The following is a 144179-nucleotide window of genomic DNA, read 5'->3' as shown; positions in this document are numbered from 1 at the left end:
TGCTATCTAAATGGCATACTGGGTGGTACGCTTCAGTAAGACCAGCAAAATAACATTGTGAGGCTGCGTGCCAGAGACCTACGATGATTGTTGTCTGGCAACTGCAACTCGTTCTGAGAGCATGTTGTTCCACGTGCCTTTAATAACATAACAAGGCTTTGCACGGAGGCTGTGCTCTGTTAATTCTAATACACAGCTCTATGCCAACGCAGCAGAACTTGTGTTACAAAGATGCACCTCTGAGTCTGTGACAATGAAGTGGCTAGCTATACTGAAGGTGCTTGCTGGGTGGTGCTGATGACGAGTTCAGTGTTGCTCCCTATGCTCCCTTAAAGCCATCAATCCAAACTCTAGATTATACCCCACTTTTGCACTTCACAAACCCTGCGCTCTCTAGCTGACTATGCCCCAGCCACACCCTCTCTTCTCAAAGCCACACCCACCTAAACCCTTTGCACCGTCCCTCTTCCACCTGCTTGCAGAGCACTACACCCTTTCCCGGCTGTTTTACTCATTTTTGCTCCTTGTACTCCTGGTGCTGGGGCTGATGCTCCAGGCACTGCTAAACTCAGGATGTAGCTTGTAGCCCTACAACCATGCGTCATCCGAACCCTGAAGGAGCTGTGGCATGTGCTCCAATAAGCACGAGGGGTCCCAGCTGTGAAGGTCAATGTGCCTAGTTTGCATCGATCATAGTGGCCTGCAATGACCGATATCTCTTCTGAAAATGGCCAGTGCACATAGGAAAGTGAAGGCACCCCTGCTCTCATTGAGTTGACAGTAAACTGCTATGCATCAGTGCAATGAAAGGGTACAGTGCATAAACAGGCATACTCTTGTACCCCTAAGGGAACCCGGTTCAGCATAAACCCTTCCACAGTCCCCCCCTCTCAAAGCCAAGGGAAGGCTGAGCAACATATCACAACATATCTTGCCACATTTCCACTTTTGTCAAATTCTGGATCAATCTTCGACTCAACCACGTTACCGACATTCCCTTTCCCTGACCCCTTAATATGTGAGGTTTTTGTTCACACAAGTGTTCGGAAGGGAGATTTTATTCACATGCAAAGAAAAATCTTCACCCCCAAAATGCTGATTTGGAGACCTAAGAGATATTATCCTTGTGGGGTTAGGGGTGAGGAGGAGGTAGAGAGTGTTATAGCAAGCTTTGAGACATTTGGTGTTGTCTGTAAAGTGCCAGCTCCTGGAGGCAAGTGATTATATGAGAATCTCATCTTTCAATTAAAAGCGTCTACCCCCTTCCAGATGCAGAGAACAGATGGAAAACATGAACTCTAAAGATCCAAATGCCAGAAGGTAAAAAGAACTCCAAATACATTTTGTAAACCTTGTGATTTCTAATCCAATCTCTTGATTTTTGAAGTTGCTCTTTGAATATCTGGGAACTGGGAATAGTGCAATAGAAAGTCCCTTGCTTTAGAGACACTTTACTCCATCCTCTGGGAATGGAGAATGTCTGTCCCTAAAGTACACTTGCTCAAAGCCTCCATGGTTTCTTCAAACACTCCTTCTCTTTATAGAGGCTAGGTCACCCAATTAGGGATCAGAAACAATACCATGTGACTTATGTGACCAATCAGCTCAAATGCTGAATACTTGCTATCTACAGTTGTGAGAGGCCCAGTGGCACACAGAGACCCTTACACATCCCCTCAAGGAAGGATCAGCCTGGAGTTAGGGCTTTAGCTTAGAACTGAGTAGGGTTCAGTTCCCTTCAGTACAATAAAATTCCTGTGTGATGTTGGGCAAGACATTTAGCCTCTCTGTTGCTCATCTGTAAAATGGGAATAATGCTTCCATTCCTCACAGGCTGTTCTGAGGCTAAATATGTTCGAGGACTGTGAAGCACGTTGAGGCCTAGTTGCTATACAATAAATGATTCTTATTGTGCACTGTGCATGTACCCACAAACACCGGTCGCATGTCTAGTCATATATTTATAGTTCCCGTCATACACACGTACAAATATATACAAAGCTATTCACCTACACACGCACATTCCTCCAAAAACACACTCCTACACACACAGGCCCATGCCTACAGACATCCAAACATATAGTGAAATAAACAGAGAGAGATGCACAAGCGTGTCTGTATGCAACTACAGAGGCAGTCATGTATTCACTGACCTATACACACACCAACCCATCTACGCAAATACACCTGCAGTCATCAACACTGACACAAACACACAAGGGACCAAATACACAAACAGCTGTGAACACCGATGCACAGTAAAACCCATACTTAAACCTCATTCACATACACACATGCACACCCACAATCTCGCTCCTGGATTTTTGTGTGCTTTGGTCTGTATGTACCTGGTGGTTCTCCCACATCGATCACATTCCATGGCTTTACCCAGATCCCTTCAGTGAGGTTTTAGGTGCTTCTGTGCAGGCTTCAATCAGTTCAGACAAGTAAATACTGTGGAGGTACCTACAAATTACACCATCTGGCTGCCTCAGTGAGCCAGATAAGAGGGCAGACTCCAGCAGGGAGAGAAGGAATCAAGGCGTTAGGAAGGGAGCGAGATGTAAAACCATATTGGATGCACAGGAAGAGAACAAAGTATCTCCAGCTGATCACATGGGAAGGACACGTCCATTTCATATGAAGGCACAAAGAAGCCCCACATCCTAAACATTTTGCTCTGTAACATATCAGTTCACATGCAACCAGCCTCAGAAGGGTCAAGGCCCCTGTGTGAGCTATTTTGGGCAGAATTAGAACAGTCTTCATCCTGCAAAAGGTCATCTCCAGTTTCAGTGTCTCCCTTTGCACTATTCCAGGATGGAAACTGATCAGGATGCTTTGCTAATCAGCAGAGTAACTTACGCTCCGTGGCGAAACTGGGGCCTACAGGGTTAAGGTTTGACTCTATAAGAGGAATGTGGGTGGTTGTCTGGAACCAACAGAAACCATCTGCATAATTTTAAAACAGCATATACCCTGGGACTAGATGGTTCAGTGAGATAAGCCTAGGTAAATTTGTTAACACAGCTGTGCAGTGGCCTATGTGAAATAATCCTGGTGGCTTTAGTAAAAGTCCTGGTGGACAGGTGTCCACAACAAGAGCAGGTTGTAAATTTTCTTTTTCTGCAGAAATATCAATGTTTTGTCAAAAAGCCAAAAAACAGTCTCTCCCCGCCCCTTTTTCGGTTGCTGAAAACTGAAAAATTTTGGCCAAAACCCAAAAGCGTTTCATTTTCCAGGTTTTCAGTTGTCTGTTGAAAAGTGAGCGTTTGAAAGGAGTGCTGACCCTTGTTTTCAAAACTGTTCATGCAGTCAAAAACCCATTTTTTCACTGAAAAGGGTCTCGATGGAAATTTTTCAACCAGCTCTTTCCACAGCTACACAACACCCGAACACTAGTGGGCCCACAATCGCACAACTCCCCAACACCACGAGTGGGCTTGCTTGTTGCCATCATCCATCCAGAGGTGAAAAACGGAATGGACCACTGATATCAAACTAACTCCCCGACCCTAGATGTGATCCTGCCAAGCCAAGGTTGAGCAGCATGTGCAGGGAATGATGTGTTGCACTTTGCAGCGGCTCTATGCCTACGGGGATGCCAAGCTGGCACCTTCCAACAGCACAAAACACATAGTGGGAAAAACATTGAGCAGGAATAAAAGTGTTTATTTGTTGAAGGGGAAGCATGTTTTTGTTGACTCAACCTTCATTAAATGGTTCTCATTACTGCCGCAGTGTGAACTGCTGGCACAAAACGCAGCTCTGCCACTAAAACCTAGTTCCATCTGGAAACAAAAGGGAGACGGGGAACCAAGACTGCGGGCATGTGAAAGACACGAGTGCCTGGTTTACCTTTTCACACACACCCCGTCCCATCAGAGCCTGTCTCGATCTGAAAAGGAAAAGGAGAAGCTGTGCTGGGAGGCGCCGGGAGACCCTGTGGCAGAGCTATAAATCTCACTCAGTCAGAGGGGAAGATTTATACTCATGGCTTGGAAATGATGCCTGTAGCATTCACCGGCACAATACAGACATACGCACAGATACATTCCCGTCCTGTGAAAACACAGGCTGAGCCAGAGATGTGAGACCCAGGAAAGATGCAGTCCTGGGGAAGAGCCGAATTACTTTCATGACTTTCCAACGCCATTAGGAAGACAAACTGGGGGCTTATGTATTAAATTTATCCCCAATTTGCATTTTGATTGGCTAATGGGCCACACACGTTCCACAGTAACGTATTGATCTGTCAAAGACATCTGACAGTTTCCAACAATTGCTGAAATGGCTTTTAAAACAGACCTGTGAGAGCTGGGGAGAAAGCCTGCCTAATGAGTGAGTTCTTTCATCTGCTAAAAGCTCTCCAAGCCCAAAAGCCTGGGGGGTGACTTTAAATAGAGTCAATGGAGAAATAGCTTCAAGAGGGGAATGATGAAACCCTCCAACAGTCTCTCTCTCTCTCCCCTGCCACACGTTCAATCTTTCTCTCTCTTCCTCCTATAGAGGCCCAATCCTGTTAGGGGCTAATTGCCTTCCATGCCTGTTAGAATCAATGATAGATGAAGGGCACCCCGCCTATCACAGGACGGAGCTTCTGGCTGGTCTTGCACTCAGGATGTCCTTTGTTTTAAAGACACTGGCTCTCAGCACCGCTTTTCATCCTGAGCCCTGTGGGCTAAAGGCAGATAATTTAGGGGCTTCCACAAGAAGCCAGGAGGGGGAGATGTTGATTCCTGGACAGGCAATTCACAGAGGCTCTTCCTGAAAGCCTCAGCCGGAGTGTGGCAGGCACCAAACTGCCCTGAAATACCTGCTGAGGATGTGCAATGAAACAAGTGCTCCTGTCTCTCCACTGAAACCCGTCAGTGTCGGCTCTATAGCCAGAACAATGAGATCATGGAAGAGCCTGAGGCAAAGGGTCTGCGATGGGGCATTCTGGAATCAGGAACAACTCGCAAGGGACCAGAAACCAGCTCTAAAGAGCTGAACACAGGTCCACACAGTAGAGGTGAGCCGAAAACAGACCTCCTACCCCATGTACATTTTTGGGAGTTCAATTTTTTTTTTCTCCTCCTCAGTCCGGATGGGGAAAAAAAAGCCACAATCCCAAAAAATCAAATACAATATTATAAAAGAATGGTTTGCGTCAATTTAAACATTTTGTTTTAATGCTGATCATATTTTTATTCGAATTTGCTGACTTTTCAAAACAAACTGTCGTTTCAAAGTGGAATTTTTTGTTTGTTTGTTTGGAAAACACTGAAATAAAACTTTTCCAAATTTTTGAAGCTTTATTTCCGTAAATTTTTCGAGCCGAGAAATTTGTTGAAACTGATTCATGAAGTTTTCGTTTTTACTAACTGGCATTTTTCGATGACAAAACATTTTTGTGGTCAAAAAAATGCCGACCAGATCTATCGGCTAGTCCCTGAGGAGAACTCAGCACAGTGCTGCGAAAAGGGACTTTTAAGCTACCCTTACAGTCCTCTGTTCCTAGTGCAGAGATTTAAAGATCTCTCGCTCGCTCTCACACACAAACACTTTATTTGCAACAGGAGTCAGCCAAGCTTGGGGTAGCTCCTTACGGATCACCTCCATGCCCTCCACAGAATCCTGGGTCAGCCCTGTGCATAGTGACATAATAATGATGGATGGGAACCATTTACACTTTGGGGGAAGAGGGAGAGCAAAACATTGTTTCACGGGCCTGCCCCAAACTGCCCCGACCTGCCCCCTTTCCCAGAGCAGCGGGCACATTCGCAACCTGAGAGCACGTTTTTCTCTCTGCCCTCCAGCTTCGCTCTGATACCAGACAGCCTCATACGTCTGACCTCACAGACAGTCCACAGTCTGCCTCCCAACCCACTCCTCATTCCAGAAGAAACACACTGATGCTGTATCTGCACAGGAGAAGCGAACTATGCCTAGAGCAACCAAGGAAACGGCACCAGATTGACAAACCAGTTCAGTGTGCACACAGGCCACAGCTCACTGTGTTGTGAACCCTGGCTCTTTTACCCCGCTTCCATACCAGGACTCTTCTAAGTTTCCTTGTGGGTACCTTTCACTTGGTTCCTAGCACAGCGCCTAGAAACAGTGGATTCTGGGAGATTTCAAAATGCCACTGGGACATGGGTTGGGACAGTATTGGGAGGAGTAAAACACATTGGCCCTAAGCCAGTTCAGGCTGGAGCAGTTTGGACTGACCCAATAATAGCTCTGCTAGACACCATTGCATTAGATTTGCTCTCAGCAAACGTATACTCCATGTGGAGCACTTTTGTGTGTGTTACAAGCTTGCTAAGGGGAAAACAGAAACTGTTTGCCACATGGTAAAAATTCTCTAGTCTAGACCAGGCCTTAGTTAGTTACCCTTTCCACTAGCTTCTCCCCGCTTCTAGATTAACCCCCACACACTTGGCTTTACTGAGTGTCCAGCCTTCTATCCATCAGTCTGCCCCTCAAGCATCTTCTGCTCACCATGTTGCTCATGGTGGCACTTTTTGACTCACCCCTCTGTGTATCCTTTACCTGTTTGCTATAAGCGCATTAGTGACTAGGTCACATATTTAATTCTCTGATAACTACATCACAGTTTTGTCCTGTGACGAGGAGAGAGTACAAGCTCTTTTGAATTCCACTTTTCCTCCTTCCCCAGGCTTTCCCCAAGGAGGCTCTCCTTTTGGCCTCAACTAATCAGAAGGACCAGTGCAATGATTAGGGAGAGATGCCTGGGAGCAAAGTTCAAGCTGTTTTTGCCTTGTCTACTTGCCTCTGACAGTTCTTGCGCAGTATATAACAGCAAACAGTTATTAATTTTCCATCTCTGCTGGTTGGTGGTATGGGTGGCTAGTTGGCCTGAAGCCTGGGAGAAGTTTTCAGCTTTGGTTTAAATCTTTTGAATGGATTGCACAAGCCTGGTGCAAGCTGCATCTCTTCGCAGGTCGAAACGTTGCAGAAGAGAAGAAGGAGAGGCAGATGGAAGGAGAGGGTGATGTGACTGCCATGCACAGCTCTGCAAATGTAATGGGATGGTGCTTTTTCTCCTCCATAATGGTCATTGGTAGCAATTGGTATCACGCTGCCTTGGGCTCTGGGAATCTGCAAATCTGTTTGTTGCGGCCCCCAGGACCAAATCCCGTCAAGTCCCCAGTTTCTAAACGGCATGTCAGATTTGCAACATGAGCATTGATTGCAAGTCTGCAGACATTTCCATTTAGCCCAAGGCCAAGATTTTTAATTTAAAAACCCTCCCCACGCAAAAGCTCTTTCCGGCCAACGCATTTCGTTTAAAAATTCAGTAAGGCAATTTTCATGGAGCAGGACAAATGAGCAGGGCTGGTATCTGAACATCCCCTAAGGAGGAGGAAGCCAGGCTCACATCTTCTACACCCATTTGAACCTAGCCATGTTACTGCTTCATTCCAGCTCCTACTACCCCCTCGTCGAACCTAAACACAGTGGGCCTGGTTCTCACTTACACCAAAGCTCCTTTATGCTGTTCTGGCAATGTAAAGGGAACCTACGGGGGCAGAAATGACCCCGGGTGAATATCTCCTGCCTAGGGAGCCACCACGGCTAGCGTACAGCTAATGTACAGAGTCTATGATAGACTTACTCCTGGACCCCACCATGGTTGGGTTTGTGTCAGGGTAGGCAGGGGGCAGGCCAGGGGAAAGTAGGGGGTCTTGCCAGAGTGCTGAGTGCTGTGGCTATTCTCTGTTTCCTTGGGACCACAAGGAGGTTTATGGGAAGCAGAGGAAAATTTAGAACATCCCTAAGGCTGTTCTAACTTACACCAGGGGTCAGGATCAGGAAGACTCCTGGCTGCCCCAGAATTTGGTGAGTACAAAGGTGCTTTACATGGTATTGGGGACTGTGACTCTAAGGGCTGAGATCCCCAGACAGAGAGTATAGGCAGGGCAGGTTGAAGCAGCTTTTGTTATGCACAGCCAGTTGGAATGGGACACAAAATAAAGGATATCTTTTGCAAGTACCTAAGGTGCTGAGTGATCACTGAACATCACAGTTTAAAGCCACGTCTGCCCCCCTCGCTGTACCTGCTCCAGCTACAGAGAGGGAATACCTAAGAATCCAAGCCTCCGACTGTTGGCATTAGACACTATCCAGTTGTTAAGCAACACGGCACAACAGACAGGCCACGGCTGGGTAACCACGGTGCATTAGAATGCCATGAAAGGCATGAGGATGGAGCCAACCCAGTGAAAATTCCTAACTCCCGGAAGCCACAGCGGGCTGAGGGCACAGAGCACAGGCTGGGGTGAGGAAGAGAATGGAAGGGGGAAGCTTCTCTTTCCTGGCACTTTGCTTGGAGATCCAGCTCAGCGACCTGCTCATGGAGATGCGGCTGGAGAACAGGAGCCTCCCTGCGCTGTGTTCCTGGGGCTCCAGCCCATCTGCAGTGGAGGCTGAAGGACTCCCTGATTTGGCTGCTAACCAGATTGATAGAACAAGCACCCCGAGGATGTGAGCCTTTCTAGTTGGAGCGGCAAAGTGGGATTTAAGCAATGTAATTATACCCAGCCAGACAGGCTATTTGCAACGATGTTTAAAGTCTCCGGCAAGGCTCTGCGCAGACAAGGTGCTCCTGCTGCAGCCAGGATCAAATGAAACCCACAATCCATGGGACCCCCCCACTCTTAATCTCCCATTGCAGGCCTCATTTCCCTGCCTGCCTGGCTCATGGCTCCTTCTGCAGCCTTCACTTTGTGTCCTTCCCCTTCTAGGGGTTTCACCACTATGCCCGTGGTTGATGGGCCCTGGGATATGCACTCTGCTGCCACCTCAGCCCTCTCCACCTTCTTCTACCTACACCCCTGCGGCTCCCTGTCCCCCTCACACCTTTCTGACAACTCGGCTGAACCTGGGGTGCCTGAATTTCTGAGGTGCTAATCCTCCAGCCCTCCCTCTGCTTGAGGCCTTGAGACTGGGACCTCAGCCTGGCCAGTACCTCGGCCCATCCGGCCCAGCCATCCTTTTGCCTTGTCAGTAATATCGTCTTCATCCCGATGCTGTTCGACTGACAACGGCGGTTTATTTATCGCTGTTCCTGTGATAATGCTTTAACTGCCAGAACAGGGCCTGACACGCAGGGGCAGGCGGTGCCTTTGTCAACATTATTAGTGTTTATTTACTTGACCCCCCCCACAAAACCTGGGGGAGGGAATATGCCCCCCCCCAGCTTCCCCCACCTGCTCTTCTCTCAGCACTGGAGCTCTCACCTTTCAGGGCTAGAAAAGGGAAATTGAATTAGAATCGTATTCAGGAGGTTTCAATTTTGTCCATCAATTAGTGTTTCATTAAGGCTGGTGAATTGCATTTGCTAGAGAGAGAGAGAGAGACGGCCCTTTAGAAGGGTATTATTTTAATATGTGGGGGTGGGGTAGGGGGTTGCATGTTGTGAGCTGCAGATGACATTGGGTGGTGACTGAGCTTATTAATTAATTACCGATCATTAGGCTGGGTTGTAGCTTGGCAGGATCACGAGGGAGTGGGGGGAAGGGGCGGCTAAGGAGCATTTGCCCATCTCTTTGGTGCATCTTTGCAGGAGCCCACCTGCAGCTGAACTGTGAAGTGTCAGTAAGGGGGTGAAGTCTCCATGTTAGGCGGGCAGTGCTCTCTTTGAAGGCATTCCTTGACCCACTTGTTGCCATTCAGCCAGGAGAGGGCAGACAGGCTGCTGCCAATCCAAACCGTGCTGTGGGGAAGGAAGGCTGAGCTTGTGCTTAAGGTGCTGGCCTGGCGCGCAGGAGACCTGGGCTCAATTCCCAGCTGTACCACAGACTCCATGTGTGACTTCAGGCTAGTCACTTACTGGACCCCGTGCCTCAGTTTCCCATCTATAATATGGGGTAGTAACAGCAGTGCTTGGCTATTTAGTTTGTTAATGCTCCAGGGCAGGGACTGTCTCTTACTGTGTGTGTGCCCAGGGTCTGGCATGCTGGGGCCTCCAGGTTCTGCTGTAATAGACGTAATGATACATGCACTGTCCCAGAGGGACTCTGGGTAAAGGGCTGAGCACGATCAGTGTGGACCTCCGTGGAGCATCATTTACCCCACAGTTCCTCCTGTCAATATAACTATCATCATCATTATCCTGGATGGAGGAGGAGTTGCCTGGGGTTTGGTTCTGGCTGGCAGAAATATCCTCAGCTCTGGCGTAGGGAAGGGTTAACCTCTGCCTTTCAGCTTGCATTGTATTTTATTTTATTTTGCTACTGATTCTCCCCTCCGTCCCTCTGTTCCCAGCGCCGCTTTGTCTCTCCCTTCATTACTCTCAAGGTCACCATTGATCAGCTTCCGAGTGCTTTACAGCTGCAGCCTTGGACAGGCAGAAAGAGAAATTGATTGCAGTCAATTCAGCAGCAGATTGAACTGTATTGACTTGGCCTCTATTCATGCAGACGAGGAGCTTTGCTACCTTTTAATTACCACGGCTATCCTTCTCGGTATCAATGGGACCGCTCGGCAAATGCGAGGAAGGATCAGCTGGCCTTGCCACAATGGATTTCAGTGTATGGAGCTCTTCCTGCCACATGACATTGGAGGAGATGATTTTTTTCGTTTTGCTGGGGTGTGAATCCCACGGTGGGAATGTCTCCTCCCAACTGCAGATGATGCACTGGATGGTCCGTCTGTTGTGTGTTTTCAACCTTCTTGACATGTTCAATGACCAAAGGGTATATCCTCTCCTCTGGGAGCGGGGTTATTTGGCAGAGTGGGCGTGGCCCATTTGCAAGGGAGTGGCATTGTACTTTGCAGAAGAAATGGAGATCACAGCGGAATGAGGTCAGCAGCAGCAGCTTTCCCCTGCACCAGAGATGTTGGGAAAGACAAGCAGAGGACCTATAAGGTGGAAGTCACCCTGTCAGCAACATTTCACCCCTCCTCCCGCCTTTGTGTTTGTGCACATAGAGGAAGGACACGCTGCTGCAGATTTTCTGCATGAAAACCTGGCATGAGCCAATCTGCCGTTCAGCAAAGTCTTTGGGGTGAATCGTGAAATCTCTGCTTAGGGAGGTGGATGTTCTGTGGTTAAGGCTTAGGAATGGAAACCAGGAGAGAATGGGCCAAAATTCTGTGTTGTGACCACACTGTAAATCGGGATTAAGCCACTTGACTTTAGTGGAGTTGGTTTCTGCTCCTGGCCTCGCCCACGGACTCACTGGCCAAGCCAAAGTGCCTGTTGCTACTGTAGAAAGTTCATTTAGTACTTGTGCAAGCTCTGGGCTTGATAGCCCTGAAGAACGAAGTCCTCCCTTCATCTACAGACCTGCTATCTGCAGCACCAGGAGTAGAGTCTCCAGGCCCATTCGGTCCTTGGCGTCTCTGCTGAGACATCTCATAACGATGCTAATAAAGGCCAGATGTGTTAGATGCTCAGCAACTGGGGAGTTGACTGAAACCAGCCACACAGGCCACCACTGGACAGTAACAAACTCCAAATCACTAGTTCCACTGGACTTGGATTAGTGATCGACAGGTTGTGTCCCAAGGTCCATTCATTTAATCTGGCATTTTCCTGGCTCACTGGGCATGCAGCAAGGTCTGATCTGGCTGTCAGCTGTTTCAGATGGCAATGGGCGAGAGGATGCATATTTTAAGTTACCTACAATGGGTAGCAATTCCTTTGTTTGGGTCTAATTTTTGCAGCATGTCCAGACACTAAGGACATGGATGCAAAATATATATGTATATATATGTATGTTTCTACCCCTACTGTCATGGATTCAAACCGGTAGCCTAGTAGGTAAGTCATCTCATGTCTACCATCAAACCCCTCAGCTGTCTTGTCGGTTTAGCACTGTGCTCCTGGATTTGGGAAAGTGGGATTGTTACCTGGAGCCTGGATTTCACACCCACCATTGCAAAGCAAATATAACTTCAGCACAAGGCACAGAGGTATAATGTGAAGGCCCCTCCTCTTGCCCTTGCGAAGGCCCCTCCTCTTTTCGCAGCATCCCAGAGGGGAGAAGTGAATTCCAGCGCTTTACTACTCCAGGGGAGACAATGAGCTGCCATAATCTCCCCCAGTTTCTAGCTGTTAAAATGAATTCTTCCCACATTAGTAAGGCTCCCCGAGGCCTTGGGAGAACAGGTGCTCACTTGACCCAAGTGTCACCTCCATCTCATATATCGCATCAGCCCCGGGGGGAAAAATGCAGCCACAGCTTCTTCCCAGCCCCCAACCTCCACCCCAGAAGAGGCCTGGCTCAGCACAACTGCAGGAGGAGAGCTGTGTGCGGTCTCTGAGAAGAACAACAAAAAAAGCACACCTTCCTAGAGGGAGTGAGGATTTGCCTCTCACACCACTCAGCCATCTTGTCTGGTTTCCTGCTTCCAGTGATGGATACTTCTTCAGAGGGCAGCAAAAACTACCACAATGCACTGAATTGTGCAATGCCATTTATGGAGGTAAGGGGGTGCATGGAGAAATACCTTTCTGCCCCAGGGGTGGGGGGAGTAATCAGTTGAAATCCTGCCGGAGCGTGTCCTTCGATTCCTCTGATCTTATCATGCAGAGCTATCAGTGCTGGTATTGCTTCCAATGGTGGAAAATCCCCAGGTGATAAACACCTTTCTTGGCCCAGTTCGTGGGAGAGACACTGGAGGGAAGCAGGCACAGGAATCTGTTTCCTTTAGGAGACACCTCTGCTCTGAGAAAATCCCCAATTTGCCAGGCCTCAACAGACCTTAGGGACAGCAAAGAGAGATCAAGCTATTACCCCTGCAACGGGTCTGTGAGACAACAGGTCTGAAGCGAGGCGACTCAGCTAAGGAAGACCAGGTCTAACCACCGCAGAACTCCTCTAACTAATGTCACCAGAAAAGCCCTTTGACTGGGTTCTTGTGGGGCAGAACCTGCAGCCCCTTTTCAGGCAAATCCTGCTGGGGGTTAGTCTGAGTAAAAACGGAGGGCCTGGTTGCTCCTCAGAGATACACACACAGAGAAAGGACCCTCTGTGCACGGAGAGGGGGCCCTGCTGCCTCCATGTCAGGATTACGCCCTCCCTGACAATGCTCTGCAGGTTGCGGTATCCCCTTGTGCAGAGGGGTTGGGCAGACCGAGAGGAGTGGGTACACTCTCCCGTCACCAGCCCCGTGGAGTTCAAGGCAGGAGTATAACAGTCGAGGCCTGTGTTACTTTTCCATAGCGCTCTCTCCTCAGCCATGACAACTGCTAGCAATGGAAGTACTAAACGTGCATCTGCTTTGGCCCTATGAGTGAGCACCAGAGGTCCATAGCTGGCATGCTATGATTATCATCATCATCAATTAATTTGAATACCCCATACTTAAGGGGCATACGAGTACAGGGTTCTGGTTCTGGGCCATAACCTAATTCTGTGTCCTAACTGTTTGATCAGATTAGCATGGCATTTAATTCATACAGCCACCTGAACACGGCTGGTGCATCCAAATGATGCACAACCTGGGTTGATTCCACATTTCATGGCATGTTTACAACAAAGCCAAAAGGTGTGTTTATTTATTATGATGGACAAGAAAGCAACATAGAGAGCTGACTGCGTAATGACTAGTGCCCGGTGAATAATGCAAACAAATTCCTGTGAACTTTTGTTTGACTTTCTAATTTAATTAGCTCTCTTTGTGTTCACTTTCTGATTGTATGTATTTGAGCAATTACATGGCAGGAAGGCTTAGGGAGCAAGTCTCACACTTATGTGAGGTCTCACAGGAACCAAATTTTGAATCCACAGTTGCAAGTATTTGTCCTGGAAGCATTGGAACACTCATTCAATAGGGAAACAGAATTGATATTGAGCTATGTGACTTAATTGTCCGATCACAACTAAGCAATGCAGGATCCAATTGTGAATGTTTACAACCAGTGGTTAGAGGGATAAAAAATCTGAAAAGATATTTGTTTGGTTAACTTGAATTATGAAGAAATCTGAGGAAATTGGGATCTGCTCACAGAATATTCCACCCAGAGAAAAAGAGGTTAAATTCACTGGAAATTCTTCATTGAGCTCTAAGAATACCAAAGTTAAACAAACATGTAGTAAAAATATAAGATAACCAGAGAAAAAATGTTTATATCTATACAAATAAACAAGAGTCATTCAGTTATCTGGAGTAGTTTGGTGACAAATGCAGATAGAGAGCATATACACTGATGCTTTAGGGAAAGATGAGGCTCCAATCTCACTGGGTGATTTTTGGCCATTTGCTGCTCCGTGCCTCAGTTTCCCCATATGTAAACTGCAGATAATACTTAGACTCTGTAGTGTAGACACAGCCTATGTCAGCATAGTTAGGCTGGTGTAGATGCAGCATACACATATTGGGTATGTCTGCACTATAAATGCTACAAAGACACAGCTGGGAGTCTGCTGCTGCATCACAACAGAAGGGGCTCTTCCATTGCTGTGGTAAATCCACCGCTCCGGGAGGCTGTAGCTGAGCGACATAAGTTTTGCCGACATAAGAGGTAATGTAGACATGGCCTTAGTCGCATGTGGCGTGACAGTTTTCACAGCTCTGAGTGCTGTAGGTAAGCCGATCTAACTTTGTACTGTAGAGCCGCCAGGACTGAAGGAGCCTTTCTGCCAGCGTGAGAACACCACCTCCCTGAACGACATAAGCTCTGCTGACAGAAGCCCTCTTCCGTAAGCATAGCTGTGTCTACACTGGGGGTTTTGTCGACGTAGCTAAGTTGGTCAAGGATGTGGTTTCTTTTCACGCACCTGACCGATGTAGCTATGCTGGTATATGTTTTCAGTGTAGATCAGGCCGGATACCCACCACTGTAAAGCACATTGAGAGCTAGCAACGTTCTTATGCCTCTCATCCCTCTGCTGTTACCAAGGCTATGTCTACACTATAGGTAATTGAGTGGCACGGCTATGACGCTGCAGCTGTGATGCTGTAGCACCGTAGTGTAGATGCTTCCTACGTCACCGGAAGGGTGTTTTTCCTGTGGCTGTAGTTAATTCACCTCTCTGAGAAGGCGCCACTAGATCAACAGAAGAGTTCTTCCATCTACCTATTGGTGTCTGCACTGAGCGTTAGGTCGGCTTAACTACTTTGCTCAGGGGGACGTGAATTTTTCAGACCCCGGCGCAACATAGCTAGGTGGACCTACATTTTAAGTGTGGACCTGGCCGAAGGCATTAGCAGCAATTGAACGGGCGACCTCTCACTCAAAACATGATCCTCTACTGTTCGTGCTAAAAGGTGATGGCCCCCTTCTGGCAGCTGTGACAGACTCACTAATCTCTCCTTCAGCCGAGCCTCTCACGGTGGCAATCTGGGTTACGCTATGGGAGTGCTAAGCGTTAGTATTATTTATTTCCCTTCCTACCATAAGCAATTAAACACAGACTCATTCCAGCCATAAACAGCAACAGCCTGAGGAGAGTGGGAAGGACAGGCATAGGGAAGAGGCACTTTATCTTTGACAAATGCTCCCGGGCAGAGGGGTGAAGGTCAATGGCTAGACATTGTATTGTGCTGATTAAAATGTTGACAACCATACATTTAGTTTTATGAAATGACCAATTGATCTGTGATTGCAGGGTCCAATCAATGCTCTGAAAATATACGATGCAGAAAATCAGACAGGGCTAGGTTATCCTTTTGCACCTAGCTCTGTGTACGGGGCTGCTCAGGAACAAACTCAGCTCGCTGGGGCAGGATTCATCCCTATCTTCCCCCTCACTCCTGGGGGGAAGTAATCTGCCACTGGCCCTCTTGCCTGTTGTCTATTAGACCACCCTGTCTTTTTGTGGTCAGTTTAGACTGGACGTTCTTTGAGGCAAGGAGCATGTATATAAAGCCACGTGCACATCTGTGGTGCTATACAAACATTAGAGCCCCAATTGAATTAGGGATCAGCTGGTAACTTCATCCACAAGAAGGAACATTTGGCAATATTTTAGTCTATCAGAGGTCTCTGGAACCCGCTACTGAAGTGCAGCCACCTCTGTTGCGGAACTTGGCAGCTGCTCAACAGACCAATAGAACTCTACACATCTGTATTTAAAAAGGAAAGGATAACATCTGTACATGAGACTTCAGGGGGAATGTAGAAAGTCTGAATGCAAATAACCTGAGATAGAATTTGACTAAGGAACTCTGACAACCATGCAAAGTGTCATCTGATTTTTAATGAGTACAAAAGAACATAAGAGCTCAAAGCCGAGGAGAGGGGAAGATGTCCCACTGACACCATGAGGGGCATTGGTTTAATGGCTATTCAGAAGGCAGAGTGTTGCCAACTCTCACTATTTTATCACGGGTCTCACGATATTTGATATTTTTCATAATGCCCCAACTCCTGGAGTCCTGTTATTACCTGGAAATCTCATCTTTTATTTTGAAAAAAGTGTGAGTTTCTAGCCTTCGTAACTGTGGAGAAAAGCTTGAAACTGTGATTTGAGAGCACACTAAAGGCTCCAAAATCAGAAAGCAACTAAAAAGGAAGTGGCAAACATATTTCCACTTTCCTTTTAAAAGACTTTACACTTTAACAAAACCAAAAGTCAAGTTGCAGAAAATGATTTTAATAAACACCTTTGTGGGCCAAGGGTTCTGTAGGACAATAATGTTTTTATCTCTGTTGGTGAGTCTTTGGGCTGCTCTAAATGCACATATTAATAATAAGCTGTTCATGGCTTCACAATGTGTGCATTTAATGCAGAGTTACTGTATTAAATGACTGTGTTAAACTGCCAGGGAAGCCATGATATATCTTCTTTTATTAGCTCTGCCAACACAATGGGCCAGATCCTTAGCTGGTATGAACTGACCAAGCTGCACCGTCTTGAATGGCGCTGAGCCTGTTTCATGCCTACAGAGAGGACTCATGGACTTTAAGGCAGAAGGGACCATCAGGATCATCCAGTTTGACCTCCTGTCCGTTGCAGGCCACAGAACCTCACCCACTCACTCCTATAGAAGGTTCATGAACTCTGTCAGAGTTGCTAAAGTCCTCACGTCTTGATTTAAAGTCTTTAAGTTACAGAGAATCCACCATTTACTGTAGTTCAAACTCGCAAGTGACTCATGCCCCATGCTGCAGAGGAAGGTGAAAAAACTCTTCCAATCTGACCTGGGGGAAAATTACTTCCTGACCCCAAATATGGTGATCAATTAGACCCTGAGCATGTGGGCCAGACCCACCAGCCAGACACCTGGGAAAGAATTTTCCATAGTAACTCAGAGCTCTCCTTGTCTAATGTCCTACCTCCAGCTCTTAGAGATATTTGCTACTAGCACTCGCGAACGGGCCATAGACCATTGTAGGAAAGCTCATCATACCATCCCTGTCATACGCTTATCCATCTCAGTCTTAAAACAAGTTAGGCTTTGTGCCCCCACGGCTCCCCTTGGAGCATTGCCTCGCACTAACACATGCAGTGAAAGGACCGCATTCCCCAGGCACACACAGCTCTGGTCTGATTTCAGACTTGCAAACAGAAGGAAGTTTAGGGTAAACAAAGAACCTCGGGGGCCAGATTTTCAAAAGGAAGGGGCCTCCTTCTGCAGATTTTGCACATATACCATTAGTTTTACATGGGACATATTTTGCAGGCACCAAAAGAGGATACTTTAGAATCATTAGCACATAAGAACAGCCATACTGGGTCACACAAATAGTCCATCTAGCCCAGTATCCTGTCTTCCGACAGTATTTGGTACCAGAAGCTTCAGAGGAATGTACAGAACAGTGCAATTATTGAGTGATCTAGCCCCTGTCTTTCAGACACAGCTTGTGGCAGTCAGAGCTTTAGGGACACTCAGAGCTTGGGGTTGCATCCTTGACCACCTTGGCTAATAGCTACTGATGGACCTATCCTCCATGAACTTAACTAATTCTTTTTTTAACCCATTTATACTTTTGACCTTTACAACTTCCCCTGGCAACGAGTTCCACAGGTTGATTGTGCATTTGTGAAGAAGTATTTCCTTAGGTTTCTCTTCAACCTGCTGGCAAATAATGTCATTGGATGGACCCTGGTAGACCAATATATTACTCCAGTAACACACAGTCTAGGAGAAGGGAAGTGCCTGTTGTTTGTTCCAGAAGGGCTTTTGGAGCTACTATAGAGGTCACATTGTGAGGTCCTTACTCAGGGCCTGATTCTGCCTGGGTCTCATGCTAGTACACAGTGTGGGGAAGTTTGCCACAGCACACCTTGCAAAGCTGGCAAAAGGATCAGGTAGAATTGCACTCTCTGTGCTGAGTAGAGCACAGGGGTAGCTTTGTCCCTATTGCCCAGGGGACTGAGCCTGTCCCAAAGGGTGCATAGAAGGGCAGGAGCATGTAGGATGGAACCAGCATAGAGGGTGGAAGTGGTGTAGGCTCCTTCTATGTGTCTAGAAGCTACTGGAGGAATTCTGCTTTCCAGAGCCAGAGTACCTCCTGGTGGACCCATTGAGGCGCTGCACCTCCACAATGCCCCTTACAATGGGCTGTGCCTAAAAGATATGATATAATTATTAGTCAGGCAAATTCCCATTGACCGCCACAATGGAACTGTATGAGGCTTGAGTAGAACACAGAGCCGGCTGGGAATTTTTGGTGAAGCATTTTTTCATTGGAAAATGCTGATTGGTCAAACCCTGAACTTTTTGTGGGAAAGGGGTGGTTTCGACAAATTTTTTGACTCAAAAATTTTCTTTGGAAGAAAAAAAGTTTTGAAATTGTCAAAACACTTTGGTTTGACATTTTTGAAATGAAAAAATTCCCATTTTCTGGTTCAAAACAACTTTTTGGTTTGAAATTTAAACTAATTATAATTTTTTTTTAATTAAAAAGTAGCCAGAAACAAAATGAAATGTTCTGAAATGATTAACATGAAACATTTCAATTGACCTGAACTATTTTATTGTGGGTGAAAATTTCTGAGATTTCGATGGATTCAGGACAGGAGAATTTTCATAGGAATGGGAGAAATGTTTCCTGACAAGCTCGAGTAAAAACCAACAAAAGATCTCAGAGTTTGACTTCTTGGAGGGACCGGCAACTCCTTTTCACCCAAATGATGAGGTCCCGACTCTGTTTGCAGTTGCCTTGACTTGATTCAAACAAGACTCCCGCTGAAGTCATAAAGTCTGAAAACTGAATACGAACCTACGAGTCATAGAATATCAGGGTTGGAAGGGACCTCAGGAGGTCATCTAGTCCAACCCCCCTGCTCAAAGCAGCACCAACCCCCAATTTTTGCCACAGATCTCTAAATGCCCCCCTCAAGGATTGAACTGGCAACCCTAGGTTTAGCAGACCAATGCTCAAACCACTGAGCAATCCCTCCCTTTCAATGTTTTTAGTGTGTTGGGATCACTATTAGGTTACAGTCTCGGGGGAGTCACTGAATCAAAGTGAATGTCTTGAGAGATTACACTATTGAACAGTCAAGAATCCTGTTTCATTTATGTTATTATCTGTGTCACAGTAGCATGTAGAGGCCCCAGTAAGGATAAAAGTCCCATTGTGCAAGGTGCTGTAAACACATGTAAAAATAAAGAGCTGACAATCTTAGTGTGTGAAGAGAGGAATGAGTGGATACAACAAATGAATTGTGGGAGGACACAATACCAGGGAAGCAATCATGATTCGTTTAATAAGCAGCAGTCTCGTGCCTGCTGTCTAGCCATTGTTGAGCCTTCTGTAGGCTTAAGTGAGTTTTTATTTTTATGACAATTGTCTTGACGGAGCATATTGTATTCAGTGAATATTATCTGATTGAGGAATGCATGGTTTTGATAGATCGCTCTCAGTCTCCTTTCTTATTAGAGATATTTCTCAGTTTAGACTCTAAGGGTGGGGGGGAGAGAGTTTATTCTTAATAGTAGGAAACAGATAGATTAGCCTGTGTGGGGAATTAATCTCTTCCCAGTCTAAGGGTTCATTTGCAAAAATTTCAGACCAGGATGCGTTTGGGGGATTTTTTTTTCTTTTCTTTTAATGTATGAATCTTCTGAAAACAGAACTTTACACAAAAATGCTGACGGACCCTTAACAGTAATAGCAGGACTGCCCAGTTTTCCTTAGGGCCTATAGAAATCTTTGGAATGCAAAGACACGTTTTGTTGCAGATGCTGTTGGAATTCATGGCATGAAATTGTCAGTTCTGAGGCAAGATGGGGAGATGCAGGAAAAGAAGGATGGTCTAGTGGTTAGGACCTGATTCTTCTACTGGGAGGCCTTGGGTCGGTTCCCTGCTCTGACACAGAAGTGACTCAGTTTCCCTTAGTGCAAAACAGTGATAATAGTGCTGCCCTACACTGAAGTGGTGTTATGAGGATAAAAGTATTAAAAGACTGTGAGGTGCTCAGATACAATGGGGCTTCTGTATGTACCATACATAGATCCAGTCCCTCCTACATAGGATCCAAGTCTCCTATGGGGTGAATGTAATAGCAGCTGGTTGTTGCCTCTGCATCCTCCTGGTTCTGCTAACTACAGGATTTTGAAACTGACGCAAGATACTCCAGCCAGACATCAATTTCATGGTGCTCTCCACAGCTGTGGAACTGGGGAGTAATCAGATCTTAGCTATGTGCATTTATGAATGGGCTGGTAAAGGGGGAATTTAATCGTCTGCTGGGATGTGAGTCAAGCAGGTACCTAAAATAATGATTTAGGTACCAACCCATTTCCCTCATTATATACATTTATTAATACGTAAGTAAAAATATATGAATGTAGTAATGTATTATTCATTATTCTTGGTGTTTGTAGTGTGTGTATTACCATAATATTTGTGGTACTGTAAATAGCTTTTCTCAAAATACAAACATCTAATCTTTCCTTCTATCTGGAGAATGCTTAATTTAATGGTTGTAGCACCAGACTGGGACATCCCAATTCTGCTCCTGGCTCTGCCACTGACTGGCTGCGTGACTTTGTATAAATCACTTGACCAGCCTGTGCCTCAGTTTCCCTATCTGTAAAATGTGGCTAACAACATTCTCTCTCAGGAGTGCGGTGAGACTAAATTAATGTTTCTAAAGTGCCTTTGGGTATTCAGATAGAATGTGCGATAGCATGCAGCAGTACAGTACATACACACACTAACAGGTTTTAGGACATGAGATTATAACCCGAATACTAGCATCCTGGGGGGGGATTGAACACATCTGATTTTCAGCTCCCTGCCTCATGCCCCAGCGAGGTATGCTGTTGTAAAAACACACACTCCTTACCCTATCCTTTTCCTCTATGCAACTGTGTCTAGTTGTCCTCGTGACAGCATTTTAACGCAGGATAAAGCAAGAATCTCAAGATGCTGCCTTATATCACAAGGACCAAGAGGAAGAAGCACCTTGTTCACTGTTATCCTATATACCCTCTCCTATTTCTTGCATGGCTGCAGTGATCCCTTGGTCCTGTATATGGACCTGATCCAAAGCCAACTGAAATCAATATGTGAGTGAGTGGGAACTTAATACAGTAGTGCGTATGGAACCTTAGGTCTCATCAGGTTGAAAGATACTGTACAGAACTGTGAGATTTATTTTTAATTAGTATTATATTTCCTTTATCCACATATCCCATTCAGAGAAAGATAGAGATGAATAGAAATCCCTCAGCATATAGGTATATCCACCCACTGCAGTCCACTGAAATGAATATCTGGTATAAGAATAAACCCTATCAAAAGACTAAACACACTACAATCAGCCTTCTGTGCAGCAGCAAACCTTTCCTGTGCATCTGAGAAGAGAATTAAACCCACTAGAGGAAGATAGAGACTCATTAAAAAGAGTTATAACAAATCAGTTATCAGTCGTTTAAAGAATAAACCTGTTAGAATAAACCTGTTAAATAAATCTGCAGCAAAGCTAATTAGGGCAGTGTAATACCAGCAGAATGGGTTCGCTTTCTTCAGTGAATCCTTAATGATGGCATAAGCCTGTTAAAGGAATACACTGAGTGTACAATAAGACAGGTATTTAAAAGAGCACATCGGTTAGTTCATTCTCCGAATTTGATCTATCTTAAAATTGCTACACTTTAGTGAAGAATGTCCTCTTGATGCAAAATATCTATGGAAAATCAAACTAATCTGTCATGTCATTTATGAAAAATGAAACCAAGGATGCATCCCCCAGCTATTATTTATGTAGGACATACAAAGTATGATTCCCCACGTCACGCCCCTGCTCCAGAACCAAACTACAGATTAACCATCCAAATCTATTCTCAGAACTTTAATGACTGATCATTCTTTTCTTTCCTCTGCACCAATGGTCCAGCAATAATGACACATAGATGAACGTGATTTGCTGAGGAAGAGTCAACATGGCTTTTGTAAAGGGAAATTGTGCCTCATCAATCCATTAAAATTCTTTGAGGGGGTCAACAAACATGTGGACAAGGGTGATCCAGTGTATTTGGACTTTCAGAAAACCTGGGACAAGGTCCCTCACCAAAGGCCCTTAAGCAAAGTAAGCTGACATGGGATAAGAGGGAACGTGCTCTCATGGATTGGTAACTGGTTAGGAATCAGAAAACAAAAGATATAAATAAATGGTCAATTTTCAGAATGGAGAGAGGTGAAATAGTGATGTCTCCCAGGGGTCTGTACTGGGATCAGTGATATTCAACAGATTCAGAAATGATCTAGAAAAAGGGGTAAAACAGTGTGGTGGCAAAATTTGCAGATAATACAAAATTACTCAAGATAGTTAGGTCCAAAGCAGACTTACAAAGGGATCTCACAAAATTGGGTAACTGGATAACAAAATAGCAGATGAAATTCAGTGTTGAGAAATGCAAAGTAATGCACATTGGAAAACATAATCCCAACTATACATACAAAATGATGGGGGTTTAAACTAGCTGTTACCACTCAAGGAAGAGATCTTGGAGTCATTGTGGGTAGTTCTCTGAAAACATCTTCTCGATATATAGCGACAGTCACAAAAGCTAACAATGTTAGGAGCTATTAGGAAAGTGATAAATAATAAAATAGAAAATATCACAATGCCACTATATAAAACCATGGTACGCCCACATCTCGAATACTGTGTGCAGTTATGGTCTCCCCATCTCAAAAAGGATTTATTATAATTGGAAAAGGTACAGAGAAGGGCAACAAAAATGATTAAGGGTATGGAACAGCTTCCGTATGAAGAGAGATTAATAAGACTGGGACTTTTCAGCTTGGAAAAGAGACAACTAAGAGGGGTATGACAGAAGTCTATAAAATCATGACCGGTGTGGAGAAAGTAAATAAGGACGTGTTATTTACTCCTTCCCATAACACAAGAACAAGGGGTCACCCAATGAAACTAATAGACAGGAGGTTTAAAACAAATAAAAAGTAGTACTTCTTCATACAATGCAAGTCAACCTGTGGAACTCATTGCCAGGGGATGTTGTGAAGGCCAAAGCTATAATGGTGTTCAAAAAAGAATTAAATTAGTTCATGGAGGGTAGGTCCATCGATGGCTATTAGCCAAGATGATCAGGAATGCAACCCAGTGCTCTGAGTGTCCCTGTTCTCTGATTGCTAGAAGCTGAGAGTGTATGACAGGGGATGGTTCACTCGAGGATTGAATGGTTTGTTCATTCCCTTTGAAGCACCTGGAATTGGCCTGTCTCAGAATATAGGACACCGGGCTAGGTGGACCACTGGTCTGACCCAGTATGGCCATTCTTATGTTCTTAAGCAAGAAAATAAAGAAAATAATTATAATAATTACTCTTCACCAATATAGTGCCTTTTGTTAGAGCATGTATAAGGAAGGGTGGGTTTGAGATTACAACACTGGCCTGGCACTCTGGGTTCCATTCCTAGCTCTGACACAAACTTCCTGTGTGATCTTGGGCAAGTCATTTAATCTTCCTGTATCTTAGTTCTTCTCCTGTAACACGAAGATAATAATACTCCTTTCTGCCTTTTTGTATTTAGATGTCAAGCTAGGACAGGCACTGTTTCTTCCTACAGTATATAGAGCACCTAGAACAGCAGGGTCTTGGTCTCAATTGGGTGTTTAGTTGCTACTGTTATGTAAATAATAATAAGAGCAACAGTATCCCTGAGCAGCAGGTCAGTATTATTATTTTTATTTTACATATGATGAAAAATGGAAACAAAGTGACCTACTTGGGGTCACATGGCAATTCAGAAGCAGAGCCAAGAATAGAATTCAGATCTCCTGGCTCTCTGCCCTGTACTCTAGCTACTCGAGAACACTCCCGCCAGAGCTGTGCTGGCTTATTCTCCTCCAAAAATGCAGGGAAAGTTAAATGCTGGGCACCTGGGGGAAAGGATCCTAAACAGCAGGGCATGGAAAGAAATGTTTCTTTTCCCATTTCTGGAGAAGGTGTTGGGAGCCAAAGAAAAGGGTGAAAACAAGAATTGAAAACTACATAAAGAAGCATTTGACAGCAGCGACCTTTTAAGTTGCCTCCAGTGTGTGTGTGCATAGCTCCTGCCAAGTGCTGTCAGTTCCAAAGATTGAACACAAGGTGTGAGTCTGGCACAGAAGCAACAGAATATTGAAAATGACAGTGCTCTGTGAGATAGCTATGGGTTAGCTCGGAAGCCTCTGCGGAGAACGGGCCCAGCTGCCCTGGCAGCAGAGAGATGCCAGGATAGGAGGAGGGGGGAGAGGAAATGAAGTCTTACAGAGCCCTGTAAATGAAAGTGCTGTCCAGGGTTCCACCCACCTATCACAGAACTGCAGCAAGGGAAAGTGGCCGCCCTGGGTAGCAGGAGAGAAGGGAGCAATGTTAAATCATTATTATCGTCTATATTACCACAACACCTAGAGGTACCAGCTGAGCTCAAGGCCCCAGTGCAGTAGGCGCTGTGCAAACCCACTGTGTGAGACAGGTTGTGACACTCTGGAGGTTCACCCAGACCGGTAAGGGGGTCTGCCACTGCCTGCCCAGTAACCCTGGGTGTGTCTCTGCTGTGCAAGTTTGGCTGAAAGCCCTGCCACCAACAGCCTGCTCATAGCACAGTGGCCTCACCCTGGCTTCCACTTGCCTGGCTGCTCCTTGCAGGGGGGAGACACCACCAACCCTTGCAGTCCAGAATCTCCCGTGAACCATCTCCTCTGCAGTGTCCAGTGCCCCTCACTGGATACTCAGAGAAGTGATTCTGTGTGCTGTTCCACAGAAAAAGAGTGCACCCCAGCCTGGCAGTTGTACCAGAGGACTTCCCCGTTCAGTTTAACACACAGCACTGCAGTGGCTTTGTAATTAAACAAGGATGAGATTATTAACAAAGCACAGAAGTGCAAGTGATAATAAGGGAGAAGGGAAGACACAGGTCTAGTTACAAGTAAAACGAAACAAAACAAGCTTTCCAGTGGCTAAAACTTAACTTCAGCAAGTTATAATCTTTGTCTAAGCAGTTTTCTCACCTAGAGTCAGTTACAGCTGCTCTTGGTTTTTAGACCAAGAGGATCCACTTTTCATATGCTCAAAGGGCTCTGCTCCCCCTTTGTCCCCTAAGTGTTGAATGCCAAAATGGCTCTCTCTTTCTACTTGTATTCCCCAAAGTCTGTTGTCTCTGGTTCAAGACCCAAGAAGTCTTCCTGGGGAGGAAGGCTCCATTTCCCATTGCGATCCTTAAATGGCCTTCCCCCTACTTGTCTAGCTTGATGGCTTTGTTTACCTTATATGTAGAGGTACTTTTCACGAGGTATTACCTGTCTCATTTACATTGGAGACACAGAAAAACCGGCAGGACAACTTTCCTTTATTTAGGACAGGCCGGGCTTAGGCACTGCTTGCAAAACTCCTTTTCAGAACATATTTCCAGCACACATCTGTAATTCTTTATGCACCACCCCTACATATATCATGCAATAATATTAATGACCAGCAAGTTACTGGTTTGCATATGGTACCTTACATGGCACCTTTTGGATATAGATTATGACAACAGAGAGTTGGGGCAATGAGAATGTCAGATCTGACCTGTGTTATGTCTAATGTGACTCTCTGGGTCACACAGGTCCTTGACTCAATAGGTTTGCAATCAACATAGATGAGACACAGTTATGATCCCTTTTGGGGGAATCAAGGCATAGAGAGATTAAGTGACTTTCCCAAGGTCACACAGGAATTCTGTGGCGGAGCTCATTACTGACCCTAGATCTCCCAAGTGCCTGTCCACACCAGATCACCTCTCCTCTCTAATCATGAAGACATGTTAAACCATAACAGAGATGGTTGCAAAAATATTTGCTGATTATTATTTTTTCAGATGAAAAAAAGAGGGACCGTTTTGGATGAAAAGTACCACCATTTTTTTCTCTGTTTATCATCAGCTAGAGAACTGGCCAGGAAAGTTTTCCAATGAAAAACAGAATAGTTTTATCTACCAAAAATATTCATTTTTTTAAATGGTCATCTCTAAATTATATCTAACTTGAAAATAACAATAATTAGCCTTGGTATAATACTTTCAACCCCAGGATCTCAAAGTGCTTTGAAAACTTAAATCAAGGCTCACAGCATCCCTGAAAGGTAGATAAGTGTTATCACCTCCATTTTTATAGAGGGGCAAACTGAGGCATGGGATCGCCTTATTCAGCATTGAACAAAGTACTTAATCTTGTGAGAGGCATCATGACCAGTGGCTGGTACAATGGTTGTGGACTCAAAGATCCTGTGTACTATTCCCAATTCTGCCACTGACTTGCTATGTGATTTGGGCAAGTCATTTGACCTTCCCGTGCCTCTGTTTCCCCTCCTAGCCTGTGCACTTTAAGATCTTTGGGACATATACTGTCTACATAGTTGTACAGCACCTAACACAATGGGACCAAGCTCTCTAGAAACTACTGAAATAGAAATAATAATACTGGGGTTAGGTTCTACTGACTTCAAGTACTTTGCAGAATAGGGGCCAGAGAGACAAACTGAATTTCCCAAGGTCACATAGTGAATCAGTGGCAGAACCAGAACACAGGAATTCTGACTCATCCTCTCCTGCTTTAGCCACTCTATCTAAAACAATATGTTTGTATACACTATTTGTAAATCTCTAGGCAAATACCTTTCAACACAGTTCCTAAAAATTGATCATGTTGGTTTATTTATTTTTTTAAGATGAGATGAAAATAGCCATTGTGTGCGTGGAATCGAGCAGCCCAGGGCATGTGGCTACTCTGCACTAACAATAATCTGACTTCTCAGGGTGATGGTGTATGTTAGCTATTGACCTTGTGACTCACGAGATACCTGAGGCAAAGTGAAGCTATCTCAGAGGAACAGGAAGCTCTGAAATGTGTCATTCCTTAGTTGTATTCATTTCTCCCCCCAGATAAATAGGGAAAGTGTTATTTTCGTCCCATCTCTTTCTCTTTTCAACCCTTCCCCAGTGGGCAATGGTGCTAATTGGTTCTTGCCTGAGCTGTTGTCATTCAAAAATTGCACGGACCACAACTCTGGTTTTGCAAAATCTTCAGAGTTCATTGAGTCCCGGTCTGAGACACTGAACTGACTGCCCCGGAGACTTGGATCCTCTATCCCCAGGAGATGAAATTCACCCCTGTGAAGTGGACCAGCAGAAGATCTAAGGACCACTTCAATGTTTCTGCTGCCCCTACGCACAGAGGGGAATTGCATCCATGAGTACAGCACAGGCAGCCGCACCTCCCCAACACACACAAAGACACACACACATCCCAATCCAACAATGTACCTTGACCTTGGGCTGGCTGTGGTTCCATCTTACTGGGACTGGGAATGAAAAAGGCAGAAAGGATGTCAGGTTTGGGGACTTTAACACGCATCCATTAGAATTCCACCAGCTGACTTTGACATAGATCAAAAAGACAGCCACCAAAAGGCCCACTGCCGATCACAAGTCACCTGTGACCTGGCTCAGAATTAATCTAGGAATGAGACACCCTGGGTCAATGATAATCCACTCTCCCTGCAAATGACATAAGGACAGATCTAACTCCATTGACTTCAGTGAGATATGGATCAGGCTCTTAACTTCTCCGTGCCTCAGTTCCCTTTGTGTAAAGTGGGGGGAAAATACTTCATAGAATCATAGAATATCAGGGTTGGAAGGGACCCCAGAAGGTCATCTAGTCCAACCCCCTGCTCGAAGCAGGACCAATTCCCAGTTAAATCATCCCAGCCAGGGCTTTGTCAAGCCTGACCTTAAAAACCTCTAAGGAAGGAGATTCTACCACCTCCCTAGGTAACGCATTCCAGTGTTTCACCACCCTCTTAGTGAAAAAGTTTTTCCTAATATCCAACCTAAACCTCCCCCACTGCAACTTGAGACCATTACTCCTCGTTCTGTCATCTGCTACCATTGAGAACAGTCTAGAGCCATCCTCTTTGGAACCCCCTTTCAGGTAGTTGAAAGCAGCTATCAAATCCCCCCTCATTCTTCTCTTCTGCAGGCTAAACAATCCCAGCTCCCTCAGCCTCTCCTCATAACTCATGTGTTCCAGTCCCCTAATCATTTTTGTTGCCCTTCGCTGGATTCTCTCCAATTTATCCACATCCTTCTTGAAGTGTGGGGCCCAAAACTGGACACAGTACTCCAGATGAGGCCTCACCACTCACTTCCTTTCTTCCACTCTTTGTTGGTCTTGTCTATCTAACCTGAAAACATTTCGGGTTAGGCACTGTCTCTTAGTCTTCGTATGTACAGTGCCTTGCACAATGGGGGCCCAGTCATGGTTATATTCTCTAGGTGCAACTGTAATAACGAATAATAAGATTAATCACAATTTAAAGGGGCCTTTTAATATCTCCTCCGCTCACAAAACAAAGGAGACACTGTGGGCCAGATCATGAACTGGTGTAAACCAATGTAACTCCTGTGAAGTCAATTCAGCTATACCAATTTACACCCATTGAGGATCCAGCCCAGCATAATTAGATTAGATGGCTCCCACTTTAAATTATGTGAAGCTGCAACTGTAAGTGGAAGGAAAGTTCACTGAAATGCATCAAAACAACGGGGGCTTCCACTCCACTTTATTGTAACCATGGTTGCACTTCAACTGAATTCATAACTGGGTTTCCTTATATACATACATGGTACAAGATGCACCAGTAACCAGCAAAGCCTTTCTGAGGACCTTCAGATCAGTTTAAGTTTGAGACAGAAAAAGCCGTTCAGAAAAAAAGTTATGATCCTTCCTTCTATCCACCTCCCAAACTCCACCCCTTCCTAGAACTGGCATCAATCACCATTTTTTTAAGGCTCTGTGATATTCAGATGTCTTTATTTCTTTTTCAAACACCTTTGAACTTCTGGTTTCCAGCCAGGATCAGTGGTAGAAGTGCCAGAAATCTGATAATAAAGCCGTTTCTCAAAAGGTGTATGTCCCAGTCCTGCAAATCCAAGAGGCTCAAGTGGCTCAGGTGTAGCGGATAAAATGTGAGCACGGACTCAAAACGGAAGTTGAGTTTTGAATCTTTGGAGCTTCACCCATCACTAGTTTGTCTATCTAGAAAGGGATCCATTCCAAACATCAGATGGATATTAAATTTAGGAAGAGTGCAACGCTGAAGCCCAGTGCAAGAGTTCAGCACCACCCATCTGGATTTGCAAATGGTAATGAACACAACTGCATTTTTAAGCAATGGTTTATGATCAACAAATAAATATGGCTAAAGAGACAGATATCCCTGCAATGAAACATTATGCCAACTAAATACGATCACCACTTAGTGCGGTATTGTTTGCAGAGGAGAAACAGGAGGAAAAAAAATTTCACAAGAGACTGAGAGCACCAGAATATTAACACAGCACTCACAAAGCACATTTAATCCATTTTTAGCCTGTAATAAACAGTGAGAGCTGCAAAACTTTGACAATAATACATTCTGCATCCTCAAGGAGGGAGACACAAGAGGATATATGGGAAAAAAAAGATTTCATGATAGCAATGAGTAGAACTCAGGGATAGGTCTGATTTTATTCAATAACCCATGGGACTCTGAACTGAGCTTTTGCTGTAGAATCTCAAATACAAATAAAGTATCTATAGTTTATTGTGGGCATATGTGGCTCCTTTCAAGTTTTAAAAGGGAACTTATAGTACACAATGGAATCCCATCTGCCAATCTTCCTTCATCAGCTGTTTTGTGAACAATCTGGAGGCTTTTTCTGCTGCATGGATCATCTCTGTTTCATACTGTGTTCTTATAAACTTCTAATGCAACAAACATGGTATCATTTTTTCCATTATTTTTCTTTTGCTCGCTGCCTGTGAACAAAAAACTGTTACATTGTGTGTATTGTGCATTCATATCCCCATTGTACTCCTATTGATTGACTGGTTTCCATTTTCTTAGAAGCAATAGATCTAGGAACTATTCACATGCCCTCTGCTATGCCCTGTTGTGCTTATTTTAGTATTATTAAAGTAGTCTAGGAGCACATCTAAATACAACTCTTCAGACACTGACACCAAAAGGGAAGACTGGACAGACCCCAAAATTTGGGACCTCAGAAATAAGGTCTGAGGTGGAAAATGTGGGGCCTAATGGAGGTAGGCTGCTTTACACGGGCTGGGAGTCTGGCCCTCACTCATTGCACAGAGAAGGCAAGAAGCTGAAATATCCAAGACTAAAGAGAAGAGACCATTGAAAAGAAGAAGCTACTGGAGTAAAATAATTTTGCTTTTAAAAACCACATGCAGAAACCTTTTCTTTGACACATAAGAACAGACACATAGCTAAATATGCTGGAACCAGCTTAGGTTTCTAAAGCAGCAGATTAAAGCAGTGGACTATGCACCAAGTCTCCATTCAGATGGGCAAAGCTCATTGCTCACAACACAGCTGCAAGAGAACGTGTTGAATACCCATTGCACCAAGTAATCCTCTTGTGATACAGACAAAGTGGAGGCTTTTGGGGGAATGGGGTGGGGTTTGGTCAACATTTTGGTGAAGGCTATTTGTGGCAGGGAAAAGCTGGGCAAATCCTACTGCTTCTCTGTGTTTGCCTGTGTGTGGCTCTTACATTACCCTTCAAGTATCAATGGTAAGGTGCCACAAGTACTCCTTTTCTTTTTAATGGTAACTAGCATTTCATGCAGCATTGTCATTCTGAGTTTATTTATTCTGCCCCTTTGGAAGAGGGATGGTAACTTGTAGAGAATGCTGGTGTGATGGGTGGAAGTGTGGACTCACCAGGGTCCTGTGAGACTTTTGGATGTTTGGGATTCAGATCCTGGTAGGCCATCCCAGATCACTTCACTGTTTTCCATCTGCCTTTTCACCCTTTCAGGCCAACAGGGTCGGAGAATACTGAGTTGGAGTTTTCCAGCAGGTGCCTCCTAGGGCAAAGGCCATTACAGTCTACAGATGGGTAATACACCCTATCATACTTGCATTGTCTCTCCTAAATGATTATTGGTGGTGGGGAGATGCGCTTGGGACCCTCTCTTAATTTAAAACAACCAAGTATAAAACAGGATTGCAACTAGAGGACAACAGGAACAATCAAAGAACAGAGTAGTAATGTCATCAGGCACTTTATTTTTTCAACAATTCCTTTGTAGACATGCAGCTTGTTTAGGGTCCTGACCCTGCGGCTCTTAGTCCCCGTGAGTAGTCACTCACCTCTGCCAGTTGTCCCCACTGAAACCAGGGGGACTAATTTCATGCGTGGCAGCACTCCAGGTGGCAGAAGCAGGGAATGTTTAAGAGAACATCTCTGTCTTGCCCTGGAACAATCATCGGGAAAAGTAAACCTGGCTGTTGGGTGGAAGGTAAATGTGAGAAGCTAAGCCTCACACCTATCAGGCCAGCCTGGAGTTTAACCAAACAGCTTTTAATTCTGCTTAGGGAAGATTTGCAGAAGATTTAGCTTAAGACAATGCTCTGTAGCCTTGGAGGGTAGAGGGTGGGGGAGTGAAGGCTAGGACAGCCTGTAATTGCCCGCTGGGGAAGGACCTGGCGGGGGGGGGGGGGGGGGGGAGATAACTGCACCATTGATTTCGTTCCCCACGTCCCTAGCAGAGGCATCGGATTGTTTCTCTCTCTGCCTATCTGCCACGGCAAGATGAGCTGGTGGCTAGAGGGAGAGTTCACTGGGTATGAACCTCCACAGGGACAGGGATTATTAATGGCTCTTTACAGCTCGGGCAGCCTTCGAGGCTCAGTCTATGGGTATGCGGTGACCCCCTTCGAGCCAGAGCGCCCTGACCTCACGGCTGACCCCCAGCCCCAATTTTTGCCTGTCTTTTTTGCGGGGGATGGGGATAAATTGCACAACTGTCGTTGTCTTTTGCTGTCCAGAGACCCAGGAAGGGAGAGATTTCCCCCCCTCCCCAGCTCCAGCCTTTGGACCTTAGCCCAGACGAGCCTGAAGGCATCAGGATGGCAGCTCGGGCTGTCTGCAGCCTCCTGACGCTGCTCTGTTCTGCGGGGTGGCTTCCACCCCTATTCCAAGCACAGCAAAGCTCCATCCGGTGCCAAGGAGGCAGGGCAGAGCTGGAGGAGGATCAGCCGCCGAGGCTGGGTCACGGAAAGAAGCCGGAGCTGTCCGGGAGAGCCGTGTTCAGACGGATGCCGGAGGAGGAGCACGGGCTGCGGATCGGACAAAGGTCCCCAGCGGGGCCGATCGGCGGCCTCTCTCCAGCCGGGCTCTGGACGCCGGAGGGCTGAGCAAGCGGGACGTGTCCCCTGCGGGAGCTCTCCCAGGTGCTGAACGGTGTCCCCGGGTCCCCGCAGAGATGCAAAGCGCCCCGAGGGACGGGCCTCCAGCGGGGGATATGGGGCGTGCTGGCCCCCCGGCCGAGTCAATGCTCCCAGCCCTGCAGATCCGGCAGGATTCAGCCCTGCCGCCCACCCTGGCCCCTTCCCGTCACTGAGAGGAGGAGAAAGCAGCGAGCAGCAAGCTGCCTGCAATCGCTGCATGGACTCGCTACACACACCCACCCACCCACCCTGCAGTTGCAATCGTGTTCTCGGGGCACTGCCCTGCAAACCCCCCCCCCCCCCCACCCCCCGCTTCAGTCTGTGCTCAGGACCCGTTTGCCCGCTCCCTGCCCCCAAAGGAGTTTGCAAGAAGGACTTGAAATGTGAATCGAATCAAATCCCCAGTGCGGTGAGCGCCCGCAATCCCAGCGCCTCTGCTCTGCGCTTCAGCTCCTCCCTGAAGCATAAGCTCGCAAATAAAATAAAATAAAATAAAATAAAATAAAATAAAATAAAAAGATCAGGGCCGGGTGCTCTCATGAGAAATTCACTCCCCTGCTGCCTTCTCTCCCCCCCGTGTCTTCCCCCCACACCCCATTCAACGCAAGCGAACTCTGCAGTCCCACCCACGGCTGGCCCTTGACCGCATGGAGACACCCCCTCCCCACGCGCTTCTGGATGCCCCCGCCACACACTCGCGGCCCCTCCACGCAGCCCCAGCTCGAGTCTGATCCGCCTTTGACACGTCCCGGGCTCTGTCTGCCCAGCTCCTCCGAGCCAGTCCCTCCTCTTGTGTCCCCTTCTCAGCCTCCCCCCCCCCCCCCCGCTGTGAACAAAACACCTTTTAGAATAAAATCTCCGGGTTTAGGCTCCTCCCTGTTTCCCCCGCCCCCCCCATTCATTTTATCCAGGCTGCTCTAAGCCCCTCCCCTCCCAGAAAGCCCCTCCTCTCGCTTCTCTCCCGAAGCCTTTTTCATTTTTATTTCCAGCCCCCTCTCCATTCTCCCCGCTGCCTCGGCTGCTCCTTCCCCGATGGCTACAAACTGATCGGCAGAGGAGAGGGGAGGGGAGGGGGAAAAAGGAGGAAGGAACAGGGAAAAAAAAGAGAGAAAGCGAAAGAAAGAGAGAGAGAGAGAGGATTTGCCTCTGCCCTTAATGCCTGCGATCTGGATCAAGGGAAGGGATTTTCTGTCTGAGCATGAACAGTACTGCTAGACCCCCAGCATCCCCACGCCTGCATTATCAGCACAGCGCCCAGTATGCAAGCTGGACACAGAGGCGATCCCACCAGTTCCTGTCGAGCCCAATAAAACCCACCGGCGATCAGCTCTCAGCCAAAGAGGAACAGTAACCTCAGGTAAGGGGAGGGTTTCGGTTCATCCGCATCGGATCCCCGGTTAGCCCAGTGTCCTGGTGCCCAGCTTTTGAACTGCGTTTCACGCATTCGTCGTGATCCCTTCTTACTGTAATGTCATTTTGTAAGGTGTCCTATTGAATCCCATCCCCCCCACACACTTTGCCGGGCAGTCTCTTTCCCCTTCTCCTTCCTCTCTGGGTTTGCATTAAGTTAATGTGGGGTTTCAATGCAGAAGTCCTGTAACCTAGTTAGCTTCTGATATATGTGTGTGTAACACGCTTGTGGCTGTCAGGACATTTGCACGCATGGGGGGGGGTAGTTGCTTTATGCAATGGGATCACGTAGCTAGGGCAAGGTACATTTCTAAAACGTACGGGAGGAAGGATGCAGCCTTCGGCTAGAGCAGGAGGCGGGGGTGAAAACCTGCAGCTCTATCTGGATTGCAGAATATTGATACATCCCGGAGAAACGTCCCCAAAGAGATGGTGTCATCTCCACTTAATCCCCACGGCTCCATTTGTGCAAGTGACAAGCAAATCCTGTAGAAGGAGAAGTCTGTGGCTTTAAATCCCACACCGATTAGTCTCTACCCCGAATGGGAATTGGAAGAAACTGAAATACAGGCAAGGAATAACGGGGAGCTGGGGTAGGGGTGGGACGTCTGTATGTGCGGGGGGAGAGGACCATAGATCTGGGGAGGGTTTTGTCCGTCCCGTCGTCCCCCCGCCCCGGGCTGGGGATTTTTTATGCATTGATGAGCCGCTCAGTTGTGAAGGCTGCTTGCACTTCTGCCTGGTAAAGGAGCATAAGTTTGCTTTTCCCAGGCCATAGGGGATTTGGGGAGGTCAAGTGAGAGAGCACTTCCACACCATTACATCATCATCGCCGACAGGTCCCTCACCGATTCCATGTTTTGGAGGAGCCATGAAGAGTCTGGGGGCGTGGGAGGTGTCCCTCGATACAATACTGGGGGGGGTGTGTGTGCCCGCAGGAGCCCTGGAGAAGAGAAAAGAAACTGCAGACCAAATGTTGACGATCTTCATGGATGAATTTAGCCTTGTGATTGGCATCTGGAGTCGATGCTCTGGATATTAGCCTGGCTTTCCATCTGGGTTTATTGTAATAATTCCTTAATGGGAGTTAAGCTGCTTTCAGGAGAGTTACAGAGAAGTGGGGGGGTTGGCAAGTGGAAAGAAGATAATCAAGGTTTCGGAGCAAGAAATATGCGGGTTTTTTTTTTAAATATCTGGCCTAGTTTCTAGTGATTCTCTCTCTCTCTCTCAAACGCCCCCCACCCCACACACACACCTCACAAAACTTGGTATCTTTCCCTCCCTCTTACTTGTACACAAACCACACACCATCTTGGACGCACACAACTCCCCACCCCATGGACACGCATACAATCTTGGTCTCTCTCTCTCTCTCTCTCTCTCTCACAAACACACAGACAATCTTGGAGTCACACAATCTCCCACCCCCATTCTTGGTCTGCTGCACCCATCTACACACACATCACTTTCTCTGTGTTGCCATTCACACTGTCTGTGCAAATCAAATCTCCAGGAAGGTTTGGTGTCCCCTTCCTCTGCGCCGCCCCCCCCCCCCCCCGCCTTTGCACATCTCTTGGTAAGCAATTCCCTTTGAAAGCACACTGTTCTGCTTTGGATTATCTTCCAGGCATCGATTTGGGGGTTGTCTGCCTCCACAGCCCATGGCCACTCAGCAGAAAATGCTTTGCATGACTTGTTGTGTTTTACTGCTCTTTGCATGGCCCCGGGACTCGGTGATTACTTCACCCGAGCAAAGACAGACAGGCTTCAGCCAAGGTGGGTGCAGCATGAATTGTCTCCCAGGAGAGGGAACCATTTGCACCCTTCAGACTTCGGGCTAGAGACTGTCGGGATAGTTTGCAGAAATCACACATGCCCTGTTATAGTTGTGTATATCGCTCTGTGTGTGTGTGTGTGTGTGAGTGAGTGAGAGAGAGAGAGAGAGAGAATATCTCTGTGTATGTCCACAAGACACACATAGTTTTCAAAGGTCCCACTTTACTCTAGTTCTACTTATTGGGGTCAGAGCAAAACCCTCCAGTCTTTGCAGCACAATCCCTCACCAACAGTCCTTTGCTTTGCTGCCCCCCTGGTTCAGGGATGAACACACTGGTATGGTGCTTGAGGGGAAGATGTCGTCACTGGTTTAAGATGCACTAACCACACCACCCCTCCTCCCTCCTCTCTCTTCCAAGGGCCTAGTTAGGAGATTGTGTAATCTCCCTAAGGGCAGGACTCTAATGAGGCCAGCTGACTGTCCTGGTAAAACTTCTGATTTCAGGGACACATTGAGAGGGTACTGTTACTTCTAAAAGCTGGTTCCAAGCGGGATTGTGAAAGGTTTATCCATGGTCTCCCCTCCTGCCTGCCTCCCCCACATGTTTAATATCTTGGAAGTATGTATCGGGTCAAATAGAACAGAGATGGCATTCTGCTTCTGGTAAATGTTATGTGGAACTGACCATGACCACTGTGGGTTATTACTGAGATGGTCTTTATAACACAAATCTTGCTGTCCGCACTCAGTCAAAACTCCCATTGCCTTCCCCGAGAACATGGCTCCGAAGACTTTGCCTCAGAGAAAAACTGTCTGTGTTGTTGTGTCTCTCTGCCCTACTGAGACATCCATTTGGATTTCCAGATGTGACCCAGACATATACACTTGTATAGTCACATATGATGCAGAGGCATGAAAAATCAGATTTGGGGTTGAGAAAATCAAAACTCCTAGATTTATGTCAAATATCAGCAAATAAATTTAAAAAGAAACTCTGAAGGGATGGGAGAGTAAATAAATAAACAAACAAACAAGTAAACCAATAGAAGTCCCTCGATGAGAAATTAGAGAAGCGCGTCAATGTTCGGGGGGGGGGGCATGCAGCAATGTACGTGTATGATATCTAATGTCCTTTGTGTGTGTATGTGAGAAACAAATGCATATACAATTTAAAACCTTTCTGGTAACACTGATATTTCCTAGCTCAGAGAGTCTCTGCACTAGTATCTTCATTTACACAGGGAATCAGTGTCACAGGATGGAATTGTGGCTCCCAGAAGGGGGCGCTCTGACTCCATTTCAGTTGTGGGAATGCTTTGCAAAGCAGGAGGTCAGCTGGATCCACAGCAGCTAGGTTCCCAGACAGGTTAGGTGTACAGCATTTGCCTAGAATAGGTTTGGTGGGATGCAGGCAAAGACCTGCATGTACTGCCCTTCTCGGTGACATTTTCGCTCCTCACACAGTTGTAGCCAGTAGCTAATAATAATAGCTGGTGGTAATAATAAATCACGACATATACACTGTCTTTAGTCTGAAAGGATCCCAGGTGCACTACCAGGCTCTGGGCCAAACCCTTTGTTGGTGTAAATCAGCAGCCCTCAACTGAAATCAATGGGGTTATGATGAGGATCCAGCCCTGTGCATAAAGGAATCCCTTACCCAGTGCTGAAATGCAGCCACTTCTGGGATGGAGGCCAACAGCCAATCTGGGCCAGAAACACTACAGCTTTTAAGAGGGGGAGTGAAAAAAAAATAGCTTCTCACATTGAAAGGGCAGGGGCGAATTTAGGGATACGGAATATAATCACCCATAGCTGGGAATGTCCAGGACCCTGGGGACTGGTTAACAGCTCTATTCTTGCAAAACTGGGGTAGGATCTTAATTACATTAAGCAGTAAGGACCTTGTGTCAGATCATCCCAGACCATGCAGCGGCTCCTGGGCATTCAGAAGTTGAGCTGGCTTTCTTTTCGGAGGGGGGAAGATCATGGTAGGGAAGGTCCTGTCCGGGAGTGGTTCATAGTGCACAACCTGGTCCACTGGTTTTATTTATCATCTGAAAGATGGCTTCTCCCATCTAGCGATGCACTGATTGGTTCAGAGTTGGCTCAGAGAAAAGGGCACGTCCTACTGAGTCCCACGTGCCACTTCCTGCCGTGTCCTGAGTTTTCTGTGGAGGTCTCCAATGTGGCTATTTATGGGCCCAGCGTTGCTTTGCTTATGAGATCTAAGAAGAACACAGCCCTGTTTGGCATGGCTGCCGGTTGTAACTTTGGTGGTGGGGACCCTTGGGGTTCCCCTGTTGAGATTGAATCTAGTTTATGTTTTGCCCTTGTGTGCGGGGTTAGAGTGAGTTAATCTGATGACTTCAGTTTGGTATATGAGAGTGAGAAATAGCCACTGACATCATCTTTAGACACGACAGTCTGGGCTCTTCCCTTTTAATCAGGGAAGAGAGTCAATATAATTAGAAAAAAGAAAGAAAGAAGGTCCTGATTCACTGCCCACTGAAGTCAGGGGAAGGACTCCCATTGACTTCAGTGGGCACTGGATCAGAGCCTAAGCGAGGACAGAATAATCTGTGACATGTTTCTGTGAACAGTGGCTGGGGCTACAGACTGGGGTCTCCTTGCTGCATGGTTGGAGGGGTTTTAATACAACGTATCTGCCCCTTTGCACCTTCCCTTTACAATAAACAGCTTTTCATGCACTGACGAAGCAAGTGATGGAGCAGAAATCTCCTGAAGCAGAACCAAAGGACGGGGGGGGGGGGGGAGGGCACATTTTTTATTTGTTCAAATGGAGCATGTGCAGTAGACAGAACTTAGTGTTGTCTATCAGGTGTAGCGGGCAGGCAATGGGGCTTAGACATGGAACAGTTTTATTGAGGGGTCTAGACCTCTGATCCTTCTGAGAAAGATGTTGAGTGATGATGCCAGGTCAGTGTCTGCAGCACAACTGTGTTGACTGGGCGATGTTGACTAGAGCAGTGGTTCTCAAAGCCGGTCTGCTGCGTGTTCAGGGAAAGCCCCTGGCGCACCGGGCTGGTTTGTTTACCTGCCACGTCCGCATGTTCGGCCGATCGTGGCTCCCACTGGCCGCAGTTCGCTGCTCCAGGCCAAGGGGGGCTGCAGAAAGGGAGGCCAGCACATCCCTCACCCCACACTGCTTCCCGCAGCCCCCCTTGGCCTGGAGCGGCGAACTGCAGCCAGCGGGAGCCGCGATCGGCCGAACCTGCAGATGTGGCAGGTAAACAAACCGGCCCGGTGCGCCAGGGACTTTCCCTGAACGAGCAGCGGACTGGCTTTGAGAACCACTGGACTAGAGCACTGCTCCAGTCGGATCACACAGAAAATGGAGCCCTGGCAGGTGTTGATTCTAAGGCCCCGGTACTTCAGTTCTTATTCACAGGGGTGGTTCCATTGACTTCAAAGAAACAACTAATTTAAGAGCTGCTGGATGTGACCTTATGATAGTAATGGGAGTGGTAGTTGGTGCTGGCTGCAGGACACTGTCCAGAGCAGCTCTGACGGCTGGTCTCCAGACAATGAATGGTTAGATGGGGTTCAGGCTGTGTGCTCTTGTTCAGACATGTATCATTGTTGCATACGGTTTATAATGGTGAGATAAATACTCTACAGAGTACAGAAGCCCAGACATTAAGAGGACTGTTACTGCTTCCTACTGCCAGGCAAACGCTGGGTGCTGTTGTCTGGACAGGCTGTAGTGTCGGGCACTGGTTACTGCGGCACTAATGTTAATAGTGACCCTCGTGTATTGATGCAGCGTCTTTCATCTCAAAGGGTCGCAGGATGCTCTACAAATCATGGCACCCACCCCTGGATTATTGCGAAGCCAACCTGGGGTGAAACGTAGCAGCTGTTTAGCAGCTCCCCAACAGCCTGAGAGCAGAAGTAAAAGAGGGCCCTGTGCCTAAATGAAACTCGAGAAATACAAGAGAGTAATTTCATCTGGCTTTTTTTGTTTAAAAGTGAAACATAATATGTGAGCGGAGAAAGAAACATCGTTCATACTCGCATGCTGACCTGCACTCTCCAGCTGGGATGCTCAGTCTCTGCTTTGCAGAGAGCCTCACATGCCATGCAGCTCGCACAAAACCGGCGGATCTTATCAGCGCTAGGCCAACTCCGCTTTGAAATCAGGCAGAGTAAGAGCAGCACTGGCCGTCAGATAACAACATTCAATGCTCTCCCTTAGAGCTTGTGATGTGTTTGGTGCGGTTCCGAGGACAAAGCGTCCTCTTTTGCATGCTGTTTCATCGGAACTAGTGCAAGCTGAAGCCTTGTAGGTCTGACAAGTATTAGTGTTGGTTGCACTTTTATAAGTAGGCCCAGTACAGCCAATAGGTGTAGCATAGAGAATATACAGTACGGGGCTAGAATCTTAGCTGGTGTCATGGAGCCACAGGACAGGGCTAGCCTTAGGAGCAGGCCATTAGGGTAGCCACTCAAGAAATCCCTGTTTTTGGCTGGAGTGAGAGTTATGCCTGATAGGTCAGTTCTATTTATTTATTGCATCTTTTGGTTGGGTGGGGGTGGGTCACTGAAAACTCTTTTTGCTCCCTGGTTAACAAAACCTCTAGTGCTGGCCCAGCCAGGGGAGCATTGCCAACTTACACCAGCTGACGATCTGTCCCTTAGGGTTTGATTTGGACTGAGTATCACTCTGACCTCCCATTCTGAAATCTGCAATTGTGTTGGACCTTAATGATTCCGGGTGAAGTTATGCGTGAGCCCAAGTGATGTCATTGAGATGTCTACATACCCGCACTGGGACTGCATGTGAGGTTTGAAGACATACCACTGACATCAGGTACTGACCTCTGCAGCTGTATGGCCCTGCACACTGTGGGTGCTCACCATGGTGGGGAGGCTGGGTTTTAAAAACCTTACCCTAAATGTGCTGTAATTACAAGGGCAGCCAGAGTGCGTCAATCACGCTTGCAGTGGGACAGAAGAACAAACCAAGGCAGCTCGTAGAGTATTTCAGAGTCAGGGCTAGAAAGGTGTAAGGAATGGAAACGAGTCTAAGAAGTAGGAAAAGAGATTAATTGTAATGCAGGTTGAGTATTGAGATTGCAGGGCAGGTATGGACACTGGGAGAAGCAGGTACGAATGATGCCACCTTAGGACAGAAACGGCAGTGGGAAGGCTGCGAGTGCTGGTATTGCAGCATCATTATCGACACATTACTTCTCTTTAGAGCATGTAACAACGCTGAGAAAGTAAGTGAAACAGCAGAAGCAAGAGAGCTCCATATGTGGAATGTAGAAAGAGGTGCTGACGTTGTGTAGAAATTCCATTGATTCTTTGCATCAGTCTGTACTGTGAGAGACTTGTAAATATCGAGGGGGGCACTTTTTTACTGGCAATTGTGGGGTAACTAGCGGCTGAAGTATACGTGAAGTGCCCTGAGACAATGAAGGGCAGTAGCTTGCAACAATTGGATAGTGGTCATGGTAAAATTGTAAAAAGAAATAAAATATGAAATCACAGCAATGCTGCGGAGTGTGTATAATGTATCCTTCAGAGCACAGCTGTTCCTGGAGCTGCTGGCATGGAGTCAAATCCTACCTCTGATTTGCTTAAACATATATATATATATATATATATATATATATATATATATCCCGTTGGTTTCACTGTTTCTATGCCCAGAAACCGTGATAACATGTGGCCCTGGGCGTGCATCTTCCTAAAGACAGTCTAGGAAATTACAGAGTGATGAGTTACACCCAAGTTCCCGGCAAACTGACTGAGGATATTTTTTAAGGAGAAAATAACCCAGCACTTGGATAAGTCATAAGGTTTTGGGTCTAACTAGCACCTCTGGTTAAAGGGTAAATGGTGCCTTTCAACCCTTTTAAAAATTTTGACAATGTTCATAAAATAGTGGATAAAAAGGGACCTGCTGATTATAATTTATCGGATTTCCTCTCAGATGTCTTTTGAAAAGGTCCCTCTTTAGAGAAGTGAATCCCTCCTGTGAATTAAAAGGTAGCCAATTATTAAGGGGAATTAAGGGGTCATCAGGAACAGTTGCTGCTCAGAAGAATGGAATTTAATAATGGGGAAACCCATTGGTCGATATTGGATCAGCATTGCTCAGTACCTTTGTCTGTGATTTGGAGGAGGACGTGAGTAGCAAGTGGGTGATGATGGAAAAGGCTAGTTAAAAGCAAGGACGTTGCAGGGAAATTTATGAAGAATCTGATCAAACCAAAGGATTAATATGACATTTTACTTGGAGGAATATAAAGTTAATGGACTTTGGGGAAAATAATCTTAACTTGCAGGATCCTCTGAGGAAAAAAGACTTTTGACCTAGCTTAAAGGGAGCCTCTTAAACTGAGGCACTGAAACTGCATAGTAGAGTGCACAATGATAAGTATTGCTCACTGCACGGGTATTCAGACAGGCCCTGATTCAGCAAAGTACTTATGCAGCTGCTTGAATCTGTCCCCATGCATCAAAGCTCACCTTTAGGGATGAACTTAAGTCCCACTGACTTGAACAGGTGCTTCAGTGCTTTCCTGAACCCGGAACCCCATGCTGACCAAAGGTGCAGTGTTGCAGACAGATCCATGCAGGCAGACCTCTGGCTCCTATGCAGTGCCCAACAGACTTCACGAGGAGTTGATTGCAGGGTCAAGGCCCAGAGAAAGTCCCCATGCCCTAGCATGTGCAAGGTTCAATGTCAACCCTGTGGAAGAGCCACTGGAGTTCCGTTTCTTTGGTTGTTCCAAAATCCTGGTCAGGAAGGGGGAAAGGAAATTCCCCAGGGCATTATAAAGACCTACACATCCTCATTGATAGAATCAATGGAGATAGATGGCAGCTTATAGGAGGATACTGAGGCATTAAAAGAAAGGGTAGAAAATAACAGAAAATACATTACAACTGAATGATACTAATGCATTTTCAAACTGCTTTACAAATATTAACCAATTAAAAAGGAAAGAGACTGAACATAATGGGTTATTTAGTCTGGAAAAAGAATGGCATTGAGGTACATGATATACAGTTATTTGAAGGACGCGGCAGAAAGCAATCAGAAATATTTGTACTCTGTGATGCGACAAGAATTAGGGGACATATATCAAAGAGCACAAGATTTAAAACAAATAAAAAGGAAATATATTTTTTCAGTGAATAGTTGAGCTACATAATGCTCTGCTGCAGGGGGTCATTGTGTGTGGCTAGATTTGAAATGTAAAGGTTGGGTTATGGCAATTAATAGCATTTGCAACTCTGCAATCGAAGAGAATGATAATCAAATCTCATGTTTCAGAGCATGAACTGATCATCTTCTGGGGTTAGGAAGGAATTTGTCTCTTTGCACACAGCATTCCACAGCTGGTAAGGGACTTGATACTGCTCCCATTGAAGTCAAAGGGAGATTAGGAATCAACATCTCTGAGTAAATGCTCTGTGCATTATAGGAAGGTTTCAGCCACTGAAACAGGCAGGATACCAGGCCGCATGGACCAGCAGTCTGATCTGATGTGACCGCTCCCATGTTACTATGTGAGACACGCTCATTGATTTCAATGGGGATTGGAGCAGGTCCTAAAATGGGAGCTCCTAAGTAGCTGTAATGAGCCTGAGCTGCAAATTTCAAATCCATGGTATCATTATTATTATTTGTATCACGGTAAAGACCTCAGAGGCGGGCACGGTACCTACACGTGCTGCTGGACACATACACATAGAAACAGACAGCCCCTGCCATGAAGAGGTTACAGCCTGAACGGACAAGACAGACAAGAAATGGGGGAAAGGGTCTGCTGCCACCCTTCTTTTACAAATGAGGGACGGACGTAAGAGAGAGCTCAAGGGCTTGATCAAACTCCCTTTCAAGTTCAATAAAAGTCTTTCCACTGACTTTAATGGGCATTGGATCTGGCTGCCTGGGACAGATTTTCTAAAGAGTGTTCAGCATGCTGGGGTGTCACTGTGGGAATGACACGGTTCTTGAAAGTCTGTCCCTGAGACCTCTAAAAGAGTGAGCTCTAAGTGTCTTGCCCGAGGTCACAGAGGGAGTCAGTGGCAGAGTCACATCTCCAGACTCTCAGTGTAGAACCTTAAAAAGACTCTCTTTCCTCTCCTCAGAGCCGAAATCCAGGGGATCCTTTGGATCTGGGATTTCGGATTGGGCCCACCACTACTCACAGATGCCTCTATATATAGCGGTTCTGCCTTTGTCACTGCAACTGTTTTAAGGCAAGTGCGAATGGTTACACTGCAAAGGTGGCACCACGCATCACGTGTATTAAAAAGATACACAGACATGCAATCAGCTGTAGAGACAGCAACAGCAATGAGGGAACCAGGGAAGAAGGCAGGGTAACTTTTCAGAGCAGGTGGAAAGGATGAAAGGGAAGCAGCTGCAAAAAACGCGTGAGCTCTAGATGGAATAATCAGCCGACAGGAGACGTGTGATCTGGGGGATCTGACAGGTAGAACATGGAGTTCATTGGCAAGGCAGGTGTAAATGCTGAGATAAGCTGCCGTTTAGGGGTGAATGACTACTCAGCTTATAGGATAAGAAAAAAGGGGGAGATGCGATGGGCATGTGCAAAACCCATGATAAGGTATTATGTAGGTTTGAACGATTACTGTGTTTATAGAGGCTTGGATGGAAAGGGGAGGGTGGAGGGAAGGTGTGAATGGGGAAAGCTTTCCTCATGCAAAATTAATAGGAGAGATTCAGGCAAGAAAGTGGGTAGACTGGCGTCTACCTGCATTACAGGAAGCTTGTTTTCAGGTGATGGAGGCTGGGGGTAGGAGGGAGGGAGGATTTACAGACAGGGATGGTAGGAATGGGAATCTGTGCAATTATGCGTTGTTGTTTTTCTTGAAGGACTGGTACAAATGTAGTGACTGCAGACTGGGAGGTGGGGGGCAGATTCAGATTTCAATCACATGGAGGGTAAAGCGGGAGTAACTCCATAGGCTTCAGAGACATTATTGTGGACTCACCCCCAAACAAATGAAATCAGAAGTTTGCCCCTTGTCTCGGTGACTGGGATGTTTAAAGACTGATGGGGCCTTAGAGGAAAGTATAACTTCTTGACGTCGTATACCACTCCAGGGAACCTAACTGAAATATACTAAAGGGCCAAGGGAGGGATTCATGCCTCACCCTGGCTGCTGATCAGCGAATGCCCTGAAGCATGAGGCTGGATGGCCCTTAAACATTTAGGTGAGGGATAGATACTGTGAAATGACTCTCATCTTGGTCATCACTGGAGATCAAACCCTGGCACTCCAGAGCTAAGAGCTTGGGCTGCTGCTAAAGGATTAAGGCCCAGATCCTTAAATATATTTAGATGCCTAACTCTCCTCGCTGGGAACCACAGCAGGCTCATGCGCTGTGTGGATCAGGCACAGCTGGGGAGGCCTAGCCCACTGAATGGTGGGTAACACCTGTAAATACTATTCTTACCCCTATGCTAGTCTTATCCATAGGTGTCCAGGCCTTCATTTGGAATACTCTTTGACTCAGCGATGTCTGATTGCTGAAAGCAGGGAGGCACCAACCCTCTTTGCTTCATCTCAAACCCACTCACCCATCACAAGTTCCGATTTTTTTCTTGAATCCCAATATTCTTGGCCTCGTGTGCCACTGGGGAGAGGGTGGGACAAAAGAGACAGGGGAAGAAAGAGACAGACGCCAGTGAAAACATCGGGTGGAAAAGGAAGCAGAGATTGGTGCCGAACAGGAAAGGAATTCAGAGGGAAAGGAAAGAGCAGAGATGGAAAAGGGGGCAAATTCTAATGAAAAGCGCCTTTGAATTTGAATTCTAGCTCACTTTTATTGTGGTTTTCCTATCCCCCAGAGAAGGCACTGGCCTAGGTAGATTTCTTTTTTAAATTGACTCACCCTTGGATAATAAACATAGGGTTAAATTACAGGGGAGAGTAGGTTCATGAACTCAACAGCTCAACAGATTCACAGAGCTTCAGTCTCCCTGCAATTCCCCAGGCCTGGCAATGAGTTTTTACAGGCTGTTTTTATTATCTATTTTATCACAGTGCCTAGCAACCCCACCTAAGATGGGGGCACCAGAATGCTATACCCTGTACAAACACACAGCGAGAGACAGTCCCTGCCCAGAATTGCTGACACTCTAAATAGGCAAGACAGACAACAGGTGGGAGAGGAACAGAAACACAGCGGAGAGGAAGTGATTTGCCCAAGGCAACGCAGCAGGTCAGTGGCAGAGTCACAAAAAGGGTACTTGTTTTTACTGACTCCCAGGCTTGTGCCCTCTCCACTGAACCACAGGCTAATTATATGCACTTTCTATCATCCTTCACTCCTCCCTTTCATCCACTTTCTCTCCATTCATCCTTATCACTGCCTGTCCCCCCTCTCTCGCTACCTTTCATCCTGTTTTCCACTCCCGCTTTCCTCTCTTCACTCTCTCCTCCTCCTCTCCCCTCCTTTAGATGCTCATTAATGCTCTAGCATGTGTTAACAATGAGCCTTAACCAGTACCATCTAAGATGCGTCAAGGAATGGGCCGAGGTGGATAAAGTGGGAGAGAGGGAGGGGATGGAAGAGGAGAAGGAAACTGATTTGTGGGTGGCACTTAACTTATTTTAGTGTCTGGCCCTGGATTCCAGCGGGGGATCTGTGGTAAGAACTGGGACCCAGTCATATACTTGGAAGCTGGTACAGCACAGCATCGCGTGTCACAATGGAAGCAGCTGAATCCAAATTTAATAAGAAAGGAGCAGATTTATGGACTTTGGCTGTGGCTGGAAAGCTGGGGGGGATTTATCTCCTGGGGGCAGACAGCCGACAAAGAGGAAGCAAGGGTTCAAATGAAGTATGAGGCAATGCAAGACTTTTTTTAATGAGGTGGGAGAGGGGAAAGGAGAACATATATTATCTATGCAGTGAAAAGATCTAGAACTTGGCTACAATGTAAGTCTGGGATTTTAGTCATCTGTGCGGGTTTCTGCATGGGAACTTCTTCCAGTACTAGAATAAAATCAGACGTGAGTGTGAATATTCAATCAGACACAGGGGTTACAGTGCTCTCTGCATACTGGGTTTTTGCATGCTGGTGGGGATTAGACTACCATCTGGTTTGCACAATGTACACCAAAGGATTAGTACCTGAATCCAAGACATTGCTCTAATTCCTGCTGACTTTCTGAAGTTCTGCAAAATTACTTTTTTGTCATTGTTATTTGGCTAATAGATTGCTGTGGACAAAAGGACGTAAATGTTGGGATGAGGAACATCTATGGGGCAGGCAGGGAAAAGGGCTGGCCGATTAAGATATTTTCGCTGCTGTTAGCGACCTGTAGAACTGAGCTGTAAAAATATCCGATGGGATGTAGGAAGGCTGGAGGCAAGCACCTGCTCTAGGACTTAGAGTGCTGGAAAGAAGGTTTTACTCAAACGGGGAAACGCTGGGCTACAATGGAAGTCTCAATGTGACCGTAACAACGGTAGTGTTCATCATTAGCAAAAAGCTATAATCCCTAGTGCCAGGCCATCTGCAGCAGTGGTAGACCAAATGGGGATGGGGGCGGGGAGAGAATCTACATGCCAAGGTGGAGTTTAAGCATATGTGTGGGGTGATTTATTTTGGAACTAGACATGATTGGCCAGAAGGCCCTGCCTCTCGAAGAGCCAAACATACAGAGAGGCTGCAGCCTGCAATCCCAAAGTAACCAAAATATTAAAGGGTGTATGTCATGCACTATAAAGGGTAAGCAAGTGCCGTGGGTTTCCCCTGGCTTGTAGAGAGCACCAGCCAATCCATCCTTCCTGGTTAGCAAAGCAGAGGTGCAGATGTCTGTGCTGGGTGCCATGTAAACCTAGGGTTGCCAGGTGTCTGAGTGAATGAGGGCGGGGAGAGCGAGCAACAGAGGGAGCGGGGGATGGAGTGAGCAGGGGCGGGGCCTTGGGGAAAGGTGAGTCAGGGAGGGGCCTCAGAGGGGGAGCAAGGGTGTTCAGTTTTGGCAACCCTATGTAAATCCTTCCTTGCCAAAGACTGGGATCGTAGGAGCCTCAAGGTAAGAGGGAGCCCTTACAACCTCTTTGGCCCTCCTGGTACTGTATGATGTGCCATGGGGAGGAGGAGTGTGGCCATGGCAACCTCCTTTGCTCTGTATAGCCAAACCCCTCCATGTCTCTATACCGATGCCTCGCTTGCCTTTGTCACCCCAGAGATCTCCGTGCCTGATCGCAGCTGTCTCCTGTGTGCTGTGGGAAGAAGGGATGCTCTGTGTTCCCTCTAGTGCATCCACGCAGCGTCATGCACAATTTAGCCCTTCATGTTGCCTTAGTGCCCTTTCTTTGTATACATTGTGCTATACACTTTCATTTAAGATGGAGTCCCTGTTCACACACAATTCAAGCCCTGCACTCAGATGCTGGCAGCCTGATGGCGCATCGATCTCAGTCCTGAGACCTCAGTGCCCTCAATCTCTTATTGAATCACAGTGAACACACAGGAACTGTTTGGGATATTTTCCTCCATGAAGACAAAGAATAAAGACAGTTTCCTTGTTACCACCTCTGCTTTGAGCTGTTGCTCTCTTTTTCACTTATGCCTCTCTGCTGTATTTGTTTTCAGCCCCGTACTCCCCTCCACCATACACAGACCGGGTGGTATAAATTCACATGTATCTGCACTGCAGGCAAACAATCATGACACGGAGATTAAACAAAGACATCATTTGTGATAAAGACACCAGGTAAAATTTGTAAGAGAAACTAAGTCCTATTGAAAGTCAATGGGATTTAGGATCCTAAATCACTTAGACTTCTGACAGTGTTACCCACACATTTTCACACGGCATGTGAAAATGAACATGAATACTGAGTGGTCAAGCATACTTCGCCCTAGACAAAGGATACTGAGGATATGGTACATGCCCAAGGAGTTTACAATGAAGGTGGATTACAAAATAGAATTTCCTTTCTGCAGGAAATTCTGACATTTAACCAAAAATTCATTCCAAGTCAGAACAATATTTCTACATTTCTCACAGAACAAAAATTCTGAAAATGAAAATTTTTGATTTGGCACCATGGAAATGTTTCATTTGGATAATGTCAAAACACTATAATAGTGTAAAATCGTGTATAAATATAATCTACTATTAATATTTTAATATGACATGAAAGTCCAAATGAAATGTTTTGACATTATCAAAACAAAAAGAAAGACTAAATATTTTGTTTTGATATTTTTCCCCATAGAAAATTTCACTGAAATTGACACATTTCAATTTTGAGAAAAATGCATTTTCAAAAAGAAAAACTCTTTCACTGCTTTTTTTTTTTTTTTTTTTTTGGACCAGCTTTACTTACAGTCTATCTAAACAGACAAACAACACAGCACAGACAATGAAATGCTCCAGGTGGCCTGATGATGGATTTATCCCACAGCAGAGCAGTTTCAAAGAAGGGACCCACCCACTGAGTCCCCCACACTCAGAACCCCCTGCCGAGTTCTATCCCCCCCCACACCCAGACTCCTCTCTGCAGAGCTCCAGCCACCTTTACCTGGACCCCCTGCACAGTCCCATTACTGTTGCACTTAGAATTCTCCAACAAGCTCCTGTGCATCCAGATCCCCCTCCCCCCACCCGGATCCCCCCCTGAGCTGCCTGTACCCAGATTGCCCCACAGAGAACCCTCTCAACCCACACCTGCATCCCCCTACACTAAGCCACTCCACACTTGGATCCTGCCTTGCTGAGCCTGCCTGCGCACACCTGGTGCACCTGTCACAGAGGGGAAGGGCCCTGGTGTGTTTCTAGGACAGGCCCAGTCCTTGTGCTGTGTCAGGGTTGGGTGCAGCCTCAGCGCTGAGTCTGTATCCCAGGGGTCAGCTGTGCAGTGATCTCCCACCTCTGTGCAGCCAGTGGCCTGTGCTCCTCACTGCCATGCTGGAGCCTCTAAATTTGGCAATGTACAGAATTTTGCAAAATTTTTAAATATTGTGCACAGATTTTTTTTGTGTGTGCAGAATTTTTACTTTTTTGGCGCAGAATGCCCTAAGGAGTAGAAAAGTGACAGATACATAGTTTGCTAGTAATTAAATAATCCTCTGCCAGTCCTGGGTTAATTCAAACTTTTGATTTAATTTAGGATGAGGTTTAATACAATATTCCACTGTATTCTTGCAGTTAGATCTCAACCAAGTCCCACTGACTTTAATAACCTTTATTCCAGACTCTACAAAACTAGAAGCAGAAATTTAGGCAGTGCAGACTTGTGGCTAGAGCAGGGACCTGGCAATCAAGATTCCTGGGCTTCTAGTCCATAATCTGCCACTGGATTTGTGTTACTTTGGGCAAGTGGCTAAGGCCAATTTTTTCAAACCTGGGTGTCTAATGCAAAGCACCTCTATCAGTATGTAGGCACCTAAATAAGTGGCCTGAATTTCAGAGGTTCTGAGAATCTGGAGCTCCCGGGGAAACCAGTGTTGTGGACCCTGACTCACCCTTATCAGCATTTACTCCCTCCAGTGGGATTATTCCCATGAGTAAGCGTTCATCAATGAAAAAGGGCTCCACATTGCATTCCACTGTGTTTCTGTTTCTTCATCTGTAAAATGGGGATAACTGATACACACACACACACACACACATTATACTTGTGCGGCTTCTATCTCTTGCTATCTAGCACCTCACCATCTTTAATGCATTTATCCTCCCAGGATCCTGGGAAGTAGAGCAGGTAATTGGGGCGCAGAGAGGCTAAGTGACTTAGGCGAGGCCACACTGGAAATCTGTGGCAGAGCAAGGAACTGAATCCAAATCTCCTGAGGCCTAGTCCGGTTCCCTGTTTATTAGATCACCCATCCTACACCCCTACTTACCCATCTTACAGGAGTGTTGTGATGCTTGATATACAAGACATCATGACTCTTGCAAGCATCATATTCAACACTGATCAGTTACCAAGGGGAACATTAAACACATGCCAATGACCCTCACTAGCCTGGTCTCCGTGATCTGAAATATATCTGTGTTCTTTCTGCAAAGGGCTCAATCAAAGACCGAATTAAGCTTTCTCAGCTTGTTTTCAGTACCCTGACAGGAATGTTGCACGCGGGGCAAAGACAGTGGCTGGCAGAGCCCATGAGTCTAAATTCATATGAAGACTTTATAGCCAGTGCAAATGATTCAGTCATCCCGTGAAATAGCACAGACGGATCAGCCCTGGGCCAGAATTCGCATCAGCCAGCAGTCCAGACTCCTCTTCCCCACCCCTCCACGTCTATCTCTGGGTTCATTTGGCGTTTTCCAGTGTGTATAGTGACAGAACCTGATGTCCTTAGGAAGCAGTGAGTGAAACGGGGCTTTTAATCCCAGCAGCCTGGGCTGTCATTATCCAAACAGCAGGAGCGCTACCTGGAGAAGTGATGGGCTGTGGACTTTAACCCTTTGTGCTCCTGACCCAGAGCTGAGAAGAGAGGAAAGATTCTGGTGATTGCTTAGCTAGGTAGCCTACCGGAAAGGTGGAGCTGATTTCTGGGAGATCAGGAAGCTCTTGTATTTAAAGGGATCATCGATTTATTCCAAACCCTTGGGACGCTAATATTAGTGGTGTCATTGTACAGTCCCCAACTGCTCTGGGGCAGGGACCATGTCTTTGTGTCTGTGCAACAATGAACACTAGGACACTAGAAATGTCACTATGAATATCAGGCTCAAGACAATGTTTGCAGCTTTCATATTGTTCATTTTGGAGCAGATATTCAATTCTCACTGCTGGGTGCAATTCCAGGTCTGTTTTTCCTCTTTCTACACCCACTCCCCATGTGGTTGCAATGGAATGGTGTGCAAAAGGACAGAGTATTTTTCTTTTGAGAATATCCAGATCAAGCATGATAGTGGAAGCCAAAACCTCTTGAGCTCTAATCTGGGCTGTAACATAGTTTCTGTGTGACCTTGGGCAAATCACTTATATACACTCTGTGCCTCAGTTTCCCCAGCTGAATAGTGTGAAATAGTGACACAGTTTTACCTAGCTCATGGTGTATGGCTAATAGAGTTGGGCAGGAACCAGGTTTTCCATCTGGTGGGAAATTCCACAATTTCATTTTATTTTTTCCATTTGAAAATGGAACAAAAGCAAAAAAAAAAAAAAAAAAAACCTGAAATTTCCAGTGAAAGAAAATTCTGAAACCCCAAACATTTTGTATTGATCATAACATTTTGTTTCAATAAAATTGAAATTTTTCATTCTGATTTTGACTTTTTAAGATGTTTATATGGCATAATATAAAACTTAAAACATTGAAACCAAAAGTGCTTTTGAAACAGCAAATTGAAACGGATGGGTCTGGAATACTATACCCTTGGAGTGGAGATCCTCGGGTTTATTAATGCAAACCTCGGTTTGAACCAAAAGCATGGCCTTCAATTCACAATTGCTGTAAAAGCAATGAATGCCAGATGTACAGAAAAAGATCTTGGCCAATTACCTTCTCTTGGGGCATAGGCACGTCACAATGGATTTCTCCTACAAGGCTCCCACTGTGCTTTACACTCTAGCATATTTATACCTTTTTCACATTAGAGCAACCATCTAATCAATTATTAAGCATTGTGTCTTATGTAACTTCAGTTTATATAACTTTTGCTGTCTATGCTATTTTCATGTTACCTTACTCCACACAGCGACCTTCCTTGCTTTAAATATGGTGACTTTTTGTCAGCACCTTTTGTGTATTTATTGTACTGGTTAACTTCCTCTTATCTTTGCCATTTAACACAATCCAAAACATCACCTTCATCCTACATAGCAAATGAATTTAGCAAGCAATGGTCATGCTAAGCAAAAAATAGGCTGAAAGCATTTAGGTTAGCGTAAGTAATAACTTGGTCTGTCCAGACCCATTCACTGTACATGACCCACACTTATGATATTTCCAACAAAACATTCCATTCCATTCTCATCGGAATGCTTCTCTTTCTTTCTTTCTACTGGAATTTTGTCAAAATTCACACATTTCTGTGAAACATTTTTGCTTTCGACAAATTGGCATTTTGTCATGAAAAAAAAAAGTTTAATCAGAAAATGTCCAATCAGCTGCAGTAATGAGGCTAAGTTAATTTTGGAACAGCAGCATGAGGGAAAGATAATCGAATGGCCAGAGCACTGGACTGGGACTCAGTGACCTAGTTCAATTCCTGGCTCAGTCACTGGATCCCTGTGTGACCTTGGACAAGTCACAATGGGCATGTCTACACTAGAAATGCAGCTGCAGCCACACCACTGTAGAGTTGTAGCGTAGAAACGACAGTGATGGAAGGGGTTCTTCTGTCACTGCAGTAAATTCAGCCCCTCGACAGGCAGCAGCTACACCGACTGAAGAATTCTTCCATCAACCTAGTGGTGTCTATACCGGGGCTTAGGCAGCTTAACTGAGTCTCTTTGGGGTGTCAATTTGTCACACCCCTGAGTGACATAGTTAGGTTGTTCTAAGTTTTATGTATAGACCAGGCCTTAGTCTCTCTGTGTCTCAGTTTCCCATCTGTAAAATGGACTACTTCTCTACCTCACAGGGATGTTGTGAGGATAAAATCCATTAATGTTTGTGAGACAGATACTCTGTTGATGTATGGGCACATGAGTACCTAGATAGATGTTGAAAAATCCCATGTAAATACTAGCTATTATTATTTTGGTGTAATTTAACTTATCATGAAGGAGAGGGCTAGATAATATTTTAGATAATAATTTCACATTATTATTAATAATTTCAGGTTCAGAACAATGTTTGATTGAAAACCACCTAGACCATACTTTTGTGAGGCTCAGAAAAGTTTGGTTAAGTTCATGTTATTATTATCTATTTTCATTTTATCCCTGCCACTTCACTTCCTGGCTCTCTCTGGCACCAGAAACAGAAGAGCCGAAATACTGGATGCAAGGTTGTTGTCGGAGTCTTTCCAACCCAGATGGAAGCAGGAAGTACCACAGTTCTTGCAAAAAAGGAATATTCCCATGTGGTTGCCAGCCCAGCATTGCAGAGCTAACTGGCTGAGCAGTGGAACTGTTGGAACTTATCTGAATGGAACTTCTGAGACCTTTGAGCTTCACCTAGAACAGATGAGTGTGCCTGGTGTCAATCCCCACTTCCAGAATATAAGTAATTGGTGTCTCCTGGGATTTCACATTTGTAACTATGGTGCACACCACAGAGACTCAGAAATTCATGGCAACAGCTGGGCTGCACCTTCCATCCTTTTACAGTAGAACCTCAGAATTACGAACACCAGGGGAAAGGAGGTTGTTCGTAACTCTGAAATGTTCGTAACTCTGAACAAAACGCTGCGCTTGTTTTTTCAAAAGTTTACAACTGAACATTGACTTCATAGAGCTTTGAAACTTTACTATGCAGAAGAAAAATGCTGCTTTCCCATTTTTTACTAGTTTACGTTTAACACAGTCCTGTACTGTATTTTTTTTTTTTATCTCTGCTGCTGCCTGTTCCAAAAGAGGTGTGTGGTTAACTTGTCAGTTTGTAACTCTGGGGTTCTACTGTACTCCAAGTGCACTGATCCCCAATCATTTGAGATATAGGGACATCTGATACTTACCTAGGAGGTGTAGGATAAAGAGTTGAGCAGCTCCAGTTGAGGGCAGTGGCATGCATTTACACCCGCCATTATACTGAGGGTGTGATCCTGCAAGGTGTGGCCCCTATCTAGCAAAGCGCTTAAGCACATGCTTAAATTTAAACACAGGGGTAGTTCAGTAGGACTTCAATGGGGTGAGTGCCATGCTTAAAGTTAAGCATGGGCTTAGCCTGTTTGCTGAATTGGGGCCAGAGTGTTTAGCCCCTTGCAGGATCTAGCCCTAACGTCTCCCGTGACTGTGTCCTTTGCTAATTTATCAGCATCCTATCGCAAGCAGTGAAGTTGCTGCAGCACAGAAGTATTTCAGATACAAATAGCATTTGTTATTCCCTTCCCTCTGGTAAAGTGCAGCAGGCAAAACACCTCGCTCAACCTGCCAAGAACCAAATGTGGGACACAAGGAAAAATTATTGGTGCATGAAGCTTAAAGAGATACGGGACTCATTCCTTTCCTGCAAACAATGTGTTCTGTAATTTCTCTTTCTTGAGGCTGCTTTTCTGATGGCAATAGTTTACAACAAGGAGCATGAGGGAACACTGGGTATGTGTGAAGGATCTCTCTAATTTATCAAATATAAGGGATAAATGGGAGGTGAAGAGATTAGAACAAGGGCCTTGTTGGTATTCCAAAGAGGGTGTTTACAGCTGGTGATTGGGAGTCAGGATTCTTGTTTCCCCGCTGCAACTGTCATCTTTGGCAAGTCAATGTCCCTCTGCAAAATAGGGGTAACAACAGTTTTGTTCTCTGTAAAATCTAATCACCCGTATCTATCTCACATGGTGTCTGAATACCTTACAACCGTTATCTTCGGAGCAGTCAAGTACACACCTGACTTTTCGCTGTCTTTATTTCAGAAACAAAGGGGGATAGCGGTGCTTAGCTACCTCCCCAAGGCATTGAGAGCTTCCATTTATGTCTGAAATGCAATTCCAACTCCTTGGATCAAAGCCGCTGACTTATGGCAGAATATAATTAGCAAACGTGCAGCTATTGGTCCTGATGACATTAAATGTAAACTCATGCATAGGTAACTTCCATGTCACACAAAGCATTGGCCTCTTTTTGCTACACAACCTCAGTGTTCTAAAAGAAAGAGAATTACAAGGCAGGGAACAAATTTTAAACATTCAGGCCTGAATTCTCATGTTCACGAAGACCGCTTTACACCACTCTGGCAGTGCAAAGGGACTGAAATTTGGGTGTAAATTTACACTAACTTAAAGGCAAGTTTACATTAGCAAAATGGTGTGATGGATCTTTGCTGGAATTGGGAAGTGGGCCCTCGACATGCTGTTCATGCCATGTTGACCGTTCATCTTAACTCTGATCAGTGTCCCACTCACCTTCCATTCAGATTCATTAAGGAACATTATTCTGGCACATTGTGCCTGTTCACATTGGATATATGAATTTATAAGGGCCTGGGATCAGACCGCTGGGCCAGGATGTTCTTGACTGAATACATTTGCCATATTATAAACAGGGATCACTGGTTCTTTGTGTTAACTATTATTGTGCCAGTTACTATTAAGTATTTATATTACAGCAGTGCATAGAGATCCCAACTGACTGCAGGGCTGTATTTTGCTAAGTGAGGTACAAACATACAGCAAGAGACAGTCCCTGCCCCAAAGAGATTACAGTCTAAACAGGCCAGGCAGGTAAACCACAAGCCCATCCTTCATTCTAAGGCATTATTATTGTGTCAGATGTTATTTTTGGTTAGATTTGGGATTTGGACCCAAGGGCTATAAATCTGGGGACATCCCTCCCCCCTTCTGACCCCTACCCAATTTCTGCAAAGTCTCTGGGATGGTTCCAGGATTGGGGTAGCTCCAGAACGCCATATAACACATTAATTTGAGACTTGGGGTTGTTAGCAGTTAGATTTAATAGACCTCGCAATATTGCCTTTAACACAAAATAATCCCACTTAGTAGGTTTTTATGGCTTCCGCAGGGACCAGCCCTGTAGTGTGTATTAATGTTTAATATCAAGCAACATCTTTTCAGCAGCTATGGGGAGAAAAGACACTAATAAAAAATTTAACTTGATTGTGATATAATTGTCTAGACTGGTGGTGAAAGTCATGTTATTTCTTCTTCCTTTGCCCCTACTTCTGCTCCTTGCTCTGAATGCTTTTTCTTCTAGCCTACTTCCAGAACCCAGATTTGCCCACTTCTTCCTACTGTCTGGGAGGATATCGTCCACATGATGATTAAGGGCTGGCAACTGATGATTGTTTGGATGAAGATATGTATGCAGGGTTAGGAATCGCCCAAGTTTTTTTCATCATTACCCCAAGACTGACCTTAAACATGGTGGAGGGCAGATACTCATTCTGTGTGTGTTCCTGTCTTTGATCTGAGGTGAACAGAGACAACCAAAATACCGTACAACTCCACATCTGAGATAGTAGATGGGTGATTTGGCTGAGGACTATTACAGGCATTCCACCTAGCATTCCACAATGGACATGAGCTGGAGAGGGGATTGGAGGTCAGATATCACTCCACTTTAATACAAAAAGCCCATTCTCCCAGCACAGTAGGAATTCAGTAGAAAGAAGAGGGCTTAAAGAACTGATCCAGGGAGGCTGACAAATGAGGTAGTTACTGGGGGGTTCAAGAACCAAACAACAGGCATAGTTAGGTCTATGCATGTAGTACAGCTGATCATTAGCGGAGACTGATGCTGATACTTATCTAATGGAGAAGGAGGGTGAACTTACCACTTTTCATTGTGTGATGGAAGTGTATCATTTGTGCTCATAATCGGAGAAACAGAGGTGTGGCCTGAACAGATGACTAGAAGCTAGGCACTCTGTCCTGAGTTCTAATCCTGACTCTGAACCCAGGATCAGAAGATACCTAAGAACGTACGAGATCTTCTCATCCAGCCTCAGACATTTACTCCCTCTATGGCACTGGGCAAATCATTCATCTGTCTTTATTCTTACTATTCATTATTATTGTGTGCAGAACCCAAAGCAGCCCATCAGAATCAGGGCCCCATTGTGCTTGGTGCTGTGAAAACATCTCAGAAGCCACGATCCCTGCCTCAGAGCACTTACAAATAGTTAAGCAAAAGGAGGAAGAGATTATGTTTGAAAAAAAAAACCCAAAACAATATGTTGCCATTTTTATGGAAATTTTTTTGGGGGGGAGAAAGAATTTTTGAATTCGAAATGGAAAAAATTGAATTTGAAATTTTCAACCAGCTCTATTTACATTCTGGGAAGAGACAGGAGAGGAAAAAGGAAGAAGGAAGAGAGGAAGAAAGGGGAACACAAAGTGGTACAGAGTACGTCCTGTTGGGGCTGTATTATTATTACCATCTTTATTTTAACCACTTCCTACATTCTGTTTATTAATTTGTCTCATTCCTGCCTATTTATTTTAACCTCTGCCTATTTCTGTATTTTTTTTTTTCTGTTAAACATCTGCCTATAGTGTTTCTGTGAGATTTTATTGAAACCTCTTTTTCCATTTTTATATCCATCGGTGTAGCTGCCTACCCAAAGACTGTACCCAACTGCTCTTGGTAACTCTGTTGCTTCTCCCTACCTCCACCTCTGTTTCTCTATCTGCCTTGTTTCAGAGTAACAGCCGTGTTAGTTTGTATTCACAAAAAGAAAAGGAGTACTTGTGGCACCTTAGAGACTAACCAATTTATCTGAACATAAGCTTTCGTGAGCTACAGCTCACTTCATCCGATGCAGTGAGCTGTAGCTCACGAAAGCTTATGCTCATATAAATTGGTTAGTCTCTAAGGTGCCACAAGTACTCCTTTTCTATCTGCCTTGATTTCCCCATGCTCACCTACCTGACAGGAGTGTCCTGAGCTGTGTGGAAAGTGTTTGTAAGATTACACATGTTAAAGATAACCATAATATTCATAGAATCATAGACTATCAGGGTTGGAAGGGACCTCAGGAGGTCATCTAGTCCAACCCCCTGCTCAAAGCAGGACCAACCCCAACTAAATCATCCCATGATATTGAGCAGCAGCGTGGTCTAGTGGCGAGGCTAGTGGCCATGAGACTTGGGTCCTGCCGTGCCACTGACCTTTTGTGGGACCATTAGTCACTTCACCTCTCGCTCTGTGCCTGTGTCTCCTCTTCCACCCTTTGATTGGCTCGTCGATGTAGCTTGCCAGCTCTGGCACATGGACTGCCTGTTGCTATTGGTTTGTGCAAAGCCTAACGCTAGCTGTCTCAGGACGGCTATGGAGCGCATCACTGTAGTATCGGAGAGCTTTACGCTCAACACCTTTGTGAGGCAGGGAAGATTTAGCCCCATTCTGCTGACGAGGAATTGGGGGCACAAAGTAGTTAAAGTGACTTGTCTAAAGTCACGCAATGAGTCAGTGGCCGAGGCAGGAATTGATTGCAGGTCTCCAGTCCAGTGACTTAACCTTCCTCCTCACTGAGGCCCTCTCGGTACTACCACAAGACAATTAATAGTAATATTCCCCCACAGTAGCTGGAGGGAGGTTAAAACCTGTCTAGTGGAGAAAGCTAACAGAGACTGTTCTAAGGTGATATTCATGGCCTCTCTTATATTTAATGCCTTAATTTTTCATGTGGAGTAACTTTAGCCGGTTGGGAATTGTTCAACAGAACATTTTCAACAGGCTACGCGGGTTGTTTAGCTTTCTAAAGTGCCATGGAGCTCGCTTTCAGCAGCACATCCATATGCTGTGCACATGGGCAGACTCCCACATACTCCCATCACACGCTCCCCGCCACCAACGCCCAGGCACGCTCTGGATTTTGCTGCACCTGCGCAAACACATGCCCACTCACAATCACATGCTGTAGCCTCATGTCACTCTCACACACGCCTTCCCGACAGAAATCCATATTCACACATACACACACACTTTGTGTGTGTCTCTCTCTCTCTCTCTCACACACACACACACACACTCTGGGAGTTGTACCTGTACACGGCACACATGCCACACTCATATACAGCCCCACTCACACATATCCCTCTTCCCACAAATCCTTATACAGCCAGAATTTAGAAAAGAAGATTTTGTCAGTAATGAATAGATAATTGATACAATCTGGGACCCTGCTGTGCCCTCCTCCCTTGCATTTTTGTCACAAAACAGAAGGGTAAAGACCATCCCTGCAGTGTTCCTAATAAGCCCATTCACCTTCCACTAATGTAAAGCCAAGTATCACCTGGTAGGGGGCATAGCGCCAACGGTGTGAGTGGGGAGGCAGCATGATCTAATGGCGAGAGCATGGGGAAGGGAGTCGCAAGTTCTGCCACTGACCTGCTGTAAGACTTTGGCAAGGCACTTCATCCCCTTATGCCTCTGTTTTCCCTCCCACTCATTCTGTGTCTTGCCTAGACTTCAGGCTCTTCAGGCAGAGCTGTCCTTTACTATAGGCATGTGCAATGCCTAGCACAATGGGGCCTTGACCTTAGTGGAAGCCTCTTTGTGCTACTTTAACATAAATAACAAAATAATGGTTAATTTACGCCCACTCCTTAAAGGCCTAGTCTGTCAAGCCAGCTGCCTGGTGTGATCTTTATCCCTCAAAGTTCTGCAGGATTTCTTTTTTTGTTGTTTCTGAAAACTATATAATTATTATTTTATTTCTCTTTTTTTGGCATGACTTTAAAGTAAGAGCTCAGGTTGCATGGAGTGTGGATTACAGATCATCGGAGATAGATGAAAGCAGAAGACACATTTATCTGGCACCGCATTAAAGGGATGATAAACATGTAATTGAAGCCCAGGGTACAGCCACCTTGTGTATCTGGCCTCCTCTCCCCACTGCGGCATTGCAGAGAACTTCCCTGAGAGAAGTAACTGGGGGGAACAGGGTGTGGAGCGTTTGGGTCCTGACCTAGCTGTTTCACAGGGTAATGCATGCTCTGAGAGAAGGGATAAAAGCCCCATAGATGTACATATCAAACAATGAAATATGATCAGATACCCAGAACCACAATACAAGTAGCCCCAGGGCATTTAAAACCTGGTTTAAAGTTTGTTTTCATGTTGTGCCACATACTTGAAAAAATTAACAGCAACAAAAAACATGTCTATGATTACATGTGTAACCATTTTTCTTTCTTCTCTCTCTTTTTTTCTTCTATTTCTTTCCTCTGTTCTTGCTCTCCTCTCTCTCTTTCTTTCTTCTTCCCCTCCCTTCCTCTCTTCCTCCACAGGACTCCATAGAATGGAGCAAGAATGAGAGGAAAAAGGCAGACAGAAAAGCATGAACTGGAGGCTTGTTGAGTTCCTCTACTTCCTGTTTATATGGGACCATATAATAGTACAGCCCTCCCACCAGGAACCAGCTGTTATCAACCAACATGTCTCCAAGGAATTTGATTGGCTTATTTCAGACAGGGGGCCTTTCCACCACTCGCGGAGCTACTTATCCTTTGTGGAAAGACATCGTCAAGGATTTACAACCAGATATAAAATATACAGGTATGTTGATTTTTTACAGAGCTCATAGCTTTGCAGCCAGTGGGAACTCTGAGGGGTATGGTAGACGCTGGTCATTGGTTGAGAACCGTCAATGTCCTCCTTCAGTCTGGGAGTGCTTCTAGACTATCTGCTGCCTTTCATTAACAATGACAGCTGCTTCAAAGACTCAGGTACGGTAGAGGTAAAACTGTGATGTAAGCGATGAAGGTGTGTGGGTACCATGGTGATTACCACAACATAAAACCAAGGTAGAGAGACAGACAGGAGGTCAGGGGAGAACCTGTCTGATGTGCATGTGAATGTGTCATATATGGGCAAAGATTAAATACATGGACACACAAATGAGCACATCAAAATGCATTTAGCACTGCGCACACGAACTTGAGTACAAATCTATATGCACACCCAGCCCTCTGCCTACAATACATGCATTCACAAGATGACATATCAATGTATACCAGGGATCAGCAACCTCTGGCACACGGCCCACCAGGGAAATCCGTTGGCGGGCCGGGATGGGTTGTTTACCTGCAGCGTCCGCAGGTTCGGCAATTGCAGCTCCCACTGGCCACGATTCACCGTTCCAGGCCAATGGGGCTTGCGGGAAGCGGTGGCCAGCACATCCCTCGGCCCACGCCGCTTCCCGCAGCCCCCATTGACCCGGAACAGCGAACCATTGCCTGTCAGGTTCACTCCCTCTGGGGCATCTGGCATCGGCCACTGTCGGTAGACAGGATACTGGGCTGGATGGACCTTTGGTCTGACCCAGTCTGGCCGTTCTTATGTTCTAATACCCACAATAAAATACACATAGACAAGTACAGGAGAAATGTGCCATGTATTCTGACATTATTTTATATACTGCCTGTCCATACAGATTTGATCCACAAAACACTTTGTGGAGTTAAATAATGGCGTTAAATGGGGGCATGGGGTTAACAGCGGAATGAGGGAGGTATTAAGAGGTACCTAACAAAGGGATACAAGTTATGCTTTCAAATTAGATAGGAAATGAGATGGAAATTCATTAAGGGATCATGAGAGACAAGAAAGCCCTTTGCAGATGGCAGAGATTGCAGAGGAGAAGGCTTTCATACCTAGAGCAGTGAGATAGTGTGACTGGGTTGATGAGAAGTGGCAGGGTGGAGAGTAGCCAGAGAATCTCAGTTATATACTCCAACAAATCCATAAAGGATTAAGGAAGCTGAGAGTAGTTTCAAACCAGACCCTAAAATGCATAGGGGAAACAGTAATGGATCTGTTTGTCTGTGATGTGTCTAAGGCATCTGCCACCGTAGTATCCCAAAGGATGGGGATGCTTCTTTGTACATGTGAGGTGGTGGGCATTACATTCTGCAGCTGCTGGAATCTAGAGAGCTGGGATGATGTCATGATTCACAAGACAGAGAAAACCTGAGGTGGGTCAGAGAGTTCAGAGCTAGGGGATAATGCCAAGGGTATGGGCAATGGAGGTAGTTGGACAGTGTGAGTCAAGAAAGGACATAGAAGAGTTGGAGTTGTGGATGAGTCTTCTCCCCTTGCCCAAATATCAGACTCAAATCACCCAAAGGACAAGCTCTTCAGAATGAGCAATAATAGTAAATCACTATAGAGCATGCAGGACACTGAGCTCTGGAATTCCGCCCTCTGGTTTAGGTTAGGAGCCGATAAAGAAGCTGAGCTCTTTTGAAAATCTAGGCATCTGTGTCAAAACTGGAGTTGCCGGGAGCGGCTCCCTTTTGAAAATCTGACCCCTGGGCCTTGATCCTGCTCCCACTCAAGGCACCGGGAAAAAAACCAAAACCCCAAACCAATCTGCCATTGATTTGAATGGGGCAGAATCAAGCTTTATTTAGATATTCAGCTGGGTACTGAGGACTTTTTAAAAATCTGGTTCCAATTGTGGGTGCTGAGCACTAGAAAGTCAAGTCCATATTTCCAAATCCTCAGCAGGTGTGAATCAGTGTGGCCCTTTTAAATTCAGTGGAGCTATGCCAGTTTATAACAGGTGAATATCTGGCTCATAGATCTCAAACCATCCCAACCATAGTGTGTTGTTAGCATTAGGGGTGGGCAAATCTCATGTTGTGGGTTCCACAATCTACTGCACACGTCGGCAAAGCAAGCTGGAGTTCACAAACTATCTAATTCCTGTTAAAAACAAGTTTCCTCCTCAAGGGTGATTCTTGATCACCCTTTGTATTCATCTAGCTAAAGAGAAGCCAGTGCTCTGCATTAAGGATAGCGAAGCCACCCTGAGAATCTGGGGTGGAACAGGGGAGTGTCCTGTATGTGGAGTGTTGAGTTTTTATTGGAATCTTCCCCCTTTGTGCTTTGTTTCACAGACACTGTGTGTTTGTTGCTCAGGCTCTCTGCACCTTTCATACACTGGGTCTTCCATGTGCTTTGCCCTCTCTGCCCCTTTTCCCACCGCATCTCCAAAGCCTGGTGTCGCTAGAATTCGAATCAGCCATTCCGACCGGTGAATTTTGAGTGGGTTCGAAATGAGGCAAAAAAGAGCTCACCCGTCCCTAATTGGAACACTGTAACTTGTTTAGTGGCGATTTCCCCAGAGTGTCTTGCTGTGAGGAAACATGGACACAGCACATTAGAACCGTGTCATTTACATTGAAAACCCTCAGAGATAAAGCCACTGGCAATGTTACGCAGCAACGTCAAGCAAAACACAGGATTTTCTAGCGTGTGCAGCCAGCCTCACAAAAAATCCAGCCCCTTGTTTGCCCCTTTCCTGCCACAGCTGAAGTTCAGGCATTTACTATCAGGCCAAGCGCCTTACTCCAGTTGACAAAGGCATCCAAGGCAAAAGGACTCTTTCCCTTCTGCAGAGTTCCTATGGAACTGAGCGGCCACTGATATTCTTTCCATAGAATGTTTAAACCAGGCTCTAGAATTCTACCTTGGCGACATAATTCTCTATTCCATTCTGTCGGTTGATAGAACGGATCTCTCTCTTTATTATATTCTACAGGATTTTAGGGTAATTTCCTTAGAACCCTGAAAAGATTATTTTGCTTGTACCCCTTAGTTGAGGTCTGGATCTCATATTTGGTCTTGAGAGGTACAGATAAGATACGGAGAGCTGTTTTGTATTGAGTGTTGGGTCTTGGACAGTATAGATCAAACCAAGAGTTGAAGAATGAGTATTATTCTGACTCAACTCTGATAATGAGGCTGGTTTATGATGCAGTTGAGGATGGAAAATGTGAGCTGTGATAATGTGGATGCGATGGCGGTGCTGGATTGTGGGCTGTCTGCATAGTCATCTAGGTGGAAGGGCACATGGTACTGGAAGCACAGTTTAATGGCTAAAGCTCAGGAGTAAGAAAAATCTGAGTTCTGTTTGTGGTTCTGCCACACATTCACCATGTGGCCTTGGACAAGTCACTTCACTGCTCTATGCCTCCGTTTCCATGCTTGTAGAATGGAAATAATAATACTTGCCTACTTCCTAGAGCCATTCCAAGGCATTATTCATTAATGTCTGTAAAATGTTCCGAGATCTTTGGATGTCCAGTGCTATAGAAAAACAAAGAACCATTCTTTTACAGAGTGGCTAATAAAGGACTAGCTTGATAGGGAAGGGAGGGGCATAATTGGGAGAGGAAACGTGGAATTTCCAAATGCATTTATTTATTTCAGTTCCTGAAGAAAAAAGAAAAAAAAGTGTCCATTCTAACCTCTAGACATGTTATCATCTCTTAAAATCACATACATCACTGTACAATAAACACTGGCAAATTAAATGGGTGACAATACAAAGCTATTTTGTTACATAAGCTAGTTACAAAGAGGGCACCAAGTATATGGAAGAAGAAATGCAGGATTAATTGTGGGTTACAGTGAACAGATTAATTAGAGCTGGTCAGGAGGATGAAAGCCAATAAATAAATAAATATATAAATTTGAAAAAAGAATTCCTAATTTTTATTGAAATTTCAAAATTCATTTTTTAAAAATGTAAATATTTCAGCCACCCTTTATATTCAACATGTGATTCGCAAATAGTTTATAAAGAGCTGATAAATGAGTCATAGATGCCACACGCTAATGCAGACACTAATGTGTGTGTGTGAGCGATGGTTATAAGCACATCAACAGACGGTGTTATATATATGGATATAAAGCAGGGTTATAAGCAATCTGTAGACTCTATAACAATCAACTAACCATTATAATATCTATGAATAATGCATTCACCCTTTATAGACTATTTATAAATGCTCTCAGTATGAAATACGATCAAAATTTCAACCAGCTATATATTATAATATTAATAAGACATATCAATGATATGTAGACAGTCAGTTCATCCGAGATATTCCATAGCTCTTCAAATAGTTTAATTGTTAACCTGAGATGGGCCAGAAAATCATTCCAGTTCTCATAAGATGACATCTGCATGCCCATTCTGGCCCCTTTACTCTGGGTAAAAGGCCCGGAGAGGCATAAATGTGTCCTAAAAATCCCTGGGAGCATTGTGGGTGCTCAACAACTCTGAAATCTGATAGGAATTCCTGGCCTATTCATTTGTTCATGTCACTCCTCTTTTTGAATCCCTTCACTGTCTATTGCATCACATTTAAACTACTGGTCATCTCCTTCAAGACTCTATATAAGTTTTATCCTCCTTTGGGTTGAGTTACACGTTGGTCTCCCTGACACCTGCCCTGCTCATATTCCTATCCTTGTGAGCCCATCTGCCAATCTCTCCATCAATCCCCTCCATTCCTTTCTCCACACAGCCCTGCGTGCATGGTCCGACATCCCTGCAGTCATCCCCAAAGTCCTATCCCCTTTACTCTATGTCCTTCTTAAAACCCACTTCTGCTGTGCTTTCTATAGAGCGTCTTGCGAATTTGTACAGAAAATCCCTTTTATTGCTCCACATCCCTGATGTCTGTCTACTTGTCTGTGCAGCCATCTTCAGACAGTCAATTCCTTGGGAGGGGGGCTGTCTGCCTCTTCTTATATGTCAGAAAAGTCTCTAGCTCATGATGAGTTGCTACCACAAACAAACAGAACAATCATCAACTCCCTGGGTCTCTTTGGGTGAATCACCTCACCGCCCTCTGACTCAGTTTCCCCATCTGTATGTAACCCCAGTATAACTCTGACCCTCTCTAGTTGTGGCTGTCCACAGAGAGAGAGCTTGATAAGCCTGCGAAAGACTTGCCTAACAGAACAGGGTATTTTAAAATGAGAGGTCCCACGTTCAGTCCCCACAGCTGTTGACCCTCTGCATGGTAAAGGGTTAACAAAACCCAACTCTGTGATGCAATGTGAGCTCCGTGGGTGACAGGTGCCATATGAGTGAGGTAGCATTAATTTTATCCTTAATTTTCAGCCTGGAGTGTGGGTTTATGTGCCTGGACAGCAGTGACAGGGGTGTGATGTCTGCTCCATGTCCGTTCAGAGGGATAGCCACCATTTTCTAGCCAAACACTGAGAACTTGATTCACATTTACACTGAAGCCCCTTTATGCCACTCTTGATATGTAAAGGGACTTTAAAGTGAGCATAAATGTAACATAGTCCCACTTTTAGTCCCTTTATGATGCCAGAGAGGTGTAAAGAGGCCAGAGTGTAAATGAGAATCAGGTGCTAATTCTTGAAAAGGGGTGTGTGTGTGTGTGTGTGTGTGTGTGTGAGTGAGAGAGAGAGAGAACAAAATCCAAAGCTAAAATCTTCTCCATTCAGAGTGTGCCCATTCCCAGTGCCGCTTCACCAGGCTATTGTTAGATTTCATTTTCCTTCTCATTCACAAACCATCTGGATTTGCAGAAATCATTAAATAAAGACTGCAGAACAGAGCGTCTGCATGCCAGGGAGGAGATTCACACCCCAGGCCAGTCTGCAAAATAACACTTGTCAAGTCAGACACCTTCTCCCCACCCCCTCGGCTTTTTTTAATTTCTTTTTTCTTTTAGCAACTTCCCTATCATGTAAGCAACTGTGGCCTTTCTTCCCACTAAGAAAGCTGCAGAGAAGATAAAGCTGTTGTTCTACATTGGGAGGATTTATCAGCATTAGCAGAGAGGTGCCCGCAATTGGCTACTTGCCCCATCCCAGCCCAGGTCTAATTACCCACTTCACACTGTAGACTGTGTCCTGTATCACTTACCTAACCTCATAGACTCCTTGCCCAGTACAATACCGCACAATGTGCGAGACTCGGCTGGGAATTCTCTGAATTTGAAAGGAAATCGACTTTACAGTGACCTTTTAGACCCCAAAACAAAATATGGACACTCCCCAAATGGATCCTTTAGAAAATAACCCACTACCTACCAATTAGCTGCCTTCTCAAATTACAGGTTAGGAGTTTGGTGCAGTCTCTTTATGGCCTCTGTGACACAACTGGGACTCGTATCCCTAACTATGCCTTATCTTAAAGTCTCTCTGTCTCTCACTTATACCCCATGGCAGGCTTTCTGTCCAAGTGTAGTAGCTTAGATACCAGTAACATCTGAAGGAATATTACCAAGACTCCTCTCCACCACATTCAGGAAATTCACCGCATTCTTTCCTCTTATATAAATGGACAGGCTCCATGATATTTCTTATTCTCTGCTTTGGTTTGGTTTTTTAGTCACACTGCCATTCTGGGGATAGCAAGTAAGTTTTCATACGAGGGTTTTACTCTCTCGGCGTAAAGGAGACATCATCTTTTATGTTTCTATGCTGGAGGTGAGGTTTTTTTCAGAAGTAATGTAGCAGCTAAAGGACAGAAGGAGAAGAGATGAAAAGAAGATCTTGTTGACTGTGTGGAATAAGCAATGGGATGCTACAGAGCACTGCATGTAAGAGTGAAATTTACATAGTTTACATTATGCATGTAAACTAGCGATGTACATTGCTTTGTAATCAGTAAACACCTTGTAAATAAATATGTGTAAACCAAGAATTTAAATCAATTTACATAATGTGTGTAAACAATGAAACCTTCCAGTGTTCTCCTCAATGTAAACGTTAATCTGAAAATGACACTAACACAAGTTTAGGCAACTTTATGAGAGAGGCAATTTACATTCCCATCTCACTGCTCTCACACTGCAGCTTGGCAAAGATGACACATTCAGGAGACCGGCGTAAACCAACCAACCAATTACATCACGTAGTTACTCGTTTTCCCACAACCTTCATTTTTCATGCAGTTCAGGGACCAGTGTTGTTACAGTCCCTGCATAATGAATCTCCATGCATATGGATAACTGTTCATATATTTGCATAAAGGAGAACAAAGGCAGGGATGGAGGATGATGGGGCTTGCTGGGGCCTGTATAATACTCTGCAAAATCCTGTGGTTGCTGGGTCATACAGCCAAGGAATTTGGCCTTCAGCTGGGTTTGATGAACAGCTGTTCTGGCTGCATTTGGATTCAGATGGTCAGGGTTTCAGAATATCAGTGGCAGCTGTGATATCAGACATTCCACCTCATCTTTAATAATCTTGAGGGGCGCTGACTGATGAAAGCATAAACTGCAAAAAATTAATAAACTTAGAAATCGTTCCAGGCTAACATCTTAGCTCCAACCATCTCTCCAAACTTTGGGGAAGGTCACGTCCTCCTTTGAATTTAGCAGCTCAAACCCATGTCTTCAGGGGGGTGGCACAAGGAGCATAGGAAAGGAGTTTTAATCGCTGAGCCCTCTGCCAAGAGATACCACATGTTCTTGGGCCTAGAAGGGAATTCTGTCCCCTCTCATTTCTCACCTGAATGAGTCCCTTTCTTATGGAGCGATAAGGGAGCCAGTCTTCTCTACGTGCATCAAATTTGGAGATTATTCACAGTGCTCCACCCACTGGTCCCCTCCGCACTGCTCCATAGTGGACCTCTCTCAGACTCAGCTGGGCCTTCCATGTTCATCACAGATGTCTGAAGGCAGGCAGACTGAGGCCTCGTGGCTTATGAGCAGTTTAAAGGTTAACAAGCCAAGGGGAAGCCATCACTCAACCTTGTGGGTAGGCTTTTAATTCCACTTGTAAAACAGGCAGATGCTTATTTCTGCAGAAGCAGTTATGTAAAAAAGGAGTCATCAGCTGTTTGATGCAAGGAATCATTTTGTTCTGCCACCAGTAGCGCATAGGGGGATGCCATGACTGTACCTGTTATCACTTTTTCTATTTTGGGATCCCCTCTTATAATTTTTTCCCCTGTGTTTCAAGTCTTACTTCTTCTTCTTTTATTCTGTCTGACTACCGCCCACTGACCTCTGTAAGTGCAGCAAGATAAGCCCCACTGCAACAGCCATCGGAAACATCCACGCTGATTTCCCATGCTCATCTTACAGACCCACTGTTGGACAAGGCAAGTTCAGTCAGCAACCAAGGGCCGGTCTCCTGAAAAAGCATGATTGCAAGAAGGTATAAGGGAATCAGTACGCCCTGGAGACAGAGCAGGATGGAGAGGGATTTTGGTAACAGGGATTCCTCTGCAGGCAATGAGAGATCCATTACATCCTCCTTCGGGGCAGGTCGTGCAATGTGCAGTGGTTTGTGTGTGCAAACAGGGATGGCATGCAGCTGCCTGCACCTCTCTTAAGGAGCTGATTATACAGGTATATCAGGGCTTCTGCAGCCGGCAGTGGCAAAGGTGTCATCTCTGGATGGCAGCACAGGTGATGCCAAGTATCTGATGCCAGGATCATGCTTCAGGGCCGTTATTTGTTGGTGACCGTGCTCTGTAACTGATTGCGCACTGGCATCTCTCTCTCTCTCCAGCCCTCGGAGACTATTTCCCATACATCTCGCTTCACAGAGCTCCATCCGGACACAGTCATTTACAATAAAATATTTACAGGAAGCTGCAATGAGGCCGACTTCACTGGGGAGTCATTTGTGCTGGTTAAATAACTTCTCCCATCAGGTGAGACGTGTGGATGGGGGAGGAAAAGTCAGAGCTGACAGATCTCAGCGCATTTGCATTCCCAGAGCCTGCCTGGTATGGAATCAGACTGCAGTGCAGTGCAGACTGCAGGGGGGATGCTAGGTCCTTCCAGTTGTCCTGGCTGAGGATCCAACCACACTGTTTAATGGAGAAGAGATGACCCCATCTTCATCCGATCTCTTCCTTGACCTGCTCCTGCTTGCTCTTGGTAGGCATTCCTCATGGTCTGGAATAAGGGATAGCTCAGTGGTTTGAGCACTGGCCTGCTAAACCCAGGGTTGTGAGTTCAATCCTTGAGGGGGCCATTTAGGGATCGGGGCAAAAATTGGGGATTAGCTCTGCTTTGAGCAGGGGGTTGGACTAGATGACCTCCTGAGGTCCCTTCCAACCCTGATACTCTATGATTCTATGAAATGAAGGCAGCAGTGAACAGGGCCAGATTAAGGGAATGGGATTGTCAAAAGTGCCTGATGGATTTAGAAGCACAAGTCCCACTGAAAACATGCCATAGTGCGTGCAGGCCGACGGTCCCTGCTCCTGGAGTTTCAGGATGACATCAGAATCCAAGCTTCCATTAAATGAACAAACCCAAGCTCTATGTATCTAGTGCTTGTAGTAGCAAAGGAAAAGTTGAAAACATCACCCAGGCAGTGAAGTCTGCCTGAGTCTGCAGACAGGGCCCAGCAGAGGGAGGAGCAGCAACCTCTAGAACCAGCAGGGAAGCTATCTGGCCCCAAACCCTCCACCAGAGCAGACCACGCCTCCAGCTGTCCTGGATGCTCCCCCTGCTGCTGCTTGTGTGTGTGTGTGGGGAAAATGTGGGCCCCGTGACCACTCCTGCAGTTGCTGGAGTGGGCAGAGCGCCTGCCACTGGTCAGCATTCTGCTGGACTTCCCATGCATGACTGTGACTCCTCCAACTGGTGAATAACTGTCAGGGGTGGTGGGGAATGAAGCCAATGAAAATGAAGGGTGAATATCAGAGAGGGAAACCGAAGGGGAAAAAAAACAAACCAGCCTCTCTTTCTAATAGAACCACAGGGTTAGACGGGACATCTAGTCTACCCCCCTGCCAAGATGCAGGGTATGTTGTGCCTAAACATCCAAGACAGGTGGATATCCAGCTTCTTTTTGAAACCATTGCCTCTTGTCCTGCTCTCTGTGGCAAGAGAGAACAATTTTGCTCTATTTTTTTGATGGCAGCCTTTCAGGTATTTGAAGACCGCTATCATGTCCCCCCTTAATTTCCTCTTTTCCAAACTAAACATACCTGTAATAGAGAGCCTCTTGGATTCCTCTGCTAAGGGAAGCCATTTAAAAGCAGTCTGGATAAAGCACTTGAGAATATACTTTAGGGAACAATCCTGCCTTGGCCAGGAGTAGGGAGGGGAATGTACTCCACGTCCAATAGGCCTTTTCCATCTTTCATGTGGATTCACTCACACACCAGATTCCTTATCTTCAAACTGATCAGCTCTGTCTGGAGGAGTGTGGTGTGATGGCTGCCAACCAGCTCTCCTTGAGCAACCCACCCAGTGGGGGCACAGTCAGCCCAAGGGGGAGTGCTTACCGCACAGCTCCCCACACTTTGCCATAGCATTCAGCCTCTAAGCACAACCCTACCCCACCTGTCACTGGTTCTCAGACTGCTGTGCTGGGCCAAAGGGCCTTTGCTAATACAGCTTCTGCTAAGGTTTTGCCATTCTTTAGAGATCCCAGCCTCTCATAGAATCATAGAATCATAGAATATAAGGGTTGGAAGGGACCCCAGAAGGTCATCTAGTCCAACCCCCTGCTCGAAGCAGGACCAATTCCCAGTTAAATCATCCCAGCCAGGGCTTTGTCAAGCCTGACCTTAAAAACCTCTAAGGAAGGAGATTCTACCACCTCCCTAGGTAACGCATTCCAGTGTTTCACCACCCTCTTAGTGAAAAAGTTTTTCCTAATATCCAATCTAAACCTCCCCCACTGCAGCTTGAGACCATTACTCCTCGTTCTGTCATCTGCTACCATTGAGAACAGTCTAGAGCCATCCTCTTTGGAACCCCCTTTCAGGTAGTTGAAAGCAGCTATCAAATCCCCCGTCATTCTTCTCTTCTGCAGGCTAAACAATCCCAGCTCCCTCAGCCTCTCCTCATAACTCATGTGTTCCAGACCCCTAATCATTTTTGTTGCCCTTCGCTGGACTCTCTCCAATTTATCCACATCCTTCTTGAAGTGTGGGGCCCAAAACTGGACACAGTACTCCAGATGAGGCCTCACCAATGTCGAATAGAGGGGAACGATCACGTCCCTCGATCTGCTCGCTATGCCCCTACTTATACATCCCAAAATGCCATTGGCCTTCTTGGCAACAAGGGCACACTGCTGACTCATATCCAGCTTCTCGTCCACTGTCACCCCTAGGTCCTTTTCCGCAGAACTGCTGCCTAGCCATTCGGTCCCTAGTCTGTAGCTGTGCATTGGGTTCTTCCGTCCTAAGTGCAGGACCCTGCACTTATCCTTATTGAACCTCATCAGATTTCTTTTGGCCCAATCCTCCAATTTGTCTAGGTCCTTCTGTATCCTATCCGTCCCCTCCAGCGTATCTACCACTCCTCCCAGTTTAGTATCATCCGCAAATTTGCTGAGAGTGCAATCCACACCATCCTCCAGATCATTTATGAAGATATTGAACAAAACCGGCCCCAGGACCGACCCTTGGGGCACTCCACTTGATACCGGCTGCCAACTAGACATGGAGCCATTGATAACTACCCGTTGAGCCCGACAATCTAGCCAGCTTTCTACCCACCTTGTAGTGCATTCATCCAGCCCATACTTCCTTAACTTGCTGACAAGAATACTGTGGGAGACAGTGTCAAAAGCTTTGCTAAAGTCAAGAAACAATACATCCACTGCTTTCCCTTCATCCACAGAACCAGTAATCTCATCATAAATGAGATGAGGGTCCTCTGCCGGGACCCTAATCAATTCTTAAGGGCTAAACGGTGCTTGTTAGGCCCAGCCCATGGTAACGGGTAAAGTGGAGGTCCACGGCTCTATTCTGCCTCCTGGAATTCCCTAGCTGCATAGGAAGGGGACTGACTTGTTTTGCCCCTGGAAGGGCTATAGCATATTCTCCTCACTGCCTGCTGATCAGGGGTCAAAGAAGTGTTGGAGAGGTGGCTCCCCCTACTCCCAGCCATCCCGTTCAGGAAGGTCTTCTTCCCAAGGCAGAAGCCTCTAGGAACCAGCCCCTGGATTCTCCCAAACTCAAGGGATGCTATTCTGGGCAGGACTTCTCGGGGAGGGAAAAGGTTCCTGTATGTCACGGCCACCATCTTGGCCAATGCACCAGGGATCAAAGCGGGGATCTTCTGAGCTGAAAGCAGTAGCTGCTACAGCTTGAGCTAAAGAGCCAGACTCTGTAGCCAACGGCTGTGACGGACTCGCAGAGGAAGACACACAGCACACATGGACCAAGAGGTTACACTTACTCCTCCCCTGTCCCCCACCACTGCATGGAGGTGTAAGGAAAGACCTTACAACCACAATTCAACCCTATTTGCGGGTGAGAAGGTAAATTTGGACAGTTGTTTTTCAGTCATGCATCCAGCACAGCTTGTTTCCATTTTTTTCTCTCTTACTGTTTCCTTCCCACTCAGCAAATGAGAGCCCCTCTGCTGAGTATTCAGCATTAAATATTTCAGTATTGGCTTCCAGCTCTTGAGCAAGACCAAAAAGAACATTACTTTTTACTTCCCTCCAAATGTCTGGGTTCTCCTTGGGGAGTCCGCACTGCTAGTCTGATCAGCACTAATAAGAGAGCTGTGGGGAGAGAGGGAAATACAAGTTGCAGGGTTGAGAGGGAAAGGAAGGAGGTTTGTTCGGTTCATCCCTTGTTCAAGCCGAATGAATAATCCCTAAACAAATATAATGTACTCCTTGCATTTTGCATCTTGTTTTTCATTAGCAGAATGTGGAATTCTGAGATTTATTCACGAGGCAAAATGACATGCCAATTTCTGTGCAGTTATGTTTCTTTCTCGATGAAAGGTAAGCATTTGATATCTGGTATAATGAACCAACACAACACAGATTTCAGCTTTGCCAATTTTTGAAATTTTATTGAGATTCTCATTATGCCTGGTGTTTTTCTGGAAGCCCCAGCACTTGGAGTCCTGTGATTTTGTGAGAATCTCAGATAATTTATTTTTGAAGTAGGTTTCTAGCCCTCATAGTTGCAGAGAAAAAACTTGAAAATGTGGCCCCAAAATGTTCAGAAAGCTGGAAGCAAGTAAAACCCCAACATATATTGTCTTTTACAAATGTCATGAATTTTAAGTGAATCCCATGTTTTTTTTAACTCTTGATGCTGGTGATACTGCTAGAACGCTTATGATGCCATTTTTTGTTACCTGGTTCGATGCCTTACATAAACTAACAAAGCCAGTGAAGATTCCAAATTTTGAATATTGCACGCGAACATACAATTCAATCGCAATTGTAAATGCCTCAGAGGAGCACTGTCTTGCTTTGTGTTTGCGCAGCACCTCCCCCAGTTGTGGCTTCACCTTTATCAAGTATGCTACTGCAACATAAATATTACATAAAATTATATGCATATAAATAATAAAAGTAACAACATCAATGATATTGATCATAATATTGGTAATAGTTTGAGTTGAAAAGTAGCCTTTTTGTAAGCATTTGTACTAGTAAAGCTCAGTTGCTCGAATGTGCATGAAAAAGCAAACCCACAGAACAACATCCACATAAAATTAAACATTTATTTATTCTAGCAACTTCCAACCCACCATAGTATTTTGCACCAAACGGTCACATTATCATGGGGACACATAAAAATACTCTAGCCCATCTAGCTAACTCCCAAAGCAAGTCACATCAACCAGTCAATTTCAGATGAACCTGAGGCTGCTACATGATCTTGGATGAACACCAGGTTAGGCTGAGCTTTGTAAAGAGGTGATGTAAAGAGCTGCACAAAGGAAGCCATCTGCATTCAGAACTCGTTTTATGAGTCCTGCAAAACCCAGGAACTATGCTACATGTTTCTGAGCACCATCTACTGGCACCTTAGCTATTTTCTAATTATTTACATATATACAGACACAAGAGCACTCCTGTAACAAGCTTCATTTTGAGTTTTTGGATTTGTTCCTATCCCAAACTCAAAGCAACCATTAGAGTTGTGAATACTAGGGAAGGAAGGCTAGTCTTGTGGTCGGCTAAGGCACTGGACTGAGAGACTGAAATCTCAGTTCAACTCCTAGGTCAGCCAAAACTCCCTGTCTGATCTAGGACAAAAAAAAATCTAGCCTGCATGTCAGTTCCTCATCTGTAAAATGAGGATGATACATCTCTACCTCCAAGGGATGCTTGTGAGGATAAACTCATTGATGTTTGGGAGATGCTATGATTGTGCAAACAATGTATATTGGTCAATAGAAATAAAACCAAAGAACATTTTCTCATGAGATAATGTGGATGCAGGGGTCCAGGAAGTGACTCATATCAGATTTTTCTGGATATTCTCATATAACAACAGAGGGATTCAGGGTGTGACAATGTTATGGCAGGACAAACTCCCACAGGCTCATGGTCTTGCAGGATGGGTGGACAAACCTTGGTGGGTCTCCAGTTCCTTCCATGGGTGCAAGAACACATCTACCATCTACACTATGATATGGACTGATTGTTGCCATTTTTAAGGCAATTGCTTAAAAGTTAAAATATCTTCATCATACCTTTTATTAAACACACTGCTAGACCTTTCTATTGAAACCATCCTGATTAGTGATCATATCTTGTGCAACGGCAGGTCTACCTTGGAAGGTGATGTTGGCTTTTTGAACTCATTTATTATGTATGTGGCCACTGCCCTCTTCTGAACAGAATAGGAACTGCTCAGCTGTGTGTCAGAGGCTCTATAGCTGCTAAGAGGGAAGGCACATTCTCTGTACTTTGGAACACTGTGCACTGTCATCGCTGTGAAGTTCCAGCTGGACATGGTGAGGGAACGTGACGTTCTAGGTGGCTGCAGAGTTCTTGCACTATTTTCACAATTGCAGCTGGATGGAACATTTTCAGCTAAATCACATTTTGTCAAGCCGTGCTGTTTCATGAGAACCGAAATGTTTTGCAGAGATGTACTGGTTCCAATGAAGTTGTCACTGGAAATGGTTTTGAAAACGTTCTGGTCACGTCTGACGCAACGCAGATAGGGAGTGAGCACTGAAAACAGCTGTTTCAACAACATTTCCAAAAAATGTTTTTGTTCCAATGCAGAATGAAAACAAATGACAAAACCTTGAAAGTTGCTGCGAACCAAAATTGTCATCCTCTGGACAGCACCAGTCACAATCGATATTTGAACTCTTTGCTTGCCAGACTCTCAAGCTTTGTCTAGCTATGGTAATAGGCAATAACCCATCCAGAGTGCATGTGTATGCTGCCCTCTACTGGGTGGAATTGGGACTGCTTAGCCCCATTAGGCCCTGAGCTGTTAACAGTATAAACTCCAGAGCTAGAAGACCTAAACAGATGGCACTCTCTGCTTCCTCTGTTGGGGAAAAGGGGAAAAGCCAGCTCTGGCCAGCTTCATTCACCTGAATTATACTATTGTTTACCCATAATTCCACCTTTTGTTGCTTTGGTTGCAATGTGTTTCTGTTTTGATGTGTAGGTGTGATAATAGATTATCATCATTACTATACTCGGGAAATGGAACTCGAATAGTAGGGGCCCATGCTTTGGCCACCAGAGGATCTGCATCTATCCTTGATTTCATCCTGAACTTAGAATCATAGAATATCAGGGTTGGAAGGGACCTCAGGAGGTCATCTAGTCCAACCCCCTGCTCAAAGCAGGACCAATTCCCAATTAAATCATCCCAGCCAGGGCTTTGTCAAGCCTGACCTTAAAAACTTCTAAGGAAGGAGATTCTACCACCTCCCTAGGTAACGCATTCCAGTGTTTCACCACCCTCCTAGTGAAAAAGTTTTTCCTAATATCCAACCTAAACCTCCCCCACTGCAACTTGAGACCATTACTCCTTGTCCTGTCATCTTCTACCACTGAGAGTAGTCTAGAGCCATCGTCTTTGGAACCCCCTTTTAGGTAGTTGAAAGCAGCTATCAAATCCCCCGTCATTCTTCTCTTCTGCAGACTAAACAATCCCAGTTTCCTCAGCCTCTCCTCATAAGTCATGTGTTCCAGACCCTTAATCATTTTTGTTGCCAAAAGAATATCAGGGTTCGAAGGGACCTCAGGAGATCATCTAGTCCAACCCCCTGCTCAAAGCAGGACCAATCCCCAATTTTTTCCCCAGATCCCAAATGGCCCCCTCAAGGATTGAACTCACAACCCTGGGTTTAGCAAGCCAATGCTCAAACCACTGAGCTATCCCATCCCCCTTCAGCACTGCCAACACATCCCTCCTCTGGCATAGGCGCTAGCGCGTGGACAAGGAGGAATAGTCTACTCAGGGACCACTAGGACCAGTTCAGCACCCAGTATAGGCTGGGGCTACCCTAATTTACACGTAGTTGCAAAGGCCCCCATAGGCCATTAGGGGGATGTAAAATGGTACAACCCCCTAGTGGCTTCAAGCCACCTCACTTGGCCCATTTCTCTGCATCCAGAACTGTCCTGGACATAGCACTCTGCTGTGGTGTTCTCCAGGATGGGACTCACACCTGCACGCTGGTCCACTTCCGACAGCCAGCCTAGCTGGTGCAAAGAGGCCATGGTGGAGATGTTCCATGGTATGCAGCATTGGTATGAAGTCACATAGGTAAGCCACAGATTTGTTATCATAAAGGGCAGTGGGGTATGTATACGAGGGGGCTGGAGTGTAAAGAATCAGTCAGCATGTATAGATATTTTTAATGGCTCTATGCTGCCTCCTCTTCTGTCTGTGCTAGTGGAAATCCTTCTCATAGCATGAGAGATTTTATTCAATTTTTAAGAGCTCTTCATTTTTCATTTGGGAAGGAAAGTTGGAGCTGCTTCCAATCTGCAATCAATCCGCTGCCATAGTGGAAGAGATGCAAGGACACTCTCTTGCTTTGTGGGTCCTTTATCTTCCTTGTGAGCTCACAGAAGTTAATATATTTCTGAATGGGGAAGAAAGAGAGCCAGAACATGCAGCCAGCACACCGCCTGCCTAAACCCTGCAAACAGCCTTGTTGTTAGCGCTAACCCTACAAAAAGTCTTCAGAACAACAACACACACTGTGGGCTTGTAGAGAAAGGAAGCAAATCACATGTAAATGTACATACAACCAGATAGTTAACGGTATTTAAGAACCTAAAGATGCAGAGGGATTTGTTTTTATTGTGTCATTGTTTTCATGTATTCCTCCATCTGTTTGAATCCATCTGGTGTCTCTTGTTTTATATTTAGTTTGTCAGCTCTTTGGGGTAGGGACTATGTGTGTATTCCATGCTTGGTCAGGAACTTGGCTTGTTGCCAAGAAGGCCAATGGCATTTTGGGATGTATAAGTAGGGGCATAGCGAGCAGATCGAGGGACGTGATCGTTCCCCTCTATTCGACATTGGTGAGGCCTCATCTGGAGTACTGTGTCCAGTTTTGGGCCCCACACTTCAAGAAGGATGTGGATAAATTGGAGAGAGTCCAGCGAAGGGCAACAAAAATGATTAGGGGTCTGGAACACATGAGTTATGAGGAGAGGCTGAGGGAGCTGGGATTGTTTAGCCTGCAGAAGAGAAGAATGACGGGGGATTTGATAGCTGCTTTCAACTACCTGAAAGGGGGTTCCAAAAAGGATGGCTCTAGACTGTTCTCAATGGTATCAGATGACAGAACGAGGAGTAATGGTCTCAAGCTGCAGTGGGGGAGGTTTAGATTGGATATTAGGAAAAACTTTTTCACTAAGAGGGTGGTGAAACACTGGAATGCGTTACCTAGGGAGGTGGTAGAATCTCCTTCCTTAGAGGTTTTTAAGGTCAGGCTTGACAAAGCCCTGGCTGGGATGATTTAACTGGGAATTGGTCCTGCTTCGAGCAGGGGGTTGGACTAGATGACCTTCTGGGGTCCCTTCCAACCCTTATATTCTATGATTCTATGATGGGGTCCTGGTCCGGGACTAGGACTCCTAGATGCTATGGTCATACAAATAATTAATAATAATAATAGTAATTTTCAGAAGTGCCTACATTGTATATCTTTCAATGGGAATTAGGTGCACTTGAAAACCTCACTTAGGCACCTATCTGCATCTTTAGGTGCCTAAATTTCTTTAAAATCTGGCCCTTAGGAAATTGATCTTCCACTTTTGTTTTAAAAAATGACAGCCATCACTTCATCAGCATGTGCACGATGTGTTGCTGTCCTAGCCAAACTCCCAAATAAGAGAAATATTAAGGGCCGGACTCCACTTTTGGAGAATTGTAAACTCTTCAGGCCATGAAGATGTCTCCTTTCTGTGTCTGTACAGCGCTCATCACAATGAGACTCCACTCCCAAATAGAACCTTTGGGCACTACCGTAATATAAATATTTACTCCTAATAATATCAATAAATCACTAGTGACATACTCATCCAGAAAGGAATAATAACAAGCACTTCTGTAACTAGGCTTGGAAGGATTAGATTTTTGCCGGCAAATGTCGGTAAATGTCAATTTCACCGTGCAGGCAGAACCTGACAAAATAGATATAGTTCCATTGATAATAATGAAAATTTACAGAGAGAGATCAAGTAAGAAAACATTCTCCTTGAGAATTTATTGCATTCTGATTTAAGGATCTTTACTTTGTATATTTTGATATGTGATGTTGACAATTTGTGTTTTAACCATTACAATGCGGTAACTTTTTGAATCTCAATGTCTACTGACATTTGATAATTATTGCCTGACTCTCTTCTCCCCCAGTAAATGCCCACAACTGTGAAAATTTAAATAAATACAAATTGGAAAAACATGCTTAAAATCCAAAATTGTGAAAACTTAAATAATAAAACAAAGCTTTAAAATAAACACTGATATTATCCACTGAAATTATTTAAAAAAAATAGAATTCAGACAAGCCTATCTATAAGATCTTTCATCTGAGGATCTCAAAGCACTTAACAAGTGTTAATTAAGCCTCCTAATGATAGCTGAGGGAAGGATTTTTAAATGAATAATTTACTAGTAAAATATAATGAAATTCATCATATTTATTATTCATGGATATATTAGTAAAAAAATAGCAGCTTGGTTGTATTGCTAGGTAAATCATTTATAATGTGCATATATTCCTCAAACAATTTATACAAAACTATTTTGAAATGTGTGGAATAAGCTATTCACTGATGATTATTAACCAGCTTAACTCACAACCCCCCTGTGAAGCAGGGAAGTATTAGGTTATAAACTCTTTAGGGCTGGCACTGTCTTTTTATTCTGTGTTTGAATAGTGCCTGGCACAGTGGGGTTCTGATCCATGAGTGGGTCCCCCTTTAAGTACTACAACAAAACAATAATAACAATTAATTATTAATTATTATTATTTTATATAAGGTTTAATTTAGGTTGAGAGATGTCAGATGACTTGCCCATAGTCACACAGAAATTAAGTGGCAGAGCCAAAAGAGGACACAAGAATTGTTATTTCCATTTTCCTGATCTAACTACTAGACCACACTCTCCTTGCAGAGCCAAGAAGAGAACCCAGGTGTCCTGGCTCCCCATCACCTACCCAATCACACTCATCTCTCAGAGCCAGAGAGAGAACCTAGGAATCCTGACTCCCAGTCCCTTTCTAGATCCCTTTCCTTCTGTCTCCTGTGATAGCAAACTCCTGTAAGCTGGTATCGTTTGAAAGGTCCATCGTCAGAGAGAGCACAAGGCTCACAAGCCTTCTGACTTCCACTGACATTCATGTCCAGCGATCCCAGAAGGCCTTTCATGCCTTTACCGGTGTCAAATATCACAGCCTCTCCCTCGGGTTTTCCTAGGAAAGCTAATGCTGAATTACCCAGCCTCCTCCCACTCAATAAAAAGCGTTTATAACCCTGTAAATTCCAACATATCAGCAGCTTGTTACGAAGAGAAAAGGTCATTGGGAGGGAAAAAAAAGTGTGTCATTCTCTCGGAAATTCTGGCTTAATATGTACGAGGGAGTCAGCACTGGAAAAATCTCTCTTGATATGATAAAGTCTCATAATAGAAAATGTTGCTGCGATACAGGGCTCGTTTCCTCAGATAAGTATTTAATATAGATCACTAAAGATTAATCGAGTACAGAAGAGAGTCTGTCCTAGGGTTGGTGTAAAGAAAACATCTTCTCGTTAATTTATTATGGAGCCTGAAATGAGAAAAAACCCATGGAGAGAAATGCAGGGTGCAGTTTCCATAGAGAAACAGAGCCTCACACGAGAATTTATTTAGTGTGTAGGCAGCAGCCTTCCCATGACCAGCTGCACCATGGAGTTTGCCTCATGGAAAATCCCAGTAGGAAGAAGTATGCATGTAGAAGAACAAGTCCACAGACTCAGAGTCTTACTGGGAATAGTTTGACTGTTTCCTGATGATTCTTGCTTTTCCAGAACTGGGAAAGGGCCAGGTAGAAATCTCTTCAGCATGGTCCAGACAAGTTCTCATTTAATGGACTTTCTAGTACATCTAAGTCCTCACAGAATTTTATACTATAAGGATGACTCTCAGCCCAGGTCCAGGAGGTCAGTGTATGGGAGATATCATCAGCATTTCTCTCTGTTGATACTTTCACATTAATAAAAGCAACAGCTTCTAGGCTAGGAGTGGCCAAAGCGGTGGACCATAGACAAAATGCATCCATGGAGCTCTACAATACAGCTTGCACCCTCTATCAAACACCTCTGGGTCCCTGCACTCATGCTCCATTTTGAGCCAAATGGCTCCACCACACTACATGCAAAGCTATGTAGTTTACATGAGCCACGGCTCTGTATTAAAGATGAGAATATGTCCAATTGGTTCCATTTGATGGAAATTAGGGGCCACCTTTGATTTCTTGGCAAGCTGCAAGCAAAACTCTCACTTAGGCACAGTTGAAGCACCTTGGTCTGTCCCCCAGGAAGGGGGGGGGTTCATTCATGTTAGAGTAACGTAGCAGCAAAAACCAGGTGCCAGGGAAGGGGGTCTTGGCTGGATCTTAAAGGCTTGTTCTACTTTTAGACTGAAGTGTATAAAGGCTTTTCACTGGCCGTTTCCTCAGGGAGTTGCATACAACATGTGGGGCTCATTTCACTGGTGGCTGCACTCTCTGGCCTCCTCTTGGACTACCTAGGCAGAGAAGGAAGAATCTAGTGCCCTATGAGTGAGGGACAAGCCTTCTGTGTAACATGGAGTGCGGCTGAATTTAGTTGGAGTGACAAATACCGTGGAATACTACTTTATTTCCTATAGCATCTTTCATACAAACCGCATCCCTGACCACTCTGCAGCACTGACTAGGGCACTCGCAGAGATAAATCATCAACAACAGCAGAGGGAACACCGGGGGCGGGGGGGGGGGAAACATACGATTTCAGCTGAGATTGAAATGAGATGTGGGATCAGCGAGATGTGGAGAGACACGTGAAGGGTGATTCCGAATGGCCGGATCTCCTGAGGTGAAGCATCTCGCACTAACAACGTGTGAAGGGGGAGGAAGGTGGTACTTAGACAAGGAGCCGGCATGGGGGAAAGGAGCAGAGATCTGATCAAGATTGGTGAGAGAGAAAGAAGAGGAGCCTGAACATTGGAGAACCCTCTTGGAATGCACATGGCCTGGGCAGGAGAATTAGCTTTGCTGTGGAGAGAGAGACTTTGTCCAAGTGCCATCGAGCCTGTTCATCGGTCCGTGTCCAGTAGCTTATTAGGTGTTGCTTCCTCTGCTCTCTTGATTTGGCTTTTCCACTAGACAGAATGTTCTGGAATGTGTCAAACATCCCACAGAAAACTATCCTGCACACACAGTTCTCCTCCAGGAGGGAGGAGGAGGAGGAGAGCTCGAACCATAAGAGAAGGATGTTAGTCATGTTGCACAATGCACTGCTGGAAGGGGATCAGACACTAGGATGATGAGGGTGGCATGAAAAGAAAAGAGAAGAGAAGAGATGAGAATAGCTTGTGTTGACATACACAGTGTAACCAACACAAGAGGATCCCCCCCACCCCAAGATGCCTACTATTCCTAGCTGTTCTCAGAAGGCAACAGAAGTCCTTTCTCTGTAGTTCCCCTTCCTTTTGGTTTCAGAAGGATCAAACTATGTGCAGGATTAGCTGACTCCACCTCTCACAGCTGATCATGTGAGCCTTGACTTACCCACGTTGACTTCTCCTATAATCACCTCAGTGCCCATTGTGAATGGCACTCTCTCCCTTTTCAACCTTGTCAGGTCACTATTAGGGCTGGTTGGAATCTTTTCACATTTTGCGGGGGAAGGCAGGGGAAGGAATGAAAAAGAAACCTGTGTATTCTCTCCCACCTCCACCCCCTCCCCCTTTTAAAGACCAACTCTAATCACTACCCTTTCCTCCAAATCTCTCCTCAGGACCTAGTTCTGCCATGATGCCCATAAGAAACTGGTCAGGGTAGGGTGAAGGGATGGCAGACACACGGAGGTGTATTGATTGTAATATATACTGCACATTTGGGCTGTATCCCTCTCCTCTCCCATGTGGGCTGCTAGGCTGCTTGATTTCTTAGGCCCCTATACTGCAGACGACAACAACTCAGGGGGACTGTATGGAGGCCCGTTGGCTTCAGCATGGCTACGTGTTAGAGTTGCAGTCCACCCATGTGACCTCACTTGCCAGATCGGGGACTTAGATCATAAGCTCTTGGAGGCAGGGAATGTGTCTTTCTCTCTGCAGACAGCACCTAGCACATTATGGCTGCTACCAGAATACAAATAACAAACAAACAGATGATAACGATACACTGTAGCTCAACCCCAAGGAGTTCTGTTCAATGCAGGCATCACTGGGTGAAATTCTGTGGCTGAGGTTATGCAGAAGATCAGAGTAGGTCATCACAATGGTCCCTTCTGTCATTAAAATCTGTTAATCTAACAGCAAGATGGCGAGGAGGGAAAACTGATTACTGATATGTGGAAAACCACCCCTGGGATGATATGGAGCTGATAAAGTGGTACTTGTTCACCCCACACAACATTTGCTCAACTAGCTCCTGTTAGAGATGGTATCATATAACCTCTAAAAGTCCCTTAGCACCTTGCATGCCTATGCTGTGTTCTTGCCCTCCCTTTAGTGCTCCCACTGGAGTGAGTCACAGCTATAATCCATGGACATGAAAATGATTTTATAATAAGATTTAAATGCAGCCCGGATGCAGTGCTAAACAAAATCGGAAAACAATCAGTCAGAGAAACTCAGCTCCGCCGATCAGTGTGTGACTCAAAATGGTTCAATGCTCAGGAAGATTGAGGCTCTAAACACAGCCACCACCTGCCCTTTAAAGTACTGGCATCCATAGGAAAGCAGACAGACAGACAGATGGAGAGATGAGAAAGACAGAGCACCTGATACTGCTCCTATTGAAAGTCAATAGGCATTTTGGCATCAACTACAACTGGAGCAGGATCGGAGTCAGAAACACACTCTCAATGCTGGATTCTGGGGTGATTGCATGACAGAAGCAACTAGAGATGGGTAAATACCCCAGCAGCCAGATTTGTTAGGGATTTGGTTATGAGGAAGTAAGGCAGAGAGGTCTATTTATTATTGTGAATCTTGTGAGAGTTGGTGTTGTTTGTTTTCGGTTTTAAGCCCCAGCTCCTGGAGTCATGTGTTTCTGCTTCTTAGCTTTCATAATAATAATCTGTTTCTCATAGCTGCAGAGAAAAGCCTTAAAAAAGGATCCCTAAAAGGCTCAAAATCCAGAAGGGAAATAAAAAGAACCCAAAATGTGTTATATTTTTTGTAAATCTCATGATTTTTTGGGGCCTGACTCATGGTTTTTGACCACATGGGGTTGGGAATACTGCTGTGCATACAGATCGCTCAGCAGCATACTTCTCTCTGGGTAGCCTGCCCAGCTACGTGGGTGGGCATATGGGTAGGAGGAGGCAGAACCATAATTGTCTCTGTTCTGCCCTCTTTGGGTCACCACTCACCCCTTGTGAGTAGTGAGCTATCAGTAGTGGTGCTCTCCTTAGCAGAGAGATCAGCAATGCTTTTCCTTTAGCCTTTATGCAGTGTCGAGGCCAAAGCCCCATGCAAGCAAGGAAAGATCCTTTACAAGCGCTGGGGGAAAACGTTATCCTGCCTCTTTAAACCCCAAACCAAGCACAGCAGGGCTTTCTTCAGCAACTCAACAGCATGAAGTGGCTGACTCTAGCCCAGCCCAACCCAAACGTCTGAAATATGGGTCATTTAGCAGGGGAAAAGGTGCCCCCAGCCCACCCTGTCTCAAGACCATTTCCCACTAACAAACACAACCCCCAGCACCACATTGCTACACATCTCCTTATAGCGTGCTGGGTGAGGCGGGGTGTATAATTGCCTAATTAATTGCTCCCAACTGGCCCAACCCTGCTCACATATGCAAAGCCCAGCAATCAGGGTAGGTAACTGTGCTCATTCCTCTAGCAGAAGCAGATGGTTCACTTTGCCCGCTGCACAGGGCCTGTACTTCCTATCACAGTGGGACAGCTTCACATACTGCTTGTGATCCTGCTGCCCTTTCAGATTCTCTGCATTTGCACACCTGTGGTGAAATCCTGCCCTCCCCCCGGGCTCCCCCCATTGAGGCCAATGGGAATTTTGCCATTGAGTTCAATGGGGATGGATTTGACTCCTGGATATCAGTGCGGGTGGTTGGTTTTTTTTCCTTTACAGCTGAAATGACCAAATTGATTCATGTAAAGAGGCGCTTGTGGGGCTTTGTGTGCACAGTCTGCTAGCTTGCATTTTGCATGCACTGCAATTCCAGTGCAAGGAGCATTGGAAAACCTTGCCTTTAACCTCCTTGTGCCTCAGTTTATCCATCTGCAAAATGGGTATTATAATATCTCTCTGCCATCACAACGATACCAAAAGACTCAGCTGGTTAATAACGGTTTCAGAGTAGCAGTCGTGTTAGTCTGTATCGTTAAAAAGAAAAGGAGTACTTGTGGCACCTTAGAGACTAACAAATTTATTTGAGCATAAGCTTTCGAGAGCTACAGCTCACTTCATCGGATGCTTATGCTCCAATAAATTGGTTAGTCTCTAAGGTGCCACAAGTACTCCTTTTCTTTTTGCTGGTTAATAAAGTAATTTGCGATCCTCAGATGAAGGGCACTTGTGATGGCTAAAATATCATGAAATATCTATTCATAAAAATACATATATAAAGATGAAGAGAAACAAATATAGGGGACTATAAATTCATATTGAATCAGCTGTAAGCAACTCTGTCTCACACCTTAACCTCACAAAATCCCCCCTCCACTCCCTGAACACAAGAACAGGATGGGGTCAATATAGCTTCCCCAAAGGAAGTGGTTTGCGTTTCATTAGACTGATTTCTCAGCTTCTGGGGTGGTTTTTTGGGGTTTTTTTTGGTGGCAACTGAATGCTGGTGTGCATTTGCATCACCTCTTCCTCGCATACATAGAAAAACAAGTCCAGCACCTTTCCACTGGCAGAACTCCAGCAGATTCTGCTTCACGCTCTTCTGGAGCTTGCACACTGCTGCCTAATCATCCCATGAGAACTGGGATTCTTGAGTTACAGCTGAATGCTGGTTTTAAAGGGACCTTGTTACAGCTGTCATCTGCCTCTGTCCACCCTTAACTGCACTGGGCTGTATCATCATTTCACTTGGATCAGTAGGAAAAATATAGGAAGCAGTGTGGCCTGATGAATAGAGCAATGAGCTGGCTATGAAGAGATGTGGGTAGGTTCTATTCCTGGCTCCACCATGTCTGTGTTACTTAGAGCAAATGGTTTCATCGCTCTGTGCCTCAGTTTCCCCCATCAAATAGACTTCATGAGCCTTTTTCCATTGATTTGAAGTGGTTTGATTTTTCAGAAAGTTCTGAGCACCTATGCTTGGAAATCCAGTTCCTTTAAGGTGTGTCACGCTACTAACCCCAAAATGGAGACAGCCACAAATATGCAACCTTTTGAAATGTCAGGGCTCTGAAGGAAAATCTGATCTTTGCTGAAGTGTAATTTTGAATCGATAATTGGGGGAATGTCAAGTTTTCTTTGCTAAAGGGAGGACTGTGTTGGGAGTGAAATTGGGCCAGCACTGAACAGAGGAGGAGAATTCCAGTTCGTGGCAACTTTTTTGCAAGGTTTCAAAATTTGGGTTTTGTTCCATATTGGAACAATCCCGGAAACCTTTAAAATGTTTCCCCCCCAAGCTAAATTGTATCAAAACGCCCATTTTTGGATCGAAATCTGAGCTTTTCGATTCCCATAGGTGTGTGCCGCATGGTGGCCATGGGGCTGGCCTGGGATGTGGGAACCTCTGGCTCAAGTCAAAGTTTTTCATTCCAGATCACTCCAGAACGATGCTGCAAACAGCTGAATGGCTGTTAGCAGTAATAGGAACTATTTGCAAAAATTACCCAGTGCGGACAAGGATATGGTGAAGGTTGGCGTTAGAAAGGGTAAATCCAGTGCTGCTGGGAATGAAAGGTGCACAAAGAATATCACATAAAAACAGGAGGGGACAAGTTGACAAGTTTAAATAGCCCACAAGGTGATCTCGCTATAACCAGATCCCTGTAGTCAGAGAGAATGGATTCCAGCAAAATTTGCCAGATCCAGGTGGTGTAATTCAGTGTACCTTTGCTGATGTCCATGGAGCTTTGACAGGTTTGCACCACCTGAGGATCTGGCATCCCCAAAAGCTACACGAAATGTGTTCCAGCAGATTGATACATTTTCTGCCATGCGACCTAGCACCTTCTGTTCTTCCTGTTTCCTTTCAAACAAAAATGGGGACTCAGCCAAGGGACAACATATTTCAACTAACTTTTAAAGCTGTGCAGCCGAATTTCCAAAAGCGGCTTCTAATTCTCACTGTCTCTCAATATTTGGGTGCCTAGTTTAGGACACTGCATGGCCCCTGAGTTTTCAGAAGGGCTGAGCACCCCCCATTGACATCACTTGGAGCTATGGAGCACTTTTTGTGGTCAGGCCTATTGACGGAGTCTCAAATTGGGCACCCCCAAAAAGGGAGACACAAAATCAGTGGCTGCTTTGAAAACATGTGGCCGTCTGTCCTGGGAGTTTTGCCATTGTCTTCAGTTGGAGGAAGATTAAGTATCCTTGAAGAAGACTTGAGCATCTGGAACCCACAGTCTAGCTTAGTACGTATACAGCCCTCGTTTTTGAGAGCCTCGCAGTCATCAGTAGATTTTACCCCTGTGAAGTAGGGGGAAATGATCCCCATTTTACTGATATGCACCTGAACCACAGAGCAGATTACATGACTTAGTCAAGGTCACATTAGAAATCTGAGCTGGGAACCAAACCCTTGTCTTCTGCCTCTCATCCTAATGCCCTATCCACTAAATCATCCTTCCTACCCTCCCTAGGCTTTAGCTCAATAATAAAAAAAAATGTATTCCATTTTCTTCTCTTTTTTTTTAAATTGATCTTTCCAGCACCCAATAATTACGTCTCACGCATAAACAGAGCGAGACCCACTCGCTGTCCAAACACACAGCACTAGACTCGGAGTCATGCTTGTTTGATTGTGTTTTAATTTAGTGCTGGAACAATCCACTTACCAAAGTACTCTCAAGGTCACACAAAATCTACCCAAGTTTGAAGCCATTTATTTCTCATCCCTGTTTGCAAAATCCATGTTGTTCTTGGCACCCCCCTACCCCCCAAAAAAAAAACAAATGCTGTTTTTCGGCAAAATATGAGTGAGAGAAAAACAAAACAACAAAAAAAAGGTTCCTAAAAGTGAAATCCAAGAGACGGCGGAAGAATTGCCCAGGGAAATAGGAGGGCTTGCTGCTTGAAACACTTAAGACTAGACTAGACACAGGGCTGGAGAACACACCACTGACGGGGGGCAATCCTCTCTTGGCCAGGGTTAATGGGGGATAGACTAGATAATTTAGTGTATGTGGGGGAACTGTAGGGGGGGTGGGGGTTCCTTCAAAGGTTTATAATTCTGTGGCAGCAGCCAGCCCTCACGTGCAGCCTTGCCCTGCAGAACACCCCAACAGTAACAAACTGCTGTTTACTGCCCTGATCAGTAGCTCTAACATCAGTCTGGCTAGTTAGCTGTCATGTATCTGTCTGTCTCTCTAGCTGGCAAGTGAACTCCATCTATCATGCCTGATCACTTTCGGCTTGCACTCTTTTTCTTTGTGAATGTTGCTCTGGAATTCCACTCTTTTATTTTATTTTATTTTTTTTTGGTGTGCTAATCTGAGCTGTATTGTGTATCTATGACAGAGCCAGGTTGAAGCTGTGGGCTGAATGTTCCAAGAAGACAAGGGGTATGTCTACACTGCAGATATAAACCCATTACTGGCCCGTGCCAGCTTACTCGGGCTCGCAGCACTTGGGCTGCAGGGCTGTTTCACTGCTGTGTAGACGTCTGGGCTCGGGCTGGAGGCTGGGCTCTAGGATCCTGCGAGGTTCTAGAGCAACTCCTGTGGGAACTTAATTCCCTTCTGCCCCTTTGAAAATCGCAGCCTTTAATGGCCCAACACTGTCATGGAGGGAGGAGAGGCCATTCTGCTCAGCCTGGATTTGTCCTGGGCATTTTGGAGAGGGGCAGCTGGAAAAGCACCTCTACCACCCTTTGAAAGGGGGCAGGGAGACCCCTCACTCTGTGTTAGGGCAGCTTGATGGGTGGGTGCCATGGTCCTGTTGGGATCCTGCCCCTCATCGGAGCCTTTGGGGATATCTACTGCCTGCAGGAATCTCAAGGAGTCTTGCACGCAAGAGCCAGGAGAACTATGAGTGTATCCAGCCCTGGATCAAGGGGGTGAGGCCAGGGACAAAAAGCATGGTCTTGGGTAAAGACATTGGACTGGAACACAGGAGACCTCGGGGTGTATTCCTGGTTGTGCCACAACCTCTGTGAGTGACCTCGGGCAACTCAATGAGACTTTCTGTGCCTCAGTTCCCCATCTGTCCTATTGGGCTGATAAAACTTCCTACACCGTAGGGCTGCCACAAGGATGCATGCAGTAATGCTTGTGAGGTGCTTGGACACTGTGGAGACAGGGGGCAGATAAGCACCTCCACAGAGGTCTCTCACCTACGCACGCAGAACTGTACAATCTGGCTCTTAGAAAGTCAAACCTTTGGAGCAGGGTATTTGGCTCATTCCCTTGATCACACTAATGTCACCCAGTAAATAACAACAGCAACGCTGAGGTGTTGGGGGGCACAGGAGGCTGGCTGGTAACTGCAAATCCTGGGTTGGGGTTGTGTGGGAGGGGCACGGGCTGACAGCTCATCAGCTATGGGCAGCATGCAGCAGCTGGTGGCTTTTAAGCCGTGCTTTAAAAGGAGAGGGGGAGTGAGCAAGCTGGAAGGGAGGCGGGGAGTTCAACCTGGCTACGGTGACAGCTCCAAAAGGAGTCATTCTGCCCTTAGCCCATGTGCTGGGCCACGTTGCTGGAGCATATGCTGGGCATGGGATCCCCTTGCTGTCCTGCAGGGCCCATAGGCAGCAATACCCACTGGGAGGAGGAGAGGGAGGTGAGGAAGTGGCCTAGTTAGCGTAGTACTTCTGGGCGTCGTCGTGAACCTTTCTGCTCTGTTTCTTTCACATATTCAGTCCCGCTCCTTGGTTGCTGCATTTCTCTTTGGTTTCAAATCACGGTCTCCAAGGTCTGCACTGGACTTGTTTCTCCACTTATGTCCTTTGGTCGCCTTGGCAGTTTGAGGATGGAGAATTTAATTTGCTCCGACGGCCTCTCCTTTTCAGACTCCTCTCCCCAGATAGAGATGTACGTGCCCTTGTATTCTCCTATCTGTAGAGACTCAGTGGGAGCTCTGGGTGATGTCCCCAGACTGTGCTTTCAACTCTGTTTCCCTCCTCAGCATTTTTCCGTTTTGTTTTTCCCCTGGAGGGAATGTACCACTAACGAGTGTCAAGATCGTCCCCAGCAACTCCCTCCATCTCTCTGACACACAGTGTGGACTGCTCACTCATTAGTGCTAGCTCAGAAGGGGTGATTCCTATCTATCTATCTCGTTACTGGGACAGAGAGGAAGGCCTGAGGTATGAGTGTCTGCCGCCCCCTAGGCAGCAGTATGTAGACTGTCCCTCCTTACTGGCTCTCCCCTCCCTTTCCCACATCAGACATTAGCATCTCTTTCACATGGACTCACAACAGTCTTCCACGGCTTTTGCTAGTTCTGTCTGCCCCACTGAGTTATACTTAGGCTACCCTTGAAAACAACTCAGTTGCATCAGCTAGTGCAGGCTCACGTGAGTGGCCTGAGCTGCGCGAGGCATCTTGCATGGCTATTGCAGGCTCCAGGGGCCTGATCCAAGCTCACTGATGTCTGTGCGGTCAGATCAGGCACCAAATTCATAGCACATCACACCAATATGCCACTGTGAGCGCCGTGAGCACATGATGTGGTCCCCCCACGACAGAAAGGATGTGGACAAATTGGAGAGAGTCCAGCGGAGGGCAACAAAAATGATTAGGGGGCTGGAGCACATGACTTACGGGGAGAGGCCGAGGGAACTGGGGTTATTTAGTCTGCAGAAGAGGAGAGCAAGGGGGGATTTGATCGTAGCCTTCAATTACCTGAAAGGGGGTTCCAAAGAGGATGGAGCTTGGCTGTTCTCAGTGGTGGCAGATGACAGAACAAGGAGCAATGGTTTCAAGTTGCAGTGGGGGAGGTCTAGGTTGGATATTAGGAAAAACTATTTCACTAGGAGGGTGGTGAAGCACTGGAGTGGGTTATCTAGGGAGGTGGTGGAATCTCCATCCATAGAGGTTTTTAAGGCCCAGCTTGACAAAGCCCTGCTGGGATGATTTAGTTGGGGATTGGTCCATGCATTGAACATCTGTACATTTCAGGGGGCTATTCAAGGCACTCATTATTTGTAAATAGTTTTGGAACCAAGAATCTGACTCCCAATGTGTCCCATCATAGGCATAACTGATCCATTGGGTTGTTCTCGTTACTGGTTGCTGGGAGGAAACACTCCAAGTCTGGTGGCAGACTATTTCCAGTGAAAGGACCCTGTTTCTGGGATCTGCTCTTTCCAGAGCCTGAGTGTAGTGAGTTTCAGGGCGCACTGGGAATGGAATTTCTGCTTAGCTTTTTCAAAGTCTGAGGATTAACAAGTGGGAATTAGCTCTGGAGTTTGCATTTTAAGTTAAAAGGCTGGTATGTTACTGATATTATTGCTGTAAGTCCCCCTGGTGAGTGGTGATGGGACCCAGTCAAAATAAACACATGTGTAATTACATTCATTAAAATAATCTAAAAGGCAGCAAGGCCATGTGGCTAGAGAGCCAGACTGGGAGCCAAGAGTCGCAGGTTCTGATCATGGCTTTGCCGCTGAATGTACTAAATCATCTCCCGGCAAGTCAGTTTCTCCACCTGTACAGGGGGATGCCAATGCTTATTGAGACAGAAAGTGCCACACAGTGTTATTCCTGTTATTTAAATGAATGCTTTATCTGATTTACTGGAATAAATGAACGAAAAGGAACTGCAGCCTGTGACTCATTTGGACATGGCAACATATTGCCTAAGATAGTGCTGTGCATATTGCAGGACAGTTCTAAATCCTGGTTTTCTTCTTCGGCCTTCTCCAAGATTTTGCAAAAGAGGTTAGTAATGGCTGGTGCCTCGGTTTTTGGCTGCCCAACTTGATAGACCCAAAAGGGGCCTGATTTTCAGAGGGCAGGTGCTGAGCAGGTGCTGTCCATGTTGTTGTTCAAGGATCACATTGCCCTGCACTCTAGGGGCTGGAAAATCAGGACATCACGAGCAAGCTTGTGCCCTCCAACTTTTTAGCTGGGTTTTGCACAGTCAGAGAGTTTAGATAGGATGGAAACACTTTGACATGGGAATGCCAGACTGGATCAGAATCAAGAGCTGTCTGCTCCAGTATCCTGTCTCTAATAGGTTTCAGAGGAACAGCCATGTTAGTCTGTATTCGCAAAAAGAAAAGGAGTACTTGTGGCACCTTAGAGACTAACCAATTTATTTGAGCATGAGCTTTCGTGAGCTACAGCTCACTTCATCAGATGTATACCGTGGAAACTGCAGCAGACTTTATATACACACAGAGAATATGAAACAATACCTCCTCCCACCCCACTGTCCTGCTGGTAATAGCTTATCTAAAGTGATCAACAGGTGGGCCATTTCCAGCACAAATCCAGGTTTTCTCACCCTCCACCCCCCCACACAAATTCCAAATTCCATTTGGGCTAGCACCAGCAGGAGAGTGAATTTGTGTGGGGGGGGTGGAGGGTGAGAAAACCTGGATTTGTGCTGGAAATGGCCCACCTGTTGATCACTTTAGATAAGCTATTACCAGCAGGACAGTGGGGTGGGAGGAGGTATTGTTTCATATTCTCTGTGTGTATATAAAGTCTGCTGCAGTTTCCACGGTATACATCTGATGAAGTGAGCTGTAGCTCACGAAAGCTCATGCTCAAATAAATTGGTTAGTCTCTAAGGTGCCACAAGTACTCCTTTTCTTTCTGTCTCTAATAGTGGCCCAAACTAGCTCCTTTAGAGGAAGGTGTAGGAGCGCTGCAGTAGGCAGATGTGGGATACTCTGACCCCTACAAAGGTACAGCCATACTTCTGGGAGCTCATCTGAAATTTACTTCTGAACTTGTTGAGGTTCCCGCAGCAGCAGCTCAGACCCTGATCCTTAAGGTGCGTTGGCATTGTGCAATAATTTCTTGCTTCTCCTCTTCTTCCTCCCACTCCTAGGTCTAGCCTCAGAGCCTCACCTGTGTATCTATGTGGGGATGTCTTCCCATATTTTCCCCTTTGCCCTCATCTTCCCCCTTCTTTGGTGGTTCTCCCCTCCTGTCCAGACTCAGAGCCTCACCTGTGTTGTGTTCCTGTGTTGTCACATAGGGAGTTTGCCCGTTGGAAGGTGAGGAACACAGCCATCGAACGGAGAGACCTGCTCCGCAATCCAGTGCCCCTGATGCCTGAATTCCAGAGGAGCATCCGCTTGCTGGGCAGGAGACCCACCACGCAACAGTTCATTGATACCATCATCAAAAAGTACGGCACGCACATCCTCATCTCTGCCACCCTAGGAGGTAGGTGGCAACTGGGGTATTTTTGTATGCAGCTCACTGTAACAGTGGGGAGAAGGGATGAAGCATGCTCTTCCAGCTCTGTGTCACTTTAAATGTAAGAGAGACTAGGTGGGCAAGGTAAATATCTTTTATTGGTCCAACTTCTGTTGGTGGAAGGTGCAAGCGTTTGAGCTACACAGAGCTCTTCTTCAGACCCGGGGAAGGATGTAGGCCAGTTCGTATGGTGGTGAGTCAGGGCTGTCACATTTCCCCCCTGAAGCCCCATACTCTCCTGCAGATCTGCTCAGAAGCCCAGGCTAACTCTGAATGGCCCCTTTGGCTTATGAAGCAGAGCGTGTGGGGGTGGGTGTCGGTAGATGTGATACGTGTGCCTGGTGTGACAATGTACTGTGTATTGGTGTGTGTGACATGAGCGCAGGTGTGCTTTGTTTGACAATAGCATGGTGGAGTGTTTCTGTGAGCTGCGTTTACACATACTTGATGTGAGAATGGTGTGTGTTTATATGATGTGTGCGCACATGTCCGTGTCAGGTTTTGAGTGCATACAGGATGTGTGTAGTGTGGGCAGTCATGCCTAGTGGTCAGAACAGAGGTGGTCAGGCCAGGAACAGTGCCCAAGCTCAGAGCTGGGGTCAAGGACCAAGCGTCAGAGCCCAGGGTCAGAGCCCAGGGTCAGGAACCACGCAGGGAAGCAGGGATGCAGTGGACTGGGCAGGATAGGAACGAGGCTGGGAACAAGTAGGACCAGGGCTGGAGCAGTGCTAGGAGCAGGGCAGGCACAGCAGTGATTGCATTCGTGGGTGTGTGGGCTGAGCAGCCAGAGATCAGTTGTTGCTGTTGGACCAAAGTGCTTGTTGACTTCCTCGGCCAATAGATGGGGTGTCAATCATGCAGCTCTGTTGTGCTCATAGGCTGCCCAGAGACTGGGCAGGCACAACTGCAAGTCCTCATCCCTGACAATATACATGTGTCTACACTCCTGCTGAGGGCTCAGATGGAAGGCCTTGGAAATATTTTGCAGCCCTAGTGATGCCCGGAGTTAAACTGAGTAGCACAAGTGCTCTCGGCTGAGGCAAACCCACTGCCATAGCTCACCCTTGTGCCAGGACAAGGCATTGCAAGGGGTTCTTCTACTCCAGTATCCCCTTATCCATCATTCTGGTTCTGCAACCGTCTGCATCTTCTGTGGCCCGGCCCTCCAGCCAGATCAGCTTTCAGCTCAGCCCCCTTCCGAGGGTAACAGAAAAGTCCAAACAGAAAACTCAGAATCTAATGGCCTTTATGCCAGGCCTTTGGCCCCCATCTGGATGAATGGACTATAAGGTGGATAGAAAGCTGGCTCGATCATCGGGCTCAATGGGTAGTGATCAATAGCTCCATGTCTAGTTGGCAACCAGCATCATGCAGAGTGCCCCAGGGGTCTGTCCTGGTACTGGTTTTGTTCAACATCTTCATTAATGATCTGGATGATGGGATGGATTGCACCCTCAGCAAGTTTGCAGATGACACTAAGCTGGGGGGAGAGGTAGATACGCTGGACGGTAGGGATAAGGTCCAGAGTGACCTAGACAAATTGGAGGATTGGGCCAAAATAAATCTGATGAGGTTCAACAAGGACAAGCGCAGAGTCCTGCACTTAGGACGGAAGAATCCCATGCACCGCTACAGGCTGGGGGCCGACTGGCTAAGCGGCAGTTCGCAGAAAAGGACCTGGGAATTGCAGTGGATGAGAAGCTGGATATAAGTCAACTGTATGCCCTTGTTGCCAAGAAGGCTAACGGCATAGTGGGCTGCATTTGTAGGAGCATTGCTAGCAGATCGAGGGAAGTGATTATTCCCCTCTATTCGGCACTGGTGAGGCCACATCTGGAGTATTACATCCAGTTTTGGTCCCCCCCACTACAGAAAGGATGTGGACAAATTGGAGAGAGTCCAGCAGTGGGCAACGAACATGATTAGGGGGCTGAGGCACATGACTTATGAGGAGAGGCTGAGGGAACTGGGGTTATTTAGTCTGCAGAAGAGAAGAGTGAGGAGGGATTTGATAGCAGCCTTCAACTATCTGAATGGAGGTTCCAAGAGGATGGAGCTCGGCTGTTCTCAGTGTTGGCAGATGACAGAACAATGAGCCATGGTCTCAGGTGACAGTGAGGGAGGTCTAGGTTGGATATTAGGAAACTATTTTACTAGGAGGGTGGTGAAGCACTGGAATGGGTTACCTAAGGAGGTGGTAGAATTTCCATCCATAGAGGTTTTTAAGGCCCAGCTTGACAGAGCCCTAGCTGGGATGATTTAGTTGCGTTGGTCCTGCTTTGAGCAGGGGGTTGGACTAGATGACCTCCTGAGGTCTCTTCCAATCCTAATCTTCTCTGATTCTATGATCTGGGACTTACCTGTCTTTGTCTTTCAGTCCTGAAGCCTGTAGTAGGACCCAGGACAGACCTCTTCTCTTGGTTTTCCAGCCCAGGGACACCATGTTAGGCAGCTAAGGGTTGATCCTTCTAATCCATCACTGCTTCCTTGGGATGCTCCTATTTTGTCCTTAGCTCTTTCAGGGCTGAGGTCTCCACTACTCTCACTCCATCTCCTCCTGCAGCTTCTTCCCAGCCTGCCGCTGAGGAGTCACTTCCAGGCCACTGCCAGTCTCTCTGGCAGCAGATGGATTGTAATTCAGAAAGTCCCCTCTGTCTCTCTTTAAGGCCGGGCTCCCCCAGCTCTCCTCCCTGGAGCTAGGGTGGTAACTTCGGCTATCTGTAGAGCTTTAGCAAGCTTCTCCTTCAGCTGGCCCCTTCTCCTTCAGCTGGCCCCTTCCTCCAATTAGTCCTCAGGCTCAGCAGGCCAGCCTTCTCCTGCTGCTGTCAGCCATACTATGAAGGAGAAGGCAGCATATATGCTGATCCCCTTCCTAAAGCTCATCCCAATTGGCTGGGAGCAAGAGGAGCCTGGCTGCATCCACCCTGCAAAGCTCCTGATCACAAGCCCTTAAAGAAACAAACAGGATTTCCTCCCAAAATACGACTTACTTCTAGGACCACTTTCTTTCTACCAGTATCTCCTATTTCCTCGGTCCTCATGTATTTCAGACCTCCCAAGATCTTAAAAGGCAGTGCCACACGACGATGTGGGTGAACTGAGCCCTATGTCTTACTACTTTTAAGAGGACAGAGTACTCCGTGTGGCGTTAGGTACTTCTATGTGTGAGAGAATCACAGTATGGCTCTATGAGGATGCAAATACCAATATCTGAGTATGTGAGTTTTAAGATGATGTGGATATGCTGCAGGTTTGAGAGGGTGCCTATGGGCATGTGTGTCTGATGCCTGTGTGATGATAATCATTCCAGGGTAAATATGGTAAAGCCAAACTCCAAATAAGTGCACAGGCAGCATTTGAAAGAACCATGTGAATTGGATATTCTGCCTGGGTGATTTTCTCTCTTGGAATGGACAGAATAGTAGCCTGGCTGATATAGTGTCTATAATATCATTCCCGCCTAACCTTCACACCCTGCCTTGTTTCTTGAAACCAGATGCTCTCTCTTTCTCTGAAACAAACTGAATACAGAAGGAAAACAATCTTCTCCCACAGGAGGAACTCACTGGACTTGGAAAAATCTTAGAGTGCTCTGTGAAGTGGCATACCAAGGCATTAGGCAGGGATGATATTTTTAAGGTCAGGCTTGGCAAAGCCCTGGATGGGATGATTTAGTTGGGGATTGGTCCTGCTTTGAGCAGGGGGTTGGACTAGATGACCTCCTGAGGTCCCTTCCAACCCTGATATTCTATGATTCTATGATGGAGACACTGATGGGGAACACAGACAGAGAGGCCTGAACTGGATGCAACAGTTAAAGGAAAAATATGGGCCACATTTAAGAAAAAAAGAATGATAATTAAATTCAATGCAAATATATACCCAGGGACTGCAGACAGGTCTTGGTATGGGCAACATATGCCAGTAGATCAATAAGATGGAGAACTTGCAGGCGCAGTCACCAATTTGCATGCCCGGTTACTGGAGCTGGGTAGAAAATGTCAAACATTTAGAAAATGAAAAACGGAAGTAAATTTCTTATGGACATTTTTTTTGCTTCTGTTTGTCTATTTATCACCTGTAGCTGTTGTCCGTTTTGCACACAGAGTTAAATAGCATGTATGGCATGTATCTGTAGTTGCAGTGAGAATACTGCAGTGACAAAGAAGGTATCTTATCTTAAAGTTTTGTGACACTGTTCATCACCATATTCTCTGAGCACCTTCCACATAAAATAGATTGCCAATAGCGAAACCCTTAGTGAAATTCCGAGGGTTTCTGGCTCTTGTTCCTCTGGGGGCTACGGAAAGCTCTTTAAACACGCTGTAAATGAGCAGCTCTGTAGACAAGATTAGATCGATTCGCATGCCTGCCTGCATATTTTTCATGCACAACTTAGGTGCCAGATCCTCAGATGGGGTAAACTGGTGTAGGTCCATTGAAGTCATGAAGTCCGAGCCATTATTGAATGCAGACCTAAAAGAATCCTTAGTCCAAAACTGCCTGTTCAATGCATCCAATCAAATTCCACCTGCCTCCCTCCCCCAAACCACATGAAATGTTCCAATACAGCAAAGCACGTGCTTAAGTGATTTGCTGGATAGGGATGATGGGTTGAATCAGGGCCTAAAAGAACTCTGTACAGAGAGAACTCATTTCTTTTGAGGAAATGTCTCCTTGGAATCATATTTTACACAGTACAAGGCAGTGAAGGAAGAAACCATTGAGGCGAATGGAGTTTTATTTGCAAAAAGAAAAGGAGGACTTGTGGCACCTTAGAGACTAACAAATTAATTGGTTAGTCTCTAAGGTGCCACAAGTCCTCCTTTTCTTTTTGCGAATACAGACTAACACGGCTGCTACTCTGAAACCTGGAGTTTTATTTGTGGTTTTATTTTTCTTCCCATTGGCAGCCTTTTTCTCTTCCACATCCTTGGAAATTCCAAATAGCAAAGACCTTCAACGGTGAAATATATTTTTAATTTCACCCGGGTGAGGTTGTGAATTATTCACAGTGGCTTGTTCCATCTCCTGTTTTTACAACACGACATTTTTAAATATCCAGAGGCTTGTAAGGAGAGCTGGTGTTGGACAGAAGTGCGAAGTGTTCCATCAGCCCAGAACAGTGGGGGTGGGGCAGGCAGGGCAAGAGGAATGAAGGATTCATCTTGACAGTGATCGTGATGAAGATAAAGCAGCTTTAGCCCCGCTGCATGGTGCATGGAGTGGGACATGTTCCGCTCAGATTTTGCAGGCTCATCCAGATCCCTGTGACATCCAATCGATCGTCACTTAGGAGTTGCTTTTCCCCTAACTCTCTAAAGACCTCGGACCACATAAAAAAGCAGCTACCCAGAGAATTGTGCTTTTTATTAATTCAAATCTCAGCCTGACATTTAACCAGCTAAAGAACGAGAGACAAATGTGCACTACTCCCTTTTTGCGTAGCAGCTGTTTTGCGTAGCAGCTGGGCTCAGGGAGGTCTAAGAGATGGAGCAGGCCATCCTGCATCCACCACTGTTGCTGTCGAGACACCTTCCACAAGAGGAGGCTTTCTGATGCCTTTCTGTTGCAGAGCAGCTTGTTTCCCCTGGAGCCTGATAGAGAGCCAGCCCTGCTCCAGTTTAGTTCTGACAAAGGGATTGGTGCAGGGTCATTTCTAGGGCATACACACTCAGGGATGGAGTACACAGAGCCAAGAGCTAATTTGCAGGGAAAGCCCTGAAGGGAAGACAACTTTGAACATAGCATCCGCTTAATAAACGAGAAATTAAGACTTAATAATGCAGCAAAAGTCTATTAACCCCTCTTGATCTATGGGCTGCTTTCGCTGGCTCTCTTTCCGTGGGGATGTTGTGCTTTTCCCAGTCTTAGGCCCATGCACGCAGCGTGGGTTTCAAGCAGCGGTCTCTCCCTGCCCTCTCCTGCCATCGTACTTCACGTCTCAGGAACGCTGCTTGTCTCCCCGGATGTGCACTGAATGAAGCACATAGAGGGTTTTCTTTTTTCCCCTCATCCTCCCCGTGGTGAGACTGAAACACTTCGGAGGGGCAAATGACAACTTCTTTGGGACTAGAACACAGATCTCCAGGTGCCGTAAAAGCTTTGGGTTCTCCAACTACTGTCTAGGTGCTAGCTTCATATAGCCTCCTTACATGCAGGTCTGGGACCCTTGTTCCTACCCCTCAGCTCTGTCAATGTAGATGCCATTTTTGGCTCAGTATTTAACATTCTAGCAGCTTTGGTTACTGTCCAGTAGCTTTAACGGGTGGGGATTTAACCAGGACTTTTTGCTTTCTGCCTGGTCTCTATGGCCTGCGTCTACACGACAAGCGAGCAGTGTGAGTCCCCCACTCGTGTACACATATTTGTGCTGCCTCATGAGTGGTAGCGTGACCACAGATCGCCGGGTAGCCATCGTAGCATGGTAGCGGTAGCAGAGGCAAGGCTGAGCCGTGTCGAGTACACATCTGCCTCCGACCAGCGGATATACACTCAGCATGGCTTGGTTGTTCCTCCAGTGCCACGCCCCACCCTTCTGGAGCTACACGGACGTCTACATTCACCCTACCTCGACGACAGCGGTGCCAGGGCACGTCTACACTTAGAACGCTGGTGCGGCTCTCCCACGGTAGCGCTTCCGGGAAGACGTATTCCGCTGACAGGAGAGCTTCTCCCGGCCGTGTGGTGAATCCACCTCCACGACAGATGGTGGCTATGTTGCGGGGAGAAGCCCTCCCATCACCATAGCCCTGTTACACCGGGGGTTAGGCTGATAGAACTACATCGCTCGGGGGCTGGGGAGGGGGGGGATTTTTCACCCTCCTGATGGTTGTAGTTATACCGGGGTAAGTTCAGAGTGTAGACCTGCCCCGAGTACATGTACAAGAGCAGTCCCCATTCAAAGCGTTGTCCCACCTAAGCATTCCACCAGTGATTGTTGAACCAGGGGCTGACATAGGCCATGATCTTTCTGCATGGGAAGCAAAAAAACAAGGTGCGGGCTTTGCTAAAGAACACAAGGGAGTTTCCAAATCCCACTGGAACTCAATAGGAGCTGGGTGTCTAACTGCCATCTAGGCGATACCGTCCAGGGCCCCCATTACTATGTATAATAATCTAGTCTGAAATGGACACAGAAGATCGCATTGATCTCTGGTGCAACTCCACTGAGTTCAGTGGAGTTGCATCAAGGATACATTTGGCCCAAGCTACAGCCTTTATTGCCTATTAATCACATTTTCCCACAAGCACCTTTGCATTTCCTCCCAAGCTTCCCCCCTCATACAGAGGAACTCCCTGTAAAAATCCACAAAGTCACTACTTTATCTTCCTTCAAAGCTCTCCTGAAAACTCATATGTGTTGTGAAGCGAGCAAAACATTTGACAGCAGCTAAGCAGCTGGTGTGCTGTGACCGCTGCTTAACATGCTTATCATATTCATCTCATTACCTTGTGTTTCCCCCGTCTGTTTGTTGTATCCACCTGTTGTCTCCCATCATATGCTTAGATTGTAAACCCTTTGGGGCAGGAAACATCTTCTCCGTTTTGTGTGTGTGTACAAGGCCTAACATGGTGAAGCCTCGATCCCCAGCTTGGGCCTCTAGGTATCGCTGTCAACACGTTAATTATTGATTATTATTGTTGTTATTATTTAGAGCTGGTCAGAATCTGGGGGTTTTCCCCCATGGAAAATTTTGAGGAAAACAATGTTTTTGGTCGGAACTTTCCATCGAAAATTTTGACTTCCTGGCAAAAAAAATCAAAATATTTTCATTTGAAAATGCCACAGCTTGCCTCATGGGAGTTGTAGTTGGATGCTGGAAGCTCCCATTCTCTGTCGCTTAGGTTGGGTTCCCTGGTCAGACTGTTTGCCATGATGCACCACAGTCTCCTCTCCTGGTGAGGGGACAGGGGTGTGTCATGGGAGACCCCTGGCCATGGTGCATCCTGGGATATGTGGGTCAGCTAGTGAGTCTGGCCCATAGAGAATAAGGACATGACGAAACTGAATTACAATTCCCATTAGGCACCGCGGTAGTATTGCTAAATCAAAATATTCTGGACTCTGGTTTTTAAATGAAAAATTTGGAGACACATTTCATATACCTTTTTGATGTTGTCATTGTCAAATCAAAGTTTGTCACAGAAAGTGTCTGCTTCCCACAGAAAAAATCAGTTTTTTCCTCTAAAAAATCAAATGTCCCTAAAGTAAAATAGTTATCCATCAAAACAGCGGTGATGCATTTTTTTTTTCGCACAACCCTATTATTACAATGATCAGCAGCAGCATAAATATCAGTTCATCTGTTGGATACACAGGTTGGATTACAGCAGGTGCTACTTACTTCCACCCTAATTAAACTTTGATTCTTCTCTCAAAGCTAACTACATAAAAATGGCCCCTTCTGCTCCGCGTGTACATTCAAAATCAGATTTCCTGACCTTAGTGAGGAAAATATGTTGGTTTTGCCTGTCACTCCTTTCAGCCTTGCAGAGCTCAGACAGAGTCAGCTAGATTGTATTCCGGCTCAGATATCATCATGAATAGATTTTTTTTAAAGTAAACTGTGGTTATAAACTTTGTTCTTCATCTTTCTTTTCTTTTCATTGAGAATGTTGCTATTGTTCATTAATGTTTGTTGCCTCTTGGGACTCTAACTTCTGTACTTCCTGATTCTCTGTCATTGCCAGGGCAACAGTGCTCTCATTAATACCGAGCCTGATTTACCCACACTCCTTTGTCCTGTTCAATACCTTTTCCCTTGCTCTTGTACCCACACAGCATGCTTCACCTTTGCTCTCCAGGACTGCAGGAAGAGCAGAGTCATCATTTATGCTACTTCTCTTTGCTTTTTTTCTGCTTGTCATCTCATCCCTCCTACTTCCCATACTTCTCAACCACTCATCTTGCATAGTCACTGGATGCCAGATCGTTACAAATGACACTCGTTTACCCTTTCAGCACAGACCCATTCACTCGTGAGCTAAATGTAACTTAAACTATCCTTTATGCCATTGAATTAAGATAATAGACTTCCATGAGATTTGCATCTTCTTCCACGAAGTCTAAATATTGGCCCTATGCAAATCACTCCAAATGTATCCCCACAATGACAGGCCTTGTTGTTGTTATTGTTCTATATAATGGGCTAGTTTGTCCATTGGTGTAAATCAGCATTGACTTTAGTGAAGTTATTCCAATTTACAGCAGCTGGGGATTTGGACCATTGGCCTCAATGGCGCTGTACTCAGATTTTGAATCTGGCCCATTGCACAGAAGAATGGGACTGGCTTTGTTGCACAAGGGCATTGCCAGGGGTGCAGAGATCTCAGAGTTTGCATGGTACAGGTTCAGCATGTGATACCATAGGTACCTCTGCACATTGCCCTGTGGGGTAGCAGCAAACCTTCCAATGTAGCAATCTGTTTCCCTTCACTGCAGGGGAGGAGGCCTTGACCATGTACATGGACAAAAGCCGACTTGACAGGAAGTCAGGAAACGCTACCCAAAGCGTTGAGGCACTGCACCAGCTTGCTTCCTCCTACTTTGTAGACCGTGATGGCACCATGAGGAGACTCCATGAGATCCAGATCTCTACCGGAGCAATCAAGGTATTGCTTCTGCTGCTATGGAGATTCCAGGGAGAGAACTGGAGCGGGGAATGACAGCCATCCCGATGCAAGAGGGATGCTAGTCAGGGCTTGGCCTTTAATAGGGTATAATTGGTTTCATTGCTGGGTAGGCACCAGCAATTGCAATGTGGCATTCTTCACAAGAAAAGGCAAGTTATTGCACTGTGCTACTGATGTTAGATGGGAAAAGTAATTCTCTTGTGTCCCTCATTTCACGTAGGCACAGACCATTCCGGCATGAAGGTGATTTTGGGAAGGGGACACCCAGTGTGGCATTGATGTTAAGGAGATCATGGTCCTTGCAGTGTAGCAGTGATATTGGGGAGGGCATGGCCATGGCAGGTCAGCAACGACAATGGAAATGGGCAAGCAGTTCTGTAGTGGCAGGAATATTAGACAGCATCATGCCACCCTTGTATGTCTTCCACCGCAGGTATCAGTACAGTCTCTATTGAACAGCTCTCAGGTGAATTGACTACAAGGGAATGAGAAAAGCCTACAATGAGGCTTTACAAAGGCTTCCAGAATGAAATGGACAGAGATAGAGAGCTGGAGGGGGAGTGGGGGAAGCTACTGGGAGGAGAATACAAAGGAAAGGAAAACGGATCCACAAACAACAGCCTTCTCCTTTGAAAGCACTCAGCCTCCACTGGGGAGGGATTCCATTGTCAGGGAACGTGCTGCAAGGAAGGCAGGCGGGATGAAGCCATCACTCTCAGCCACTGCTGAAAGGCTCCGGCTTGTGTTATTGTTCTGTGGTGTCTCCTGGCCCTGCCTATTCCCTCAAGGATGGGAAACTGGATTGAGATATTGAAGCCCTGACAGCAGATAACCACTCTTTGTGAATTCAGAAAGGACAGGTCTCCTCTGCAGATAGTCACCAACAATAAAAACAGCTATGCTACAAGCAGCAGGAGGATTTTCTGTCTCTCCGTTTATCCATAGTACGTGCTTGTGTGGTGAGGGGCACGACATCACTCACCCTATCTGGTTCTCAATCCATGTGCTCTAGATTGCCATGGAGAGACAATGGGATAATTCCTCTCCTGGCTTTTAGTCTAAGACAACAGAGATCCCCCATGGATCAACCTGCAGGCCTCCCTTCACCAGGCCCAGATTCAGATGCAATAACATAAAACATGGGACAGTTTGCACCTGGACAGAGTCTGGAAGGTGGCTCTTTTTTCAAGTTTGCGTTTCTAACCTGGCCCTGTCTGTCCACTGGGGATATTTGGCTTTCACCCACATCATGTAGGTTGTATCTTGGTGAGGGTGGGGTGGGTGAGGGTGTCCGTCTATCAGTGGAGATGTCAGGGGCTGGACCGTCCTGGAAATGCTGCAAACAAATGGCATGTTTCCTTTTTCTGGCATCCGGCTCTAGGTAACAGAAACTCGGACTGGCCCCCTGGGCTGTAACAGCTACGACAATCTGGACTCTGTGAGTTCTGTCCTTCTGCAAAGCACTGAGAGCAAACTCCACCTGCAAGGTAGGAAACAGAAGAAAGAGTGAATGTGAGGGGCGGGGGGGAGCCATGATAAGAGAAAATTAAAGCTCATACCTCCTCCTCCTTCTTCTTCCTCTCCTAGTGTTTGTTACACTCACTTGCCTTGTCTTCAGTTAGACAGTAAGCTCCTTCGAGCAGGGACAGTGTCTTCCTATGTATATATACAGCGCCTAGCACAGCGGGACCCAGATCCTGACTGAGGGCCAGAACTGCAAAGGCATTCAGGTGCCTAAAGATGTGTCTAGGAACATAGTGGAATTTCCAAAAGTGCCTAAATAATGTAAGTGTCTGAATCCCATTGGCTTCCAATGGGAGTTAGACACCTAATCTGCTCAGGTGCTTTGGTAAATCCTACTAGGTGCCTAGATGCATCTTTAGGTGCCTAAAGGCTTTTGCCATTTTGGCCCTGAGTCCTATGCATGCTACTGCAGTTCGAATAGTAAAGAGTAACAATGGTTGAAACAGGGAGAAGGAGAAAGAGAGAAGGACTAAAAGAGAGAGAGAGATTTATAGCAGGGCTATGGACCTGACCCAAAGCCCTCTGAAGTCAATGGGAGTTTTTCTGCTGACTTCGCTGGTCTTTGGATTGGTCCCTATATCATTACACCTGTGCTCTGTGATTTGTATTGGCTGCCTACTGGTTTCCAGACAGATTTTAAGGTTTTAACCTATCTAAACTTGGCCTTGCAACTCTCTCCACTTGTCTGAAGTAGTCTGAGTCTGTTGGCATTCAGAACAAGCTGTGAGGCTCAGCTACTTCTTTTTGGTGGTGGGGGGGGTAAGGGGGCTTGGGAAAGGTGAGAGGACTGAATGAGGATGGAATATTAGGCCTACTGAGATTAACTTTTTGGTTAGTGTCTTGAGTACAGAGGTGAATCTATGCTGCTGGGTTTGTTATTCATATTGACTGTGTTCTAAAACAAAGCCAAAGGCACCAGAGAATAAATGGGCACGGTGCTTTTTTACTGTTGTATATACATCAATGTAAAGAAATACCAACATAGCCACTGATATTTAAGTAACATACTGGCCAAATGTCCCTTTGTCCCTCTCTGGTGGCTGATCAGAGGTGTGTGAGTCAGCCACAGTTACTACCTAGTATACCTAATCCTTTGATAGACAAGTGATAGACACCTGTATTTTGGAGCTAGAGGTCATGGGCCAAGTACATTAATTAATTAAATGACCAGTCCTGATTCCAGTGAAGTCAACAGGAGTCTTTCAATTGACCTCAATGGAGCAGAAAATGTATTGTGCATGAACTTTTTGTCATTATACTCAATGTTTAAAAAAATAGGAAATATGAATTTTAACAGTTCACTTTGTCCAATTTTTATATAGATTTAAATTTAAATTTTGCAGAAGAACAGGCTATATTATGGTTTTGTTTTCAGTAGAAATTGGCAAGCGTTATTTTAATTTTAGTGAAACATAGGATGTTTCACAGAAATTGGGCTTAATTTACTAAGTCATATTGTGGATTTTTTAAAAAATGTTTTCTTTAAAAATAATAGCCATGTTGCTTTAAATGTATTGGTGATCACTGAAATGTACCTTCCCGTAACTTATATAGATAGTAATATATAATATGGGGCTTCATATATATACTATAGGGATGATCACTAATCAAAATCCATAGATAGATAGATAGATAGATAGATAGATAGATCAATCTAAGGACCTGATCCAAAGACTGGAAGAATGGAAAGGCTCCCATTGACTTCAAAGAACTTGGGATCAGGCCCCAATGAACAATAAGGCTTAAAGTCATCCAATAATTAAGGGTGGGATTTTCAAAGACATTGGCTGAAAACCAATGGGGGCATATTGTCCTCTGGCCCTTTTGAAAATACCAGGGAAGGGGGTTATCCTAGATTTTTGTAAGTAATTTTCTCTAGATTTATAGTAAGGTCTTAGATTTGACCAATTACTCTGATTTCACGATAATGTGTCCAATCTTCAGATTTGTATACCTTTAGCAGATACCTCTGCTGTACAATAAATTATGATGGATTAGGATATGTATGACCAACCAAGGGAAGGGAAAGAGGGAAGTCTTGCATTGCTATTAGAGCTGGCCAAGAATTTTCCAACAAAGCGTTTCGTTCTTGTTGATTTTTTTTTTATGGAAAATGAAGTTTCCACAGAATCTTGTTGTTGACATTTTTTTTTATTTTCCCAGTGGAAAATAGAAAGAAATATCTCATTTTGACATTTCCAATTCATAGTTATTGGGAACTTTATATTCGATAAAAAAATTAACATTTCAAATGTTTGTCCCTATTTGGGCCAAAAGAAAAAGGAATACCATAATTTCCTGTATGTCAGAAATTCTGATTTTTGCTTTTCACTTGATCAGAATTAGGGTTAGCTATGATGGGAGGAGAGCTTCCAAGTGGGATTTGAAGGGACAATGCAACCAGGGGAAATAAAGACAGAAACAGAATGTCAATGAAAGAGAATTTGGAAATGGGAACTTCACCATTGCTTTCATGGAGCTGACTCAATGGGAGGGGGGAGAGAGTGAATGAAGAAAGAGTAAGAGAGAGAGAGAATAAAAATCAAAGGGAAAGAGAGAAGGAGGACACAGTGTGTGAGAGGGAAGGGGGAAGAGATAGAAAGAAAGTTTCCCCTTCCCACTCCTTCAGTCAGTCCCCATGATTATCAGGATCTGAATCAGTCTCTGGCAAAAAAGAATGGGGATGGTGGGAGTTTGTCTGGCTGAGAAACTCAGAAAACTGCACCCTTTCTGACCATCCCGGTAGTCACTGCTATTCAGAAAGCCAAGGAAGCTAAAAAGAGAAAGCCAAAGAGCAGAGAGAAACAATGGAAGTGGGGGGCACCTGGAAAGATGCGAGCTTTGTAGTGTTTTGTTGCCCTGAACAGTCTCTGCACACTTCCAGTAAAAAAGCATTTTAAAAAAAGTTTTAGGAACAAAATGAACCCTAACAATGCAGTTGGTCCATTACTAGATGTAGATGGTAGAATTATCAGTAATAATGCAGAAAAATAAGAAGTGTTCAATAAATATTTCTATTCTGTATTTGGGGAAAACCAGCTGATCATAGAATCATAGAATCATAGAATCATAGAATATCAGGGTTGGAAGGGACCTCAGGAGGTCATCTAGTCCAACCCCCTGCTCAAAAGCAGGACCCATCCCCAATTAAATCATCCCAGCCAGGGCTTTGTCAAGCCTGACCTTAAAAACTTCTAAGGAAGGAGATTCTACCACCTCCCTAGGTAACGCATTCCAGTGTTTCACCACCCTCTTAGTGAAAAAGTTTTTCCTAATATCCAATCTAAACCTCCCCCACTGCAACTTGAGACCATTACTCCTCGTTCTGTCATCTGCTACCATTGAGAACAGTCTAGAGCCATCCTCTTTGGAACCCCCTTTCAGGTAGTTGAAAGCAGCTATCAAATCCCCCCTCATTCTTCTCTTCTGCAGGCTAAACAATCCCAGCTCCCTCAGCCTCTCCTCATAACTCATGTGTTCCAGTCCCCTAATCATTTTTGTTGCCCTTCGCTGGACTCTCTCCAATTTATCCACATCCTTCTTGAAGTGTGGGGCCCAAAACTGGACACAGTACTCCAGATGAGGCCTCACCAATGTCGAATAGAGGGGAACGATCACGTCCCTCGATCTGCTCGCTATGCCCCTACTTATACATCCCAAAATGCCATTGGCCTTCTTGGCAACAAGGGCACACTGCTGACTCATATCCAGCTTCTCGTCCACTGTCACCCCTAGGTCCTTTTCCGCAGAACTGCTGCCTAGCCATTCGGTCCCTAGTCTGTAGCTGTGCATTGGGTTCTTCCGTCCTAAGTGCAGGACCCTGCACTTATCCTTATTGAACCTCATCAGATTTCTTTTGGCCCAATCCTCCAATTTGTCTAGGTCTTTCTGTATCCTATCCCTCCCCTCCAGCGTATCTACCACTCCTCCCAGTTTAGTATCATCCGCAAATTTGCTGAGAGTGCAATCCACACCATCCTCCAGATCATTTATGAAGATATTGAACAAAACCGGCCCCAGGACCGACCTTTGGGGTACTCCACTTGATACCGGCTGCCAACTAGATATGGAGCCATTGATCACTACCCGTTGAGCCCGACAATCTAGCCAGCTTTCTACCCACCTTGTAGTGCATTCATCCAGCCCATACTTCCTTAACTTGCTGACAAGAATACTGTGGGAGACCGTGTCAAAAGCTTTGCTAAAGTCAAGAAACAATACATCCACTGCTTTCCCTTCATCCACAGAACCAGTAGTCTCATCATACGGGGATGACAACATGCTTTCCATTCCACTAGTAGCTCGAGAGGAGGTTAAACAGAAGCTACTAAAATGGGCCCTGGTCTACACGGTGGGGGGGATAGATCTAAGTTATGCAACTTCAGCTACGTGAATAATGTAGCTGAAGTCGACATACTTAGATCGACTTACCGTGGTGTCTTCACCATGGTGAGTCGACTGCTGTCGCTCCCCCATTGACTCCGCCTGCACCTCTCGCAGCGGTGGAGTACAGGAGTTCATGGGAGAGTGCTCAGGGATCGATTTATCGTGTCTAGTCTAGACATGATAAATTGATCCCCGCTGGATTGATTGCTGCCCGCCAATCTGGCGGGTAGTGTAGACATACCCAGGTCCAGAGAACTTGGATTCAAGAGCTTTAGAAGAGCTGGCTGAAGAACTCTCTGAACTGATAATGTTGATTTTTAATACATCTTGGAGTACTGGGGAAGTTCCAGAAGACTGGAAGAAAGATATGTTGTGCCAATTTTTTAAAAGGGTAAACAGGATGACCCAGGTAATTATAGGCCTGTCAGCCTGACATTGCTCTCTGGAAAGATAACGGAGTGGCTGATATGGGACTCAATTCGTAAAGAATTAAAAGGAGGGCAATGTAATTAATGCAAATCAACACGGGCTAATGGAAAATAGATCCTGTCAAATTAACTTGATATATTTGTTTGATGAGATTACACGTTTGGTTGATAAAGGTAATAGTGTTGATGTAATATACTTAGGCTTTTGTAAGGTTCTTGACTTGGTACTGCATGACTTTTCGATTGAAGAATTAGAGAAATATAAAATTAACATGGTGCACATTAAATGGATCAAAAACTGGCTAACTGATTGGTCTCAAAATGTAACTGTAAACAGGCAATCATAATTGAGTGGCTCTGTTTCCAGTGAGATCCTGCGTTCTTGGCCCTATGGTATTTCACATTTTTTACCAATGACCTGGAAGAGACCATAAAATCATCACTCATAAAGCTTTCAGATGACACAAAAATTGGGGGAATGGTAAATAATGAAGAGGACAAGTCACTGACACAAAGAGATCTGGATCACTTGGTAAACTCGATGCAAGCAATGTGCATTTGTATATGGCTAAATGTAAATGTATACATCTAGGAACAAAGAATGTAGGCCATGCTTACAGAATGAGGGACTCTATCTTGTGAAGCAGTGACTCTGAAAAGAAAGATTTGGGAGTCGAGGTGGATAATCAGCTGAACATGAGCTCTCAATTTGATGCTGTGGCCAACAGAGCTAATGCAATCCTGGGATGCATAAACAGGGGAATCTTGCATAGGAGTTGAGAGGTTATTTTACCTCTGCATTCGGCATTGGTGTGACCACTGCTGGAATACTGTGTCCAGTTCTGGTGCCACAATTCAAGAAGGGTGTTGATAAATTGGAGAGGGTTGAAGAGCCACAAGAATTATTAAAGGATTAGAAAACGGGCCTTATAATGATAGACTCAAGGAGCTCAACCTATTTAGCTTAACGAAGAGAATGTTAAGGGGTGACTTGATTACAGTCTATAACTACCTACATGGGAAAAATATTTATTCAATCTAGCAGAGAAAGGTACAGCATGATCCAAAGGCTGGAAGTGGAAGCTAGACAAATTCAGACTGGGACTAAAATGTACATGTTTAATGGTGAGCGTAATTAATCATTGAAACAATTTACCAAAGGTCATGGTGGATTCTCCATCACTTACAATTTTTAAATCCAGATTCGAACAGATCTGCCCTAGGACTTATTTGGGGGAAGTTCTCTGGCCTGTGTTATGCAGGAGGTCACACTAGACGATCACAGTGATCCCTTCTGGCCTTAGTATCTATGAATACTGAATACAGTCTCACTCAGACTCCCATAATCCCTAGAAAGAGAGATGTGGGAGGGGAGGAAAAGGGGGAGATGGTTGGGGGAGACTGTGATGGTCCAAACGGAAAGGGAGGAACAGAGGGAAGGGGAACGAAAGAGAGAAGAGGGTAGTGGTTGAGAGGGAGAGGACAGGAGAAGGCTGACAGAAAGAGAAGAGGAAAGGTTGAGAGTCCAGACAGGGAAGGAGGAAGGTACTGGTTGCAATGGAAGGACAGACAAGTGCTCGCTCCTGGGATGCGTCTCAGCTGTGTGAACTGGCGCAGAGAAGACTCATGGTGAGAATAACAAGCTAACCAGCACACACAGTTTACATGCTACAACACAGGGCAAACCCAACACCGGCCAACCCAGAGCTAAGGGAAAGGCTCAAGGGCAGGGAGGAATGGTCTCCTTTTAATAAAGCAAAGTGACCTTTAAAGCTACACCTTAATGTTATCCACCCAATCTGGAGGGCGGTTTGCTGAATAATTATTTAGGTTCTTTTCTCTCCTCTCCAGCTGCTTTGTGAGAGCTCACTAAGAATTAGTCACAGGGCTGCAGGTAATGAATCGTGACTTAGTCTACTCTGATCTGATTAGCAGCCAAGCATGAGCCGCTGACAGAAATCTGTGTTCCTGCCATCATGTCGCTCTGCTCGGAGGCCAGTTCAATAAAAGAACAGTGTCTTCATGACAGAGAGGATTTCTGATTCCCAACCAGCTGGCTGCAGCCAGACCTTGACTGAAGCCTCCACGTGAGAGCGTCCCATTCTCAAGGAAGTGCCCGAGCCCCTGGCAGTCATAGGCCCAAGATGTAATGTTCAGATCCAGAGCCAACATGCCTCAAAGGTCATAGGAAGGCTTTGGTTAGGCCCTTTACAAGATATAAGGGTCAGCTGCAAGATTTAGAACTGGATCTAAATGTCCTCAAACATCAGAGTGTCTGAGTCTAGGCCTGATCCTACCTGGAATGAGTAGAAGCATTCACTGATGAAAGAGCATGCGTGTGCGTGGATGGGTGTCAGAATGTATGCATTCATGTGTGTCCGCATTCTTATCTCTTTGGCGGGCTCTACGCATTCTTGCCCAGCTTCCTTGCAGGCTGTAAGGGGTTGAGCACTGGCTGATTCTGTTACCGATTGGAAAGGAATTGGCTGCTGGAGGTGTTTGGCTCTGTGTGGCAATGCTGGAGATTGCAAGCAGAACTGGCCAAAAAATGGAATTTCCATTCTGTGGGAAATTCTGACATTTCAAAATTGGTTTTCATTCCGAAACGGATCCAGAATTTCTAAATTTCCAGCAAAACAAAAAGTTCCCCAGACCATTCATTTTGGAAATATCAAAATGCTTTTCTTTGATAGCGTCAAATCTTTTCGCTTCAATATGGGAACCATGTTTCCTTTTGATAACATCAGCACAGTAACCCAAAACACTATTATATTATATTTGTGTATTATATCTATTCAAATATTTAATATAGGGGAAAAGTCAAGACAAAAGGAGTTGAAATGAGAAAGTTGAAATGAAACATTTCAGCATCACCTTAATGAAATGAGAAAGTCAAAACAATTCATTTACATTTTCTCCCCATCCACGCATTTCCCACAACACATTTGGATCTCAGCAAAACTGCATTTTTCAAGAGAAAACTGTTCCATCAACATTTTTGTCACTCGGCTCTAATTGCAGGGCTCTGTGAAGGTGCCTGCATTGTTGCAATATGCTTTTTAGATATGTCCAGGCCAAGGCCAAAACACCTCTCCAGGAACCCCTTCCAGATGAATTCAGGTCCCTTCCCACACCAGCTCCCATATCCTCTCTCTGCTCCCTCCAGATTTTAAAGAGGGCCTTTGCACTTCCGTGTGTCAGACATTCGGCCTGTGATTGATCCTGACCAATGGGTTACCATCTAAGGTGTGCAGTCTCCCAGAAGCCTGGTGGGTGAGAAAGCACAGGTGTGCATACCTGTCTCTGGTCTGAGTGCACCTCTGCGTGTTTACGTGTGCATGTGAACAGGAGTGTAGGGGTGTGTGATTATATTCCTACAACCTTAACATTCAACCTCCCCTATCCGGGATTTCCTAGCCTGGAGGATAATCTTTGTGCATTGCAGGGAGTTCCCGTAGAAAGGCAAACACCTTCAGCAGGATGGGTGGAATTTTTAAGCTGCAGAGCTGTATTTCTTGTGTCCAAGTCCGCGTTTTGGAAATGCATGCATCTGAGTGCATGAGCCAGCCAACCATTTAAACGCGTGCTCATCTTTAAGCCACATTAGTAGTTGCATTGAAATCAATAGGACGGCTCATGTGTTTAAATGCAAATACATACTTAAGTGCCTTGATAGATTGAGTCTTAGGCCAACTTTTAATCAGGCCTGTACTCACTAAGCGCCCTTTACACCACACTGACATCATGAAGGGGCCTGTAGAAGGGTGAATTGACTGCTGGTGAACCCCTCATGGCTGGGTGTGTGGCTTTCCTCATCCAGCACACACTCACGGCTGGGTGTGGGTCCCTCTCACCTAGCACCCCCTGCCGATGGTTGCTCTGGCCCTGCAATGGCTTCTCTTCTTGTCACTCAGTCCTCAGCCAGGGTCAGCCACAGGATCTTGCTTCGTTCCTGTGTCCTCCAGATACCTTCCCTCCCCCCGTCAGATTTCCTTCTCGCCATGCAGGGCCTCCCTGTTTCCTCAGGTCTCTCTACTTCCACAAAAGTGACTGCAGAATTCTTCACTCTCTGCCTTCTGCTCCACACTGCTTCTCTTTGTACCACTCCCCAGCTAGGCTTCATCTTTAATTAAGTCTGGCCTACCCTCTAGGAGCAACCGGGTGGGTTAATTGGCCTGTCAGGCCCACATTAACCCTTTCACCACCTGTCTGTGGTAGGGACCCCAGCACCTGGTCTTAAACTGAGTGTAAATGAGTTTACACAGTGTAAAGCATTCTTAGTGTAAATGAGCATTAGGACCTGCTAGTGAGCATTTGTGAGGATGCACATATTTCTATGGGTGTGTGTAACTATAGGCGCGTGCATGTATTGTATATGAGGGGGTGTTTGTTTGAAAAGTATTTCTGCATGTTTGGCCATGCAGTATACGTTGTGTACATGCATGGGGATGTGTATGAGTGTACATTTGTGGTCTGTAAGTGAGGGGGAGATGAGTGTCAATCAGAAGTGCGCACCATGTGTCTAGCTATGTGTGCATATGTACAGGGTGGTTCCCCACAGGTTAGCTGGGTTGTTATGCATGGGAAAGCAATCCCCATTAGCTGGGATGGGGAAGCATGTTGGTGCTGCTGTCCAACTAAGGTTAAAAAAGAAAGTTTGGTGAACTGAAAAGCATAACAATATTTTAGGCTTTGCATGGGATCTCAGATGCCAGGACAGGCCATTCCGGTAGAGTGTAGACAAAGCACTGAGTCAAATCCATGGAACCTAGATCATTCCTTTAGGGTCCATGGAAGGTGATAAGTCCAGCTCATGGCTAGCTATTGCCCCAGGTCCTCAGTGAATCTAGGAGCCCTCAGGGTCTCAAAGATCTTTCTCCAGATGCTTTGAAAGTCTTAAAGTCCTTAGCCGCTCCGTGCTCACTTTCCATTGCCAAGGCAAGTGGAGTAAAGTCTTGGAGCCTGGCAACTGGAGATCTTCGCCTACCTCCAGTACTGAGGTTTGAAAAGGAAATTTCCTTCTATAGATGGATAAGATGATAGTGCAGGGCAAAATCCAGCAAGGTGCTGAGCACCTGCAATCCCTTTTGGAGTCAAAAGGAGGAGTCCTGAGGTTCTTCTTGAGACCCATCCCAGGAGAGATCAGTAGGACATGCAGGGGCTCACCCTCTTTTTGTATTTGCCCCATTGTCTGATGGAGCTCCCCCTGACACCCACACCAACCCTGATTCTTGCAGAGAAGTAGTCACGAAGGACGTGGTTTTCAGAGGTGTGGAGAATCCATAATTTCCAGGGTAATCGATGGTGGCTACAAATGCTCAGTACCTCTGAAAACCAGGCCCCAAACCCTTTCCTCATGCATGTGTCCCAAATATTACCTCTGGCTGAAGACAGCACTATATTTATTCTGCCCGGCAGCTGCCACTGCTCTGCGCTTGATTGAGAATTAGGTCAGACAATTGGACAGCTCACTGCCAGTGGACATGGCGTTCTGCATAAACCATGTCTTGTGCACAAGGGGGTAAGAAAAGGAGGTCTGGGATGTCCCCTGTGCCTTGGTTATTCCCCAGTACCTGAGCTATTCCGTCCTGCACCAGAGAAGGGAAGAGCGTCCATTAAAACGAGCACTGATGTGGGTTCTCAGGAGCTCCCAACCACCTTTCTATCACCGAGAGTGCAAATGACTCATCCCAAAGACGGGGGCTGAACTCCTGAATGGGATCACAGCCCTCCTGCCCTTTCTCCACAGTTTCATCCTGTGAATTATTGTCTTATTTTCATTCCACTCCAATGAGCTGTCAGCGATGGATACTGTAATTCAGAGCAATAGAAACACAAACAGATCGGTAATTGACCCGTGTGCCTTCATTACACTGGAGTTCAGCACTGCTGTTCAAGCCATAAACTCCTTTATCTGCCAGTCTGAAATCCCTGGGCCTTTTATGAGGAAAGGCGATCAGGCCAGGCTCCTTCACTCATAGTTATTGTTCTCCCCTGCCTCATGCATTGCAGAAACTGACACAGTCTGACAAGCAGAACTTATCAGGTACAAGGAAACAGCTGTGAATCCTATCGGGCCCCAGGCCGTCTGCAGGGAGTCCACAGACTTGGGCTTTAACAGGAGAGCACAGAAAAATATCTAGAGTGTGTGCGCACGCGATTGTGTGTGTGTGTGCGTGGAAACGGGTACGTATGTAGGGCTAGATTCTCAGGATTTGTAAAGTGTCAAAGCTACATTGAGGTCAGTGGAACTATGCCAGTCTCCATTAGTAAGAATGTGGCACATACTCAGTGGGACGTGGGCTCCAAAATCCCTAACCACCAGTACAAATCCCGCCCCGTATTTTTTCTTTCTTGTCTATGGTAATTCTTTCTGTCTACCTCTCTCTAGCCTTTCCTTCATTCCATCTTTCTTGCCTAGGTCCGACATTTCCACACCATGAGAGATATTTAGTTTCCAACAAAATAGGTCGGAACGGCATAACGCTCATTATGGGTGAACTAGTGCTTGGTGGATGAGGCTGAAAAAATCCATCCTAAAGGCCAGCACTGTGTCCCAGGGTGGAGCATACTGTAGTGGAGTCTGGGGTTGAGTTGAATAGAGACAACCTCCCCCCAGTGTGGGATAGAGGGGACTCTGGAGTTGGGGTACAGAGGCAGCCCCTCCCAGGCAGCTCTGTGAGGCTACAGGTTTTTAGCAGGCTTTTTCTAGCACCTAATAGTATAACAATGTCATTTTCACCTACAGGACTCCCTCCTTATGTCTCTTCTTGCAGTACATACTGTTGTGTATTTTCCAAGGCTTTTGAGACGATACCCCACGCCATGACCTCCTTAAGGCCAGCAGATGCAATCAGATCTCAGCTCACCAGTTGCAAGGCGCTTGAGGCATAAATCTTGTACCCCAAATTCCTTGCTCATGATAACTAGGGAAGAAATCTTATAACAACTTTTAATGCCTCTGTGTCACCTTCCCAAGCTGTTAATGAAACAGGTTTAAAAAAAGGAACAGCAACCCAAAGCATTTATTTTCACATTCCCTGCTCTTGTCTCCGCGCCAGGTCTCCAGATCATCTTCCCTCAGTATTTACAGGAGAAATTTGTCCAGTCTGCGTTGAGTTACATCATGTGCAATGGAGAGGGAGAGTATGTGTGTCGGAACAGCCAGTGTGGCTGCCAGTGTGCTGAAGAATTCCCACAATGCAACTGTCCCATCACCGACATTCAGATCATGGAGTACACGCTGGCAAACATGGGCAAGTCCTGGACGGAAGCTTATAAAGATCTGGAGAATTCAGGTAACCAGGGAAAAGGGCTGTTTTCCAGCTTCTGTGGTTTTGTTGTTGTTCTTTTAAGAATGAGAAGAGCAAGAGCTGTTAGGAAAATGGGTTTCTCTTCCAGAAAACATTTTGACCTTTCATTAAACACTCCCCACCCACACTGGAAAAAACGAAATATTTTTGGTCTCATATCTAGAAGATTTTGTTTTTCAAATGTTCATTTTTTTGGACAAAAATTGGAATATTTTCATGTAAAGCAGACACTTTTCATGAAGAACGTTGTTTCGTAGAAAACCCAATGTTCTATCCAAACCCAGTTTTGATGGAAAATTTTTTATTGGCCCTGCTAGCATTCCAAATGGTCTATTTCATCGTTAAACAGGAGCGATATTTAGCTTCATTATAGATTAGCCACAATGTAAATGGTGCAGAACATATCTTTAGCTATCCTGGAATTACACACTCCTTATCGGTGTACTGGCAGCTCATGTGCATATATCACAGGGCAGATTAAGGCCCTCTGTGACAGAGGTGTGCTGTGGGGAGATGCGGCGGGGGGGTGAGTGGGGAGAGGGGGAGCTCTATCTGAGTGCTGGTGTCTGGTGGCCTGAAGTTCCTGATTTTTATGTGGTTTAGTCTGGTGGTTTTATTGGTGTTTTGTCTGCATGATGCTGGTGTAACATAGATCTGAATTGGGCCCCTTATTAGGCTTTCATAAAGCATAATGCTTTCAGGGGCTCTGGGTAGGATGCCGGGGCATTGGCCCTTGTTACACCTGTGGGGAAGGTACAATAAATGCTCCACCCAGCAGTCACTAGAGGGGTGGAGTTACTGCTCCTGCCCCTGCCTGGACACACCCCTTTTAAAGTGGGAATTAATCCATGAAGTGCTCACTGGTCCCCTCCTCCCCACACTGCATGCACTTGTTAGTGCAGCCAAATTATACCTGCCTCCAGCGTGGGAATGCAAGTTGTCAGGAAGGGACTGCCCTCCTAGGGTCTTTCCTTTTGGGGTTGTGTGACATGACATGCACCCAAAGCAAATTTGGAGCACATTTGGCTTTTGGCCAGCTCTGCTGGGGGTTTGAAATGAATGGTGTTTCATGCAATTTGGTGCTTAAGTCGTAACTGCTCTATTCAGGCTCTGAATTGACAAATGTTCCTTTGTCCAATGAGGAAATGGTGCAAGGCCTTGGATAAAATGCTTTTTATGAAAACTGCCCTGGGCTTGGGGGAGGCGGGAGGGAGGGCCTTCACAGCATCACAGCCATGCTTCTCAGCTGGTCCTTTGTTACTCATTGTTTTGTAGGCTCCTGACCCCTTGATGGTCTAACCTAGGTGCCCTATAGTGGGCCTCAACTGATCTGCCAAGGGCTCATCTATAGTTCAGAGCCTGGAAAGTGTGCTCACTGCTGCTCCAAGTGGTTCTGCTCCCACACCGATTTTATACCGAGGAACCATTGAGCCAGATCCTCAGCTGGTGCAAATCAGCATGGTCAATGGAGCTATGCCAATTTACATTTCCCAAGGAGCTGACCCAGTGACTTAAATGGAGTTGTTCCTGATTTAAATTGGTATAAGAGGAGAATCAGAATCTCACATCCTAACCATTGTTGTCATTAAAGACCCCAGACATATTTTGAAAGTGTAGAGGTGTTAAAACTGGTCTGAATTGGTATGTTGTGTAGCAGTGTGCACTTAAACTGCTGCCATGTTCCTTCCCAGAGGTGGATGCCTTTCAATGATGGCTGAAGTGACACCTATTTGTACTTTGTATATCAAATTGGTACATTTCAGTCATCAATTTGTTACATTCCATATAAAGTATTCCTTGAAGTGGAAAGTGACATTAAATCTAAGGTTTAATTAGCATTTTGCTTCACTGTGTTAATAAAACTTCCTTATTTAGTTGGTCTTCATCCATGGAAAAAACATTTTGATGAAAATCTCCAATATTATCCCTTAGGCCTTCTTAACCAAAATGGGAACAGGGAACTGTGAATTTAAGATGCACATGAGCTTATGGCAGTGGAGTGCAACTCAAAAAATCTACCCTCAGTTCCTGCTTCTGCCACAGATTCCCTGTGTGATCTCACAAAGTCATGTGAGAGCAGATCCTCAGTCGGTGAAAACTGGTGTGGTTTCTTTAAAGCCAATGAAACTATACTGATTTACACCAGCTGAGAGTATCCCCCATAATTGCTGTATGCCTTAGTTTCCCATCTGCAAAATGGGCATAATAACACAGCCTATTTCTATCTTGTCTAATTAGTAGAGCTGGACAATTTTCCTTCAAAACTGTTTTGGATGAAAAATTGCGTTTTGAGTAAATGTGGGGAGAGGGGGCATGTAACAGTGTCTGCTTTCCTTGGAAAATTTCAACTTTTCATTGAAAGACTGAACACCTGAAAACCACAAAAATGTTGGCTGAAATCTAAACAAAAATTATTTGGAAATGTTACCATAGTGCCTCATGGGAGTTGTAGTTCAGGTACCTTATTCCTCCATTCTCCTCTCTAGGCTGGGCTCCCCAGCCAGACAACATCTCCCATGATAAACCAGAGCTGTGGAACTCCCATGATACACTGGGTGGCTCAAAAGGGAAGACTGTGGTACATTGTGGGAGATTTTCTGTGGGGGAGGGAGGAATAAAATTCCAACCAGCTCTACAACTTAGAATGCAAACTGTTTGGAGCAGGGTTTTTCTATTATGTGTGTGCAGTGCCTGGCACAAAGGGGTACCAACCCCAGCTGGAGTTTCTAGGTGCCATTTTAATACATATAAATATTAACTAAGAAACTGGTCTTCTTAAAGTCAACCTTAGCTTTTGGCACCAACACCCTGCAGCTTTTATTTTGCTGGTTTTGTTTTTCTCGAGTCTTGTGCTGCTGGTATCAGCATACACACAAAGAACTCAAATTTCAACCCCTCGTCTCTACAAAATCATGGCACATCCATCATCAGAGAGAAAAGAGCTCGGCCTTTCACACAAGCCGTCTTTGGAGGAAATTGATTTGTAAGGGGCGGGAAGCAAAAGCAGAGCTTTTATTGCTAAAAGGTACTAGGTATAATCAGTGTGGTCCACAGAAGCAATTATACATGATGATAGTTTCAGAGGACAGGGGAATGGGAGGGAGTCATTTTAGGGGGAGGAGGAGAAAGGGACTGAATGCCACATTATAAATTGAGTGGAATGCAGATGACTAAAAAAGAAAATCTCCCAGCTGCCTTTGGGGAAGGATGTAGGAAACCATATGTCCTATGGGCTTTATAGTGTGGTGGTAGTGATTATTTTTTATTAGGTGCTCAGATTGTATGGTGATGAATATCTATCTACCTCCCTAACTACCTAATCAGCTAATACATAGACTTTCTCTATTAGGCTGCTAGATTTGAGTTAGAGGTTGAACAATAGGAAACGTACAGTGGGGAAAAAATATTGATTATAGTTAAGGTCAGGTTTGGATGATTTAGTAGGTGATTGGTCCTGCTTTGAGCAGGGGGTTGGACTAGATGACCTCCTGAGGTCCCTTCCAATCCTGATATTCTATGATTTGATGATCAAAAAGGAACAATTTTTCATTTATTTGAAAAATTTCAAGAAAATCTCTGTAGAAAAGTTTTGGTTTAGAAAATGTTTGCTTCTTGGATTTTTTGCTCTTTGCTTTTTTCCCTCCCTCTCTCTTCTCCCTCCCCTTTTTTGATTTTGCCACCAAAAGAGAGAAAGGAAAGGGGGAATACATGAAAACAATAAACTGAAAGACAGAAAAAAGTGACGACATTTTTCATTTTCTGGTGTGGTGGGGCAAAAAATGGAAAATTTCAAACAAACCAAATTGATTCATGAAAATTTCTGGATTTGAAAGAAAGGCCATTTTTAAATGGAAACATTTTTCACTTGAACATTTTTTAAACAGCTCTAATCTCCACATTTTATCTAGTGGAATCCCCCATCCCATATAACTAGGGCCTTGCCGGGAGCCCTTCCCATTTAGCAGTGGCAGGGTGGGTACAATCCCACAATGCCTTTGGTGACCCGCCCAGGTTAAGATCCCATGCCCTGGAGTATTAATTCTCCATCTATGTCCTGCTGCTGCAAGTATAAATGGAAAATATCTCACCCATAACATGCATTGGCTACAAATCCCCCCTTATAATAGCAATGACAACCACAGAATTAGGGGGCTTCCTGGAGGATAATGACAAACCTGAGGATTAATGCTCATCAGCTTGCTTCAGCTGGTCATTAAGGCCCTACTGCACCTTGGCTGTCATTGCTTCAGTAGCTAGTATTAGGTCTTGTGCCCCCAGTATAGCATGAGTCACTCAAAGACTGTCACTTTGGTTGTGTGTTCCTAGATGAGTTTAAATCCTTCATGAAAAGGCTACCTAACAACCACTTCCTGACCATCGGGAGCATCCACCAGCACTGGGGCAATGACTGGGATCTTCAGAACCGATACAAACTCCTGCAGAGCTCCATGGAAGCCCAACGGCAGAAGATCCAACGCACTGCCCGCAAACTCTTTGGCCTCAGTGTCCGGTGCCGGCACAACCCTAACCACCAGCTGCCTAGAGAAAGGTATTTTTACCCCCACCTCCTGTGTCCATGGCAGGTGCCCCTGCTGATGGCCTCAGTGAGGAGCACAGTGGGGGGGTTGTTTTGTTTTATTTTTTGAATACTTGGTGCCTCTTTCTTTTACAAAGCTCAGAGCAATGCAGAGCAAAACTGTGGACCTGGAGTGTCTCAGACCCTGGTGACAGAGCTACAAATGAGAGCGTGAAAGAAGGAGAGAGGCATGCTCAGAGTTATTGAGGAAATGGGTGTCCAGTCACAGCTATAGCAGCTGTCGCTACTCTATAGTAATGACTGACTCCTCCCAGCCTTTCCAGGCGGCGGGATTTAGAGCTGTCTCCCACCATCTTTGGAGTTCTGTCTCCATGGTTTCAATGAACATTTCTCACCCTGTCCTAGCTCTTGTCTGGAACTGAGGAGCGATGCTTGAAACCCTGGAAATAATGAGGCCTGGCGTCTTCCAAGTCTCTCTGGGAGAGGATGGGCCAAGTTAGCATTTGTAGATGAACTGCTTTTTTTCACCAGCTTAATCAGCTGTCTGTTCTATTTCGAGAGATAATTAATTGGCTAACTAGAGGCTCTTGTAACTATTTTATCCATAGGGCAATGAGCATTTTGAGTTTTCACTTAGCCATATACAGTCCATGTAATGCTTCCAGGTCCCTAAGGCATCTTTAATCACAGAGGATTTTTGTGCAGGTGGACGATATCCCAATGAGGACACCAGGGATAGTTCAAGGTTAAAGGATTTTTATTTTCTTCTGGAGAACATTTTCAAACTGACCCATCTAGACGGTTGGCTAAGTCGTTACAAACAAACCTGGCTTACGCAGAAGTAACATAGACATTCATATATTATCTTTGAATCATGCATCATCACCACCACCACAAGCAGAAAACAATACCTAACAAATATGCAGCCAACTGTGCTGATACAAAGCTTTTATATAAATATGTCGTTAGCATTTCGCTTCTATTTTAAAAAGCCAGCCAGGCAGAAAGGGAGCCTCCAACAAGCACTATAAAAGCTGGGTGAGGGAGGATGAAATGGATGCTGGCAGCTGAATTTTTAACTGACTGATGTGTTTGATTTGTTTAAGTCAACACCACCAGGCATATTATCATTTCCACTCTTATGTGTCATTCCGCATTTGTACTAAGTTGGGGGGACTGGCTCGGTAGACAGATATGGAGAGAGAGGTATGTATTTCAGTGCTCTTTTTATTGGGGCTAGGAAACATTCTAATTTTCTAATTGTACACAGTTCATAGAGACAGATGCTTATCATTCATGCCACTGGCTTTGAAAGGATGGAAGGGTTATACTAACAGCATGTCTCTCTCTCTTTCTCTCTCTCGTGCACAAAAGCATTATAGAAAAGTACATTGTATATTCAATAGCAACCTAAAGGAGAGAGAAATAGAATTGCCATTCACTGCCCTCCTTCCAGAAGAGGAAGTGTTTCCAAGAAAAAGAGAGGGTAGAGATTTTTGTAATTGGAATGATACCACTCTGACCTTTGTCAATAGTGGAGAAAAAGAAAGAAAGAAAGAAAGAAAGAAAGAAAGAAAGAAAGAAGACAAATGTGTAAAGATTTGCATTAATCTGCTGTTTCTTAAAAGTACATTGTCCATGTCAGGTTCATAGGTTTTAAAAAAGAAATGACTCCTTAATTCTTGTAGCCTATATTAAACCATGTAGTAATGTATTTAAAATTGAAAACTGAATGGGCACACGTAAGTTTATTTTAAAACTTTAGAGTTAATACATAGTACACACAGAGGACCATCCATCCCGGATGCTGGCCTTATTGTCATTAGCGAAGAATACATTTCACAGTCTTTAAGAATGAAAATAGTCACACATACTTTCACTTCACTATGGCATCAAGCCATCATGGCAACTATCACTTGATGAGAAAGAAGGGGCTGATTCACAAAAATATTCAAATCCTCTGTCCCCTTTATTTGTCAATGAAATGTTGACACAAATGTGTAATCAAATGTTTAATTTCACATTGTAACTAGCGCACATAGCTACCATCCCACATTTCCCCCAGACCTGTCCTTCAGCCTTGCCCAAAGAAAGTGTTTCCAGAGGGTCAACAAATCTGAACTCTTTTAAACCAGAGGGAGGGGAGCGAATTATTCCAAAGCAAAGGCCCCTCAAAGAGACCACTCTGCCTGCAGCTCCCTTTCATCTCTGGTGATGGGTCGTTCACTGGTCTCAACTGCAGCCAGGTGACACAAATAGACAGAACTGACAGAAATGTAAAGAGCTAATGCATGCACCATGCATGTTGTGTGTAGTTTGTATTTTGCATTTGACAGGGCTTGAAGAGCAAGCACTAGACAAGTCAGTTTATTGTCCCTCTCATTTTCTGGTTCTAATGTGCCAGCACAATGTGTTTAGTGTTCACAGCATTGCAGAGCGATTGTTTGAATCTGACAACAAAAAAACATGGAAATTTAACCCCCACTTCTAACCTTCTGGGGGGAGGGAGCAAGAGACACCCATCCAAAACATATTGGTTTCCTCTGACATTTGCTTTCAGATGGTGTCTGTCTTTCTTGATTGTTTCTACATCTGTCTATCCAATCTCTCTCTCTCATTGCACCTCTTTCTTTCATGTCTATAGCTTGTCCCTAGGCACGCTCTGGGTTTTGCTTCTTATTTTATTTATTTATCTATCTATATATCTGCAGCTATCAGCAGATGGTATTTTTTCCCCTGTCCTGCTTGCATCTCCGTACTGCTGAGACACAGAAAACACTGTACCATCATCTGCTCCCTTCCCATTACCACTTCATAATGCTGATTTGGGGAAGAGGAAAATTGCTAGTTTCCAGATCTTGGCTGAGATGCCTTTCCTGTTCTTCACAGCTTCCTCTTGGATGGGATGCTCAGAGAGAAAGTGGGTGGGAAGAAGGGCAGTCTGCATTTGTACAATCCAAACAGCATCGAGGCTGGACTAGGACATAGGCCTGTTTCCCACACAATGGCAATTACAGAATCAGATCACGGTCATATTTCTCTAATTCCTATCAGGTCAACTCTTACTATTCTGGCTTATTTCTGTTTATCTTATGTGTGTGTGTGTGGCAGCTATAAATTGGGCTTTTCATTGCAGTGAGCCATTTGCAGCCCAGACGAATATCCGTGTAGAGCATCTTCTGAAATGTGCTTGGTCACACATAACCAACCTCCTGCCCCTCTTAGTCTCTTGCACTCACTAGAGTGGTTTGACAGCAATCTAATTCCACCGACTTCAGTGGAGTTACTCCTGATTTACACCAGTGTAAGTGAGCTCAGAATTAGACACAAAGGGCCTGATCCCACATTCTGTTCCACCAGCTTTACATCACTGCAATGCTAATTAAGTCAGTGGAGTTACCTCCATGTAAAGCCAGTGTAGAGGAGAAGAGAATCAGGCCATATATTTATGTGCACAGGGAATCTTTGAGTGCATGATGCACATGGAAGGCCAAATTCAGGCCTGGCATAAGGAAATCAATAGAGCTGTGCTTACACCAGAGCTAAAATGGGCCCCTGATGTTAAGGTAGGTATAGGCATATGTAGCTGTTAAATCATGTGTAGTGTATTTCTCTCTATTATTTGAAGATAAGAGTGTGCATGGTGGTTATTTAAGTCTATGTACAGTGTATGTGTTTATATATTTACAAAACCCAGAGACACAGTCTGACATTTATGTTGGCACATAGCGTGAGTGCATGTGTTGCTTTACAAACACCATAACTGCCCAATCAACTTGCAATGAACCCCACCTCTACACATACACCCACTGCATAAACTATATTCTCACCCATAGCCCTGGCGTGGTTCCTATGTCCGTGCAGCCCTTTGGCCTCTCAATTCCTCTTCCTTACTCATGTGTTAGTGGCTCGTGCTGCATGATGGGTATCACTGGGGCTGGGGAGTCATTGATACTTAGCTTCAGCAGAAGCCCCTTCCTCTCTCTTCATTGTCAGATCAAATTCACTCCGCCAGTTACTCTTTACCAACCGGCCAAGAGGCTGGTTTCAGCTTCTTCTCCAGTGGGCAAATTTCTTCCTGCTCTGTGGGGCTGAGTGGCCATCACTGCCAGTGCCGCTTTATTGCAGGATGTGTCCCCAGCTCCTACCACACCAATGCGTCTCCATAGCAAGATATATGCCTACGAGCGTTACTCGAGACGGATCAGCTGTATCCCTCTTCTGGCACCGAGGCCGGTGCAAGGGCAGAGGGGAGACAGCTTATGGCACTGCACGCACACAGAATTGCTGGGCAGAAGAACACTCTCGCCGTACCCCTAGCCTGGAATGCTCCCTACACCAGGAGTCCTCAGAGGGCAGCACAGAGCTGGTGAAGCCAGCTGTGCACTGGGGTCAGTGTAAAACCTGGATCGGATTCGCTTTCCTTTGCCTGTTCCCAAAAGGGTCACTCCCTGGGGCCTTGCCCCACCTTTTAGCACAGAGCAGGGACACAATTCAGGACACAAACCGCATCCGCTTTCCATCTATATGGCCCCGGTCCCTTGCGAAGAGCAATAAATGTGTTCTCCCAGCAAGCCTAGGGAAGGAATGCCCCCACGGTACAGACAGGGAACGGAGATGCAAAGAGATGATATGACAGAGCCAAGACTTGAACGCCTGTCTTTCAAGCCCCAGCCTGGTGCCTCATTCCTGAGTTCGTCTTGCTGCCCGTGGGCTCCTCTGTTATAACTGTCATGGTGGAAATTGCAGTGTAGGTGGGAGCTTGGAATGTCTCTTTAAGACACCATAGCTGCTGTGAGCCTGGCAACCTGTGATTTCCCATTGTTGCCATTGAGCGGGGAGTTCCATCACAGGAACCTCGTGCTTCATCAATGAGCCTTTCACCCAGGCAGACAAAAAAACAATTTGGCAGATGGGCGGGTTGTTTTATTTCCCATGCACATGCTCTAATGCTGCAGTTTTATATTTAGATTGCCACGTACAGCAGAAGCAATGAATTGTGCTTCCTTGAGGGGAAGGTGATCCACCTATATTGTAGTCAGGAGGTCAAGTGGTTAGAGCACTTCAGGACAAGGGGGACATGGATGCTGACTCCTTCCCTGACTCGAGCATAGTGTCCTACTTTCCAGTCAGGACAAGAAAGTGACGTTTTAGATGTCAGTGTCTTGTTTCCAAGTTCCCTAGCCTCTCTCTGCCTTTTCCCACTCTCAGGACAGTTCTGGTTAGCTGTTATGGGGGGGAGAGACCCTGGCAGCTTCATGCCAAGTGAGGAATGTGCTAATGGTCCCTTCACACTTCTCAGCCTTCAGCATTTTCCTATTAAATCATTTCACTTCCCTGTCCCTCTCAGTTTGAGCCTTTCACTCAGTTTCTTTCTGCTTTATATCCCCACCCCCCTTGCATGGTTCTCTTTTCTACCCCCCTTCTTTTTCTCCTTTTGTCAGTTTCTCTCTTTCCATTTGCCTTTTCTCTCCTCTGTTTTATTTCACACTCCTCCTTAACCTCTCCCTCCTTCCCTCTCTGCTTCTAATTCTTTTCCACATCTCTCCCCTCTTCCTTATTTATATCTTCCCTTCCATTTCTCTGTCTCCTCCACCTCTCTCTCCCTCACCCCTCCCTTCTCTTCTCTTCTCTTCTCTTCCTTGAGTCCTTTTGCTGTTCTTTGCTGCTATATCATTTAATGCCTTCTTTGATACAGCTCACAGCTTAATGATTCTTCGGCGGTCAGGCTATGCAGGTGCCATGAATTTCACTAATCCAGCTCTGAGAGCCTCTGTCCATAATCACTCCTCCTGTTCTGCAGGGACTGAATCCTAATTTGTCATTAGCCAGTCCTCTCACTACAGCCCAATCAAGAACGTTTTTTGCCCAGAGGAGACAATGAAGTATTCATTAGTGAGGGGGGAGGGGCAGCTGCACAAGGAGTTCTGGGGAGGGCTGGTTAGAAAGGAGGTACTAAGCGGTGGTCAGTCAGAAAGACAACATTACGGGGTGTTGGAGAAGCCATATATGGGGTTATGGTCTTGGTCATTAAGGGGGATTCCAGGGATGGAATACATGGAGGCTGTTGTATCTATATAGCACTACGGGGTGGGGGGACAGTTAGAAAGAGGAGGTCCCTGTGGGCAGTAGTGGCTAGTTATGAACTGAGGGTACTGCAGTATGGAGTAATAGGGGCAGGTACTGAAACTGTGGGCATTTAAGGATGAGGGCATTATAGCAGGACTATGACCACACACCCAAGCCTCTGGCTTCTTTTCTGGCATCACTCACCTGTGCACCATCAGCTGATCAAGGGTCCAGAGGGGTTTGCCTCATTACATTGTGAGCTCTTTTTTTTTTTTTTTTGAAAAGGGAGGGATAGCAAGGGGCTGGTTAGGAGGATGCCCTGAGTCACTGCCCAGTCTCAGCCTAGAGAAGCTGTTATAACCTGCAGCAGTTGGTAATGATCCTCAAGGAACCAGCTGCCAGCTGGGGATAGTGAAAGGGGCCTTTCCCTGCAACCCCTTGTTGGGCTTGTCAGTTCCACTCCCACTAATGACTCATGGACACTGGTGAACCCCCAGCAAGAAATTGAGGCCAGCTGGTCTTTCTTTTGCATGGTCTGTGCAGCGCAAAGGGAGTGATGCAGGATAGGGAATCTGCCCCAGAGCTATTTCTTAAAGGGCATTTATCCTCCAGTGGAGGAGGAGGCTAATTCTCCACCTGGAAGGAGATTGGACCAGGATGTATCAAATGCCAGACGCCAGAACATGCAGCTTCTGAAACCCTGCCTCACAGACCCACCCCACCCTTAATAGGGGCGCAGCTTCAATTGTAAGAGCCCATCTGTAGCCTTGAGGCTAAAGTTCTCGTTTTCCTGTTTGCAGGACAATACAGCAGTGGCTTACCCGGGTTCAGTCCCTGCTCTACTGCAACGAGAATGGGTTCTGGGGGACCTTCCTGGAGAGCCAACGGAGCTGCGTGTGCCACGGCAGCACCACCCTGTGCCAACGCCCCATCCCGTGCATCATTGGGGGCAACAACAGCTGCGCCATGTGTAGTCTGGCCAACATCTCCCTCTGCGGCTCGTGCAACAAGGGCTACAAGCTGTACCGGGGCCGCTGCGAGCCGCAGAACGTGGACTCGGAGCGCAGTGAGCAGTTCGTCAGCTTTGAGACAGACTTGGATTTCCAGGATCTGGAGCTGAAGTATCTGCTGCAGAAAATGGACTCCCGCCTCTACGTGCACGCCACCTTCATCAGCAACGAGATCCGCCTGGACACCTTCTTCGACCCCAGGTGGCGCAAGCGTATGTCCCTCACCCTGAAGAGCAGCAAGAACCGGATGGACTTGATCCACATGGTGCTCGGCATCTCCCTGCGCCTATGCCAGATGCGCAACAGCAGCCTGGACCCTTTGTTCTTTGTCTACGTCAACCCCTTCAGCGGGAGCCACTCGGAGGGCTGGAACATGCCCTTCGGGGAATTCGGCTACCCGCGCTGGGAGAAAAGCCGCCTCCAGAACAGCCAGTGCTACAACTGGACCTTGCTGCTGGGCAACCGATGGAAAACCTTTTTTGAGACTGTCCACATCTACCTACGCAGCCGGACTCGGCTGCCCTCCCTGCTGCGCAACGAGACGGGCCAAGGGCCCGTGGACCTCTCTGACCCCAGCAAGCGTCAGTTCTACATCAAGATCTCGGACGTGCAGGTCTACGGCTACAGCCTGCGTTTCAACGCCGACCTGCTGCGCAGTGCTGTGCAGCAGGTCAACCAGTCGTACACCCAAGGTGGGCAGTTCTACTCCTCATCCTCCGTCATGCTCCTGCTGCTGGACATTCGGGACCGAATCAACAGACTGGCCCCCCCCGTGGCGCCGGGTAAGCCCCAGCTGGATCTGTTCTCCTGTATGCTCAAGCACCGCCTGAAATTGACCAACAGCGAGATCATCCGCGTGAACCATGCACTAGACCTGTACAACACCGAGATCCTCAAACAGTCGGACCAGATGACAGCCAAACTCTGCTAACCCAGACTCTTCTGTGGACACATCAGTAACTGATCCTTTCACTGTATAAAAAAAAAAATGAAAAGAAAAAGGAAACAAGGAAAGGGGAAAGAAAAGAAAAGAAAATTTGTAAAATGTAATTAATATACGGAAAAAGGGGGGGGGAAGAGGAAATTCTTCATTTGTTGGAAACTAAACCCGTTCTAGCAGCTGTATAAAACTGCCAGGCATGTTTGTTATTTCTATAATCCATCATAAATGGGTCACATCTTACTCTCTCTCGACCTTGAGGGTGTTGCTTGTTAGGACTCAGGTGCTGCAAAAATAAATCCGAGGGAGGATCAGAGCTGGGGGAGGGACGTTTCTGTAATGAATTGTAAAGATTTCTGCTATGCAGGTGCCAAGACAAACCAACCAACCAAGAATTATATTTAAATGTAAAAGAACTGCCATTATTTCTAGTGGGAGTAAATGGCCAAAAGATAAAAGATATTTCTTCTGTTGAGGTTTATACCAGCTTGATGTTTAATTATTCACCCCTCCTGTGATGAACTTTGTCTCTGGAAGGGAGGTGATGGCAGTCCTTTGAGAGTAATAGCTGTGGCTTGCATGCACAAGGAGGCGGGAAGGACTACATTTTCCAAAGAGACTAGGAATTGGGGTGTCTCCATCTTCGGGTGCCCAACTTGAAATATCTTACCAGTGGGCCGGTGCTCAGCACTGTCTGAAAATCAGCCCCTTTGAAGGACCAGGACCTCTACTGGGGCAAATCCCCAGCTGAGCTCCATTGACACCATTGATCAAAACTCCATTGAAGTCAATAGATCTATGACAATTTACCCCAGCTATACAACTGCAGCTACACAAATGCAAGTGTCTCGAGTCAAGCACCAAAGAACAGAGACACTCAAAATCATTAGTCACTTTGGAAAATATACAAGTTGAGTTTTTTTCACATATACGATATACACAATCGCGCACACACAAACATACACAGTCCCTTTTTTGTCCCCCCTTCTCTATACAAACAATATCCAGGTTTCGTCTGCAGACACTAAACTCTTTGCCCCATAAGAAAGAGACAGATTGTTGCAAACTGTCATCAAAGTGACCTCAACATTTGAAAAAAAGAAGAAGAAGAAGAACAGAACAGACCAATCTCCCAAAATCACAACAGCAAAACAGAAGTAAAATAGGTTGAATTATCAAAATGTAACTAGGCTGGGTAAAGTTTTGCACTGGGAATATATATTTCTATTGTTTTTCAAAAATCCCACAGAGCAGATAATTGAAGACTCAGGGCACAATCCACAACCCACTGAAGATGGGGTGGGGGAGACTGATTTCAACAGGTTTTGGTGAGGAATCACCAAAAAATAAGGCGGTGTAGTGCCTAACAGGAGAAATACAGCTATTTGACCTGGTCATTTTAGGCAATAAAGCAGTATCTTCGAACAAGCTGGAATTGAGACCTAGAGACAGACCTGAACCTAAACCGTGGTTCCTGAGCTGCTTTGTGTTTTAATATTTCAGCTCAAAAAAGTTCAGATTTGGACCCTGAACCCTGAAATTCAGAAGTGTTTGGATCTACGGTTTTGGATAGGCCCACAGCAAAGATATGGGGTTAAATTTTGTAACGTAGGTGTTTCTGAAAATTTTATCCATGGAGTGCATTGACACCCGGCATCAAGTTGGACAATTAAATCTGGATTCAGACTCAGAGTTCAGTTTGCAGTGTTTTGGTTCAGGCTCATCTCTACTGTGCGCCAAAGTGGAGGGGAGAGGATTAGCTAACCTTGAAAGAAACATACACTTATTTAGAGAAACCCACAAACAAACTAGCTAGGGAGGGGCTATAACCGAACTACTCTGAGCTGCTACCAAGAGAAGAAAGAGTAAAATCCTGCGGTCAGCCCAAGCTGTGTGTTTGATGGGGAGTCAGTTACATTTGTGACTTCTCTTGTGTTTGTTTCCTTGACTATACCTGCCAGGGAACATGCTCACATTAGAAAGCAGTCATTTTTAAGCAAATAATGGAGAGTATTCATAAGAAGCAAATTTCACATTTGTAATTATGAGTATTTGCAGTGGAAACTGTGTTTCTAAAAAATTACATCCACCCAGTCAAGGATCAGGAACATACCATGTAATCTACCCAACCAATCAAAAGAGTTGAAAGTTAAGAATGATAGTAATACATTTAAAATACCAAATATTGTTCTTGAACAACCTACAGACCAAGAAGGATTCACTGATATGATTTGGTGTATCATCTGGAATAGTGAAATTTGCTATCAGAAAAAGAAATGAAATTCATCAGATAATTATTCCTTAGGAATTATTCACCCAGGTCTAGTCATCAATAGCAAGAGGAGTTGCCACTCAACCAGAAATCCATCAGCAGACCCATTTTTCCAAAGCCTGTCCTGTGTTTGTTTGCAGAACAATTAGGACACACATAAATCTCCTATTGACTTCCTGGGGTGCTCAATCTCTGTAGTTTTATTTACGTTAGGCGGAAACTGGTGGTACCAAAGTGGGAACTTTAGCGTAGACATGGCACTGGCAGCCACCAGAGTTTTCAATCACTGTTTTCTAGACCTGCTCTAAGCAAATTTAGAGAACTCAAGGGTTAAAATGTCAGTCACTGATGACCACTAGCACTTCAGCAATTGCTACTACTGTTGAAGTTGGACCCTGGGTAGCAAAAAAGGAAAGTTTTATTTGGAAAAAAGTCTAACATAGACGCCCCTTGGTGTCCAAAACTTATTTAATGAGGCATGATGTTATTACATGGTATCATTATGCAATGCCACATCAATACAGTGTGGAATCTTTGTCTGGCATCAACACGGAATGATGTCGCAACATGGCAGCGTGTCATTGCATCATGAAATGAAGACAAAATGTTGTGGATCAATTATTTTGTCCTTCAGGATAAAAAAAATTACAACTCTCTGGTAGCTCAGCCAACATATTGGGCTTAAACCAAGTCTCAGACTCACAAGAAAAAGAAATAAACACAGGTTGGGTTCCTGAGAGGAGAATTGATAGAGATAGCACTTACACCATGTTTTGCTCTCCCAGGGCAGGTGGGTCCAGGGGCAGGAACTGTTTATGCAGCAAGGAAGATTTCATGCTCTGTTTTACTAATGGGAAATTTGCCTGGTTTTGTACAGTGTTTTGTGCTCTCTGTTTCCTCTACTCGGCTCCATATGCTCCATGAAGAAGCACATATGACAATCTCATCCAGCGTCCAGGGAAAGCTGGTTGTACTGGCCCATGTTTAGGTCCTTTGGTCTGCAAGCTGTGAAAGGTGTAGAGGCATGTCACATCTCCTAGGTGGTGGCAGAGGGAGAAAGTGTCCTGTATCCCTCTCGAGGGGCCCAAATCAGTACTCAAAGCAGCACTGATTGGCTTTGGAGAGAACCATGTCCAACCCCCATTCCTTGGCCGGAAGTAGGCTCACCATGACACAAGGTCTAGGAGGGAAGGATCACTAATGGGGAAGAAATAGGGGTACTCCAGAAGGTCCCTCCACCCAGAAAACTAGACGCACCCAACGTGTCTGACTGCACAAGTGTGACGTTGTAGCCAGATCCTCAGCTACCTCTCCCTTCACTGTAGGGAATTAGGGGCCAAGCTTTAAGGCTACATCTAGTCTAGCCTCTCCATTGAACGCAGTGCAGGATTGCCCCTTACGATATATTCCCTAGTGCTTAATTTTCCCTTGTATTACAATAGGGATCCAAAGTAAAAACAAAAGCAAAACCTCCCCTTCTCGGAGGCAAAGCATGGAAGGAACCAAGCTTGATGGGTCTTCGTTACACTCCCTCCAGCAATGGGTGGGGGAGTGGGGGGGTGGGGAGAGCACTGCTGAAACCCATTGCTCCTGGACAGAGGGGAGGATCTGCCACAAGCTTGCTGGGAAACTTTGTAAATTCAATTACAGCCTTGCCAGCCTGATGTGGCGGCAAGCGGGTAACGTCAGCATGTCTCATTCGTATGCTGATGCTCAGGCACTGGGAGCACGCAGAATGCCCGTTTGGATCAGGGCTCGGAGCAAAGCATGGGGTTGCCATGGAAACGAGGGGAGGCCATTAATTAGCTATCAAATGAAATCACCGGGCAGAGTCTGGACCTTCACATCTCTGCCCTCACGAGAGGCAAAGGACATGACCCTCGTCACCCCGCCAGCCAGTCTCCCCTCAGCAATTTCAAGGGCAACCAGAGCAAGGCATAAGACCTGGAGCAAAACAGCTTTTTGCAAAGGTGGGGTAAGAACGGATGGATGAGGGAGAATGAGAGCAGGGAACACAGGGTGGAAACCTTCCTGCCAGTGTCCAATTTTATTCCTGTAAAATGTGTGCAAGGGGCCTGCTGCTGTTTCAGTCAACAGCCGTTTTGCCATTGATTTCAGTGGGGTCAGGATCAGGCACAAACTATGAGAGTGGGGCTCTTAGTAGCTGGGTGCATAATGCTGGTTCTTGTGTGGCTGAGCTGACACCAGTGCTCTGATGCCCATGTCCCTTGGTGCTCTTGCTCCCAGGCCCAGTGGCCTGTTTTCCCCCTGGAAGCCAATGATGGAACCTTCTCTCCCTCAAAGGGTCCAGGAAATCTGAGAGAGGAATAAGAGTTTATTGTTCAGTTACCACCCTTCATTCCTACCTACTGAGCCATCATCCACCTTCAGGACAATTTGTTTGTGCATGTCCTTGTGACAGCTGCACTGGTCTTAAGTGCTGTGTTTCACTGCCATCACAAACAGGCCGCTCCTTTCACCCACTTGCCGAAAACCACTTACGAGAGTATTCTGCAGATGGTGCCTGGTGCACAGGGGACCATCAGCTAATTCTCCACTCCCGCTACTAGAAAAGTGATGCAAGCTGTTTACTCCTGTCTCACACTAATGCATTTTTCTTGATAAATCCACCCCTTGGTGGTTGGTGAAAAAGGAAAAATGGCACAGGCCATAGACACTGCTGCCTGGTGCCTGAAAGCTGAGAATCACGAGGGTTGATCTGGAATGCGTCCAGCTGGAAGGTGGAGGATTAGGAAATAAATTGGAAAATAATTTCATTACATTTCAGAGTTGTGCAAGGCTCAACATGGACCCATTTATTGGTTTCCCTAACAGTTTCTGCCATAATTTTTGCCAATCATCTTTTTCATCTTTTTTCTTTATCAAAAAACTGCCTTTTTGTACCAAAAAACAGATTTTTTTTTTAAAAAAGTGGGAAATGATTTAAATGGAAAAATGAGTGAAAAAAAATATAACGGGAAATTTCACAACCTCCGTCCCAGAGAGTTTTGATAATGCTGAGACGTTTTGATGAAAAGGTTGGTGCTTCAGAAAGGGCCATTTAAAAAAATGTAAGCACCCTTCCCCTCCCATTTCTGTGTGAAAAACATCAATCAGCTCTCTTAGGAAACCAAACCAGCACCTGCCCCTTGAATATCTGGGGCAGCGTTCAGAAATAGAGGCGTTAGGTCAGGAACAGAAAATGTAATCAGTAGGGCCACTTTCTCCTGATTTATTTTCTGAGTGAGCTTTGTGCTAGTAGAGTGTTATATTGAATGCCCAAAAGACCTCTTGTTTATGCACTGAAGATAAGGTTCTGTCTGGGCAGCAACAATACAAACTTCCCCACACGCCAGCCTGCCAACGTGCCTGAATCCTGACCTGTCAGGATGAGACGGATGGTCAGTCTCCATGCTCCATTCCATCGTTGGCCTCTCAGCTGAGTGCCAGCAAGGATTCCAGTTAATGCCCTGTGGGTTTTATGATGTGGACTCCTGTTGGCTGTGGGCTGGATTTAGACCACCAATGGATTATAGCAGGGTGGTGAACCCTCAGTCTTTTTCAGCCTGGGCTGGACCAGTACTTGGGAAGAAATGGAGACGCATGGGGATACACACCCAACCAGAGATACTTCCTCAAAAACTTTCCAGTCCAGAGTCCCCCATGCACAGAGGAGCCATGCAATAGCTGGGGTCCAGATCCTACTCTCATTGACTTCACTCAGACCGGGATTTGACCCAGGCCATTTGATGTCAGGGACGAAAACTCTGCACCTTCCATTTACAAAGAAGTCATGGAAACACCGGGTGTTTGAGGCATGGTATCTAATTCCATCCATCGAAGGAGTTGTTCAGGGACCAGGAGTTTCTTCTCATCACCTGCCCGCCTGGGAATTCATCCATTGTTCTGGGTTATAAAGTTCTTGCCATGTTAAATTGCCCCAGTGCATAGGTCAGAAGTCAGTCCACATGGTCCCGTGGCACTAGGCTCATCCCATTTCCTCCTTTTCTCCCTGTAGTCTTCCTCTTTACCCATCTCTCTCTCTCTCTTCCTGTCTGTCTTACTTCTTTCATCCCTGTCTCACTCCCTCCTCCCTTTCTCTCTCAAAAACACAAACAGCAGTTTAAGAGATGGGGAATCCAAGGTGGAGGTGGCTCAAGGAGTGAGAACACCACGGATGAGGGAGGTCTGGCCACTAGTGTATAGTCATCAGGGATGGCACTGGTCAGAAAAGGAAGCTCTTGCTGTAGGGGGCTTTCATGTGTAGGGGGCTGGTACCAAGCTTGCCCAGGGCAATGGAAGGAGTGGGAAGAAAGAGAAGAAGTAACAGTGAGATTGTAAATTCAGGTCAGAGATGAGTCTACCCATCTCTCATATGCCAAGGGCCAGGTTCTGAGTTGCACTAAGGAAAAACAGGAGGTATTTTTCAATCGTATTATCTCAGTTGAGTTAGCTTAATGCAACCGAGAAACCTTGACAAGACACAAGTCAACTCATCTGAAGACATGTTAGCTGGATGGGCTTTAGACTAGGGGGAAAATATAATCTTTGTGCCCAGTATAAAGGGGGGGCCTTAAAGTGGGTTTAAATATAATTTAACCGGATCTGGTCAAAAATCAGAAAAGGATTTCACAGAAATGCTTGAAATTTCAAAATTCTTTCCACTTTGCAGTGTCCAAATTGGCCCCCTTTCTCCTTTTTTGTGAAATTTTCTAAGATTTCTTTTTAAATAAATTTTTTATTGTAGTCCTGTTCAAAAATTTTCATTTACCAGAATTCAGGTTTTCAGCAAGAAAATGGGGTTTCCAGTAACAATAAATAAAGAAAATAAATAAATAAAATGGAAACCTATTATAATAAAAATCTTGGTTAAAAAGAAACAGAAAATTTCACAAGAGATGGGAAAATTTCAGTGGCAACAATTTTTGGGGCAAAATATGTTCCGTTTTTATTAAAAGACCATTTTTTGGCAGAAAACCTTTTCATGCAAGTATTGTAGTGAAATATCTGAGTGAAAATGAGAATCAGGGCCAGAAACGTAATGGAGAGTAGAAATCTGTCTGGTCCCACCTGGTACCTAAATGTTCCAGGTGGGAAAGATGGCTGCTGGGTATGTTATGGAATAACTAATAAAATCATTATTAATTAATAATTGGTCATTCACTGTAACATTCACTAAGTAGAGAAAAGAAGGTGTGGGGTCTGTTAACAGCATGTGAGAACAAATCAGAGGTACAGTTGGTTGGAAAATAGAATTTCTGTTCCATGGGAAATTCTGACATTTCAAAGTTTCTTCTAGTTTCATCCACAGATTTTCAACCAGCTCTAATGAAGTGGTTTTCTTATCAGAGTTTCAGAGCAAATGTGTGACATGCACACTCCTCTTTGGTAGCTTGGCTACCTATGTTCTGAACACCCTCCACCCACACCATCGACAGGATTGGTTTCTGGAAGTGGGAAAAAAAGCCCAGCCTGGGCTCAAGAGCACAAACATGTCTCAGTGGCTAAGCTCTGCAAATAGAAGAGAGGTTTGTACGGAGTGGAACTGAAAGTCGACAAACTGAGGGGCACTGGCGTGAGAGGAAGTGCTGCTAAAGGACCCTGGGGCTGGCAAATTCAGGAGGCAAAGATGCAAAGCGTGTCCAGACAGACAGAAATTATTCTTACTATTGTTATATTACAGTAGCACCTAGAGACCACAATGGAGTTCAGGGCTATACAGTCGCATAATTCATAAGAGCTTACAGTCTAGACAGACATGACCAACAAAAGATTATCACCCCCATTTTGCAGGTAGGGAATACGGACACCAGGTCAGTTAAGTGGCTTGCCCATCATACACAGGGAGTTTGCACAAAGCCAGGAATGGAACCTTCATGTCTTCAGACCCCATCCAGTGCTTCAATCCCCAAGACCAAACTCTGAAAAGACAGCAAGCTTTCGTCTACCTTCTCTGGCAAACCCGGGTGTCGGGATCGGTCCCATTTCCCAGCAAGTTGCTTAGCAACATATGGAAAGCAGCAAAGAGCTTTGCCATGGCATTAATTGCTGCTGTTGCAGTCCTGTGACAAACCAAACTTTCATTTACAATCCTGACTCCTGCCCAAGGGACTGAAGAGTTGGGGGTCAGGGGGAAGTCTTTGCTGGTTCTGGTAGAGGGAGAAAACACAACAGAAATTCGCAACAAATAAAGAAAGACTTATTCCAGTTTTGTTTTTGGAAATAGGGGACCAAACCTTGAACTCAGTTACAACCTGGTTACTGGAGTACAACTCCAGGCACTGTAGTGCATGGAGGTGTAACTAAAGCTGGGACGCGGCTCTGTGTTTTTAGTAATGACATGGCACCAATTAAATATTATTTTGTCATGCACAAGGGTCAGGAATGCCTTAAACTGCGAAATTCAGACCTGGATTTGAAACCTTTCCTTTAAGGCATTAGGATCCAGGGTTTTGTTTTGATTCATTAACCAAGCAGGGGCCAAAGACCTGAATCTGGGTTTTGATTTGGATTCTGACCCTCCCATGAAAGCTAAGATGGAGTTTGAACCCAGGATTTTCATCCAGGTTTCATTTCTGTTCATTATGGCTCTAATTTGGATCTTGCACCAGTGAAAAATCTACTAATTTCAACTGGGTTAAATCCTAATTTACAATAGTGCATTTGAGAGCAGGATCAAGCCTTTTGTCTGAGGAAGAACTGTTCCATACTATTGGCCTAATTAATTAGTTAATTTGTTCATCAAGGGTATTTACAAACACATGACTGAAAGCCATCACAAACTGAAAGTAACTACACTAGGGGGGGAAAAAGGACTCTATACAAACAGGAATGAAGGAATTGCCACGACAGCTCAAACCACTGGCCTGTCTTCTAGTATCATATTTCTGACAGTCTACCATGATAGATGCCTCAGAGGAAGGCACAGGAAACTCTGTACAGGACAATTTTGGAATTACTTTCCCATGGTGTATTTCTTCCTAACCCCTCTCATTTAGTGGCGGGCTTATCCCCTGAAGCATGCGGGTTTTACATCTCTTCTTAAATATAATGTCCTGTCTAATGTAGCTTGAATACTCTCACTGTCCATAGACATGCCTAGGTCAGATACTTGAAGTCCAAAACATAAAAAAAATAACCTTTCATGGATACCCAAGGCCAATGTTGTAAAGGTTGGGCCCTGACCCTGGCCAAGTTAGGACTGAAAGAGACACATTTCCCTGTCCTTGCTTCAGTCAGAACTGGCCTCTGATAGAAGCAGCCAGCCATTTTTTAATTTAGCCTACTGGGCCTGGATTGGTTTCTACCTGCACCCAGCCCTTCTAGGCTCTGGAGGACCAACTCTCTTTGGTTCTGCCAGCATCTGATCATGGGAAGTCTCTCAAGGCAAGCCTTGGAGGTCCAAACTTGCTGCTCTTCCCTTACACCAGGTCACCTTCTGATAGTGGGGTGTGCCAGGGCATCTGGGCCACAGGCAAGGGACAGCAAACACCTGGCACACCTCATCACAGCCTATTTCAAATCCTGCTAACTTCTTATCCTCAATGCTGTCTTGTGGCAGTGATTTCTACAGTTTAATTATGTACTATTTAAAAAAGAAATTTTCCTTCAATCAGTTTTACATGTGCTGTATTTCATTTTAATTGACTATTCCCTTTTTCTTGTAATAACAAGAAAGAATAGATAGGGGCACCCGATTTGCCTTCTTTATGCCATTCATTCATTTGTATACCTGTATCATATACCTTTCTTCATTTCTTCTCTATATACAAACCAGTCCCAGTGTTTTCCATCTCTTTTCATGTGGAAACCTAATCATTTTCATTGCCCACCCTGTGGTGGTTTCACATGCACCTTCATTGCTGAGGTGAAGACTGCTGAAAAAAGTTCAGTCGACAGCTCACTCAGGAAATTGCCTATGTAGATAAGAAAGCCCTGCAGTTTGCTCTGAAAGTCAAGATAATTGGGCTTAGGCGGATCACTTCAGGGCTCAGGCCTGCAAGGTGCTGAGCACTCTGGCCCCAATCCAGTAAAGCATTAAGCACCTGCTTAACTTTAAGCACAGGGAAAGCAGAGAGTTCTGCCTATGCTTAAGTGCTTTTCCAGATCAGGGCCAGAGTGCTCAGCCCCTTGTAGGTCTGAGCCCTCTATGAATTCCTATGCCTCGAGAGCCCAGAGTTTAAAATTGGGCCCATTAGCATGAGTATCCCTGCTAATCTCAACTGGTGGGACAGTGCATAACGAGATGAAACTCCAAGGCAGCCAGGACCCAAAGCATATAGGGCTTTATAGACCAAGTCAGACATTTTGCATTGCACCCAGAAACAAGCTGGTAGCCAGTGAACTTTACAGAGCATGTGCACGGTATTACTAATAATTTCATTATGGTTATTTGTATTGCAGAAGTACCAAGGGACCTCAGTCATAGGCCAGGACCCGTTGTGCTAGGTGCGGTATGCACACATAAGAAAACAAAGTCTCTGCCTCGAGTTGCCGCTTAGAACAGCATTAACAAAGGGGCAGCTGCCTTCTGCATTAGCTGAGTGGTCTTCCAGGGCAGTGTCATATAAATATCTTGCAGCAGCCCCAGTAAAATGGGAAAAATAAGGGGGTCTGTCAATGATATTAAAGGTCAGTGGGTTTATGGGGACCAAACCTCTGGGACTCATTGTGATAGACACTCAACACATACATAGTGAGAGACAATCCCTGCTCCAAGGAATATATAATCTAGACATGTAATGGGATGGGAAACTTGCTTAAAGAGCTGTAGGTGGGGGAAAAAAGAGGTCTCCTTTTTTAAGTCCCCTTATCCAATGGACCACCCTGCTTTTCTACATTTACAGCTAAAGGAGCTAAGGTCATATAGTGAAATCAGGTCTCATGCCTCAGGGTGCAAGCTGATCCTGTGGAGGAGGGGGGTTAAGGAAGGCATTTCTCTACACACTTCCTATTTCTCTGAAACATCAGGTACTGGCCACTACCAGTGGCAGGATATCGGGCCTGGCAACTCCTACGTTCCGGTGTTCTTCTGTAAAACTGAAACGCCATCTTCCCCAATCATTATGCGTCACACATCAATCAGCTGTTCATTAATGTCCCTGACCTGAATCTGTCACTTTACAATGAACTCCTTTAGGATTCAGGGTTTACTGCCAGATAAATGCTTTATTATACATGGAAGCCTATAATAAGCTGATTAACCCCCCCCCCCCTTTTTGAAGACTTAATATGTACTTTTCTGACATCAGATAAGTACAGAATAAAACTGAAATATCATCCAAAATACCATATGCCGAGAATCCTGTCACTATAAAAAGCACATAACACACTATACGCTCTTGTGCACTGACTTGGCTGCCTACGAGGGAATCCATCCTGGCCTTTTTTGATGCTTTAAAAGCATTGGGCCATATTCTGACCTGCTCTGCATTGTCGGTGCAATGTGCACCTAACATCCCCAAGTAGAAATGGTAGGAAAACAAAATTTATTTTCTGCAACATTTTGATATTGCCTTTTGACTGAAATAGGAATGCAAAGTTCAAATTTCAAAATATACCGCAAAACAGACTTCAGAGGGGCCAGGATTTCACCTTATGTGTATCCTGACTATGGAATAAGACCTAGGTAGTGCTCAATGGTGAAAGTTTCATGTGGTTTAGGATGGACTGTGTACTGGTGCGTACGATCAGTGCCCGGCACAATAGGGCCTCAATCTGGGTTGGGACCAAAACACACTTAATTAATGAATTAAGGAGACAGACTCAGATAGCCAAGAGCAAAATGATTCTCTCCATACTTCTTGGCTTTGATATTAAACTAATCTCTCTAGGATCAGCAACAGGATGATGATCCCATGGAATATTTTAAAGCAAGGCTTTCAAAACTATAACTCAACTTTAAAAGGGCAGCTATTTTTAAAGGCGCGTGTCTGATTTGTTGACTGTACCAGAGCTTTATAAGGTATCTGGTGCAATCAGCAAACAAAAGGATCAGGTTGTTCCTCTTAATCAAAGCTCACTCTATAAATCAGCTATTGGATCTTTCCCTTGTTCCAGGCTCTGCCCAGCACAGGTGGATTTATGAGCCATGTTCCTCTCTCTAGGTACGGCTTGCTCCATCCTAATTAGTGCAGACCAGCGGAGTTAAGGCGATCAAGGGACACTTTAGATGCAATTTTATCATCAAAGTTTAAAAGGCAATGAGGCCCCAACTTCTTTTCTCTGTGTGCAAACGTCTTCCTTTTGTACAATGATCAATAGCGCTTTCCCGAGAGGAGGTGGGCAAAGCACCTTTTACAGCTGATAATTGTGTAGGAGCCAAATCCTTTCTAATAAAATCTTTTAAAATCTTTATCAAATTTCCACTGTAAAACCAACTTTTCTGGGAGGCCTATAATTATTGAGAGACACAGAGGAGACGAGTGTTATTAGCCTCTTTCACATAAACAGGAATAATTCAAACCAGGGACCTGAACGACAGGAATATGGAAAACGAAACCAGAGCTAAAAAAATGAAGAAGGATCAATTTCTTTAAGGAAAAAAAAATTACATTTTATATTAGCCAAACCATAAAGCAAACACACATTCTGTGATTTCCCAGAGGTCTTCATGTTGATTCTGTTTGTAAAACCCACATCTCTATACACTGTATACCCAACCCAGTCTTTGCAATAGACATTGTATATTCAGACGGCAAGATATCCCAAGAGATTTGTTCCCCCTGCTGCTGCTTCTCCTTCTCTTTCTCATGTTTGAAAGTCCAATATTTATTATTTGGCATCTTCTTTATTTTTCTTTGATCCTCTGAAGAAAGAAAAATCAATTCCCATCTCCCCCACCTATGCATGGTTCCAAGAGCAAAGACTCCTTGGTCCTGAAACAAGCGCCAAGGGAAGTTGGAGGCAATACACAGCACTGGCAGCATGACAAGGATAGGGCACTCGAGGCAGCAGACCGTATCAGGAACATGAATGAGACACGAAAGGGTTAACCGCTTTCCGAAGCTGCTAGATAACATTGCACTGACTTTTAGGTGCTTTCAGCCAATGAACTGTTGCTCTGTGGGTGTTATAATGCTCTTTCATATTTCACTGATTGAGTGTCTTGTCACTTGACATCCTCTGGGGGAGCTCAGTGAGTGGAATCTCATCTCGAAGTAGAATTAGTTCCAGCCTACTCACGTAGTTGAATTTAGCCCTTTAAAAATGGCTTTAAAAATATTTCTGTCAGATCCTCAGCTGACATAATTTGGCAGAGCTTGGCAGAGTTATGCCAAATTACACCAGCTGAGGATCTGACCCATTATAGAAATACTAAGACTAGAAAAAGCATAGTATACATTGTGCCATCTATGAGACGTACTGTAATGTTGTCTGTATTTTTGTTATGCTAATTGCCACTAGGTGGCCAATGTGAGAATAGCTATGTACCGTTAGAAGTCACAAGGCTCTGTGGGGGTTGGCAGTGGAAAGAAGTTTTCCCAAGATGGAGGCTGATTAGTTTTTTATGTGAATGGGTACTGGAATGAAATCTCTCTTTCTCCCACCCCACTCCCCCCCGCCCCAGTCCTAATCTGTTTTGTGTCTCCATATACTACAAGTACATATAGAGATTTCATCTGCAAAGTTGGTATTAAGATATTTTCTCATTAATGGAATGGTGCATAGTTATGCAGAGGTGGTAAATCTGTGTAAGCCATCTTTTAGATTCATCACCAGCTGAGGGAGGTCTCCTTTAGCTCAATTGATCAGGGCTAGTATTTTGGGACCTGAAAGATGAAGGTTCTAGTTCTGGCCCCTCACTAAGGTGGGCTTGAAGTAGTGGTCCAGTGGTCAGGGCCTTGTGTGTGGGAGACTCAGGTTCAATTCTCTCCTCTGTTGCAGCTTTCTTGGGTGACCTTGGGCAAGTCACTTAACCTCTGTTTCCCCATCTGTAA

The 144179-nt window shown here is 45.4% G+C and overlaps 1 protein-coding gene across 3 annotated transcripts; it reads left to right on the top strand.

Moving 5' to 3' along the window:
- The first annotated feature begins 33624 nt into the window (after positions 1–33624).
- Positions 33625–130449, top strand: BRINP1 (BMP/retinoic acid inducible neural specific 1). Of its 3 annotated transcripts, XM_048822893.2 has the most exons (9): positions 33626–34007; positions 45897–46074; positions 60681–60948; positions 93902–94092; positions 103571–103740; positions 105143–105248; positions 117161–117397; positions 121739–121961; positions 128819–130449. In XM_048822893.2, the coding sequence occupies exons 3-9, from the start codon at positions 60731–60733 to the stop codon at positions 129957–129959; spliced, it is 2286 nt and encodes a 761-aa protein (XP_048678850.1). In that variant the 5' UTR covers positions 33626–34007; positions 45897–46074; positions 60681–60730; the 3' UTR covers positions 129960–130449. The 3 variants fall into 3 exon arrangements, with proteins under 3 accessions (XP_048678851.1, XP_048678850.1, XP_048678849.1); XM_048822892.2 differs by lacking the exon at positions 45897–46074; XM_048822894.2 differs by lacking the exons at positions 45897–46074; positions 103571–103740; positions 105143–105248 and having other exon boundaries at positions 33625–34007.
- Positions 130450–144179: the final 13730 nt, after the last annotated feature.

The sequence above is a fragment of the Caretta caretta genome, chromosome 16 (genome assembly GCF_965140235.1).
Source record: "Caretta caretta isolate rCarCar2 chromosome 16, rCarCar1.hap1, whole genome shotgun sequence".
Lineage (NCBI taxonomy): Eukaryota > Metazoa > Chordata > Testudines > Cheloniidae > Caretta > Caretta caretta.
This window is presented reverse-complemented; position numbering and strand designations above follow the sequence as displayed.

Coding starts and splice junctions, on each gene's coding strand:
- BRINP1 (XM_048822892.2), top strand. CDS start 60,731: ATGAACTGGAGGCTTGTTGAGTTCCTCTACTTCCTGTTTATATGGGAC. Junction 60,949..93,901: donor ACCAGATATAAAATATACAG/GTATGTTGATTT, acceptor GTTGTCACATAG/GGAGTTTGCCCGTTGGAAGG. Junction 121,962..128,818: donor CACCAGCTGCCTAGAGAAAG/GTATTTTTACCC, acceptor TCCTGTTTGCAG/GACAATACAGCAGTGGCTTA.